Raw genomic sequence first — 116,607 nt, 5'->3', positions numbered from 1 at the left:
CGACTTCAAGAAAAGAGCGTACCAATCTCGGAATGGCAACACACACGCTAACATGTCCATGGGCAGTGGTTATCACCTTATCGATCTAAGAACCTTAAAGATCTAAGCTATCCTATCTCACGCGTTGGACCAGACTGCTCACGGTGTGCTAATTTTATTTAAAATCGGTTAAGTAGTTTAGGAGTCCATCGCAGACACACATCATGACAGGGGATTTATATATATTAAGATAACACGGTTGCAAAGTCAGAAGAACCGTCAAGCCTAGCGTGCGTCAATAAATTGAATGAATTTTAATGACTTAAAAAATACGAAACTGACGTTAAATAAGGCTTTGATATTTTGTTCATATCCACTCCATTAGATACTTTAAGAATATGAAGGTTTATGTGTAAGTAATGTTAGCTAATACGTCTACTCATTACCCAACAGCCTTCCGAGGCATCAACTCTCGCGAGACACAAAGTTGGCAACGCAAGTGTTTTTGCAAATTTAATAGTTTACATTAGCACCTGAACATAATGAATATTAAAATGATTTTTTAATTTATACATTGTCGCCTTATGTAGTTACAGTTAAATTAGTGTTGGCCTAGTGGCTTCAGCGTGCGACTCTCATACCTGGGATTGTACGTTCGATCCCGGCTGTGCACCAATGGAATTTCTTTCTATGTGCGTATTTAACATTTACTCGAACGGTGAAGGAAAACATCGTGAGGAAACCGACATGTCGTAGACCCAAAAAGTCGACGACGTGTGTCAGGCACTGGAGGCTGATCACCTACTTGCCTATTAGATTTAAAAATGATGATAAAAACAGATTCAGAAATCCGAGGCCAAGACCTAAAGAGGTTGTAGCGCCTCTGATTTATTTTATTTTAGTTACAGTTATTGAACAAAAGCTATTGACCAGCTAGCCAACTAAACATTTAACCCTATAAATATTATATATACTGACCACGAAAATATATTTATGTGTTTAAGACAGCGTATCACAACTTTTTTAACCAGCGTATTGCGTTTTGTCTTCTATAGATTTTGCGGCGATTTTCTAAGAGCAATTGTGTTAAAGAACTTACAGTTATCCTGCCTAGATATATCCAAAATGTACTTTAAAAGGATTTTGAACGGTTCCGTGAGAGATTTAACTTGGGACATGTTGAGTAGCAATCTTTAGCTGGCTTTTCTCCAAAGGAGTGCAGTTTTTAGAATATAAGGAAATATTTTACCATATTATTTAATGTGTCAGATATTTCATGTTTAATTGTTATAATGCAACAATTTAAACTTTTTATAACAATACCAATATATACGAATAACAATTAAAGTCTGTATTATTCAATAAATGTATATATTTTTTTATAGAACAGGGGGCAAACGGGCAGGAGGCTCACCTGATGTTAAGTGAAACCGCCGCCCATGGAACTCTCAATGCCAGAGGGCTCGCGAGTGCGTTGCCGGCCTTTTAAGAATTGGTACGCTCTTTTCTTTTTTAATTGCGTGAAACATATTAATTTAATAACGAAAGATGATGTGTATAATACCAATTATATTGACCAATTTATATGAACTAACTTATATTGTAAAATTCCTTTTACGACAAATTTGCACGACATTATAAGTGGCAGAATATCCGGACTTACGATTGTTTATATATCAACACTAGCTGACCCGGCAAACGTTGTTTTGCCACGTATATTATTTGTAAAAACATTTTTTTAGGTCAATAAAAATAATTATCTACTATAAGTGTTCAAAAGAATGATTTATGTAGGGTAATAAATTAATATTTATTAATGTAGAGAATATATTTTAAATTACAATTGCTTGCTAGTTATCTAAATATCAAAAATAAAGAATCAAAGAAATCAAATTAAAATAGGGGGTTGATTGTAAAGGGTTGAAAATTCAGGGTTTATGTATTTACTAATGCTGTATCATAAAAAAATATAAAAAAATATCTAAAATTGAAAAAAATAATTTCGGAGTGGATTACCCTTAACATTTAGGGGAATGAAAAATAGATGTTGTCCGATTTTCAGACCTACCCAATATGCACACAAAATTTCATGAGATTCGGGAAAGCCGTTTCGGAGGAGTTTAACCACAAACACCGCGACACGAGAATTTTATATATAAGATTTATCTCATGAGACCAGTTTTTAGAACCAAACACATAGTGAGCACACAAGCATAAACTTTCAATACTTTCTCTGTCTGACATTTTTATCTACTTCTCAACCGCTTATGAACTGATTTTTTATCATAAAATTTATTAGGTTATATAAAAACAAATGAAATTAATTAAATAAAAAAAAAGAATTGAATATAACCTTTTCTATATAAACAGTAAAAAAATAATCATTTGGAGTCTGTAGAAGTTACAGTTTGCAATCCGCAATCCCTATTGGAAATAGAATTTCGTAAAATCCTATTTGAGATGATTTCTGCATGACAAATAAAAGATTACTACCAAATTTAAAGTCTATAGAGGCTACAGTTTGGAAATAGAAATTTCACATTTTAACACCCACTACCGCAATCTTTTTCGGTGGTGGGTTGTTGTTAAATCCGCTCTTAAATCATTTCTGCATCACATATAGACGACTCTAGTATATAAACATTTTTGTACTATATTCTTGGAGTAAATCATTAATATTATTAGATTCATCTGACAGTTCTGTTGTACCTAGTTTTGACGATTATACGATATATTTGTAATTTGGAAGATTCATAATGGTATCATTTTATGTGGTACTCTGTGTCGTGGGATACAAAACAAAAAAAAATTTAGACACTGTTTATACAATTTGTAGTCCTAATATTGGCACAGTTGCTTTGATCATATAATAAAAAAAAAACATTTGAGAATACCATCTCTAAAGAAGTGATTTATCCATAATTTCAGTGTTAAAAGCACAAAGTTACATGGGCTCGATGCCAGAGTAGTATTGTAGCTTGTAGCAGTTTAGTTGGTTGGTCACATATTAAGTAACTAACCTAATCCTTCCCTAACATTGTTTAAACGTAGTATATATGTATTTTTGCACTTCTTGTCTACCTTATGTAATTTAATCAATGTTTTTTTTCCTTTACTCACAGTGGTCGTCTGGAAGAAATTGCTCGAAAGCGATAAGGCCGCCAGTTGCTTTTCATTAAATTATGTTTTATTTTTTTTTCTTTGATGTAATGCAACGAAGTGTTAATAAATAAATAGATACGTTATATATCGAGAAAGTCTTAGGCATAAGAAAACCTCCAATAAATCAAACAAGAAAACTTTGGAAGAGGAAAATAAAGCTCTCAACGTGGTGTTATATTAGTTTCATACTGTTTTATGACTTTATGTTCTTATGAGATGGCTGCATAATAATTAAGGAGAAAGTTTATTTGTTACAAGAATTCTTGAAGAGAGCGCTTAAGGGTAGTAAGTCTATTTTTTTTTTTAATTAATTCATCTCGCTTGTACAAATACAAATAAATAATTAATATATATAATAATTTAAAAAGTATTTTATTATTATTTAGATTAATTGAAAGTTTTTAGTTTGCGTTTTTCTAGGCAGCTTTTGCCGCGCACCACCACTTTGTGGAACCAGCTGCCGACTGAAGTATTTCCGAACCAATTCGACTTAGGGTCCTTCTAGAAAAGAGCGTACCAATTCTTAAAAGGCTGGTAACGCACTCGCGAGCCCTCTGGTATTGTTGTCCATGGGCAGCGGATTCACTTCAGGTGAGCCTCCTGCCCATTTGCCCCCTGTTCTATTAAAAAAATTATAATCATAATTATATCGAAACTAAAACAGACTTCAAACTATTACAATTCATTTGTCAAGAGACATTTGTCTGTAAACAATAAGATGTCGAAAACAAGAGCTCATTTCTAAACCCTAACGAGGGAAACTGAATTTCAAAGAGATACAAAGGAACATTGTTGAATTTAACGCAGAATTTCTTATTTTGTAACTTGTTTTCTTGACATGTAAATATGGATGTGAAGAGAGATGATCTGTACCATTTAAATGTTTTATCTCCCGATCCTTGAGTGCTTTTGAGACAATTTTCTTGTTTGAACAACCCAATATTACACAATAATATGGAGTTAAATCTTTTGGTAAAGCCTTTATACAATCTTGTTAAGAACTCTAGTCATCGTCAGATGTATAACGGTTTTATGATTGATTTGGATGCAAATGATATTTGAGCACTGTAATACGCGGAAGCTTATTTCGATGCCAGTCAGGACCACTAAACGCTAAAGGCATTAAATTAAGCGACCTTATATCGGTATCAGAGACTTGTATCGCAATTAAAACATTTATATTGTTTTTTTTTTTAAAACGGTTCATCATTCTTAGTAATTATTTAGTTATAATCTTTGAACAAATCAGCTATGGGAAACATTTATAAATTTCTTCTTATTCTTGTCTTATTAAATTATATATAAATTAAGTAGTTACATGTCCAAGGAGACAGAGTAGACACATCAAACATCTATTTCTTAATAAATAAAGTTGAGGTTGAAATATTACTTCGCTGGGAAACTAATTTGGACGGCTGTGCTAAATGTTCTTTATTTGTTTTAATTTAATTTGAGTAATATTAACAGTATACAATCTCTTTAAGAAACTATATACATGGCAATTCTCTTGATCTTGCGATTCAGACAGTACACGACGTATCACACGAAATATTAACGCCGTCTAGGTCATTGAACTCAGGGCAATACTCGCGACTGTCTCATTAGTAAACTGTAGGTACTTCATGGATTTTCTGTTTTTTCACGATAGTTTCCATCTCTTCATTATAATTACATTTGCATCACATTTGTATGTTGATTTGTTAATCAAGTGCGTAGGTGAGTTTGTCGTAAAATCGCTATCATTATTTTATTTCAGGTTTCAGGTACCTTAAAATAAAATAATATCACAAAAAGTCAAGTAACGAATAAGCGCAAAAAGTACGATCAGATTTCATATATTCACCGATAGAACGCGACATTGGTAAGTAACATACGTTATTTTTATTTCAAAAATATTTAAAAGCTAAATCTTCTGAGTGAAGCTGGGCTAGGCCTGTATGTAGGTTTGTCCTTTAAAAGTTATCCCATTAATAAATGCATTAAAAACAATCATTCTGAAAGTCTTTTATTCAGTAAAGGCACAATGACTGGCTTGTTAAAGCGGAGTGCCTCGTCAGACGGTTTATCTCTCAAAAGTAGGTTACAGACCATTTCCTTAAGCACAAAAGTTTCGGAAGAAAATATTATGAAATTAAATACGAGCCATTCTAAAGTTTCCTTTGGCATTGCAGTCTTGGAACTGGAAGCACCTCATTCACAATTGGTAAAAAACCCATTCGAAAAACTATTTCTAAATTTGAATCCCAAAACTTCGTATACAATTGTTATAAAGTGTCTTAAATATGGAGATAATTAAACAATATGTCTTGCAACCATGGACTTTGTGATGTTTATTGCTGTTATACAAATTATTGTAAAAAATAATGTTAATATTAAATTTTGTATACACTCAAAATAATCACCAATATTTTAGCATAGTTGTTTTAATTAAGTATTATTCTTGTCTTTCTAATTCAATTAAGGAATTATAAACTGGTGTCAATAACGATATACAGTCATTCCCATACATACCCGTTATATTTATCAAAATCAAAAATTCCTTATTAAAAAAATTAACGGATTTTGTTTATATAGATATTTGATAATTATATACAGGTAATGTCTATTTTTATATAATTTTCAAGTGAAATAATTGAAATGTAGTTTCATTTTATAAATTTAGTATATTAATCACACATTCAACATATTTATTCAGGTATAAGTACAAATAAAAATAAAAATATCAGATAATCAAAGATTCATTCATTGATTAAATAAAAAGTGACTGAATGTTCTTCAAAACTCAGGTGTTGTGACAAAAATAAAAAAAGCATTTTTATCCCAGAGCCGTCATCTCAAATGCTTTAATAATAGCAGTGATAATTCCGGAAATTGGACTTCATATTATCGAAGTCCATACAAAGTCGCTGAAAAAGCCAGTCCATAGATAAATAGAACGTCGGTAAATCTTTCGTAGCCAGTAATTAATTTATGTTTTTTTCCATTCCGCGTCCGTAGACACGATTACACAGTAAACACTACTCTGTAACGTTTTATTTTTTATTTAACGACACTGGAGTGTCATTACTTAGAATAAAATTGATATTATGAACAGAATATTCTTAGTCCTTGAATAGAAGAATTTAAATTTAGAACAAACCAAGAAATATGTTTGTAATCTATTAAAAAGTTGTTGACGTTCACATCTACTAGGTGGGTGATTTGAACTGGCCAGTTAGAAACTTTGCTAGTGAAAACTTATTTTTATTATAATATAAGAACTCTTTGGTAACCTAATGTAGTATATTGCAATATGAATTGGCCACAAATCTAAAACTCTTGTTACACGTGAAAATGCGAGAAAATTTTTGATCAATGATTAATTATGACTTTCGTTGTGTGTTTACTCAACAACAAAGCTATGATACTAGGCATTTCTAGGCACTATTAGGCACAATTAGAATTTCTTAATGTAGCCCCATCTCGTGCCACTATTTACAATTGGTTGAACGAGTTAAAGACACCTACTGCTTTTCCCAGTGGTTCCATAAAATGCGACGATGTGTAAAGAGGAACAGAGAATACTTCGAAAAATAATGAAAGTATTGACAACTTTCTACATTAAACCGTCTTCATTTTCTAAACATTTTCAGTGGTACCTAGGTATTAAGAATTTTAAACGTAGAATTAAGTAAATAATTTGCCTGTTCGTTGGTCGTACTTGAATTTGTGTATGCGGTGATATTAGTATAATACATATAAATATTCTGTGACTATCCTGTTTTTTTACTATTGCTGTATTATTTATTATATTTTGTTAGTATTGACACAAGCATTTTGACTTTGGATTAACCAATTTGGTTGGCCACCGAAGCTTTCAGAACCCTTCAATAATTCCCGTCGAGCATTAACCAACGGCTTAATATTTAATGAGAGAGCACTTCGCTGCCGTGATTGCTCTTCGCTAAGTCGAAATTAGTCGCCAATAGTCGACCATGGTTTCTCAATAAGCTTTTACCATTATTCCGAATTGTATTGTGGGTAATGGAGAATAGCCTATACCCTACGTACGCTAGACACAGATTGTAACTCGAGTTTTGGTTCTACGTACAATTTATTGTAGCTAGCTATACAGTATTATGATTTCTATAAGTTGTATGCGCTTCTATCGTTGCTATAGTTGAGTTAATACTATGTTAAACTCACAGGTCCGTCAATCAATTTCTGACAAAATATTATATGTTTTGAGAAGGAAGGAATAAATTGCTTTATTGTAATAATTCGTCTAACTTCGAGTTTAATGGTTTTGCTCATAATTGGTACGAAGATTTATAAAGCTTTCTATAGATAAAATTCGACTGGTTATTAATATTTCAAGTAAATTAAAAATAGAATACGGGTACTGCATTTTCCCAACGTTTGGACATGGACAACTGAATACATGGTTATATTTTACTTTATTGATTTTAATCTTAATTAAAAACAATACAAGTAAATTTATTATTTAAATAAGAAAGTTAAAGGGCTAAACCATAAGGGACGTCGAATAATTTCCTAAAAACTTAAAATGGACTTTAGCATTTGCGAAAGTTTATGTTCGAAATTGAGATCATTACAATTCACAAAGTATATTGAGAATTTGAATGTTTGGCATACATTTTTAGTAATGGTTAACATTTTTTATTTATTAATGAATTAAAATTATGAGAATTTAACATAACTTTACTGATAACGCGAATAATCTATATTTTATTCTAGACATGTTTCGTGACTACTAAAGGATGTGTTTTGTCAAAACTTATTTAATCATCTTAGTTTTTAATCATGTAACTAAGCATAGCAAAAAAAATATAATGCTGAGCTCCCAAACAGACTCAAAAGTTGTTGTTAAGTAAGATAAAGGTATTATAAGTGGACTTTCTATATTTAATAGAGGTTTGAAGTTAGTAAAACTTTAGAATCAATAATAATTTAATAAATGAAAAAAAACTTAAACGTGTAGTCTGTTTTCTAATAATTTGACCAATATTATCCTGAAACTATTTAATTAAATATGGATCAGTCAGTACAAGAAAATAGGAAAATAGGTCATTCGATTAAATGAAAAAAAATCAAAGGCAAACGGGCAGGAGGCTCATCTGATAAGTGATACCGCCGCCCATGGACACTCTCAATGCCAGAAGGCTCGCGAGTGCGTTGCCGGCCTTTTAAGAATTGGTACGCTCTTTTCTTGAAGGACCCTAAGAATATAATACCCGATGAAATATAATATATAAATGAATAAATTGAAATAGAATAACATATAAACCGTACACGTGTTGTCCATTATTAATATAAATGTATTGCATGTTATATACGACAAGTTCGTACAGAGAAAGCGAGACAATTTTCCTTATATGAAATCGCTAACTTAGAAGTTGATATTTTAATATAAAACTTCATATCTCTCCGGAAACAACGACGTCGGGCTATGAATATTAAGTATTTTACAAATACCGTTCGTTTACTTAGTTTTCAGTGGAAAAGTTTTTATGGTGTTTGAGTATTTGTGTAACATGCGCGTCATGTTTTCGATGTCATAAAACTACTACGGTTTTTGGTAGTGTAGCTAGGATATAAAAGTTTTTGTTCTACGAGAAATAAAGATTCTAAGTCGATTCTCAATGCTAAGTATGACCTGTATGTCAAAATCGTTTAAAAAAAAAAGACATGGTATTTAACACCTAAATATATTAAATTCTCCTTGTACTGAGTTTATTTTTATATAAATCTAAATCTTTAGATTTCCGAGACTTAGAGGGAAGGAGAGACATATTTAGGAATTTAGTAAATTTAATTGTCATAAAAATGTCGAAAATTAATACAAATTAAAAAAAAAATGGTTTAATTATTTAATATTTACATTAATACACGCGATTTCTACTGGTATTATTATGACAAAAGCAGTTGGATAAGTAAAATATGTCCGTGTTTCAACATTATAAATATCTTGTATATATAGTTCTAGTCTCGCTCCATGGCTATTTGCTTCTTGCTACGTTTGCCCTTTCTAATTCTCTCTCAACCGGTATCTCTCCCTTTTCTTCGACAAAAACGCTGCACATCTTCGTGACGCTCATATTATTATTATTGCGTTTCATCCCTAAAAATTACCCTCATATACCTAAATTAGTTTCCCACAACGATATATTTAATATATGTCTGGTGAAGCTATAAATATATGATGTCAAAATTGAAAAAAAAATAATAAAAGCATATAAAACGTTCATATGAATGCGTGTGACATGTTTTAATTAAAAGGAGGTGACTCCCACTCTTTGTTTAGGCGCTACATTTTACATGAATTCAATTAATGCTGGATTAAGGATCGATGCCGGGCTTTTGTGTGAACTGAAACGTAAATAAATGTTTTCATCCGCGTACAATGATAAATCGACACCTTTTATTAGAAAAAAAATGAATATTTTAGATGAATCTTAGAATGGATAACGGCTTGACGTGGAATACACAAATTGAGCACATCAGATCTAAGCTCTGGTCACATATCGCCCGGGGTATCACACGTCAGATACGTTACACCATTTACAACTCGTTGGTCAAGCCACATTTACTTTAATTGAAGTATGTGGCAGCGCCGCCAAAACGAAATTAACGAACATTCAAGTATTGCAAAATAAAATTCTGTCTCAGTGGTTCTTTCACCAACCATAGATGGGTATCGAGGCACAAACTTAATGAATTTACAACAACTTTATATATACAAAACATGTATTCTTGTCAAAAAAAAAAATTATAAAAGGACAGTCATATTATAGTGATTAAACATTTTTAAGTTTATCTTTTTCAAAGCAAATAATGAATATTGTTAGCTTAGTATGGACGGTTTTTATTTAATAATTTTTTGAAACAACCAATATAAATGTTAAAACATTTTGCATTGATAATGGTTCTAAAAAGTGGATAAATTTGCCCTGGGAATTAAAAGGCTGAGACATCCGTCAAGGTATTGTGCAACATTAAGGATGAATGGGAGCGAATAAAATATAAACCGTGGGCCTCCGAGCAAGATTACAACGAATAAATTATTAGATGTTTTGTCAGATGTATCCGTCTTCTCGTCGATTTAATAGAAAGAGTATTTTTTTGATGAAATACCTCCGCTTTAATGTGATTATGATGGTGATTAGTTATATCAATGTACTACTATTGTAACTGAAAATTATATGTTTTGTTATTATCATAACCCATGATGAGAATTGAGCCTCTAAAACTTTCAATATTTATGTCGCAAAATTGTGATCAAATTAGAAAAACTCATCATTTAAGTTAGGGTCGCAATCGCAATCGGAGTTATCCTCCGATTATAAGTCAAAACTTAAAGGTAAGTCTGACTACCGTACGTCAGAAGAGTATTGGATTTAACATACTGGAGTGGCGTTGTGACGTCAAATAGAGAAGCGCGCAATTTTCGGCCAGGATTATTATGCGTTCGAAGCTTCGCTGTACACAATAGAATTTTCTTTTGATCTGCATTATTAACATTTACATGTAAAGTGCAAGAAAACGTTATGCTAATACCGAAAGCTTACGAAACAGATGAAACGTCACACAGAGCCCATACTCAATTTTTTATACAGGTATTCATAACAACATATATTTATTGTATTTATTTAAATAAATACCTGCTGTTTTTATTAATACAGTAATTTGTATTTCATTTTGGGGTTTAGTTTGCATAAAGGAAGAGAGGACTTGGCTATATGTAGGTGGTTTTAGAAAGTGATGCCGCCTGAAAGTAGTATTATTTTATAATTAAATTGAATTAAAATTTCTGCTGCATCCAAATTATTTATTTGGCGTGACTGGCATTGGATGGCGGCCTAACGAAAAATTATTTCCAAGTCAGCCTCAACCACACCATATACACGTTTTCTCCATATTTCGTTTACTATATTTCAATATAACATATAAATAGGTAAAAAGCAGCCAAGACTAGCTAGTATACGTAATTGTGAAACTAACAAACAATTGAACATCGTGAGGAGAAGAGGCATGCCTTCAGGCACAGGAGGCCGAAGACCTACTTGCCTATTAGATTGACTACGAAACATACAGGTATCTGAGGCTCAGACCTAAAAAAAATTAAGATTAGATAACATTTCTATATATACAGTCATTGGTTAAACGGATCACTTCGAAGGAACCGTACATCTTCTACAGCAAACGTATAAATACACATATTATTTTAATGTATGCCAGAAACATAATTTCACTCATTTTTACTTACTATTTTAATTAATAAAGTAAAACCAATCGAGTTGAATTGAATCCTAGAACTATGTCATGACGAACACACATGCCACGGTTAATAACATTACCTGGAATGTTATATGTGTTAGGAAAAATGTGATCGCTCACGCAAAATGAAATACTATTGGAAAAAAATAAAAGATTAATTGTTTCTCTGTAAATATATTGGTATTTCCAAACATCAATTACGATTTTAGTACACGGTAGGAAGAGATTGTATACGAAATGCCAATAAAATCAAAAGAAGTGTGGATCTACAAGACGTAACACATGGGATTTCGTATATTTCGGAAATTTATGTAAAACATCTGATACATTCTACAAACGGGCGTCCCAAAGGAATTTGTATGTAAACTAAGGTAACATGTGGCCTACATCACGAGGCTTTGTACTGATTTATTGATAGTACATTATTATAAGTAAATTATTTTTCTATTAAATTGATAAATTGTGTGCTACTGAAACAAATATCTAACAGGTATAATATTAAATAATGAATTATGATTGATAAAATAAGTAGAAATATAAATCGAGCGCTTCATATACTGATGTCTGCTAGAAAATTTCGTTTCGTTATTTTCATTATGCCTTCCAAACTTAGTTATTTGATTATTCAATTTCAATTTCAAAGCCTTTATTACAACTAATACAAGAGAAAGTCAAAAATATATATGTATATAAAAAAGTTCTTTAAGGTTTTGTTGCACAGGTATCCTCTTGTGCAGTTTGCCTTTGTGGCACAAAGGCCTCCTCCAGCTATTTCCAGTGCTTCCTATCCCTGGCTAATTCTTTTTTTTAAATAAATATTAAGTACTAATCTTTGATGATGATGAAACTGACTGATTTCTTGTCTGTATAATCAAATAAAAAATAAAAAAATTAATTTAATTTATTTCTTTATACAGACAAGAGATCAGTCAGTATCATTATCATCAAACTGTGATAGATTTCAAGATAAGTAATTAATATTTCTTTAAAAAAATGTAGCGGTTATACAAAATATTTATGGAAATTACGCCGCGACGCTCAATGGCTAACTTGCAACCACGTTATTGCGATATTACGTTGACTGCCTAATGGCCTCAGTAATTGGTGACAAACCGAAACCGATCTACCCAAAAGACAGGCTAAAACCTTTAAATTGTTCTAAATTTTAATTTTAATATATTCTCTTATATATATCTCTATGCTCTATATTATGTTCATTCGATATTATTTTTGTTTTTAATCTACAGTTACTTTTCTGTCATTATGTGCCTTCAGTCCATATACATATATTATGCATGGTGTAAAGATATTGCGGATTGTGTACATTAATTGGACTTTAATTAAATATCTGAATTATTTCCGGACATGTGCACGATATTGTACGATAGTATAAGGCGTACAGATAATATTAGCACTGGGAATTTAATTAAGAGAGGTAATTACGGCGAAAGGAAATTAGCACGTTGAATTCTAATTTCTGAGGGTGACAGCTAAAATTTCTACGGTATTTATTAGCTTATAGTAGTATATATAGTTCGGAATAGTTATCTTCTAAAAATACCTTAAATCAATATTTTTTTAATAAAATAATTTATGTATTTTAATAATAAATAGAGTAATCTGTAAAATTGTCATTTCGGTTTTTTTTGCAAGACTAATCTCTTCTTATCAATTTTATTTTTGAAATATTAATAATTGAAATACTTTAATAAATAATTTTTTAAATATTAATAACTTGAGAGGTGTCAAGGCACACCCGGATGGTACAAAGTTCCTTTCGATTAATTAATATTTTGATTGGTATCCTAACAGTATGATAGATTTTCTCAAACAATATTATTTAATTGTCTATTAAAGTTTTATGAGACCACGAATTTAAAAGAGGAAGAAGGATGATGTCGTTGTGCTACGTAGGGATAACATTGTAAAATAACCTAAATATAAATTAAGTGGCACAATTAATTCAGTCTCATCTGGTTCATCTTCTTGTATAAGCTGTTCTCATTGTGAGATTATAGATATTTTCCTGAAACATACTTTTTTTATTTATTATCCATCACTTAGCTGCTCCTTTGTTATTATGTTATCAATACAAATAGGACAAGCGCAACAGAGATAAAACAATAAACACGTCATCTCTCCTTACTTACTTCGAATCGACTACATTCTGAAATCTGAAATACTCTAATGTTCTCTATTTTCGTAAGGATTCAAGAAAACAATACAAGATGGCGCTTTTCTAACTAAAAGTTTTTGTTAATAATAATTTTTATTTTAAACCGTAAACAAATATAATATAAATTACTTTTATCAGCGGCTGTTTAGCAAAAAGTTTTACATTCTCTTGATATAACAAATTTTATTCCTGACGTTTTGAAGTTTTAATAGGTCGCACACCATTTAGACATACAATTGTTAATCGACCCCGAAGATAGCAACAAAGGCCTAAATCTTTTAAATCGTAATCATTTACATCTACAAATATTCATATGCTTGGTGTAGTTTGGGTTATTGGAACCGACGCCAAACTGCGCTCGCCAGTCACAGATGCGACATTAAATGACTAACTGCACAATACCAAAGATCCAAAAATAATAGTCCTATGCATTTCTCGCTCTTGAATCAATAAAATTAGTTATGCGTTCCCGCGTTACGCAAACGAGTTTGTGATTTTAGAAAGAGTTTTCTTAATGTTTGCTTTTTGGCTGATTGTTATCGTATGTAATGTTGATGCAGATCGATTGTTAGGTATGTATTGTCTTGCTTTAGCCTTGTTTTGCTAGATGTAATTAAAACAGTCGATGTTCGATATTATTTTTAAGCTGGCTATTCCAATTTAATCCACCTGTAACTAAAATTGTAGTTTTTATATTAACTTTTAACAAATTCAGTCAATTACACCTATACAAACAGGAATATAGTATGATAGTGTTTTTAATAAAATGATGACATATTTTTTTTTATTAAAAAAATGTTAATATATATGCATATGTAATAATAAATAAAAGTTTTACTTATTTCCAGGTGCGATCATTGACGATGGCAATTTTATTCTTGAAGCGGCATTCAATTTAGGAGTTTCCGATGCATCTAAGGGTGAAGAAAACCCATTTGTACCAAAGGTTATAAAGACTTCACCAGGTGATCTTCTAGAAGCAGAGGATGCAATATGCACTCTATTAGATGTACGTATTTGTATTATTTTTCTCCAATAAATTCTGCTACCGATATTTTTTGTTTAGTCTCTAAGAGATACAATAGCCTGGTCATATTTTAATTTTGGACGTCAAGGCCTTGGGCCAAATTTGACCCTGTATGTAGTGTAGTGTAGTAAGTTGACAGTAAGTTGACAGTGTAGTAAGTTGACATTTGTATGTAGTGTAGGCTTAGTTTCAGTTCTTAACGCCAATTTTGTTCGTGCGTAAACTCCTGGCTAATTAGGCCAGCTAAGCCTTCCAGAAGCTCAGAAGTTTTCTGGGCACTTTGTTCGTTGGGCAGTCACTCGCATTCCATAACTACACTGGGTTACTGATTCCCATTAGCTAACTTCATAAGTTTTATCAAAAACAAATCATTCTTCCCACTTCCCACGGATTCATTGCAAAGTCTTCGTTAAAATCGTTGATAAAATTATTACAGAACAATGTACTAGGAATATTTGGACCTTCAAGTCAAGCAACGTTGCACCATGTACAGGTCATTGCCGATTACCTCGAAATACCACAGATTATAACTGAACCTGTGACAGCACAAAATCGAAATTGGTCTGCAGTCAACTTATATCCCCATCATATAGCATATTCACAGGTATTTATATCTAAATTTAATCTAAATAAATTAGATAAATCCTTGTTAAGCAAGGATATCGAGATAATGGTGGTGGAGATGAAGTCGGCTCGTAGTTCGAAGCGGCTGTAGCATACTCATATTAGGGTAGGATTTGTAGGATAGCCAGGGAACGATCCAGGTTGCTCCCCAACAAATTCCCTAAATTACCATTGATTTTAGGGCCATGTGAACTCTTCGTCATACTCTTCGAATTTTATACGTTTCAGATTTTTGCAAGCATTATTCAAGTTAAAGATTGGAAAGATTTCACCATTATATACGACGGGGCAGAATTTTTACCCTTTGTTGACAGTATTCTTAATATTGAAGAATTAGATGCGCAAGAGCATATTGTTATAAAGCTTGTACAACTTGCAGCTGGAGATGACTTCCGGTACGTTTTATTTCATACTTGTATTATGTTTAGCTAATTGTTACTTAAATAAATCAATCAATACGATGCGCATTAATTCAGACTTGGTTTCGATATCCAAACTACGTCTCGAATTATCTATGTCTTTTGATAAATCAGATTAACAAACACACTTCATATATAAGCAAAATGCATTACAAGACGATTAGACCTATGTAGTAGTTTTGCAGTAAGTCGAAATTAAACTACGGCGAGTGCGAACGGGATTTTTTTATTGCACTAAACATTCCTTACTGTTCTAATTTTATGAAATAATAACACTATTATATAAATTTGAGTATGTACCGAGGTAAAACTAAAAAGGTTTAGAAAATGAAAAACGGCTTAATGTAGAAAGTTGCCAATACTTTAATCTTTTTCGAAGTAATTTCCGTTCCTCTACTCATCTTCGCACTCGATGGAACCACTGAGGATAGCAATGGGCCCATTCTTCTTGAGTGGTCTCTTCTATGGCATTTTTGTATGCTTTCACCGCATCTTCAGGGCAAGTAAAGAAATAATATAATTACATTTACCTCGAATACCTCGAAATTTTCAGGTATCAATTGAAATCAATAAAGGCATCTGGTTCAATAAATTATGTCGTATTATGCAGTACAGAGAATTTACCATTGTTCTTAGAGCAAGCCCAACAAGTGGGTATAATGTCGGATGAACATAGTTACATCATCATGAATCCAGATTTTCAAACTCTTGACATTGATCCGTATAAGCATGGAGGTTCTAATATAACTGGTAAGAAGTAGGCAAAATCTGTTCAAAGATTTTATAGCCGTTTAATTTATAATCTAGTGACCCACTTTATTACAAAAATATTTTCACAACAGACTAGTATAATAACCCCATATATCTTTCAGCCATTGGCAAATCTCGAAAATAGCATAAATAGAAGTTTACCTAATAATGAAAGCCAAAATATTTGATACATATAATAATTCCACGGATTGCTATATATATTATTTAAAATAACGTGTGTGTACTTATGTACCGTGTTAGAAGTTATACTTTGGCGTAACAAGATCAAAATATTTTCAAAAATTTTATCCTACGTTGGAAGAAAAAAGGAAACTAACAATAGACAAAACTAAAACATTTTCTAACTGCTAACTTCAGGGTGTCGGGTTTTGTGACGGTATGCGCGCGCATTATTTTTCCCTAACGCGCCAAAAGAAGTATAACTTCAAAAATCTGTAATTACATAGACACTTTATTGACCGTGTATCAATCGATTTTAGAATAATTGAACTTAGATTTGAAGCACATCATTAAAATAAAATATGTTTTTACTGAAAGGTATAAGATTCTTCGATCCCGAAATGGAAGACATCAAAAATTTTATAGCTGAATTAAATAATAATGTGAAAGAGTTGACACAGGGAAGTATAGACACTGCAATCAAAGGAAACAGTTTAAATCTCAATTTGGCTTTATTATATGACGCAGTTATGTTATACACGTCTGCTATTAAAGCAATGAGTCTAGAAGAGGGTGGAAACATTACCTGCGATGCCGGTGAAGCCTGGAATTTTGGCTCGAGTATAATAAATTTTATAAGAACTGTAAGTATTTATTTTAGGTTAATGTACCTAATCTTACTTTTATCTACTTTCGTGATTATATTTTGTAATAATAAAATAAAGTCATAAGTCACCTTTGTATACATAGTAAACGAAGTATATTACGTAGTAAGCATAAATTAATTTTGATCACGTAAAATTACAGGTTGAATTAGATGGTTTAAGTGGAGTGATTAAATTTGACGAAGATGGCCTTCGTTCCGACTTTGAAGTAGACATCCTTGAAGTAACGAGCCATGGCTTTGAAAAGGTAATTCTAATACATATTTTAAAAAGCTGTACTATAAATGAACAATACGTAAAATTGTAACTGTAATCGTAGCACCAAGATATATAAAATAATCAATTCTAGATGTAAATTATCGTTTACTATTACTTCATTTAGCTCTCGTAAAGTGTGCTTTCTTACATGTTACATAGTGACTGTAAAATTGTTGATAGCAAATATCGAAGCTTCTTTAAACTATACCGTTATAAATCTTACAATAATTACATAATTTCAAAATGTTACGTTTGGAATCGTTAATGCCTGTTGTTTAGTTGTAGCTATGTTTATTTTTACTAATTATATAATATACTAAACTACAAATAGTACACATACTGTCACATAATTTTGCGGTGAAAATTTATTTAAACTAGAAGAACTTAAAGAAATAGCAAGTTTTGTTTCTTAAATTGAAGAAGTGCCTATTTTAAATATTCCTTTTAATCGATATTTGCAGATAGGAACGTGGTCATTAGAAGATGGATATACTGAAATGAGAAAGTTTATACCAGCTGTTGAGGAAAAGGGAACGGATTCCATGAAAGGAAAGCATTTCCTGGTACTCACTGCCCTGGTTTGTACCGATTATTTACTCAAAGATATATAATAATAGAATCGCGTTTTATTTTTGTATCTAAATTATTAACAATGGGTTAAGAGCGTGCAAAATTTAAGCACACGGTACAAGATATTGCATAATCGTCATTTACGTTATTCAAAAGAAGGTTAACCTCACTATGAGTTTGATGGTCATACACATAATATAACCATAATATAAATAATCCATTTTGCCTTTTAAAGTCAAAGTCAAATCATTTATTCCAATTAGACCACCTTTGAACAGTAAATAAAATATAAAGAAGATTTTAGTTGCCCCTTCCAAAAGGTAGTTTCGTGTAGACAAGAATAGGCCAGAAACTCCACAATAATTACCCTCTTAATAAAGGTTTTAGAATAACTTGTACACATTAGTCAAATAATTATATGTAAGACAATGTGTTCCTAGAATAAAACTGCTATACTGAAATAGGCACAAAGTATTACTTTCAAATTAAACAATTCAGTGGATAGGTCAATCACTGTATTATCAGTATGTACAATATTATACATTAATTTGTAATTATTATTTTAATTTAAATGTTTAAACAAAGTTAACAACTTTTAAGTTTTTTATCAACGTCATACATTTATATACTCCGTACTGTCATATGAGTCCTTATTAACCCTTTGAAATTTGATTGAATTAAACTATACTCGTAGACATTAAATGAAACTTTCAGAGCGCACCATATGGCATGCTTAAGGAATCCTCAGTGAAACTAGAAGGAAATGACCGATATGAGGGCTTTGGCATAGAAATTATTGAAGAGCTAGCTAAAATGAACGAATTTAATTTCACGTTCGAAATACAAGAAGACGGTGTTTATGGTTCGCTGAATAAAAAGACTGGGAAGTGGAGTGGTATGATGGCGAGAATTATTGATGGTGTTAGTATTTGGTTAATAATTCGTATTTCGTATTCTATCAATTCATTATAAAGGTTGATTATCTGCTTGAGATACAGCCGATGAATCGCCCAGGGTTATTACTATATTTAATTAATAATATATTCCCGTACTTACATGAGCAATCTCTGTACCAAAATTTATAAAACTCAGTTTAAATTTTATTAGTACTAGTGGCTAACCACGCCACTCTCAAAATTATTATCGAATTGGATTGATTTTAAGATACTTTTTGCAACACATTATTGCCAACCACTGAGTTATTTCCGAAACAATATATCCTAGGTTCAAGATACGGTGCCAATTTTGTATGTCGTATGACCACGACGGTGACAATACTTAATATCATATGATTTTGCCCGGCTCTTCTATACTAATATTACAAAAGGTAGTATTTGTGTAATAAACTTAAAAACCCTGCCGCCGTTCGCTGCTGCTGCCTGCTGCCGATCATTAATTATTATGCAATTAGAATGGTATATATCTAAATATTAAAAAAAATTGCAATCCAGACGGTGGTATCTATTATGAAAATAATTCTGGCGCGCACACTTGCTTGGAGATTCACCACTTACGCGAGCATTTCGCTGACTTAAAAATGATGCGGTGAAGACTGATTTATTCAGTATAACACTAATTAAATATATAAGAGTGGCATTATTCAATATTTGCCATAAAAGGTTTATGTAGAGTTAAACTATAAAGGTAGAAAATAAATAAATTAAAACTTCCAGACAGCTGATTTCGCAATCACAGATTTGACGATCACATCACAACGTCAGAGGGCTGTTGATTTTACAAGTCCTTTTATGAACTTGGGAATAACTATTTTATATAAAAAACCAACAAAGGAACCGCCCAATCTCTTCTCTTTCATTTCACCATTTTCATACGAGGTAAGATTGCTATCAATTATCTGCTAGTAAATTAAAAAATATGAAAACTGAAATAATTACACAGAGGACTAAGAAATCTTTAATATAGCAAAATACAATATAGTATTGTCTTTTATTAACATAACTTTTACACATTTAAAGAATAACACTTGTCACCGTGACCACGCACGCTGTAAAGCACGCAAAACGTCGGTTAAATTTAAAATTATGTTTAAATAATTATAAGCTTACAATAATACATAATTTCAATCCGTTAAAAAAGTGTTTTTCTTTAAAATACAATATATAATGTTATCGGGTGAAATGGCATACTAATATAGCAATATATATGTTTTTAAGGTGTGGGGTTACTTGGCTGGGGCTTATGTGGGAGTATCGGTACTGCTTTTCATTTTGGGCAGATTCGCACCCGAAGAATGGCAAAATCCTTATCCGTGCATCGCTGAACCTGAAACTTTGGACAATCAGTTCACACTGGCCAATTCCTTCTGGTTTACATTAGGTAGTGTTTTGACACAAGGATCTGAAATAGCTCCAATGTAAGCATTTATCTATGTTTTAGGTATTCATTTATTCATCTCAATTTGAGAAGCATGCCTTTTCTTTGGGACTTATTAAAGTTTCTCCTGTTTCATAACTTACATCTATTGTATTTGCTAAATTAAGATAAATAAACATAAACATAACATCCTGTGAGCCTCCTGCCCGATTGACTACTATTAGATTGGTTTGCTTTAACCAAAAACCCATTTGAGATAGAGCTATCAGTTTCTTATATTTATGGGGTAAATGATTTTTCTTGCAGTGCTGTGTCAACTCGAATGGCCGGCAGTATGTGGTGGTTCTTCACCTTAATTATGGTGTCATCATATACGGCCAATTTGGCTGCCTTTCTCACTGTTGAATCGAAATTTTACGCCATAAAAACTATTCAAGATTTGGCCAGTAATCCATATAATATAAAATATGGTGCGAAAGAAAATGGAGCTACTTTTACTTTCTTCAAGGTATTCAATGATTCATAGAATATGGACCACACAACAAAAATCTAAATTACGTAATATTCACTCGTTTGTATCATATTGTATTTACATTGTGATAAAAAGGGAAAGTACAGTGTTTTAATAGCTCAGTGCGAATATACACATGTCTATATATCAACTAAATCCATTGATTAATCAATTTTTAAAAACTTTGACGATTAAATTTAAAAATCGAACGTGACATGCGATTCTTTTACCATTTATTTTTAGTCTATATTTATTCTTAGTGACAACTTCCAATAGTGTATTTTTTTTAATGTTATCAAATATTATCAAAAATGTTATCAATCATGGTTTGTTTATCTTCTTTTAATTTAGTGACATCTGTGTATCTACTTTAACACTTCGATAACATTTGTAATCCTAAAAGTTCAGGAAACAATTCCTCCGCTTGTGTTGTAGGATTAACGGTTTTAATATTATAAAAATACATATTAAATTTTTTTCAGGAATCTGATAATTTACTGTACCAAAAAATGTATAAATACATGGAAGATCACCCAGAGCTGATGACTCAGACTAATGATATTGGATTGGAATGGTAATAGTATATTGAAACCATGTAATTAAAAAATATGTTGCAAAACTCGAAGACGGCTGGACCGATTTTAATATATTTTTTTAATTATTCGTAAAACTCTGAAGCAGGTTTTTATTAGAGAAAAATTGGAAAAAAGACCAAGTATAAAAATCCTATTTAGGCAAAACGAAATTCAGGGGATAAATAGTATATACATATATAAAAATAAAGTAATTTATATATAACTACTTTACTTTTATTTAAAACATTAACGATTATGTGTTAAACCAACTTCTCAAAAACAGAAAACAGTTTACATTATCATATGTATACACAAACTATATTTACAAAGTTTACAATTATTTTGTATATTCAAATCATAACTGTTTATCATGTTATTATTGCTGTAATCGACGTAGAAATGAGTCTTCTTGTCCGTCCATATAAATATAAACACAATTCTAACTAGTCTTTCATGGCCATATCTTTGATGTTTTGTTACTTGTGACATTTTATTATTTATGGTTTCAGGGTGAAAGATGAGAGTAAAAATTATGCGTTTCTCATGGAATCAACGTCTATTGAGTACATGGTAGAGAGGAACTGTGATGTAGCGCAAGTTGGAGGGTTATTAGACAGCAAGGGATACGGAATTGCAATGAAGAAAAGTATATTTTGACTCTAAAACGTTTCAACTTAATATTTAAAATCTATATAGCGATTGACCTCGGTTCACTTTCTGTATTATTTTTATTTTCTTTAGCATTTTACTTTTCTACTTTGCTATATTTCTTGCTGATGATATACGTCACCGATTTTAACTTAAAAATTTTGAGAATAAACGACAACTATGATTCCCATATTTGACATACGAAAGTCTAAGCGAATCTAATCGTAAGATTTAGGCTAAGTATAACTGAAAAAGTATTGGATTTTATAGCTAGCGTTATGTCTTACACCAAAATCGCAACTTATGTGTCATATGGCCGTTTTTTTTCAATTGGTGTGAGTGAGTCACGGTTATAGGAATGGAATTTTTCTACGGCCCCAAAAATGTTATTGAAATTTTTGAGCATCAAATATTCTATTCATTCATTAATTCAAAACATTTTGTAATAAAGCAAGTTTAATATTCATCGTTTAAGTTTGGTAACAGTAAATACAAATTGTTGGTATAAATAGTTCGACTGCACCGTTTTACCTAATGTACCTACTCGTCCTTCGATAAAAGCGTTAACACAATTTGACAGAAATCGACGAAATGTTTTCATTCAAAGCCTATTAGACTAATTTACATTTTATAAATTATGGGGTTAAAATATACAAGTCATATGTTTTAGATTCACCATATAGACAGCCGATGAGCGAATCAATATTACAAATGCAAGAGCAAGGGACGATTACCAGAATGAAAGACAAGTGGTGGAAGGAAAAGCGTGGTGGTGGTGCTTGTTCAGTAAGTCTCTAACGTATTATACTTATCCATCTATAAATCAGTCTTAATTAATAACATTTGACAGGATGATGATGCAAGTAGTGGTGACGCCCAACCTCTGGTATTGGCGAATGTGGGTGGAGTATTTATCGTATTAGTGGCCGGCTCAGCCCTTGCAGTAGTTTGTGCTTTCTTTGAGATGACGGTGGATGTTTGGATGATATCTCGAAGGGAAAAGGTATGTTTTTTCGCAATATAATATTACAGTGGTACGACATGTGCATGCGAACTACTAAGACAGAAAGTAATGGCTAGCTTAACTAGACAAATTAAAGACATCGTATTCAAAAGCCCCAACCGCCTATGAATATTAGAAATATTATTGGAAAAGTGGCTACGCCAACCCTCCCAATTTTTCTATAACAAGAGATGACTAGACCCAAATCATGTGAATATAGAGACGACACGACACGTCAAGCGTCAAGAAGATAGGAACCTAAAAATAATAAAAGTAGGTCAGCCTCAGATTTTGTTCATAATTTTATCAATAAGCCTTTTGTGATCTATGATCAAGCGATTTTTAGTTTAAACATGCGTGTTTCCTCAGAGTGTTTGCCTTCACTGTAAAAACGAGCCTTAATTGTGCACATATATAGAAGGAAAACGGCTTTTCGTTAAAGGCAAACCAAACATTTATCGTAAAAAAATTAAATTTCAGGTATCCTTCAGAGAAGAATTAATCGCGGAACTGAAATTCATATTTAGCTTCAGTGGCGACGTAAAACCAGTGAGGCACAGGGAATCCACTGGTAGTGGTTCTAAAGGCTCCAAAAAGGACGACGAAGAGGAGTCCCAAAAGAATGACCTTGATCCAGCACCAACTCCTCGATCAGAAAGATCTAGTCATTCCAGACATACATCACATAGTAGACGACAGAGTAACGCTAAGCAATTGGCAGCTATGCGAAAATATAGCAAAGATTAGTCCGAATTATAAAATAGAAATGATGATTTTTATATGCCCTCCTTATTTCTCATTACGAACAATGTGTCCATTAGATTTTAGATATTGTTCCATCGCCTTATAACCCAAAATGAATTAATAAAATATATTCATATATTATTTTTATTAGTCTAAAAATAAACATTGGACTACTTTAGTTTAAACTATCAATAAAGGTATAGTGTTTTTTTCTGTCATTTATTATACTTATTAAAATCGTAAAACTCCAAATCCCTCTTTATTCTAGATCTTGTGGAATTGTTTTAAAGACGCAGCGATAGAACGGTTTGCAAAGTTTTTATTAAAACGACAATTGTATGGTATTGTTGGTTTTGGTTGTAACTACATCTTTTTTTAAAGATATAACGCGAGTTGTGTAATAACATTACAACATGATTTTTGCCATACATATATTTATTAATAAGAAACAAAAATATTATTGTTATGTATATTATTGCAACACATGGATTCCAAGAGATGAAATAACAATCAACAATTTATTACATTATAATACATTTTTTCTTATAACGTCTGATTTGATTTTAGAAATCATAAGAAATTTGGCCCAATTTGGTAAATTTATTCTCTTTCCATTTCTTTCGCAAGAGCGGCGAGTTTTTTCCTGTCAACCTTGGAGGAAGCATTTAGAGGTAACTGTTTAATGAAGATAACGCCTCCCCGAAGTTGCTTTGAGTCCGACAAATTGTCTGAAAGTAAAGTAGGAAGAATTATTTTCTCTGAATACTTTGTGTTGTTTGAACAATGATATATTTAATTACATTGCATTTTATTCAACTACAAAAGAAAAACTTTCAAAAATATCACTTGTATAATTGGAATGCTATTATTAAAAGTTAATTTGATCAAACAAATAAACAAGGAAATTAAAATAAGTAAGAAGTAATAACATACTGTTTCGCCTGAGCGCTTAGAAATCATCACGAAACATTCAGCTCTACCACGCCCACAGTTTTAATATTTTACTTACTTTTAACCAAATCCTTAATCTCTTGAGCAGTCACTTTACTTTCGCCTAATCTTATCACAAAAGCAACAGGCAGATCACCATGTTCTGGATCCGGGACCCCTGTCACGGCTACTTCGTACACGCCTGGATGATTCCTGATTAGACTTTCTATTTCTACTGGAGATATCTGTAAACACAAAATTTATTTTGGTATAAAATTGTAAATACTGTAGCCGCTTATATCCAGAGCCAATTTAACCACAAATTTAGAATATATGTTACAAAAAGTTGACGTGCATTTTATACAAAAATGACGTCGATGATATAGGTGGAAAAGGGAAAATAAGGCTACAAGAGAAACGCAATCTCGTACTCTACAATTATTGAGACTGAATAATATTTTATCATAAAAAATAAAAAAAACAAATGACGGTTAAAATTTTAATAAAGTTTTCTGATTACAAAAACTGAATATCGGAAATTGGAAACAAGTTTTATTTCTTTATTCTGCATTTTAATAACTGGTAGTAAATGTAAATTTACAATTAACATTTACTCGTAGTAAATGTTAATTGTAAATTTACTTACTAGTTAATTGTTAATAAAGATATTTTGAGTTTGAGTTTCAGTTTGAACCAATAACTAAATTGAAAATTAAACAATACATGAACATTGCAGACAGTACAGTCCTAAGTAAAGTTCCTTAGTTCTATTACCGTTAGATATCAGATCAACTTTAGCGAAACGATAGCAATAATAAGAAATTGTTTATCATTAGTTGTAAAAGAAAGAAAGAGAGAAAGAAAACTCTAAGAAAACATTAATTTAAATAAAACTTTTACTGTTAATTTATTACAAAGCGTGACGTTTCGAGTGCCTTCAGCATGTATGGTCAGCAAAAGTTATAATTGTAATAATTATAAAAACAATATGTTTTATTTTATTTAGATTTCAAGGACAGAAAAAATAAACTCACTTGATTATTTCTATACTTTAGTAGTGCTTTGAATCTGTCAACAAAGTAGAAAAGATAATTCTTATCTCGGTACATAATATCTCCAGTGCGAATCCATCCATCCTTTGTCAGGGTTGCCGCTGTAACCTCTTCATTGTTATAATAACCCTGTAAAATAAAAAAAATTTGGCATCTACGGATGCGGACAATATCAAACCTCAGGTTTGAATTACTTAGAAAAATTTGCTTGGTTATGCTTCGTATATATTATTATGTATTAAAACAACTCACACCCACCACCTTCTGATATTTCCCTAAGCTGAAATAACGTAACCTGAAAGTAGCTTTCATTAAAGCCTTCTGCTGTCGCCTCAGAAAGATTTTACGACCGATGAGTATGTACCAATAGAAAAAAAACCGCCTAATGTCCGAGAAGTTACAAATTTAGTGTCCTTACGAACAAAATTTTGTCAGTAGTTAATTTCAATCTTTAAATATCTAAAAATAGGGTATATTATTTTTGCTTTCTTGAAATTTTCGTATATATCATCGAACAGTAACTAGGTTTGATACAAATATTCAATATTAAAACGCTACTTCTATTGGGGAGACATAGTATCGACGACATGTGATGCTTACCTTGAAAACAGCTGGACCTTTAAACCAAACTTCACCATTGACGTTAGGTTCCGTAATTTCTTCCAAAGTCTCTAGATTTACAAGCTAAAAAAGGAATACTCATGTAGATTATATATTATAATAGGTAAAGAAATAAAGTTGTCAAGACTGTTAAACTAATTTAAATCTATAAGTAACTAGCCCCCGCGAACTTCGTTTCTCCTTCGTTTCACAAAATAAATTTTATTTATACTTTAGATTTTTTCGGTTTACTATAGCTTTTGAAGTTAACAGATAATTGTGACTGTTAATTAATTGTACACAAATAATTTGCAATAAAATAAAATCGCGACTATAATTAAAGATCTAAGCTATCCTATCTCTTAAGTTGGACCAGACTGCTCACGGTATGCCAATTTAATTTAAAATCGGTTAAGTACTTTAGGAGTCCATCGCGGAAAAACATCGTGACAGGAGATTTATATAATAAGCTTTTATTTTTACAGAACATCATTTATACCTTTAAGAACAATGAAATGAAGACCGGAGGGGACTGGAAATGAATTCTCCGCCACTGTATAGATCTAGTTAGGTTTATAAAACAAGTCACGCTTAAGCATGCTTATATTATATGAAAACTATGTTTCAATGGTAACAAACCTTATATTTATTGTATGGTACTGGCCGGCCCATTGATTCTGGCTCTGTGGGGTCGTATAGAAAACCCAATCCAGCCAATTCACTCATTCCATATACATTCAATACCAATGTATTTGGAGTTGCTTTCTGTGAATTTAATAAAACCGTTTTAGCAGTATTGGGGGCTTATCATCGCAAGTGAATAAGAATATTAATATTATAGTATTATTGTATGGAAAAAATTACCTGTAACCTTATAGAAACTGTTTCATATTTAAAGGATTTCATTTTTTGAAAATCTAACGCCTAAAAAAGTCAGTGGCATATGTAAAATGTGCAAAATGCAAAAGATTGATCACTTCCCTAATAAATCAATGATCACGTAACATACAGAAATCTCAGGACAGAACAAAGTCTTGACGTGCTATAGATTTTTTCATAATTATCTTAAATATATAATCTTTTGGTTACAGAAGGTTATCATCACATTGATAATATTATGTAAACGTAAATGTACTAACATCAAAGCAATAATATTATGAACATTGGGATTTAAATTATTTATTCGGTTTACGATAGATTATAATCAGCCATGTAAATATTAGCGTATCAATCTCTACTTGCTGCCTATCTCGACATATATTTTTTTGCTTCATACAGTTTCCACTACAATTACGCCCATTCTCTAGAATTATATATTACTTTACCTATCACACACTGTTACACTAAACCGGCATTTATTCAACTTTCATTCTTTCTCTGCCACACCTAGCAATTACGATCATATGATTAGCACTCATTTTTGTACGGCCAGTCGAACTTCGTAAAGGATTACAGTGATACATTAACTCTATACCCACTTGTTCCAATTTTTGTTAATCTATCAGAGTAACATGTACATCTTATTTAACTACCATATATTTTTTATTATATATTCACTTTCATAAACTTAACACCCGTTCAAAGCGTTACTAGCTCCTCCAATTATTTCACTAAAGATAGATAGATAGTTACGGTGCCACATGATCATCTGTTCACTGTTAATTGACCCATTTTTTATCCCCGTTCACACTCTTTGATAACCTTAAAATAATTATACTTAATTGGGAGGTGCATATACTAAAACAACGTATAAGGCCCATTTTTAACCCGATCCAGATGATTCGTCTACAGAAAGGACCTATACCTATACCCTGTCAACTCTGACTGGATCAGCAGTGAGCTTTATGACTAACATGCCTCGTTTGTCTCATTTACCCATATTACGTCAGTATATTTCATCATATCGCACACCATCTATCTCTATTTCCCATCATTCCACCACATTAAATGTACCATTATCTTTGGTAAAAATCAATAATTTTATTTTTTGTTATTACATAATACACACCTCAATCATGTACATACCTTAATCTCATCCCTTAGACCCTGTGGCATTGCACTACCCCCACTAAGAATCAATTGGAACGATGTAAAATCACATTCTTCTCGATCTCCGGGCTTGAACAAGGTCATCCACATATTTGGACTTGACATTGCGAAGGAAGGCTGCAAAATATATTTATTTTTGTAGATAACGTTTTATTATAGCAAAGAAAATATTTGTAAATGAGAATAAGCAAAATTTTAAAGATTAAGGTCAAATCCATCCAATTCTTAAAAGGCCGGCAACATACAAGCTAGCCGTCGGGCATTCAGAGTGTCCATGGACGGCGGTATCACTTAACATTAGGCGAGCCTCCTGAAGTAAAACTAACCAACAACTGGGAATTGCTGTATTTAAATTGTTTAAGCTTTTTCATCCCTACCGTTATCTTAGCATTAAAGATAAATTACACAAAAAACAAATTATCACATTAAATAATACTTTGTATACAACTTACCCTATACTTATTAATAAGGTAATATATATGTTCCTTTGTCATTGGTTTTGATGACTGGAGTCTGGTCTGCCTCATCAAAGGGCAGGAGATATGTAGGAATATTGCCGAGTACCATTGAAGAGGAGACATCACAATACTTAAAGGTACTGGTGAGGGGAACGTGTCAAACTGGGCCCTATAGAAGGAATTTGGGAAGAAATTCTTTAAAATACGTACATATAGCAATTTCAAATATTTTTATTATCATTAACTTCCGCATTAGGTGTAACCTTTTTTTGGGTTGACATCCGCCCGGTCTTTAAGAACAATGTACAAACCAACAAACAATCGCTAGCATAAAACTAAGGGGGGAATCCCTGAAAAAAAAATCCTTTTCAGGGATTCCTCCACTAGCACAAGCTCAGCTCTATGTAGAATTCGGGGATTCCCAAAAGAGCCTGTCGCTGTCATGGGGATTCCCCGTCCCATACTCGCAATCTTTTAATAAATGATCCATGTCCTGTATCATATAAAATTTACTGCTTTTTACTTTCGATGGGGTGATACCACCATCTTCGGTACCGGATGCCACAAAAGGTAGCTACGCCACTGAACTGGAGCCATATGTCCATTGTCCAGTACATTATAGACTTACCACATGAATGGCATTCCAAAGACAAGATTCGTGTGTGTAACTTCAGCAGATTTCGGCAAACCAGTGGTTCCACTGGTCGCTATAAGCATTGATGCCGTCTCTGATGGATCGAAATCTTCAGCCCTGAAATTAGATCATTATTCGTCATGAGGCATCAAGGTTTCGTTTCTAATTATTTTTATATTACTATTTTATTATTAGCACTTTGATACACACATATATATATATATATACATATAAAATATAAGAAATCTTAATAAGAAATTTAGATTGCGTAAAGCTACGTGCGATATTTGGTGCAAACAATTATTCTACTTCAGTGGTCAACAAAGAGGATTTTTAACTTACTCAAATTCATCAACTGAAACCTCTGCTTCTTGCTCCAACAACTCTGAGAAAGTTTTATACTTGGATCCTGCGTTAAATGTAACGATTTCACAAGTGAAGTCTAGACCATGTAAAGATGCCGCAACATCTTGGGCTCTTTCGCTTTGGCAGAATATTATCTTAGGCTTATTAAATTTAAATGTCTCGTGGAGTTCCCCTGAAATACAAGGACTACTAATTACTTAATAAAATCACACAAACGTTAATGCGTATTTCTGTATTCCTTAATTAGCTCCTTCAATAAAAGTAAAGTGAAACATTAAATAAAAAGAAAAGAAGTAGAAAACTTTTTAGGTTACTTTTTCTACTTATGTGCGCGTTACAGTGCGCAATGAGACAGAAACTATATTGGTCTACATTCGGGTTTCTAACCTACGGTCTCAGCGATAATTGCTATACTTGCTAATACTTTAGAAACGACGCGCTAATAATTTTCCTGTCTTAGATGATACTCTTTAAGTTCTTCCCACGAACAAAAATTACGTTGAACTCACTTTCTGCCAACGTAAAATCAACTGCTGCTACTCCGACGCCAAGGTAAAATGCAGCATAAAGTGGTATGCAAAGATGAATATGGTTCGGTGCCATCAGAAGTATTACGTCATCTTTTTTAAGACCTATCTTCCGAAACACGTTAGCGCACTGAACGGATCTCTTCAGGGCTGAACCAAACGTTTCAGATTCCCCAGTTCCCCCGTCGATCTGAGATTCAAACAATTATATATATAACTGCAGCTGAGTTTCATAATCGGACGTCGAGGCAGAATACGAAATTCCACCCGTATCACCTCGACTAGGCAGCTTTTGCCGCGCACCACTACTTTGTGAAACCAGCTGCCCACTGAAGTATTTCCGAACAAATTCGACTTAGAGAAATTCTTAAAAGGCCGGCATCGCACTCGCGAGCCTTCTGGCATTGTCCTTGTGCGGCGGTATCACTTAACATCAGGTGAGCTTCCTGCCCATTTTCCCCCTGTTCTATATAAAAAAATCATATTTAAAATGGTTAAAGACAAAATTAAAAATCAACAGAGCCAGTAACTGGCGTTACGTCAAACGTTTTGTTAGGCCCTCACTAGACGTTTATTAACTATCTATTATTTTATCTAGATTCCACTTAAATATTCAAGGTATCAAAAATGTATGCTTTTCAACATACGAGGAACAGGATCTTTATGTTAGAGGTACCTGAAGAACTTGTTCCGGAACATCTCTAAGGGCATCCAGCACCAGTTTGCCAAGATGGAATCGGTCCCTAGGCTTTCCAGATTTAGCCACAACACGGGCTTGTATTTCGCTCATCCAATTATGGACAGCGAACTGCGGAAATTTCTCAACACCCATAATGTGTATGAAAGTTCTGAAATTAAATATAAGTTTTATTATTCAATTCAATTTAAGAACACGTTGTATTGTAACCCTATTAATTCGAGGTTTTAAGGGTACATAAGTTAATTAGATTTCAACAGAACAAAAAATTATGTGTTTAATGTTTATTATCTTTTGTACTAATATGGTGGTTAGGAGATATTTAAGAATTTATTTTGTTCATTGGCATGTTTCGGGACCGTAGTACAGACGACTCACTTTACTGTATGCAGTATTTACTTCACATAACAATTGTGCTTATCCTCTAATATTTATTAAGATACATTTGTACCCAAGGCATTATCGTTATCAGTACTTTTAAATAAATAATATAATACAGCCTAATTAAGTTTATATTTCCTCATAAAGACATCACATAATAACATGAAACAATATTATTTGTTGTACTACTTAATGTATGTATATATAATATAATCAATGTCGTGTACTCGTAACAGAACTTCTTTATTCAAAATATTTTTTACAGGACTTCCTAATCTGCTAAGCGACATAATATTAAAAAACCTGATCATTATTATTGTACACTACCTGCCCTCGCGAACTTGCCTCGCTCGCTCGCATTTCTCGTTCCGCCTGAATCGTTTTTTTAACATTTACGCAACTTAACATTTAGCTTTGCTACCTCGAGACGGTTCACTTTCCGTTAATAGTAAATAAAAATGTTTTTTTTAGGATCTTCCGTGCAATGAAAAATACATAAAAAGAGAAATACTTACTGATCAATGAATCAATCAAACAAAAATACTTGAATTTGTCCAGCCGACTTTCAGTTTTGCGACAAGCGTTTTTTGCGATTAACTTTTATTTACTTATATAGATGCAAGTAGACAGTAGTTATTTAAAATGTAAATGTTATTGTATGATAACATTGTAATACAGGGCATTCATTCATTACTTATCAATAATTTCAAATTAATTGGTTATAAAAATTCTTTGTTTACTTTACGATTTATTTTACTGGAAAATATTCTCGATTTTTCATCATAAAAAAAAAACAAAAAAACAAGTTGGAACAATCTTATCTAAATTATCTGTATACATTAACTTTACCCGATGTCTTATTCGGAAATAACATGGTTGTTTAAAAACAACTTCACTATCATAATTCACGTGTTTAGTGACGGTGCATGGACGATGACAAAGCCAAAAATTTAATTACATATTAGTATCTATTACAAAATTACGTAGACGTAATCTAAGATACAGATCGTAAAGATTGTAGCGCCATTCGGTTTTTGTTGTCTATAGATGGGATTTAACAAATAACTGTTGATCGTTTTAGTTAGATCGTTAAGTAATATACGATGCACAAATTCTGTAACACACAACCTTGTATAAACATATAGATTGTTTGAAAAAAATCAATTAACAAAAGAAAATTCAGTTTCATAAGTAAAATTTATACGTAAAATTAATAATTATTTATAGTTCTCTTGAAATTAATTAATGTTCTCTTGAAAATAATATGGGCCGGATGGGATGTTGTTGATCCCTTGTAAGACGAGACGGGACATACCTACCACGGATTATTTTTATCAAGTTGTATTATTTATAACACCATTACGAAGAGTCAAGAAGAATCCGAGCAATCAGAGTTATTTTTTATGAATATATAAGTTTATGAATATATATCTGTAATAAAATTATTATTTATTAAAAAATTTAAACATTATTTTTATCAATTAGCATTCCATTATAATAATGGTACTGATACTGTCGACATCGAAAACTTACTAAATGATTAAGGACCTAAAACAATCGTATGAATTTATAATTTTAATCGATGTTATTATTATTATTAGAATACATGCACGGTGCCAAGGTTACACTGAAAATGTTTAGGCTTAATTTAAAATGTTGCCAATACTTTTATTGTTTTTAGAAATAATCTCTGTTCGTCCCTATACATCGTTGCATTCGATGGAACCACTGAGAAAAGCAGTGGGCCCATTCGTACGCTTCCACCCCATCTTCAGGGCTCGTATAGCGAATAACTCGATTTTTATCTTTAGTTCTTGGGAATAAATTAAAGTCTCAGGGCGCTTGGTCAGAAGAACTCGACACCTGCCATAGTCAAATATTCAACAGTCACACTTTTGAATATTTGACTCATTTTCTAAAACATTACATAACAGACAAAGTGTGATTGACATACCAGTCTGCAGTATCATCTGTTTTCTTGACTTCTTCCTTTTTTCACCTTAATTGGCCCATACTCGAAAGGAAACACCCACTGAGCAATTGTCTATTAGTTTCGTGTTCGTAACAATATCCAGCTTTCATCACCTGTGACTATGACAAATACAGCATTTGAGTCACCACCGTTGAACTTATCTAACATTTGGCGACACCAGCCCATGCGAAGGTGTTTCTGGTCGTCAGTTAAAGTATGGGGAATCCATCTGGTACACAGCTTCTGACACCTAAGTGTTTGTGTAAATTTTTTTGAACATGAGTCATACCAATATCTAGGCTTGCCTATATCAGCTGATAGGATCCTCTCTTATCTTCCTCTATCATGCGTCGCACAGAACTGATGTTATCTTCAGTAGTCGCTCTTAAAGGACGTTCCTCACGCGGAACATCATTGAGATTGCTACGTCCACTTAAACTCGTTAAACCAATTGTAAAAAGTGGTATGAGTGGTATGAATGCTGGGGCTTAATTAAAAAATAGTAATCATAGCTTTGTTGTTCAATAAGCCCACAACGAAAGTCATAATAAATCATTGACCGAAAATTTGTCGTATTAGGTTCATTTACACATGTAGCAAGAGTTTTAGATTTGCCGCCAATACACAAATATACAAATGAAAAATGAATGAAAAATACTAAATTTGGTTACCAAAGAGTTCTAAAATTGAAATTCAAACAAATCTTTTCATTAGCAATGTTTCTAACTGGCCAGTTCTAAACATTTTCAGTGTTGCCCATGTATTCGACCGGAAATTTAAAAACTTATATTATAAAAATAGATTTTATATTTTTAAGGTTTTATATTTTTTTAGTTCACTTCGGTAGAACTAAAAAAAATGATTTACGTATTAAATAACAAAAATCTCATTCCCGCAACATTCTTACTCGACTGCAATAATATTTTTGTGACTTATTTTTTGATACTTATACACTTACAATAAACGTGCCTCCGTTAACGTCCTCCAGTACCGAAGCACTCAAGATATTTTTTTCTTTATTGATGTAATAATGTGTAAAGACGCTATAGGTCCTTGACACTCGGATGCCGACACATAACTATGATGAATTAACAGAAACGTTTATTAATATAATTCCAACGTGTGTTATCTTAGAATTTTTGACAATCTTACACTAAGCAATAACTCAAATTATCAGGTACTGTCGTACAGACTTTATTACTTTATCATAGCCAAAAATATTGTTTAGGTAGCTTCTCGATGACAAAGAAAGGAAAGTTAATTCGGAAATTCCAGGGGAAAACTTATATTTCCCTGTATTTTTATAGTATTGGGCGAAATATAACAAGTTGTAGTACAATTCAATAAATAAATCACATTGTATCCTCTATACAGGTGTGCTTCAATATTTATGACTTTCGTCAATTTTGTCGTCAAAATTATTATTATTATTAAAAAAAAACAAAAAAAAATCGGTCTCTAGTTGGGTTTGAACCTGCGTCCTAGGCTAGGCACGGTACAACAAAAGTATTTTTTTATTTTATTATTTTTATTTAAATTTTATTATTCAACGTCTGGTTAGACTGTAATCCCGTCAAAATGGGACAAAACTCTACTGTTTACTGTCAAGGTGACGCCTTATATAGTATTTAACTGAGCAGTCTTTCCTGACCACTCAATTTTCTAAGAATTGTTGGAAAAAGTACACCTTAAACGGGTCTGAATTTTCGACTCGGGTCTAAGTACAGTTCGTGGAGTACCAGTTCCGTCAAGTCAAAACCAGATGCAATAGAAACCGAATCTACTCAAGAGTGGTTGAACCAATAAATCGGATTGATGAAAATAGACGGCTAATTTATTTTCTAGTGCTTAAAGGTAACCGCTTTTATGTATGTAAATTGAAGTACGTTTCAATTTCTGTTAGGAGATCCGCATCAGGTTACAATCTATTAAATCCGTCGATACCAAAAGGTCAAATTGATTTATGAAATGATTGTACCATACATCGATACTCTGAATGTAAATTGTAATCAATTGGTGTCAATCAAACAGTAACTAAATTTGTTTTGGACGTGAAGTCATGTGTGTTTGAACGTTTTTTAACCCGTCAGCACTCATGTTAACTTTTCGGTAATCTTTACTCTCGTGATGAGAGTTTTGCTCACGTTTAATCTGCATGCGGCCAGCTATACAGTTACGAAGCTACACAAACTAGCCTGAACCTTACCGAAAGTAATTTTTTTTTACACCTACAATTTCGTGATGAGAAGAGTGCTCACAATTTTCGACGGGCATGAGAAAAATATTTTTCTATTAAATATATATAATATCAAATGTTCATTATTTGAAAATAGGTATTTATTAAAAAAATTCCAAAAAAATTCCAATTTTCCCATTTAAAAAAAAAGTTTTCAGTGTTTTAAATTGAGCATGAGCAAAATGCTCATAACGTGAGTGCTGACGGGTTAAAGTCACTGATTGTAACCCAACGCTATAAGTCACACTCATCTCCAATTTATTTTTCAAATATGGCAAAAGTAAACAAGAATAATTTTTCAATATAATTTATTACCTAAGTGCTATTTACAAAATATGTTCCAATTAAAGTGTGATATATCTACTTTTGCTGCGAACCGTATTTTTTAACGTGAGTAAGGACGTATTCTCCCGGGTGGGGTCTGCTTCTGTGGTCGCCGTAACGTTTCATCCATATGCGATTGTCATGATACTCCAGCTTGGCAGCTACATCGCCAATTTGAACGACAGCACCTTCTATTTTCTTGTAGTCGCTCCAATGACTGGTGAGTTTGCTCTGCAGCACAGTGTCCATATTTTTCTTGGAATATTCTTTCCACTCTTTGGGTACGATACAAATCGACTTGTTGGTGCACTGGTTATATGGCGAAAACGCCGAATTTTTCGATGGTGCAAACGGTGATGAGGATGATGAAGAAGACATTTTGTTTTGTCGCGGCTTCTACTATGTCCTCGATTGCTCTGCACGTAACGTAGCTTTTATACTTTGTCTTTAATGACATGCTATTTTTAACATCACGGCGCATCCGTAACGTCAGACATCAGGTTGACTTTTAGCTGTCAAAGTCAGCCTAGCGAAGCGTCATTGTCGATGCTTATGAGAGCGGCCATCTTGACACACGGTTGTTCGAGACGGTGCCCAAACAACACGCTTGGGACGAATCGCTTTGCATCCGAGTGATAGTTTAATCTAGTGTTACAATTAAGTTGATAACGTGTTGCTTAGACTTTCCATTGCTCACTTGAATGTGTATTTCGATTATTGAGCCCCGTGCTGATTATACAACTGTGATTGTAACAAGGACTTGTGATATTTCTGCTCCCGCCCACCTACCCACATACATCACACAAGATGAGTTTTGATGAAGGCCATCCTGCCCCTTCGAACAGTTATTTAATGAAAATACATACATACACTGTAAAAAATTTGCGGAGTGAATGAAGAGTGAATGATTTTTAATTGATTCACTCCCAGCAGGAGTGATATTTACTTCAAGAAGGAGTTAATTTTTATTAATAATAAAATTCACTCCGCATTTACTTCCAAAATAACAGAATTTAAAAATGAATGAATTTTTGTAAAGAAAAAAATTTTATTAACCCCTTTTTATATCAAATTATAAAAAATTTAATTCATTATGTCTAATAATATTTCATTTTAATCATTATTATAATGTTTTTTAAATAAATTAATTATAATTAAAAATTTACAAAAAAATTTAGATATATATATATTAGAAGACCCGACAGACGTCATGTACACACGTTTTAGATTAGATTTAGAAATTTTAGGAATGAGCTTGTATAGTTATATATATATTAAAAACATCATTAGTTAACAAATTATTTGTTTACTAATACTTTGTTTGTACTAATTTGTTTTTATTGCAATGGGCATTCTTGAATATTTAACATTTTTGTAAATATAAGCCCGTTCTGATATTGTACTCATCAAGAGCTTTCTTTTGAGAACCCACGTGCATTTTTTATATATTTATATATTTCACAAATACCTAATAATATTTAAAAAAAAATGTTATGTGGGTACTCAAATTAAAGAACTCGATGAGTGTAACATCATCGTGGTGGAAAATTGATTGAATTGTTCTAATTAGTCCTCTAGAATGTTAATAGAGCTTTGGCCTACTTTCTGTACAAAAATAACCAATACTTCAATACAATACCCAGGAAAACACAAAATATTAATTAGGGGATTTATAATTTATTAATGTATAACCGGTCATTATTGGTAACGATTTATGAATCAAAATTGTAGTAATTTAATGAAGAATAACTTTTACATACGACGTAGATAAATCATAAGTTACTTTCTTAGTCTTAGGGCCTGTTTGACAATGTATGGATAAAGTGCCAAATAGCTATGCAACACATAAATTATTCGAAAGATAAAAGTTCCAAATAAGATACTTCGAATTTCATGACGTATGGCGCTATTTGACAGTCGTGAAACGCAAAAATACTATTTATCATACCAATAAGTAACAAATAGCTTATTTGGAACTTATCCGGACATTGTGAAACAGGCCCTTAAGCTTTTTGAATAGTGAATAAAAATGATGAACAACTCTTTGATCCTCATCACTATGATGTAATCTGGTACATATTACTCAAAAACGACCAAGTCCGTTAACTTTCAAGTTTGAGAACCTTCCTGGTTACATGCATAACCATTACACTAGTGCTTTAGCTCCATCGAGTGAATTGGTAATTGGAGCTGGGGAATGTGTATTTTTCAGCGTAAATCAATGTATAATACATGACATTGTATACGTGCGACACTGGTTAAAAAAAAATGTATGCACTTTGATTTGATCTAGAACAATTAAGACTATGATATCTTTTTATAGCCATGAACGAACACCGAAGGTCAGTTTATCTTTCAAAAAATTCGTGCAAATTAAGACGTTACTAGGGAAAGATAATAAATTTAATTAAATTATACACTTCACAATTTTAGTTGCAATACTACTTCTAAATAAACAGCTAATTCTAAAGGCACAAAGCAGATATTTCATTCATCAAGGAAAACGAACGATAATTCTTTTATCAGCAAATATATCATAATAATACAATATTGATACCATCTAAGATACGTAGCCGGTTTATATAATTCAGTTCATATAAAACGTGATATGTAATCTTATTAAAAACAAAGAATTGATGTAATTAATGTCAAGATAGCGATAAAAATACATAGAAAAAGACAGTGTTGTATAAATCATCTCATAATAACAAAAGATTTAATAATCTATTCAGCATTACTCATTAATAGATATTGATGAAATATTTATAAATCAATCATTTTATATTAAATATTTTCTCAGTAAGAATGATTCTATTTTCTCAAGATCAGTGTATTTGTGTACATTAAAGGTGAACTTTTATTTGAATTGACAATTAAAGTAAATAGACAAATTGCAATGGAAAAGATGAAATTAGTCATGGATACGGTAATCGTAATATAAAATGTTAAGAAAATTTATCATCTTCAATTATCATCTTTGTCACTAGTACATTTTATTTCAAAAGCATCGCAACAGCCTTATCGGCGTTATTTTGAAATTGCATTTAAATAAGATTTATTATAACATCTAAAGAGAGCTGAATAATGAAGCATAATTTTGTATTTAAGGGCCTAAAAAATGCCATTCACCTTGAGCGTATAAATTGATATCGATAGATATCGCTTAATATCCAAGGTGATATTAAAAAAAAACTATCAAGACCACACATTGAGTCTCACTTTGTCTAAAATGGTCACTGCCGTTGAACTTATCTAACATTTGGCGGCAATAGTCCATACGAATGTGTTTCATGTCGTCGGTTAAAGTATGGGAATTCCATTTGGTACAAAGTTTCTTGACGCCTAAATGTTCGTGTTTCGAATTTTTTGAACTTGACTTATACCAATGCCTAGACGTGCCCGTATCTGCTGATAGGTCACTCTCTTATCCTCCTCTATCGTCGCACATCACTGATGTTATCTACGGTAGTCGCTGTTGGAAGGACGTCACGCAGGTCATCATTGAGATTGCTGCCTCCCCGCTTTAACTCGTTATACGATTTGTAAACATTGACATGAGATGGGGCTTCATCAAGAACAGCTAAGCGCAGCCTATCATAGCTGTTGTTGAGTAAGCCCACAACGAAAGTAATACTAAATCATTGGCGAAAATTTTCTCGCGTTAGGTTCATTTTAACGAGTAACAAGAGAAGTAGATTTGCCGCCAATTAACAAAGAAAAAGTGACGAATGAATGCAATACTATTAGGTTACTAAAGAGTTCTAAAATTGAAATTCAAAAAGAAATTTCATTCGCAATGTTTCTAACTGGCCAGTCCTAAACATTTTCAGTGTTACCCACGTATATATTTTATTGTCAATCGGAATCGTAGATATCATATTAATATAAAGATAAAAATCTAATTCTTACTATAAAAGCTGTGTTTAACTTAAAATGTTTAATTGAAATTGAAAGAAAAACAAATGTTATTTGAGGAACTTTAAAAGAAAATGTGTCATTTACGTATTCAGTTTACTGTCTGACTCAAATCATATAATATACATTCGGTGCTTTTCAAAATACATTTTACAACTGCTTAGAAATCATCTGATACATTTACTTACTGTAGGATCAAAAGGTGTCATATAAAAAATGCTTGATTAAATATTGGCTTTATTTAAACGTCAACATAAATACTTTTATATACTTTAAAATCTAGCTATCAGCCGACACATATATATATGGTTAGCAAAAATACAAAATAATCAGTTTGTATTTTTGCATAGATGAATCTTTATTTTCTTAAGCTATTAAGAAAAATAAAAGTCCTTTTGTTCTTATTCTCATTTTCCTCCGGGGATCAATATCAGCCGTTAACATATTATTTCAAATACTTTTTTTACTTTTGATTTATTTAATGACATAAGTAGACTTTAACTAATGTTAACGAATTACTTCGCACTTATTAATCGGTTTTTGCACCTTTAGTATGCATATTATAACTAACATTTTTTTATAATAATTAAATTTATCATATAATTCCCCATAGTATGAAATAAACACAGAAAAAATAATTCAAATAAGGTTATTTATTATTATATAAATTTATACAGATTTAATCATACAGTTAATTCATAATATCTCGTTAGATTCTGCTACTATTTGTTTCAATACACCCCGATTTATTTTGCCTGAGGGTGTAATCGGAAAATCTTGAAGGAATAGCACTCCACCTCGTAACTGTTTTGTGTCAGTGAGATTGGCTGAAATAAAAAAATAATATTTAAATAAAACTGTAATATATAAGGTTTTGTAATTGACATGAGTAACCTCACTACATATTTTTTGATTTAAATGTCTATCGGATTCACACATGCTAAATTCAAAATGTCAAACCAATAAAACAAATTAATTATAAATAATCTAAACTATTCTCGAATCGACTTAAAGTATCATCAAAATCGGTGCACCGATTTATTGCTTCGAAAGATTCTATCGTCTCGGTCGTGGCAAAGTCAATGATAATATCGGCACGACAAACTAGTGAAACTATACTAATACTAAACTAAACTAATAAACATGAACCGATCAACTACAAAACTTCTAATTGTTAAATTTTCAATCATACTTAACTATAGATAACATTACGATTTGCTGTAAGTTGAGTTTTGTTTACCATTTTTAACAAATGGACGGCTGGACTAATGTTTCGACTGATTTTTTTTCGTCTTTCTGTTTGTTGCCCTTTATTATACTGCGTTTTACTTTTAAGTCACGCCCCCTCCCGTCTCCTGCTAAATCGGTTTAGCCGTTCTTGAGTTATAAATATCTTTATAGGTAAATTCTATAAGATTTTAATCTTTTAAAGTTGTGTAAATTTTGTGGTATTTATTTCATAATTGTTTGTTTAATGTTTTAGAGCTAAATTATATAAATTTTAAACTATTCATAGATGTGACTTACCCTTAACTAGATCTTTAATCTCCTGTGCGAAGATCTGAGTACCCTTTAAGGTTTTCACACAAGCCACGGGCAAGTCCCCACACTCCAGATCAGGAATACTGGTCACAGCAACATCTAAGACGCCTGGGTAGCCACAGATTACATTTTCTATTTCAGTTGGTGATATCTATGGAAACACCGTTCAGATTTCGTAAGACAGAATATGTTAAGATTAAAATATCTTGTTCCCAATATTTAATTGTAATTAGGAAACTATAGCGGATGCCACTAAACTAAGAAAATGTATTATTGAATAAAAAAAATCACAATTATTAAATCTGCGATTTTTCTAAAACTTATTTAAAAACTTTAAAACAAAAAAAACATTAACAAATTAATTTTATTTTCCGGATCCAACTTACGAAATCTTTGATACCGATATAGATTGTATAATCAAAATCGCTAGTAGATAGTGCAATAGTAGATAGTGTGATAGACACAATTCCTGAAAAAATGTCTTTGATGATATATATATATAAATATTTATACCTGATGATTCCTGTACTTAAGTAATAACTTAAAGCGATCTACAAAGTAAAAGTTATAATTTTCATCTCTGTAAAATAAGTCTCCGGTTCTAAGCCAGCCATCACTTGTTAGGGCTTCTTTTGTTTCTTTTGGTTTGTTCCAATAACCCTGAAAATAGAATATAAAGTATAATACAGAGTTATGTACCTCACAATATAGCATAAGAGAGATACTTTTCCTTAGGGCAATTAATATTTTTTTCATTATTAAAATAAATTAATATGAAACGAGCTAATACACGTTTAGGCTCACTATACGCAAAATTAAATTATATCATTACGTTGTTCTTTCGAGTGCAAAGTCATGCCGACTAAAACACGAAATATTTTCACAGAAATTTGTGTTTTTATTCGTTAAAGAAGCAAATAGCTTTCTTATACATAAATATTGTTTCCCTTTGGTGTAAATACAAGATAAAATAGGACAGACAAGCAGTTTGAATTCAAGGTAAAGGCGAAATTTTATTTTATTTATTTATTTATTAACACTTCGTTACATTACAATATAAAAATTGAACATCGTAAAATGAAAAGGAGAGCAATTGGCGGCCTTATCGCTTTCGAGCGATCTCTTCCAGGCAACCACTGTGAGTGAGGAAAATGTATTAAATTACAGAAAGTAGGCAAGAAGAGCAAAAATACATATTACATATATGTATGTATTTTTGCACTTCTTTATATATAACGAAGTGCAATAATACTTAAATTACAATTAAATTAAATAAATCGCTAGTATATCGCTTGTCTAAGTTATCAGATCGGTAGCTCAAATAAAACCGAACTAACGTTCTTGCCATCCAGCCTCTTATATCGGCAAAATGAAGGAATAATCTCAAATCAGTCGTCTAAATACATACCTTAAATATAGTTGGCCCCTTTACCCAGAGTTCTCCAGAAACATTGCATTCGTTTATATCTTTTTGAGTATTCACGTCTATAATCTGAAATCGAAGGAAAAATAATTAGATTGTTTTGATTACTCCTGGGTATAAATGACCGGTTCATAAACTTTTTTATATACGAATGTTTTATGCTATTTACGTAGCTAGATATTCAAAGAACTTCTACTTAGTCGAGGTTAGCGAGAGATGTCACTCAGGTACTTATGCGTTTTGCCGGTGGGTTATCCTATTTTACAAAATTACGATAGAGTAATTTGAGTTTTCGGATTTCGTTTTAATTAATAAGGGGATATATCGGATTAGCATATAAAGTATATATATATATATATATATATATCGTATTGTAAATTTTAATTTTTACTGCTTTAGATAAAGGTTTAAAGTTGTATTTTAAGTGTACATACTACCATAGTTACTTTTCTTTCTATATGGAAATGACATACACTTTCTTACCTTACCTTACATAATACCTTACATAATAAACAATTCCCTTTATAATAATTATTTTGTATTAAATTTACGGAGAAATAAGTTATGATTGTGCAAGGTCAGTGTCTATGTTCTGAAAATTTTAATGTTTATTTGAAAAATAATTCAGTAAAACTTACTCGATACTGTAGGTGACCAAAAGGCTTTCCACATGAATTTCCGAAAACTCCATTCAAGTCAAAACATAAACCAGTCGATTCACTTAAGCCGTATCCTTTGTATATTTTTGCGGTATTGTTTACAGTCTGTAATTAGGTATGATTAATTAATTTTTGTTATAATTTCATACTAAACAAGGATTAAATATTTTTACGGATTTTGACTTGTAGCTATACAACTTTTGGATTGGCTAAACAAGCGTGAATGCTTATCAGGGTGGAAGTCAAAATATATGTATTCCTAAGGTACTTTGTCAACGATAAGCAAAAAATTATACTAACCGCCAATGCTCAATGTAATAGACAGAAAAATCTCTTAGCAACTCTAATCGCCATTATGTAAGATTATTAAAAAAACCTCGCCTCTGTCACTGCTTATCATTTAAACATAATTACCTACGATACAGTAACTGCACATTACGGTGAAAAATTTTGACGAATGTCTATCATTAATAATTTATTTACAATTCTTTACTCTATTTTTAACTGTCGCATTAATTTTTATAATTATTAGGTAGAATTACAATCAAAACAAAGCTATCTTTATGTTTGTTGCGATCTATTACTGACATTGTGCAAAAAATAAAATCAACGAAAACGGCCTATCATATTAATAAGTTCCATTGTTACTAACTTTGATCAAATCAATAACTTCCTGGAACACAGCACTTCCTCCAAGAAAAATCCATTTAAATGAACTGAAGTCACACTTATCTCGTTCCCCAGGCGTTAGTAGCTTTACCATAAATGTAGGACTGGATAATATGTACGTAGGCTGAAAAAGATATTGAAAATGTACTTAAAGCAATACGGAATAACAAGGAATTTCAGATATGTACTCATATCTGAAATTCCTTGTTACTAACACGGCATTGACATATCACGGCAAATTACCACGTCCAGTTTTAAGACCAAATGTGGAAAATATGATAGTCAATAAAAAAGTATAAGATTAAAGTTAAAAACAAAGTCAAAGTCAAAATTCATTTATTAATATAGGTAACATAATGTACACTTATGAACGTCAAAAAAAAAGAAATATTAAATGAATGTTATTTAACATTTACTGCCAGTTCTCAAATCAAGGGCGTAGAACGGAAGAGAAGAACTGGCAATAAACTCTCCGCCACTGTTTTTAATCGCCAAGTTTTTTTTACACAATGTTTGTAAGGAGCTGCAACCACTACACCATGTTCCATATGGCATATTGAGTAATAAAGAATAATAAAATAAAATAAATGATAATAATAAATTAAAAAGGTTGTATAATTTGAAAATCTAATTTTTTGATGAACAACAAATAACTAAACTCACAACATTTTTGAATTTCGAAAACTCTACTACTTGTTTAATTAGCCAGTACTTTATAGCTATACCAAACACAACTGATTATCCTGCACAAACAATGAAATTTTGTATCCTACTAATCCAAAAATATAATAGTTTTATTTAGATACAACTATCATCAACAATAAACAGAACATAATGCATTCGTTGTTAGGGAACATACCTTAGTAGGTATTATCTGTTGCTAAAATTATTTACTATCACACAGAACATCATATTTTACATAACGAATCAATTCTCGAAAAATATGAGCAAAATTTTCAGTTAGTTCTGTATTAAGTTAGATATCTTTAGTTCAGAGATAAACAAAATAACAGTGTGACTGCAGTCGAAATGTCGAACGTAATTCTAATAAATTCAAGTTCATTATAAAATGTACATTTCATCCCAACTTACTCGGTACTTGTTGATAAGGTCGTATACATGATCTGGAGTAATTGGCATAGAAGTCTGCAGTCTGGTGTATTTTAATATAGGCGAGTATATGAAGTGTATATGCGCCGATAGCCATTGCACTGGAGATATGATTATTGTAAATAGGTCGGTAACAGGAAACTCTTTTATCATGGACCTGAAACATAAATAATTTGTCGATCAGGTCTAGTTTGGGTTCTATTTGCACACAATATGACAATTAGGAATAGATCTTGAGTTAAACATATAAGGTACGTTAACCCATCAATATTACGAGCACGTGGCTATAGTAATAATGAAGTATATTTATTATTTTCTACATACAAAAATATTAGTAACAAATTTAAATATTTAATGAATTTCTAAGTATGTTTTTTATTTAATTAGTAAGAGAAAACATTTGATTTTTTTTGTTTATATTTAATAGGCTCCTAAACTATTGGACCGATTTGATTTACCATAAAACCTCTCCATTATACTTGATGAAGGAGGCTATAGAATATTAAGAAAAAATTGAATTCCATATTTAAACGTAATGTTACTGCAGAGTCCGGATAGTAGGTAATAACTTGATTTGAACTATAACTTGGTTTTACAATCTATTCCTTATGATATTCCCAATAACATAATAATTGTGTTACCATATATAAAGAAATCCGATTGTACAGTTCTTATGCGTCAATGTTGCCACTTTTGGCAGACCAGTTGTACCGCTGGTGGATATTAGTATGGCTTCAGTTTCTGCAGGATCGAATTCTTCAACTCTGAAGTGGAAAAAAGGACAACTTAAATATATCTATACTATTTTATATTAATTATAAGCTGAAGAGTTGCTTCCTGTGGTTGAACTTCCAAATAGTATCTTGGTTGGAACTGAACAACTGTGTTGCGTAATCAGCATCAATATCATATACTACAAAATTACCACGTGTTCGACCACAAAGTGGGGCTATTAAAAAGTGCCTAATTTATAATGCCCAATCACTAGAGGGAGTGAGGCCTAGAGATGTTATTAATTGTCTATATGCGTAATAATAAATTGCTCCAGCGGTGAAGAAGAAACGCTAAAAACCGTTCCCCGTTTCAGCGATTCTGTAAATTTTAACGAACTAACCTCTAACAACTCAGCGAACTGTCGAAGCGTAAAAGACAGGGAACCACTGAGATGTTTAAAGTTATGAAGTCATTGAATGACAGAATACGGCAGGGATAATGTGATCCTGGCCTTCACATGCCTGTCATATGTAGATAATAATTAAAACATGCTGGTTCGTTAAAATTGCCTTCACCGTTGGTGCACAGCCATGATTGCATGTTGTTCCCATGAGAATGTAAGAGTGTGCTCTTATATCACCATGCCTACTGCTGATAGAGGGCAAATCTTTGTTTTCATTTTTTTATTATTTTTTACTTAAACTGGCATGTAGAACATGTTGTAATGGTTGCAGCTCCTTAAAACATTGTGTAAAACAAAAACTTGGCGATTAAAAAGAGTGGGGGAAAGTTTATTGCCAGTTCTTCTCTTCCATTCTACGCCCTTGAGAGCTGGCAGTAAATGTAAAATTATAAGCATTTAGAATTTTGTATGTATTTCTATACTTATATGTATTTTCATTTTATTGTTTAAATGATTTGATTTGATTCAAACACTGCCAACCCTGAGAGCAAACTTGCACGCTTAAACCACTAATAAGCACACATTATGTTTTAACATGAGTTACAATACGGAAATAATATGAATCTAGTGCGGAAAAAGTTAAGAAAAACTCACTGGAACTCGTTAGTATTGGCTTCAACGCAGTATGTATCCAAAAACTCTGAGAATGTATTGAAATTTTTGTCTTTTCCAAATGTTGCTATATGTCCATCGACATTGAGTGAAGTCATTACGTCTTGCACATCAGGAGCTTTTGAAGCGAGGCAGAACACGAACTTTGGTTTAGTGTCATTGAATATTTGCGTAATTTCCGCTAAAATAAAAAATAATCAAATTTATATTTATTACACAACTAATTCACATGATGCATCTCTCATAACAAAGGTAGATGGATGACCTATTTCAAACTTAATTTTAATTAATTCTAGATTATATTAGAAACTGATTTCGAATGGAGAGATTAGTTTGAGTTGTTTGATATATTGGATTTGGATAATTTAGAATGATTATCTATTTAGTTTACAAAATAGCCCAAGTCCGATCAAAATCAGTTCGTATTAAGTTAAACATTTGAAAGTCACTATTATTAAAATAGATACACAAATTTACGGCCAATACGCGCGTAAAACATTGGCTGAATTGTAAAAAGTTATTTGGCGACTTCGACATTTTTTACCTTAACATTTAATATATATATTACTATACACACTCTGACTACGAAAAATATGCAATAGGCTTTTGATATGCAGAGGCGTATTTAGTGCTAAGTCTGGATCTTAATCTTAGACCACACTCATAAAATTTCCATTGCCATAAATCGTTCGATTTTGTTCATCCACTTATTTTATCGAAAACTACTTAATATTCAAATAAGTATTTTCTTTCCTATAACCATCTTGGACGTCTAGGTATATATATTATTTTCCTCATCACTATAACTAAAATCACTATCATCTATTAATTTTTGTGCCTTTAATAATTGTTTAAACGTTGCATTATACAATTCCAGACTTAATGGACATAAATGGAGTATACCTACTACTATCATAACAAGCAATTACCAATGCAATAGTTATTATACTTATTGAGAGACCATTATCTAAAAAAATAACTTGCTAAATATTTACTACTTAATAATACACATTTTATATGTATATATTATATCGTAACATAGAATTTGCTAATTCGCTCTGTGAACATTAAATAACACGCGCAATATTTTTGTTAAATTACCTTCGTTTCCGCCGTCTCAAGTATGATAATAAAAACATAGCGTATTTACCTTTGAGTAAATTCATATCTATGCAAGCCACCGCGATTCCAAGGTAAAATGCTGCGTATAGGGGTGCTGTCAAGTCTAAACAGTTTGGTGCCATGAGAACGATGACATCACCTCGCTTAATGCCTAATCGCCGGAAAGATTCAGCACATCGTATAGACTTGACCATCATGGAACCAAATGTGTCCCTCTCATCATTGGCTCCATCGATCTGTAAATAATTATATTGCACCTATCCTAATTTCTATTATTCGCGGGAAATTGTAGTGTTATATTATTGAATATAGTGTAAAACCAAACTATAATTTCAGTGCTGCCAACTTGAGGGTTTCCCCTAAATTTAGGAGACATCAGGTTGTCCATGGGGATTTTTTGGGGGTAAATTATTTTTGGGTTCTGTACCCAACATTTTTTTAAATACACGATTCTTTAAAATTTAAACTAGGATTTTAACCCAACCAACCAAATAATTATAAACTAAACCAAATAATAATAAACATGTGAATGTTTGCCTGGAAGAGATCGCTTGCGTATAGCGAAAGCGATAAGGCCGCCAGTTGCCCTCCTTTTTATTTAGTTATGTCAATTGCATATTTATGTACATGAAATGAAGTGTTAATAAATAAATTAACTCCACACGTGGCTTTAAATTACTTATCCGGATCGAAATAACATGAAAGTATCTTAGTATATTTAATGCATATTTGAAATTTAAACTTTCAAACCGAGTGTGCAACTAAAGTTTTGGATTTTTCAATCAATATTTAGAGGTATTTGAAATTGGTTCTAGAGGTAAAAGTCTATAGGAGTTGGCATCTCTTGGTGATTGGTCAATAGCGTTTCTTGTCCATAGACATGAGACACCTATCTATGTTGATGATGTTTTATCACAACTTTCGAAATATATGTTTCACCCAGGTGCCTTTATGTCGAAACATGAAGGCATCGGTCAGCGACAGCGGTCAGGAGCCGGTTGGCTGCTATTCTGTTTAAACCTAACATGACATACTTGTAATATAAAATTTGGGTCCTCCTTAAATCGTCGCAATATCATCTTCCCAAGATGATATCTGTCACTTGGATTCCCCGATTCAGCCACCATTTGATACCATAAGTCTTGAGTATACCATAGCACGGCATCGCTTCGAATATCCATTGTAATCTGATAAAAAAGTTAAATTTATATCAATATGTAGTTAGCATTGAAAATATTTAGAACTGGTCAGTTAGAAACATTGTTAATGAAAACAAAAAATGAATTGGCGGCAAATCTAAAACTCTTGACATACGTGTAAATGAAGCTAACGCGAGAAAATTTTCGGTCAATGATTTATTATGACTTATGTCATATGTGGTTTTACTCAACAACAAAGACATCATTGACATGGTATGACAGCCGTGTAAAATTTAACGAGTTTAAGGGTGGACGTTGCAATCTTAATGATGATCCGCGAGAGGGACGTCCTTTAACAGCGACTACTGAAGATATCATAAGTCCTGTGCGATGCATGATAGAGAGTGACCGTTGGATTTTTGAATAAAAATTTTATGCTGAAAAAGGTTTATGCTGTCGTCACTTGAACAATAAACTACTAGTCCGAATTCTCCTTTTGCATATCACACATCTATCTTATTATATATATATAATGAAAATGGTCTTCGTTTGAGGCTCAATCACGCCTAAACCACTGATCGTATCGACATGAAACTACTACCATTCGATGCGAAATTTTTCCTAGATGGTTTATGGCGTTTATTTTTCTATGAATTTTTCAAATAATTTAGAAATTTCTAGAATTCTAACGTTCCTTCATTTCCTTTCAACCCTTTACAATCAACCCACTATTTTAATTTGATTTCTTTGATTCTTTATTTTTGATATTTAGATAACTAGCAAGAATTGTAATTTAAAATATATCCTCTACATTAATAAATATTAATTTATTACCCTACATAAATCATTCTTTTGAACACTTATAGTAGATAATTATTTTTATTGACCTAAAAAAAAGTTTCTTACAAATAATATACATGGCAAAGCAACGTTTGCCGGGTCAGCTAGTTATTATATGTATATGGCTGTGAATCTTGGACAATTGAAGAAACCCGCTGGCGCTTAGAAGCATTTTAGATTTAGATAGTATTATTCTTGCATGCTGTGTATAAGATGGATTCGGATCTATAACGAGAAATTGTTTATTTGAATTGAACAAAAGACCGCGCGACCGCAAAAATGACTAGATCGAAAGACAACGAATCAACAAGGAGGTGAGCTCCTACTAGCTGCAGCGAGGCCAGTGCAGGCCGTATTGGAGGAAAATGAAAGAGGCCTACGTCCAAAAAAAGATCAAGTAAACAAGGTGATGATGTGATAATTTAGTTATTGTAAATGTTAAGTCGCAATAAAGCTTGTTTTTATTAAATTAGCAATATACAGATAATGTGAGGTAGTGACGGAAATTCTTGCATCTTGTATTTAATTAATGTAAATTAAAATATGTCCATCTTAAACGAATCTTCGGATATCTCACATCGAAAAATGTTGGACTAGTTATGCAACTTCATTTTAATTGTTACTTAATTACACGTTAAATACGGTAAAGTAATTTTAAAAATTTCGATATTTACAAGGCATTTCATTCCCTTATAAACAAAATCCTTATGAAATACAATTAGTATTCAAGAACCGTTACTCTATATTTTTATAATTATTCTTTTAAATTTAAATAGTATATAAAACGATGCGAGACATTTGTATCGCATATTTACAAGAAGATAAATGCCCATACATTTAGACTTATAAAAGTTCAATCAATGCTTAAAAATTACACTTACAAAGCCAGAGCGCACAAGACACGTTCACTATCTAATTGCCCAGCCACCCAACTAAACAAAATAATTAGTTAATCTTACTTGTTCTACATTATCATTGAAAGACATGTTATAAAGATATCATCTTTTTATCATTCGTAGCTTTAAATATCCAGTTGTTGATTTGTTTGTTACGCGAGAATGAGTTAGCCGATTTCAACATAGCAACTGCTTTAAAAAAATTGATCATACATATGATAGCAGTTATGTAGTTGTATTTTCAGTTTTAATGTATTATTATTTATGTAATTATTAATGACGCTGTTAAGAATGAGAAACCTTTAAACAAGTAATTAAATAACTTGCATAATTAATGTTTCTAATAAAAAATTAACATATTACAATGCAATTGAGGATGATCAAACGAGCTACTATAATATTGTATTAAAATTTTTGTATTATATTGAAATTAAATAAAAGTACAAACTGTTTGTCTATCATATTGCTTATTATATATTATATTATATTTCTATTCTACATGCAAGCAACATATTTATAATAGAGGTTATTTCCAGTTCTTCTCTTCCGTCCTTGATTTGAGAAGTGGCTGTAAATGTAAAATTAGAAGCATTTTATGTATATTTCTTTTTTTTGACGTTCATAAGTGTACATTACCTATATGCATAATTGATTTTTAACTTTTCACTTTGACTTATTTTTTTTTATTCATTTTTTTATTGATTAAAAAGCTTGCCAACACTTGGCACACTGTTACATCACTAAAAATAGAAAATCACGAAATAGAATTTTAAATGTGACTTAGACTTATAGGCAAACGTCATGTTTACCTATAAGTGTAAGTATATATATAAATATTTGACAAAACAAAATAAACAACCTGATTATTAAGTATCTTGAATGCAAACGATATATCTATTAGTTTTCTGCGGCTCTCCAATGAAAGCATCTTTAAGTGCGCTAGCCTGTTTGTGTATAATATATGTGTGTATATAGTAACCATGTGTCTTGTATACTTTCAAGTGTGGAAATACTTTTTGCATTAAGGGAACCTTATACCAAAGTATGTGTTAAATGTCCTTGTTGCAAATTAATATGTATTCCTCGTTTGTAAGCTAGATTTTATTATATTGTACAGGGATATAAAAACTCGATTAAAAAATTACAATGCAAATGGAATTCCGGGAATTTCTAAAGATTGTAAATGTCAATTTTTTTATGGTTTGGTCGTTTACTTACCATAACGTACATACACTCTATATTGTTTTGTATTATTTATGCGTTTCTATAAAACAAACTCGACTAGTACGATAACAGCTGATATTTGCGATCTATAGTCTTTTGTTTTCGCAAATATTTTGTTTAAATGTATTTACTTGAAACAAACTCTTATATATATATGTGTCGACTTTCGTATCACTTCTCTATCAGCGACCAGATTGGTCAGATACAAGAAAAAATCGATGCAAACAATTTAATGTTTTTCTTTATTAACAACAAATTAGTAACGGGAGGCAAACGAGCAGGAAGATAACTTAATGAATGATACTGCAGGCAGCTGATCCACATAGTAGCGGTACGCGACAAAACCTGCCTTAGAAAACGCTCTGTTGTGGAACGACGCATCGTGGGAATACGGATAAAATGTTTAGTGAAACTTTTGAATCTAGGTAATATTATTGATGTTTTATAATATTCATATATTGATTGTATTAAATAATCGCAACAGATAAGGAATAAATAATACTAATGTTACCGAAAAAGTTAAATTTTGCTTTTTTTAATTCAAAGGCGCTATATGTATTATTTATGGTCCCGTGAAAGCCTTATTAAATTACACCGATTTAAATATACAACTTTGTAAAATATTTTGACATCAATAAACGAACGATTGGGAGTTAAAAATATATTAATTTAAGTGTATAGTGTCTGTTGTATGACAGAATAAGATTTTATGAAAAATTACGTTTTGCCGTAATTTGGGTATAAAGAGGGTATTTATACTTGAGAATAATATGTTATATTTACATTTGACAGCAAAAATCACATCACGGGAAGCATGAAATAGTTTATTTATAAAGTGACAATTTTTGCTGGAATCTAGAGGGCCGCGATCGGCCTGCTTTGCGAGTATAACTAATAACTATGTTTTTTCTCATGATCTTTCGCTACCGACCTCTACTAATGATTAGCAAAAGTAATAGACAAATATTTTCGCGAAACTGGAAACATTGTTGTAAAGGCAATTGTTTTATTTGTATCAATTTCGTAAAGGAAATCTTTTTATCATTAGTGAAACGCCTTGATAAATAAAGAAAATTCATCTATCGTTTGCTTGTACGTCTTTCTCTTAAAATGGGCATGTGTGGCATAGCAGCATCTGACCCAAATCTCACTAAGCAACAGGAATATACCCAACATGTCCATTCTCACTTAGTGAGAAATAGAGAGAATCTTAAAAATCTTAAAAATCTGTCTAGTTGTTACTGTGATTTAAAACCATTGTTATATATCAGATAAAACCTTCTTTACACTTGAAAGATGATAGATAAATAAAAAGATAGTTAAGTACAATGTTCAAGGTACTCATTGTGTTCATTGCGCAATAATATGACATCTATACATATGAAATTGACGTTTTGTCGTACTGGCCACTTTGACTTCAAATATCTCCTATTTGGTTTTTCTTCTTCTTCTTATTCGGTACGCTCTTGACAGAGTGGTCGTGATCGCTATGTGGTAGAAGGCGCAGATGTAATGCGCTTCACGAAGTTCCGCCACCGCTGCCTATTGGAGGTCATCCTGCTGCACTGATTCAGGATTCTCCCTATTTGGTTAGGAGTTTGAAATAAATTATTACAGTTATATATGAGTGTTTTATGTATTAACCCGTTTGATTTTTTTATTGCGTCACTCTTTAAAAAATTAAAATCATGTATTTACGAGCAAGAGTTCCACCGCAGCACTCATACTCAAAAACATCTTTATTCATATAGGTTTAATAAGTACACTTATGAACGTCAAAAGAGGTTAATTATTTTAAATTTACATTTACTACTAGTTCGCAAGATAAGGGCGTAGAGCGGAAAAGAAGAACTGGCAAGAAACTTTCCGCCACTCTTTTTACACCCTAAGGATTTGGATCATTTAAGTATTCGTCACATTTATATTAAGCTTTATTAATTTAATTTTAACGAGGGCTTTGAATTTATTTAGTGATAAGTCTCTCATTTCGCTTGGGAGTTGGTTGTAAAAACGAATACAATTTCCATATAAGGAGTGGTTTCTCTTCTGGAGCCTAGTCGGTCGTACACTCAAATTAGTTCTATTTACTAGTGCTGCAGAAACGGGTCGAAGTATTAATGATGAGTTAGGCGGCGGTGTCGAAAAAAAGAAAACGTGAGATAGAATTTTTGGTTCCAACGTTTTCGTTCCAGAAATTTCGCAAATCTAACCTCGCGGACGGCCAAAGACCAAACTTGATAACGAAGAATTGAAGGCTATTGTGGAAGCGGGTATATCGCAAACTACATCTGTGTTTCCTGCAGGCTTACACTATATTTTATACCTAACAACAGAAAATCCTCTTGAAGCAAATTGGTAAAGTAAAAAAGCAAAAGCCCCTCAAGAATTGAGTGAAGCAAATCGACAAACGTGCGTAGACTGCATCATTACATTACTTAATCAGCACAATATTGAAGGGATTTTAAATTTGAAAATTTACCTGTGGTAAAAAGTGGAACCTGTACGGTAATCGGAAGCACTCATCGCAACGGCTGAACCCAGCCGAACCAGTCAAATCGTCCCTCAACTCCGAAAAAATTACTTGCTAGCGTTTGGACTAGTGACGGGGTCGTATACTATAATTTTCTTATATCTGGGTAGATGATTAGGGCAGATGTCTATTGTCAGCATCTGCAAACCATGATGGAAAAGCTAGCTGTTAAACAATCAAGGCTGCTCTCTAATTTAACGCCTGATAAAATGAAATAGCATTTTTACTAACATTTAAACATAAGTCCTTATTTAAGATAAAATAATGTGTAAATAGGGTAAAAGACAGAGTAGAGAACCCAACTCCATAATTATGGTATTTATTCGTGAATGAATAACACTGAAAAACATAAATCTATAATAAAGAACATCTTTATGATTAGAGCAGCGGATGACATTTACACTTTGACTGTTTGTATTGTCATGGTCGCCACAAGTGGTGTGGGAAATGAGAGTTCTGTCATCTAAATTTTTCAGGGGTAATATCGTGTAGTGTTATTTGTACCAACTAGCCTGCATTACAATATTATTATTTGTGTCAACGCACCGAATTATATTAGCGTACTAGGTACTAAGTCATTTATATTTAGTACCTAATTTTTAGTTATAAGCTTACTAAATAAATAATAACGATACGATATTTTTTTTTAAATATAATCCATATCTCAAGTCAAGTTAAATTACAATAGGTAAATTATTGACATTGACACGGGCGTACATACTTATACCACTGAGAAAAGCAGTGGGCCCATTCTTCCTTAGGAGTCTCTTCTATGGCATTTTCGTGAGCTTTCACCGCATCTTCATCTTTATTTCATCATCATTGAGATTGCTACGTCCACGCTTAAAGTCTTTAAACCAATAATAAATAGTGGCACGAGATGAAGCTTCATTAAGATATTTTCATTTGCATAACTGGCCAGTTCTAAACATTTCCAGTGTTACCCACTTAGCACACGGGATATATTATAGGCGTGTACATATTTCTGCTGGTACTACACCAATGCATGTCCATTCACAACTACGGTCAACTATTTTTAGAAGGAACCCTTAGCTTAATTTTTTCACCAGCGAGTTCTAATTACAAAACACAATGCATTGTTGGACGTCCGAAGTCCGACTTCAATACAGAACATAGCAACGTCAGTCGCAAAGCATAAAAATAATATTTTTAGAGTCATTAAATGCTCGCTGTTTCAATCTCATTATCTAGCTAAAATCTTAGACTAAAGCCATGTTGTCTAGTTCTGTATAAGGCTTGAATTAAATGTATTTATTTCTCAACTAGGAAAAATAAGTTTTGTAAAACAGCGGGGGAATGCTGCCAGCGATAAAAGTACACCGCCAAACTTTCCTACTTTAACAAGTTTTTTCGACAAAATTGCATTGGCAGTGTCACTTAAAAGTAAAATATTGCAAGTCTGTTATTCGTATAAGTAAAATATTCAATAAATGTTTTTAATATAGATGTGTTAATTTCGATGTTAAAAAACAATTCTAAAATAGTTTAACTGTGAATGCGTTAATACCTACTAATAAATGTATAATAAAATTGGTTGCGTTCAGTCACGGACGTGTATACTTGAAGAAATGGAACCGTTCATAGGCAAAAGATATAAATTAAAATCATCAGATAACTTCGAGGACTATTTGAAGTTTATTGGTAAGTGTTATTTATTAAAACCTCATCAGTAACGGTGTGGAATCGTTAGATGCTTGTCATTTACTAAATGCTTAGCAGCATTCTAAGATTATTATCATGTTTGTATAACATTTCAATTATATAATGTTATGATGAATTGTATATGATATACATAAAGAATACTCGCTCGTACTTCGTGGATTTTAACACAACTAGGCTAATAGTTCTATTTTACATTATTCAAGGTAAAACGGACTAATCATATATATAGATATGGCTGTTACGTTGATAAGTATATAACATTGATCTATCTAGTTTTATTACTTCGAGAAAATTTTGTAATTATTAATATGTCTCTGTGGTTGGTGTAATAGTAAAATGATCCGGAAGCGTTGATATCAAAATTGATTATATATTATTCATTAAAGTTTATATTTATTTTGATGTTAAAATATACGCCTATCGTAGTAGCGATTTCTAGAAGTCAGGTTTGTATGATCTTTAGGTACCTTGTATACAACCTCAATATAATACACGCATTTCAATGACCTTATTTTATACTTTAAGTTCCTTTTGGTTGTATTTTTAAAGGAATTTCATTAGCATATATAAGATCTATCGCCGTATAGAGAGTGTGCAAACAGAACCGATTCAGGAGGCCTAAATTAATTTAATTAACACTAAAATCATATAAACCTTATACAATGTTCGTAAGTACACATCATAAGTACAGAGAAGTAAGTAAAATGTATTGATATGAAATTCTTTTGAGCAGTGTTGGCCTAGTGGCTTCAGCGTGCGACTTTCATACCTGAGGTCGTAGGTTCGATCTCGGGCTGTGCACCTATGGACTTGCTTTCTATGTGCGCATTTTACTTTTGCTTGAACGGTGAAGGAAAACATCGTGAGGAAACCGACATGTCTTAGACCCAAAAATTCGACGAAGTGTGTCAGGCACTGGAGGCTGATCACCTACATGCCTATTAGAAATCTGAGATTTTTTTATTAATTTTTTTTATTAACACTAGTTCGAGTTATTAGAAAACCCTATTGTTGTTTAACAATTAGTGTCCATTAATTATTTTTCTAGCAAACAAAGTACATTCATTATTAATAGATACTTATACAATTTGATTGAGTGAAAGCGTGAAATTAGCTAAGTGGTAATTTACAGTATCCTAGCACGAGTTGAAATTATATTCATATTTAAAATGTCATTTTTTAAAGTCGAATTACAAAGATATTTTGAAATGTCTACTCAAAATGTAAGCTATATTCTTATAGGAACAAAAATGCTATACGTAATTGACTTGTAAAATCATCGAAATGCCGAACCGATATAGCCGAAGAAACTGAAAATGGCTACTGTTTCATTCTTAATTTACATTTTATAAGACAAATAAATCATATATTTAATGTGCTGTCGTCGTGTATAATTGATACGCAATTACGTAAAACAATGAACCGGTTGCTATAGAGGTCATACATAATGGACAATTATACCTATCGAGTAAGTTGACTTTAATAAAATGGAAAATATTCACATTTTTTTACAACAAGGCCGACAACATGCTATTAAGTACTATGCTCTAATGGTTACAGCACATATTGATGCAGATTCCACTACGTTTAAGTAAAAATACCGTCCTTATGCCGCATTAACATTCAGCCGTAGTGAGCAGGGAAGTGGGCAGGACGAGTGTGTAAACGCGATACTTCGTCATAATTACATTACAGTCGGCTGAATGTAAATGCGGCATAAAAAACGTATTTTTACTTAAACATAGTGGAATCTGCTTCAATATGTGCTGTAACTTCGTCGTATCGCGTTTACACACTCGTCCTGCCCACTTCCCTGCCCACTACGGCTGAATGTAAATGCGGCATTACAGAAGTTACACGAGACTAGAAAAATCGCAAGCGATCTTTTATGCATAAAGTACTACATACTTTGACAGTATAAAGTACCACATACTTTTACAGTATAAAGTACTACATACTTTTACAGTATAAAGTACTACATATTTTCACTTGATATAAAATCGTATAAGCGTAGTTTATAAAAACATCGATCGAAACAGGAGTTAGATGTAACCGTTTAAACCAGGAAATAGCGTATGTATTAAAAATAAAATGTCGAAAATTAGTCGAACTCGTGATACCTTGTCAATCAATGTTTTAATAAAATGATTCAGCAATTTTTAACATGATAGATTAAATCTTTCAGGAAAACAACCTTGCTTTTGATAATTATTACTTATCAGTGTGTCTATTACATTTTAAGCGACTTGTCTGTCATGTTTAAATGAATAGTTTCGATGCAAATCAAAAAATAAAAACACGACTTGTGGTTTAGTAAACTGAAGTGGCATATTAGCAGAGTCTGATATTACAAGCGTATGATAATGGTGTCACAATGTCACCGTAGACGTTTTCAATACACATCATCATACTGTTGGTGGTGTATATATTGTGTTGTGTTCGTGCTTTGAAATTTCCTAGAAAAAAAATTACATATATGTATATAGATGCTGGCTCCAAAGTAATTACTACACAACTCCTGGATGGACTCCTGGACAGGATGCATCTTGAATGAAAACTTGAAACCCCGATTTCTCATTTAAAATATATCTACTTACCTCTAAAATGGCTGGAACACAGAAAACAGCTTGTGAAGAAATACTTTCGTACATGCCCGCTTGAGTGAACCATTAATTACAATGTTGTTTCTACTTATTTTTATTTGAATTAGACACAAAAATATTTTGTCTCGTTATTTTGTAGATAGATCTAGTGTGTATTATGGTTAATCTCAGGTATAACTTAATTAAAGTCAACAAGTCAAAACCTTTATTTGATCGATTGTTAATTGATTTGTTTATAAGATTAATTCTAGCATTGTTTCAATGAATTTTAATGAGCTGGTCGCGCTTAGAATCATACAAACATATAACTTATAAAAACAAAATTATATGTAAGCGGTTAAAGTAATAAACAGGTAATCTATAACTTATATTAGTAAGGTAATACAAATTATTATTTGTTTATAGCATAATAATATGATAAGCATATTTTTAAGGTGTCCACCAAGACGTGGCGTTAATCGACCAAAACACGGCAGAGAACCAATAGGTTTTATATACTATCTGCGTTGTTATCTCTGGTATAGGAAAGCAACCAGGCGTTATACACTGTTATACATTTCTAAATTCGAATTTTTGCCGAACATTTATATCATATCATATCAACGGCGGTATCACTTAACATCAGGTGAGCCTCCTGCCCGTTTGCCCCCTGTTCTATAAAAAAAACATACACGGCTTATAGAGATTATTATCAATAATTTATATTTAACGATTATTATTATCAATTTTTAAGTGTATCTCTAGGGTCGGTATCTCCATCGTCGTCAACCGAAGTCTTGATTAGATTCGAAAGTTGTTATACTTTTTTTTAGCAGTGAATTTATATTTTCAGGTTATTTTGGAATTTTTTAATTTTGTGATATTAACGGAATGTAAACATCTTAAACAAAAACTATTTGAGTCTTATGCGTTACCTATATTTAATTTAATAAAACTTTGAAAACTTGAGTATTCACTGTTTAACATCACTATTTAAACTTACATACATTAGTGAAAAATGACGTAGGAACTGTATTTACATATTAAAATTACACGAATTTATATAAAAGTCTGTCAATAAGTCAAATATGTTTTGTTTAATTACATTTATCTACCATCTACCAAGTACGACTTTTTGATATAATATAGGCATATTACTGAGAATTATTAAAATATTCTTTGTTTTAAAATATAACCAGTGGTAAATTTTATGGTCACTTTAATATTCCTTTATTTATACCAACATATTAATATAATATTGCCGTCTAATTAGTCAGTAATCGAAATTCTGGTTTAATTAATATAAATTCAAGTATTTTAATTATATTCGCGCTTCCATAAAAATAAATAGCGCCATTCTTCGTTGGACGGACTTTATCTATAGAGAAATCTCTTAAAGTATTATGACGTAACCGCCAGTGAGTATCTCCACTCATGTCTAAGACAATTGATATAAAGTGATATTTAATAACTATCACGATTATCTTCAGAAACGATAAGTTTACATAACACCGGGGTTATAATGACGGAGAAAAATCGTCAATCCATCGATATGGACATTATCATTAACGGGTTTAGTAAGTGGGAGCACAAAATACACGAATAATAATATTGATAACGAGCAACGGGTCCAAGGCACCGATCGCGCTTTTAATCTCGATCATCAAATCCACCACAAGTAAAATAAACCCAACTCGGCCCAACGACTTACTGAATACTCAAAACTGTCCAAAGTCAAGTTGGCGCCTCGACCCGTCTCTAGGCATTTTATTTGTTATGTAATTATTCTAAACTATAAACAATTAAATAATATCAAAACAAAACAAATCATAATAAAATATGATTCTTAAAAGTAATAGAAGAATTCTCAATTATTAACTAAAGCTACTAAGATACCTGTCCCAGATGGTCAAAAATGAATTGAGATAGGTTATTGGGATTGGGTGATAGTGGCCTAGTGAGGACTCTGCTGCTGTCGGCTAATCGGCTTAGACTTTAGATTTAAGATAAGAAAAATCCATATGGGTTAAATCAGGATTGCATGAGGCCAATTATTGCCACCTCTTCTGGAGATCAAACTGCCTGAGAAAATTATACGAACTCATGGCAGAGACATATTGGATGTGTGTGATGTTGCTTCGTCCTGCTGGAACCATGTTCTTTGGTCGTAGCGAGGAAAGTTTTGAAGTTCAGGCACCAAGAAGTCGTCTAAATCGCTCTGAAACTAAATGTAAACTTTCTTAACAGATTATGAAATTCAGTGGCTAATTCAGTAGGAGGCTAGTATGGCCGCGGGCTGTAAATTTTAGTAGGCGTTTAATTTGACTTTGACAGCATAAGGCTCTAAAAACCTACGTTTTCTATATAGTAATGGTAAACGTTCTTTTCCAGGCGTCGGCCTTTTATCCAGGAAGCTGGTGATGTCTGTATCACCAGTTACTGAACTAACGAAGAATGAAGATGGATCCTACACTCTGACACACACAACTTCGATAAGAAAAGTCACGACTACCTTCAGATTAAACGAAGAGTATGAAGAAGACAGACCTGATGGTGTTAAGGTAACTGAATAGGCAAATCCAGTGGTCGTTACGTCAGTTCTTAAGAATTTGATACGCAACATTGAAAAGTATAAGAGGGACTCTCTTAAACGTGACCTATAGAAATGTTGTTTAGGAGAGTCCCTTGAAGGTACCTTACTATTCCGTACATCTGCATACCCTGGGTCCTCGGTTCCGGGAGGTGAAAAGACTCATTCAATAATTAAATCATATTGTACTCAGCTTAGAATCCTAACAATAAAACAAATCTATTCATGATTCTAAGAATGTATTGTATAAATTGCTTTTACAATTGAAATAAATAAGGTGAGATATATATTATAATTATTTATTATTATTATTTGTATTATGTGTGAACTTTAAATTTTTGTTGTAGGCGTCACATTTTAGTAAACTTATGCAAAATTAAATTAACAATCAGGTACTAACACTGGAAGTCTATATTGTATTCCCATATCGATAGTAAAGCTATTATTAGATTATAAATACAATTCTGTTTAAAGTTTGGTTGTAGAATAGAGGGAAAATCGATGTTCAAATGCTCGCGAGTGCATTGCCGGCCTTTTAAAGTAAATCTCTTGAAGTTAATCTGTGGACATGCCAATAAACATAACCGTGATAAAAGATTACAGTGATTCTTGATCGATTAAATCATAGGAGTAACAGCAAAAACGTCACATTTCAGGTCAAATCAGAAATGACAATAGAAGGGAACAAATTAATACAAATCCAAAGCGATCCAAGTGGAAAGAAATCGAAACATATAAGAGAATTCACTGACAGTACCTTAACTGTGGTAAGTTGGATTAAATTGATTCACTTAATCTTATAAGTAATAAAAGAAATACATGGATAACATTGCGAGAGTTTATTTATTCACCGGTAACAAGGTATGTACTAATAAAACTTGGAGGCGAGAGTGTAAAACGAAGAATTGCACTGTATGTTTGATTGTGATTGGACATTTGGAGGTACGAGGTTTCATGTCGCATTTCCACGCGACATGAAATGCTTCTACCAATCACAATTTAACGAAACGTGCTATCGTTATCTACTTCAGTTTTTCTTCCAGGTGTCTTAAACATCTGCCTTATAAATAACTAATATTAAAAAGAGTATTTGTATGTAAGTATGTTTGTAACGTAATGGCTCAAAAAGTCCTGGACTGATAAAAATTCATTTACCATTTGAATGCTACAGTATCACTGATCAATATAGGCTATTTTAATTGCAAGATAAAATAGGGATCCCTACTAAAATTTAAAAAAATACTAAATTATCTTTCATCGCATGCGAAAACGATTGATGTCGTTTCTAACAAACTTTTGTCGATTTCTATTGTTAAAATAATGTATTTTACATTTCAGATTACGACCGCCGACGGATGGGACGGAACTTGTATAAGAGTTTATGAAGCAGTAAACTAATAATGATGTATTAAGTATAAATATTTATAGACCAAAAGTCGTCTCTCTCAAGAATACGTTCAAAAATTTAGAAAATTTTCTATACAAAACTTATATAAGGTCCCTTTATCTATGTATTAAATTTTACCTTTCTGAAAACGAGTTCCATGCTAATGAAGTTAACAAAATTAAGAATAACAAAGGCGAAACCAGAAATCTTCGTGTTATTGGCCAGAATAACTTAACCGAATATAACAAAACAGTATAAGAAATGAGAATGTGTGCAATATTTTTTTAATGTGTAAAAAAGGGGACAATAGTTAATCTTAATATTTTACACTTAGATAATTACATACTATAAAGCTGAAGAGTGTTTTTTCGTAACTGGTCGAGAATCCTCCAATCAATATCCCTATACCAACCGCAATGTAAAGAATATGTCGTGGTTGGATCTTAAAAATCTATGTTGGTCGATAGAAGGACATTTATCAATGAAACAAACACAAAAATTCAAGCAAAAATGGTTATAAGGATTTTTACATTGTGTCTATTCTTTTCAATCTCGTGAACCCAAACCTCAAACCTTGGCATACGGTAGCTAAATAATTTAAAAAAGCTTAGGAACGTCGAATTAATTCACATTTATTTAGTAGCAAAATCAACAGAACAATAATTAGGTCAAATGATAACTTATTACAAGATTGGAATTTGGCACGCCACTCCTTTTTATTATCAATTTATGTGTTTGCTAAAGCCCAAGAGGAATTGTCTCTAACATATACAAGTAGATAAGCAATTTTGTGGTTTTGTATACCTACGTCTAAGGTCTATTTAGTCAAAAATACTTCCCGAAAGTAATAATTTCTGATATAAAGTTAGTCTAGAATGTATCCATATACATTCATACCTCCCATGAGGTATGAATTCACCAGTGTGCTGAACTGTGCGGCAGTGTTATTCAGTTCATACCGAAGGGAAAAGAAGAAAATTTCGGATTCAAAATCTTCAACTTCTCGGATTTCAGATATATTATATAAGTCAAAATGGTTTGGTTATGCATATCTGAATTTCTTTCATGGTAGCGATGAACCGAATGTCAGAGGTTTTTTTTTTATATAGAACAGGGGTCAACAAAATGAACAAGTTTCTTGCCATGGCCACCATTCCTATGTCAGTTTGGAAATAATGTATGAACTCTTCTTTTATGACTTTCGCATCGCCAGATGATCTTCTTTCGACATGTCTTAAAGGTGTTCGCCATGGTTTTATTGTTACTGAATGACATCCTCTGAAATATAATTAATTGCAGCCCACTTTCAGAAAAATCGCCCTTCCATATCTCTGCCTACAAGAATCGTAATCGTGATTTGTTTCACGCTCCACACATTAAAACCAACTGCAAAAAACTCAATTTTCTATCGCCCTTTGGCTTGTTGAAACTATCGCTAAAAAGAGTAGATATTAAGAATATCCATAGCGCAAAATCACCTGACTGCCTATTCAAAACTCTTTCTTACAAGAGACAGCCTAATCTTTCATTCTTTTGTATTTTATTTATACCCTTTATAATATAACAATTGTAGATCATCATACAATACTTACAATTAAAAGTTTTATAACCATTGTGCGCACTAAGACTGACGTAGACACATCATTATTGATAATATTATTCATTGTATTGAGTCCAAAGTAGACAAATATATAAATTTAATAAAACAATACACTATTATGTTACACACAAAATGGAAAAAAAAAATAAAAAATTAGACCCTTTAAAAATCTCTAACTTTAAACTAAAACAAACCCATCCCTTAAATTAAAAAAAGATAGCAATAGCGACCCTTAATGTTTTCTTTGACAACTACCAGAGGGAGATTAAGGAGTTTAAAGTGGGGTGGAGATTGATGAAGAAATTATCCCAGGGCAAATGTAGGTTATATTTAAATAGCCAATGACTATCTGTGTATATTAGACGCGCTAGTCTATAAATTGGGTGCTAATCAAGCGGCCGGCCAGTATGTTCGCAAGTGTCGAAGTAAGTAGCTTACCATTCCACATCAAAATCGGTCCACGGTCGGACTATACACAAAAAATATTCCGTTGAATTGTAAACATTTTCTTTAGAGTTATGAAATTGGTTAATTATTCACAAAATAATCTTACGTCAGCATAATTATTAAGTAATTAAACATAATTGCCGCTCACCGACTTGTGAGAGAAGGTTAAACTTTTTCTAATATTATGTCGGCTGTGGTAGGAAATTATATTATGCGTTCGAGCAAATTCTTATATGCATTAAAATCCCTTTTGCTAGAGATTCATGTAAAAGAAACACACTTACGGACACCGTAAGATATTGTAACATGGTATGATTACGATGGAGCTATATAACTAATTTTTTAGCCAATTTATACTTGTTTTACATTATTTTATCAAATATTTTATAATGTAAAATTAGTTTAATCAAGCCTTGATAATATTAACTTTGGTATTTTAGGATAAGTCTACACTTACAGTGGACGGAGTCAAGTTAACGCACTTTCAAAAAACATCTGACGGTATTGGTACGCGAGGGAGTTTCCAGACAAACAACATGTTTAAGAAAATAAGTGAAATATCTCTAACCGGCACCTAGTTTATAATACTCTGTTTTAAAACCTAAAAGTTGTAGCGCCACAGATTTGTGTATCTGTTGCGTGATTAATTGGTGTTTTTGAATAAGACTGTTAAATGCGCACGTACAGTTCATTGCTGGGGTTCGAACTGGCTGGGGTTCGAACCTACGAACTCAGGGATGAGAGTCACCAGAGAGAACTAGTGGCTTTAGTGACACTGCTCAATTATGCATATGCACGTCTAGGCTTTTGACCAGCAGATTTAATAAAGAGAGTCATAATAAAAATACATAAAAAAAAAACATTTTGTAAAAACACTTTCCGATAGATCCTTCTTATTTTTTTAACACTTACTAATACCAAATGGTATGGTGTAGCTCATACCACGTGCTGACAAAGAAAATATATCAGCTTTTTTTAAATTTAATTTGTTATCAGCATTTTGTGAATTCGTTTTAATTTGTCTAAATCAATATTTCGTAGATAAACACTTTTATGTCATCCGCATATTGATATATTAAGTGTAACCAACACCTGCATATACTGAGGCCGTGTTCACTTTATTTTATTTTTTGCAAAAAAAAAACAAACTTATGATAACTTATACCCGTTACCTTATACATAATTTAAGGAGCTAACAAGAAAATATCGAAACCAACCCTGTATATACTGAGGCCGTGATTTTATATTTTGCAAAAAAAAAAACAAACTTCCTTTAATAAACGATAACTTGTACCCGTTACCTTATACATAATTTAAGGAGCTAACAAGAAAATATCGAAATATAGAAATATACTTTAAGCCTAGTTCATGCCACAAATGGGGTTTTACATATATTACTGTTTCATTTAAAAAATTGCCGCTTTTTAAACGTTTGGTTCTCGCAACTTCTTGTCATACGCCACACTGAATACTAACGTAAACCACTGAAACAGACCTGATGCTCTTTCACAATTAAACTTGCAAAATTTTGAAAAACAATTTATTAAAAACCTAGTAATTTGATAATTGCATGTTTATCAAGTTGTTTTAGGGTAAAGATTCAGAACTATTAACCGATAAAGATAACGTATGAGCAAACATTTTTATCAGTTAATTGCCAATAATTACAAATAAAAGACTGTGACTTATCAGTTTTTTTGTAATTTAGTCTAGAACCTCGTTAAAAACATAAGCATGGCATACTTTGGAAAGGTTTTCACCTTGGAAAAAAATGAAAATTTTGACGGATTTATTAACAGCTTAGGTAAGTTTTTTACACTTAACTTTTTCTTACTTTATATTTCTCTGTCCTCTGTGATAAATTTTCATACATTCAAAAACGTATGTGAATGCCAAAAAGTAATGGATAAAGCTACAAGTGCATAATAAAGTAGGTTAAATGATCGAGTATTTGAATCCCAACAATTCACCTTTGTTTTTGGTGAGCGGTACCACCCGAACATTGAAAGAAAATATCGAAAAAAAAAATCAGCATGTCTAACATTTTAAATACGAAACAAATCCAAAATTTGCTTCAATTTTTAGATCTCACACTTGCTTATAAGTTGCTTATCAGTATATCATTTAATATAAAAGTTATTTTTAGTTTTTTTTTCCACTACTTTATTCTACCTCAACATTTACTACTAATTCGATAGAAACAAAGATATGAAAAGATAATGATAAATTTTGCAGCTGAGAAAGTAATCATTTTTATTAGCCATTAGTAACTGGTGAATCATCTGCGCTTGGACTTTGTTTGAGGGCGAATATATCATACAGTTCAACATTTTATCTAATTATTGTAGATAAGCACTTTAAAATGAATTATTATCACTTAAAAACAAAAAGGTAGCTTTTACAGTTTATTACTTTAACTAGTGTGCCCTAGTCTATTATGTTTATACAGCCTTTTTTTGATATCCAAGGTTGAAATGCATTTGCGCATCCCCTAAAAAGTTGCAGGGATACGTGAAACTCGCCCCTCACAAAAATCTGTGCTATTCAGAGACCAAAAAACCACCTCGAGAAGTTCTTACAAAGGCTCTCGGGTCACTATCGCATTCTACGGGGACACTATAGACGGTAGGAGATGGGCATATCTTCTCCTATTTACTCCTCTTCTTCTACCCCTACACAGAAGGATACCACTGCACACCATGCCTCGTCACTGTCGACCATTTTTCGTACAACAAAAGGCAAAGCAAGGTTACCCACCACAGAACAAAGATTATGACGTAACTGAGACAACTGGATGTTGGCTATAGCCTACAATCTTAACATAATGGTACAAAAATATTTTTTCAATCCGAACCTCTTCAGCTGTTAGTAATGTAATTAACCTACGAAATTTTCTACGATCCATGCGCCATATAAAAATATTATAAAGAAACTATTTTTGCAGGTTTGCCGAAAGAAAAAGCAGAAAGCTACGTGAAGTCCAAGTCTTCCCAAAAGATAGAGAAGGATGGGGACGGTTACATTATAACTACTACCACTAGCCAGGGGGTTACAGAAATGAAATTTAAGCCGGGAGTAGAATTTGACCAACAAATAACTCCTGAAATAGTAGTAAGGGCATTAAGACTACCTTAACTTGGTACAAGTTGGCTGGATTTGTTTGAAATAAAGTTCGTACTATAAAACAAAATCTGCCCAACTTATGTGCCGATACGAATAAGATTTATAATTTAATGTTTCTTACATAAATTATATTTTAAAACATTACTTATTTTGAGCGTTTTTTTTATAAAGTATGCGTATATTTTTTTTATTTTTCATTAGCTATAGGATTTTTTAATAAAAAAAAACAAATATAAAGATACCCTAGTTGCAACATTAAGAATATATGTATTCAAAACACCATTGACTATTTTCAGACAAAGAATGTAATGACTGTGGAAGGTGATAAGTTTACCCAAGTGCAGAAGGCTGATGGCAAAACAATCACATTTATTAGAGAGTTCTCTGCAGATAAATTGGTCGTGGTAGGTTGAACAAAAGAAATTATAATTGCTTATGAGTACTGAGACATATTTACTACGGTATCTATAAATGCTTTAATTTCAATTTTCAGACAATTACTTCTAACTTTTGGGACGGTGTAGCCAAGAGAATCTACGTATGAGTGACTAATATTTACCAAAGGAATACTACTAATATTTGTTGTTACTTATAATGTACCTATATTGTTATACTGAGTATATTAGGAATACAATTGTAAATTATAGATACTCGTTGACAAATTCAACTTGCAAAAAAAACACATTTAAAAATTACGGTTAAATCATTTTTTTCCCAAATATTTTTTTCATGCGATTCCTATGTTCAGGTAATCTTAGCTTTACTTGTTAATAATTTATTTTTTAATTGTTTATGTATGTCATTAAAATGCATTAAAGTTTGAAGCCCTATTTAATTTTTATTTCAGTACCCAATATTTTATAAAACTGAACCTATGCGTTTTTTAATATTGAGTATTTTTTTAAGAAAGTTAAAAAAAAATTAATTACGCTTTAACACTTACCTAAATTCTTTATCGGTCTTAAAAATATTATGATATAAAATGCAAACTTTCGGTTCGATTTAACAAAAAAGAAGCCTGCAAGTTATAATCTTAATATTCTGGTTGCTGTTCGTTGTTTGTTGTAGTTAATAAAACTATTTAGTAGATACATAAGAAAATGCAACACACATATTAAGTTGAGGTGAGCTATGAATACAATTATTACTTACGCATATATTACCTATATTCGGTGGAAGTAATATATTAAATAACAATAATCTTAAGTAGTTTAATTTATAATTCTTATAAGTCAAGTATAAGTAAATTCTTTCGACCAAACTCCAAGATTATTTTTTGGTTTATGATAAGAAACGATTAAGGAACACACCTAGCGATAGCAATGAAACGATAGGGATGTCGGATATGATGTAAACATTTTATTATGTAGATCTATAAACATTTTATGTTTATATCGTACTCTTATGGGGTATTCTACTGTTTTATGATATTTCTAAGAATTAAAATTGTTTTTCACAAATACCTATAATAACTTGTTGCCGAAAACAGATCAGAGTTAAAAATATGAGTAACATTGATGCGACGAGAAACACATTATTGACAATGATTATATCTTATAGTAAATGTAATTTTTTATAATGTGGAAAATACCATAAGTCAGTAATAATAATAAATTGTTTTTTAAGCATTTGAAGCAATTCATTGCAGGATTAAATTCAGACCATCAGACAAAACACGTTAGTTGTTGTTTTTTAAATCAATTAAGACAATTCTCAATCTAAACCAGTGTATAGAAAGTTAAAACTATCTATCTATCTATCTATGGACATTCTTAACGCTTCTTAGTATCTTATATATTAAGACTGATTTAATTCTTATAATATGATTAGAAATTAAAGGTACGAAGCACAACCCTAACTGTTTGGTAATTTATATATAAGCCACTGAATTAATAAAGTATTCATAGTAGTGATCCATAATCAAAACTAAACGAATCCGAAATGGCTTTCTTTGGCAAATTATACACACACGAGAGCAACGAGAACTTCGACGATTTCGTTAATAGTTTGAGTGAGTGTTTTCATTAATTTATTTTTCTTGCCATTTATTTTCATTGGGTAAAATCCTACACTCAGAAATTATTTACAATATAAAATGTTATTATACGTCGATATTTTCAAAGTTGTGTTAATGTAAAAGTTTTTAATTTATTTGCCGGGGATCATAGGATCGTAGCTAAAATTGTGATTCAGTTCACATACTACATACATATTCACAATAATAATTTAGAATAACCACACGGTTGCAACATTTGTTTATAACCTTCTGATACCAGATTTTAAATCTTATCTTTATAATTAGGGTTTTGAGGGAAACATAAAAGATAATTTAAAATTATTATCATTTAACTGCAATCTACTAAGTATATGGTGGTAGGTAATAACACTGTCAACTTAGAAGGTGCATTTGATTTTGGCTCATATGAATTTAAATGGCCCCTGCACACTTACACTACAAGTTGCCGGACTATAAGTGTCAACTTAGACTTAAGCTTCGTTAAATATTTTAGATACTTAACAATTGTGTTGTGGTATTTAAGAAATGTGCGTAAAATAGTGTTTTTACTGCCACAAAATATAATTAGGTATTTTTTTATGAATCGACGCAATTAATCGCAATATATAAATCTAAAATATGGCCGAGACCATATGGTAATACCTAGGTATACTTTATAATAATATGTACAATATTATTATTTAAACCTATTACAGATCTACCACAAGAACATGCTACTGCTTACCTCAATTCCAAGATTTCTCAAAAAATCGAGAAAGACGGAGACGAATACGTTCTTACCACCAATAAACCATCGGGACCAAGTGTAATGAGATTTAAAAGCGGCGTTGAGTTTGAGGAGAAAATCACAGCAGATGTTATTGTAAGCGGCTTACTTAATTGAATTTTGATTATGATTTGTCTTACTCAACTTCTAATACATTATTCCTAAGTTAATACACGTTATAAAAAATACCAGCTTGGGTAACTCAGTCGGTTTAGGATTTAATGGTTCAAAATTGAATTCAACTAAATCTTGAATTCAATTACATGGATGCTGTAAAAGTAACTAAAGTTACAAGTCAGTGTTTTAAAATAAGAACACGTAATTAAAAATATTTATGTGTGTGACATTTTATTATATAACTATTTACAATATGATTTCTTCTTAAAGGGCAAGAACACAATAACTGTAGATGGTAACAAAGTGACTCAAGTTCAAAAGTTACCGGATGGCAAAACCATCACCTTCGCCAGGGAGTACTCAGCAGACAAACTCGTTGTGGTAAGTCAAACCCGGCCACCGGCTTCTGGCGGTGAAAAATATTTGTTTTTTAGCTGCTTATCTTAAATGATATAGTGAAATAGATGCATTGGACGTATGCATTTGGTCAATAATTCAATTAAGATCAATATTATAAACAATGTATGCTAGTTAATTAAAATATTATCATTTACCAATCGAGCGTAATTGATAATATTTAAAAATATATGTGACCTATAAATAAACGTAATGTTATATACTTACCATGTTTAGTATCTGGATTTAAATTTTATTTCCTATTACTTTTACTAGTAACTCATGGTAACTTGAAAGTATTTCTTTCCACCACTACTCGATATTGGCTAAACGTAGAATTACGCTACACCATATAGGTATATATTATATGTGTGTGAATTTTATAAATACATATTTTTTGATAAAAAAATATTTTCAGACTATCACAGCGAGCTTCTGGAACGGCACCGCGAAGAGGATTTACGTTGCGTAAATTATGTATCATAAAAATTATTTGTAAGCATTTATTAAAATAAAAGAAATACCTTGATGTTTTTTTTTTATTTACCAAAGGTCAATTGCGGTAAAAAAATGCATGTACGTTACATTCATTTACCCATTTCGCTTTAAAGTTTGTTCTAGGAATGTTGATTTAATATTATATTAAAAGACAGTAAGTAAACCTAACTTAGTAAAAACATTTATTATAGCAAAATTCTTTGTACAGTAACAACTTTGTAAGATATACTTAAACAATAAGTAATACAATAACTATTATAATGATACATTATAACAGTCTAAATGACCATCACAGAGCACACATAGGGGTTTATATTTATATAGTTCCATTCTTGCAGTCACCTCACAGCAATTACATACAAGGTATTCTTCGCTGTCAATTGGGGTAAAAGTCACAGAACAGAACATACTTGTATGCCCGTTCGTACAGGAAAACTCTTCAATCAAATCATCACAAAAGAGACAATTATATTTTGGTAACTCAGTTTTTGTAATCAAATCAGTAAGACTTTCCCAAACATTATTTGAAAGTATGTTTTTCTTTGGAATTTCATATTTCTTACTATAATATTCAAGATATTTGCAACATCCTGATAACCATTCCTTCTCAAAATCATTCAATGTAGGATTTTTTTTCTGCTCATATTTATTTATGATAGTTTCCTTTGCGTGAGCAGCTAGTAGTTTATCTTGAACAACTTCTATTGATGTCTCAGGCAATAATCCTTTGGATTGATTCTTCAATATTTCTTCTAAATTATTGTAAAACTTTACTAAGATCAAATATACTTTTAATTTATATATATCTGTGGTAGTCTCATTATAGAGGTTTTTATAATCAAGTGAAGGTAATTTCTTGCTTTTCATAGCCTTATACCTTAATAACTCAATGCAGTCCCACATATGTGTTAACTTATTTGAAGGATTATTAAGCAATACATTTACAATTTGATTTTCAGTACTAAGAGATACAACTAACAAATGCAACGGTTCTTTTCTGACATTAACCCTCCTATTAGCAAGTACAAGATGACAAATTATTTCATTAGATGAAAATGCGAGTCCATATAGATCATGATTTACATAGGAGTCTTTTATAATTATACTTTCAAACTCAATAGTGAGGGCAGTTTTCTTTATTGTGTATATTAATTTATATATTTTAGTATTTATTGTTCCTATATATAGACCTGCTGATGTTTTAGTCAATACTGAAATTTTCTCATCATTGACAACATTAATAACTTCGGTGAGTAATTTAAAATCTGAATCAAACATCTGCACCACCAAGTGCCTATGTTTAGGATAGATAATAAGTAAGCAATTGCCGTCAATAATGTACTGTATGTTTTTGGGTACCATTCTATCTTTACATTTCCATAAAAAAATTGTTGCTTGTTCAAATATCTTTTTCTCTTCTATTTTACAAACCTTTCCAACAACCTCTCCCAGTACATTGGCATAAATAAAAAAAAACAAGTTATCTGAGTAAGGTACCCATGCTAAGGTTTTAATTTCTTCAACATCAGCATAAATTTTTCCCAAGACATCAACACTCAAGTCAGTATTTTTAAATTTTATTGACCAAAATATAATAGTACTATTTCTCTGTGCTGTGACAAAAATACTTGATTTGTCTTCATTAATATTGGGTCCCCAACATATTGCACTAGTGGCAATTCCATATACAATTTCCTTTAATTTCTCTATTGTCTTATATTTTTCACCCACATCTATCTGTAAATCAGACACTAAGTAGTGTTTCATAATATCTGAAAATTCCACAATACTACACCAAACTTTTTGTTGTGGACCAAAAAATTCCACATTACCAACAGAATTTAAAATGGCAAGTACACTTTGATTATTAAAAATAAGGTCTGATGGCGACCACTCAAATGCAATAATATTAGTCATTTCTTGTTTCAAATCATTGCTATATGGCCAGAAATAAGGGTTTGTTACAAATTCAACAAGTTCTATATTACTTATTCCTTTACTTGCATACTCTTTAGAAAACTCAGATGTAGAACTACTTCTTGGACAAACAATTGATGATTCCACAAAATCCAACTTCTTATCTAAACATAACACATTGTAAGAATACTCTAGTATATGCAATTGTTTATCTCCACGCAATGCAAGTAAAGAATTGTGTTGGTTAAAGATGGTTTCATCATGTTTGCTGACATTAATGCATCTTCGGGCTATTTCGTGCAACATTTTGAGATACACGCACTTTCTTCTAGATTTAATTCTGATGCGTTTTAGTATATTTCATTTTAGCGCTACAAAAAAATAAACAGCTATGTGTTTTTGTTAATAATAATTCAGTACTTTCTGCTTCTTTGTACCGGATAAACTGTATTCACTTGATACAAATATTTAGAATTAGTTTGTTGTTTAATTTTACTTTAAATGCTTACACATATCCAATTTTAAAGGTATAAATAATTGAAAATTGAGATTTAACATTTTAAATGTGAAATTGTGAATGCAGAATAATGATTAACTGATTAAGATTCTGTAAGTTAAATTAATTCAGTGAACGATGTACTGCCAAATGCCAATTCATAAATTCATAGAACATCAGAAATACTAGTTGACACTTACATAATGACATCTAAATAATGTTTTTCGTATTTATCAAAATATAGCGATATATTTTTTCATCATGTAAAAAGGTATTTTGTTTAAAAATGAAGAGTTACTACTACTTAAAAGTAAATACCATAAGATCTTGAACAGAACAATTTTTTTAACTTGTAAAATTCGGGCCCAAGTAGAGCATAGGTTTCTTACTTATTATTATAAAAGTAGTAATATATTTTATGATATTGCCAAAAATACATATATTACAAATTAAATATTATATATTTAAGAAATTTTCAGTTAATTTAAGTTTACGTTCAGTCCATTCTTTTAAGATTGGTTATGAGTTTCATATGAAATTAGACTTGGACTCTTATTAGACTTCACTGAGTTTAAAATTGTTATATTTGGGTGAGTGTAGATAGTAAGAGAGGCTAGGAAGTAGATATTCAGTGCATTTAACTTGAAATAACAATTAAAGTAAATGTCATACTATTTTATAACTAATGATCACTAGACATATACATGTTTTTGTAGGTGTTAACTCAATTAAATAAATACATTTTATGAATATTATTAGTTGTTTTAGAAGGTGAGTGTTTAATACAATAACTTGACTGGATAATATACAGATACAATAACTTTTTTTTAACAAAAGGTTGAATTTGGTTACTTTTCATAAAGTTAGCTTACAACATTAGTATTGACAGTAAAGTGCACAACCAAAGTTAAATAAAACTGTAGTCTGTATTGAAATATCACTCAATTTGTCAGTTTGCTTATTTTGTAATTTGTGACAAATGACAGTCACTGAGGGTAAGGAATGTCATAACAAAGGCACATGTTTTTAAAATATAATTAAAGTTCATTTCGCTAAATACATAAATGAAAGCACTGTATTTAAATTATTTTTAAACTTTTATAATGGGTAAAAAAAGATATAATGCTAAAGCGCGCCAAGTTGTAAAAACGAATGTTGATAACTCTAAAACTAATGAGGTGAGTATTTTACGTGCCTTTTACTTTAGTTATTCTTATTTATATAAATAAAACAAATACATTGTTGTTTTAAAAATGTGAACTTTCAGTTTTTTTTTAGTTTTTAGTTGGTATTTTAAGTTTCTTTTAAAAAAAATATTTATATTCAATAGATAAATAATATTGTTTCTAATGTTTCTAATACAATTCTACTATATTCTTCAACTTTATTATAAGTGAATTGCTTTTCACATAGATATTGGATTAATCTGGTCAATATTTTTAATTAAAGAAAGTAAATAAAAGTTAAAAAATTATATCTGACTGTTGTTTTTAAGTTTGTTTCATTAAATATTTCTAGATAAAATTGGAATTTGCTAATGATGACTATGGATCTACAGACTCTAGCAATCTCTTGGCTTTGCCATCTAAAAAACGACAAACTAAGATCATAGCAGAAAAACAAGAAAAAACTAGGTTTCTGTCTAAGGCTCAGAGGAAGAGATTAGAAAAAGTCCTTGACAAAAAGAAGAAAAAAGAGAATGTAAGTTTTTTGATATATTTAAGTTAAAATTATATTGTTTTTATCTATAAATACCATTAAACTTAGTTAGATTTTTCTTTTAAGAATCTTATGGCTTTGGTTAACACAACTACTTCACATTAACACATAACTTTGTCAACAGATACAAACTCATAGTCATAATATCTTTATTCATTTAGGTAAACATGTTCACTTATGAACGTGAAGAAAAATAAATTAAATTAATCGTAAATTTACATTTACCACCATTTACCAAGTCGAGGGTGTAGAGCGTGTAATAAGAACTGGCAAGAAACTTTCCGCCACTCTTTTCAATCGCCAAGTTTTTAATACAAATTGTTTGAACTCAACTTCTTAGTTGAGTTTTCTTAGTTTAAATATTGAAATAAATTTGCGTTTATAACAATAAAGTACATATATCAACAAAATATGTTCTTATGATAATATTTGTTTAAAATAATTTGATTTCAAAAATTTTGCACTTTTACGGTAGTCGTACAATACCTAAATTTTTAATATTTTTTTTTACATTTCAGAGGGCAAATTTATTAGAGTCCTTATCTCAAGTACAAGCAAGTCAAGATGAAGTAAGTCAATTCACTACTATTTCAGCTATTCAAACACTTGGGCTAAGAAAATTAAGTGATCTTAACTTTGAAACAGCTGAAATTAAGCAACAAGGAAATTCTGAAATAAATGAAACTAAAAAGATAAGCAGTATTGCAGGTATGTTTCGACTTTTTAACTAGAATGTAGAATAAGTAATGAAAGGGTTCCCTACATGTTGCATAAAAGTATTATTGGCAAATTTTTATCTATCTTTTTTATTATTTTGTAGGTGCAAAAAAACGACTACGTCTTTTAAGATTAGAGAATTCAGATAACATAAAAAAAAAGAAATATGACCCTAATACTGTTAATTTAGAAGAATCATCAGACGAGAGCTCTGATGAAGAAACAGATGAACAATTTCATTTAGCTCCTTCAGAATGTCAAGATATAGAGCCAGAAACGAATAATAAAGACACAGTCCAAAACTCTATAGATTGTAATACAAATATTGGTGAAGAAGTAACTAAGGAGCCTGAGAATCCTAATGAATCCAGCAAGATAGATTTAACGCAGGATGTTAAAGTTAAAACTCTTATTAAAAATACAAAAGAAGAAAAAGTAAAAAATACATTAACACATGAAACAATACACATAGAAGTGAAAAGGGATCCTAAAATTCAAGTAGCAAGATTGAAATTGCCCATTTTGGGCGAAGAACAAAGAATAATGGAACTGATAAATGAAAATGAATTTCTTATTGTAGCAGGAGAAACTGGTATGTTGATACGTTATTTCATTATTTAACATATTTTATCAGTATCAAAGTAACAACAGGATTGTTGCAGTATTAGTTTAACTGATGACTGATGTTAGGAAATGATGATAATAATGTCTCCATTTTTTAGATATTTATTTATTTTTTTTATTTTATATTATATTGTTTTTTTTAAAATTAAGAGCAATAATACTGTATAAGAATAACATACAAACACTTGAATAGTATTATTTCATAGATATTTACAAGGGTTATTAATTCTTTATAAAATTATTAATTGTGTTGCTTCAATGTTTGGTTCTGTTGACTGATCAAATGCAAGCAACCATGTTCATTTCATCGAATGATAGATTAAGCTTTGTAGTATTTTCTTTTAGAAATAATTAATAGTAATTTCTAAATAGGTAGCGGTAAAACAACTCAGATACCCCAGTTCCTCTATGAGGCGGGATATGCGGAAAAGCAAATGATCGCAGTGACTGAGCCACGGCGAGTAGCTACTGTTGCTATGTCGGCGAGAGTCGGTCATGAATTGGCACTTACAAGTAAAGAGGTCTCATATCTCATGCGATTTGAGGGTAATGTTACTAAGGATACGAAGATAAAGTTTATGACTGATGGTAAGTGTGTTTATTAAATAATAAGTTACAGAGAAAGTTATTTATATAATTATTAGGGAAAAAGATAAGAAATTCTGTCACGCCCAAGTGGAATATATATATATATCATAAATTAAACATATGTCGATTGTTGCACCAATTGTCCATTCTTGTTTAACTGGGAAACAAACTCAGGACTTATTTTAAGCCACATGTAAGATCAAGTCACAATCACGTCTTGATACGCTCGACATAGTACAGAAAACATAGTTTAGTAGTTAGTAAATTATAGATACAATACTAGATTATAGGTCTGTCTAGATTTAAGTTTGATGTTCTACAATTCAGGCCTTAGATTATGTTCCAAGATTTCATTCCAATTACTCATTTTGTAATAAAATTTTTAAAAAAAAAATATCAAAGCATAAATAGTATTTTATTTAAAACATGTACATATTCATACGACATTTTCCTTGTTATGCAATTTCACCTAAAATTATTGATTACAAGAAGTTGATTGGATGTAAGGTTTTTTTTTAATTTTCATTATAGGTGTTCTCCTTAAAGAAATTCAGTCGGATTTTCTTCTTAGCAAATATTCAGTGGTTATAATTGATGAAGCGCACGAAAGGAGTGTGTATACGGACATATTATTGGGGTTGTTGTCAAGAATTGTGCCTTTACGGAGGAAGCGAGGAAGCCCGCTTAGACTTATTATTATGTCTGCCACGCTTAGAGTTGAAGATTTTACGGAAAACACTAGATTGTTTAAGGAACCACCACCGATGATTAAAGTATGTATAATGTTTAAAGAACTTTATTTCTTTTTACAAAAAAAAATATCTATGTTAAAGATCAAATAGCACATATTTGACAGCTCTTGAAACCTGATTAAAATATGGGTTACGTGTTGGAGTACCTATACTTGCGCCATGCCTTGTATGTCTCCATTATATTACTAAATATACATTATATACTAACTTTTAAATGGACTAAAATTATTCCAGATTGACTCAAGGCAGTTTCCAGTAACAATACATTTTAATAAGAATACATATGACAATTATCTCAAAGAATCGTATAAGAAGGCTGTGAAAATACATACACGGCTGCCAGAAGGTGGGATACTTATATTCGTCACTGGACAACAAGAGGTATTATCAAATAAACAAATACGCATTGATAAACTGTATCGAAAATTGTCAATCACTTGTGTTTTTAAAAGTCCTTTATGATAAAAAAAATCCAAAATATTGTTTAAAAATTCGACATTTCCTATTTGTTTTTATATATGCTTGCAACTTAATGAGCGATTTAGTGGGCAACTTCATTCTGTAATCACGGTGCGCGCGCATCGTAAAATGTCACTGTCATCAATTTTTCAGAACGCGCCTAAGGAAGTATAACTTCAAAAATTAATTGTAGCGGATAAGCGAGCTGTAGTCTATGGTAGTCAAACATGCGATTTTTAATTAGGGAGCAATGCTTGTTTTCTAATCAAGATATTTTTGTCGTTTCTCCTTCAGGTCAACTATTTAGTGCGTAAGTTAAAAGCGTCGTTTCCGTACAAAAAAGATGTCGATTACTCCAAATTAATAACAAAGAAACCGGTCGCTGAAATAGATACGGCCCTGGAATCTGAACCAGATGATATAGAGTCTGATGATGATGAGGTAACTGCTTGCTTTACAATTCGCCATATATATTTCGACGGAAAGCTGTAAGCATTCGAAATTTATAAGCACTCCAATGTTCCTTATGTATTAGGTAGAAAAAGAAATGAAGCGAGCAAGAAAATCCAGAAGGAAGGCAAAAAAGAAAGCAAAAGAGTTACCAAAAATAAATTTGGACGATTATGATATACCAGAAGATGATGGCCAGGCAGATTTGGTGGGTCATGATGACGACAGTGAGGGTCACTTGAGTGATTCAGGTAAGGAGAAATCTACCTATTCAACCAGCTGCCCACTGAAGTATTTTTGAACCAATTTTATAAACTGCGAAATTTTTCTTTTCAGACATCGAAGACGACATCCTAGCACCTGAAATCAAATCGTGTAGACAACCTCTTTGGGTGTTGCCTCTATTTTCCATGTTAAGTTCGTCGAAACAAGCTCGCGTGTTTGAACAGCCGCCAATAGGTGCGCGTCTTTGCGTCGTGAGCACTGACGTGGCAGAAACATCTCTTACCATACCGGCTATTAAGTATGTGGTTGACTCAGGAAAGAAGAAAATGAAGTAAGTATTCCTATTCTTTAAATAGTAAAAAAATGTTTGAACCAATTAATTGTTTCTAGTAATTACTGGATCGAAGGACCATTTAGTTTACGCAGACACTTGATATGATTTTTATATATATTATGCCACAGACAATATTAAAATCTATTATTTCGTACAAGAACGTAACGTATCGTAACGAGGATATGCAAACGACAAGGATTTTCTAGAAGGTTCTTAGTTAATTGGGTAACTTATACATTACTAAGCTGAATATAAATATAAATTTATGATTTTCTGAGTACTATATAACTTTCTTATAGACTTATTAAAACATTGATGTACACTGTTCGAGGCGTTACTATAAACCGGTAATAAGTCTAGGAAATAAATAAAGTAGTATATTAAAAAAAATGTCCGTAATTTTTTCTTTATAAAGTTTAACATATTTGAGAACAATGAGAATGTGAGATATATATTAAAATGTGGAACATAATGTGCACGTTTCATTATTGTATGCAAAATGTATACTAAACGAACACACGTACTTTAGAGTATACGACCATTCAACGGGTGCGAGCGCCTGGCGTGTAGTATGGACGTCGCAAGCGAGCGCGGAACAACGCGCCGGACGAGCGGGACGTACGGCCCCGGGACACGCCTACCGGTTATACAGTACTGCTGTGTTTCAACACGATTGTCCGTCTCATCATCCTCCAGATCTTTGCAGGCGACCCGTAGATGACCTGCTGCTTCAGATGAAGTGTATGGGCATTGATAAGGTATAGTTTTTCTGGTATAAACAAATATTATTAAAGTGAAACTTTTATTACGTCGTCTCAAACTTTTTGGTCTGTGTGGCGCATGTCGCGTGACGGTCGACCGCGGAGTAGGGATAAAGTGAAAGGCTTTCGTCATAGCAGCCAAGGCCAATATGGCGGCGCACATAGTTCGCAGCAGCTGACCGTGTAGTGTATAGACTATTATTCATTTGTTCCAGTGCTCCACGCTATTTTAATATGTGTATATAATCTAAATAATTGTTAAGTATTATGTATGTCGTACTCTCTAAGACACAGGATTCAATAAAAATATTTGGTGGAGACTTAGTCTACTTTTATTAGTCCCATTATCATTTCAATTTTCCAAGTATAAAATTAAGATTGATAAAGCGATTTTATACCCTTAATCGAATATTATTCCAAAAATTTTTTGTTATAATGTGAGTTTCACTTTTATCTTGGTTTCATAAAACCACACAACATTTTTTTCTTTGTATCTCTTATACAAATTACTTATCATTATAAAAAAAATCCGGCACAGTCCAATACGAAAGGGCTTGACAATATCTTTTCAGCTTATTTGTTGTTCATACATTTAGGAAGTCGATTGTTCTCAAGTTGGTAGGCACTGTGGTGGTTGCGTAGTGATAATTAGATCTTCAATATGTTTTAAAAGCTAAGTTAAGCTTTTAAAACACTTAAGTCGGTGTGACAGAAAAACTACAAAATAGATATGAATCTGAAGAATGTCAAATGTTGTAGCACTTCTGGTTTTTTTTAACATTCCTATAAACAAACTCAAACTGAAAAATATCTTTATACATATAGGTTAACATGTACACTTATGAACGTCAAAAAAAAACAAATTAAATTATTTGTAAAAAATTAAAAGCAATGGACTTAATGTTTATAATATTTATATTGAAATTGATTTCAGGTCGTGAACTTTCCGTTCCCAACAGCACCAGATAGACTGCAACTACGGCTGGCTGAGAAACGCCTAGAAATTTTGGGTATTTTAGAGAAGCATGTGACGAAGAACAGGAATGATGACGAGGTATTCTAACTTTTGGAATAAAGTGCTATTAATAATGTATTCTGTATTGGGATAATAGAGTAATTCGTTTTCAGTTATAACTCGTTGAAATATTGCCCCTTTACTTTGTATATCTACTAATGTCTAATATCTTACTTAAAATTGTGTTACACCTTTTTATAAGCACACTACGTCACTAGAACTAAACTAATTAAATCTGGTTTCAATAGCTGTTCACTTTTTTTTAAATTACATACTTCACATTACTCAAGTGAAAATACCTGTTGGAATAACTAGCGATCGCTATATAATCCAATTCAATGACGTCATTAGAGCACCAGTTCCAAAGAAAAATATAATTAAATTGTATGCCTCTATACAGGTGTTAAAAGTGACTTCGTTAGGTAAAGCGGTGTCAGCTTTCCCCCTTTTGCCCCGCTATGGAAAGATGTTAGCACTCAGTCATCAACAAAACTTACTACCCTATACTATTGCGCTGGTGGCTGCACTCACTGTACCAGAGGTAAGAATTTCCTTATATTTTTCAGCCATCTCCGTAATTATGATAAACAAAAAAACATCCTTATTCTTGTTGCTTTCTTCAATTATTTGGAAATATCTTTGTTGGGTTATTTTTGATATGTAAAATAAGTAAACATTATTGAATCTAAGATCTCCGATACTTATTTAGCTATACTATAAACGTTTTTTACGGAGCAGTGTTGGCCTAGTGGCATTAGCGTGCGACTCTCATAACTGAGGTGGTAGGTTCGATCCCCGGCTGTGCACCAATGGACTTTTTTTCTATGTGTGCATTTCACATTTGCTCTAACGGTGAAGGAAAACATCGTGAGGAAACCGACATGTCTTAGACCTTAAAAGTCGTCAACGTGTGTCAGGCACTGGAGGCTCATCACCTACTTGCCTTTAAAAATGATGATTTGTTTAACAGGTCATGAGTGGTAAGACCGACAGTTGGCCTGCTACTGGGAATACTTTGCTACTGGGAGATCCTGGAATTTTACTACGAGCTGTGGGTGCGGCCGAATTTGCCCATGTTAAAGGGGAAGAAGAATTGTTCTGTGCCAAATATGGGCTCAGAGAAAAGGTTTGTAGTTGAAAAATATAAGACAAGATATTTATGTTAACAATGGTTTAGCAGTAGTGGATAATATTTTAAGTACGCTCATACGCGCGCGTTCGTAAGTTTTCAGTGGGGTATTCGTGCGTTTTTGTAAATAATATAATACATTTTGTATTGAATTGAGTTGAATTGTATTGCGTTTTCGTTATGAATCTAGTAATTTTTCATTCGACTAACAGACAACATAATAAGATTAATAACAATTCATTATAATTTATATATACACAATGAAAATTGTATACAAAATTCTTTTGTATAATTTTTTTAGGCCTAGGCTTAGATAGACCTTCTCCAACTGGCGCTACTATCCCCACCAAAGAAAAAATTGTAGAAATAACAATCATAACATAGTATAATGAAATTATCATCCTGATAATATTTATGACTTAGGGTCTATTTCACAATGTCCGATAAGTTCCAAATAAGCTATTTGTTACTTATTGGTAGGATAAATAGTATTTTTGCGTTTCACGACTGTCAGATAGCGATATTCGTCATGAAATGCGAAGTATCTTATTAGGAACTTTTATCTTTCGAATAATTTATGTGTTGCATAGCTATTTTTTATATTCATATTGTGAAACAGGCCCTAAACCTAACATGCAGGCTTAACCACGACAGAACAGCTAAAAGTCTGCATTGTCTACAACAGATACAAATAATTATTATAGAACATAACTATCATTATTAGATACAACATAACTTTATTTTTGTAATGTCACAAAGAAATATAAGAATTACAACATAAAATTATGTAAAAAAATATATTTCACTAATGTCGTATCTATTATAATAACATTTAAAACTTTAAAAAGTTTATAAATTTTTAGGCCGTGAAAGAAATCCGCAAAATCAGGAAACAGTTGACAAATGAGATAAATCTAAGTGTGTCTGGCGTGAACGTGTCTGTTGATCCAGAAATGAAACCGCCAGAAGATAGCCAGGCCAGGTTATTACGACAACTGCTATTGAGTGGTCTGGGGGACCAAGTGGGAAGAAAGATTGGCTTACATGAAGTTAAAGAAGGTAAAGTAATTAGTATGTTTTAAAATGTAGTACCTGGATGGCCGAGCTTTGCTCGGTATTTTAATTTTTTTATAAATTGTGTTTTTGGATATTATATATAAGTACGAATTACATACTAATAAAATGATGAAATATGAACAATATAGATTATATATGCTGGAATAGCTTTAGCGTTGTTGTGTCGTTAAAGCAATTTAAACAAAAAATAGTATTATTATTCGCCGATATATGTCAGGAAGATTCATTTTTCAGTTTAAATTGGGACTACTCAAACACCACCTTTTTGTTATTTTCTATCATTTATTCCTAAGCTAAATCGATTTATCACCCCCGAAACCCCCCGTATACTAAATTTCATGAAAATCGTTGGAGCCGATCCCGAGATTCCAATTATATATATATACAAGAATTGCTCGTTTAAAGATATAAGATATACCAGGCAGGTTTCGAGTTCATTAATTCTCTTTTGATCAATTCTGATAAAGATTTTTATTCTTCATTTTTGTTTAGTGCTTGAACGCACTAATCACTGTGGTTTTTATTATAACTCGAGTAAATTTGAATATTCGATACTTATATTATAAAGAAGAAAAGATTTGTATGTAACTATGTTTGTAACGAACTGGCTCAAAAATTTCTAGACCGATTTTAAAAATTCTTTCATCATTTGAATGTTAAATAACATAATATAGATTATAATATATAAGAAGATATCAATAATTTTTTAAAGAATAAATGTTCAAACTTGCCAACCCGAGACGGGCCGCTAATATATCACATATAATGAAAGTGTAGCAAGCATAGAATAATACATATAATTCTCTGTTTGCTATATATCTTTGTATGATGTATTATGTAACACTCCATGGGGGCGTCATTATTGGGCGTTTCTTATTTGATCTGGCAATAATCCATTTTAAAATATAGATGAATATCAAATTAAATATCACAACAAATTTACTCACACCTAAATATTTAGGTGAAGATAAAAGAAAATACAAATACGCATACCATTGTGGTGACCTTGAGGAACCAGTGCATCTACATTCCGAGTCCATATTACGAAAGGCCATACCCGAGTGGGTGGTGTACCAGGAGCTGTACGAGACTGGAGGAGAAGAAAAGAGAAAGATGGTGATGAGGAATGTGGCAGCGATTGAACCGGAGTGGCTTCCTATATATGTACCGCATTTGTGTAATTTGGGTGAGTAATAAAAAAACAAAAAAATAAAATACGTTTATTTTGGAACATAAGATCTTCTAGGTATCACTTATTCCACGTCAATCAATTCGAACTTGTAGGCATCCCTACTCATCGGCAAAGACAGAGGGTGTAGGCCGAGAGAAAAAGCCGGCGTAAAAAACTCTCGGTACTCTTTTAAAAAAGCAAATCATCAAACAATATTTAAAACAAATATATCAAATTAATTAGAGGCAGCCTGCCCAGCACTAGTCCCAGGCCCTTTTATCAACTAGATAATCAATAACTTTATAGTAAGCCTTTTTACACAGCTTTTCTTTAATACATTTCTTAAATTTATTAAAAGGCAGAGATAAAAGAGCCTCTGGGATTTTATTAAAGAAGAGTATCCCTTTCCCCAAAAAAGAATTACTAACTTTACATAGTCTAGTACGGGGAAATTGCAGCCTGCGTTTGTTCCGAGTATTGACATTGTGCGTATGTTCTAATCTAGTATATTTATCACTATTTTTGTATACAAACATAATATTTTCATAAATATATTGCGAGGGAAAGGTAAGTATATTAATTTCCTTGAATTTATCTCTGAGAGATTCCCTACATTTTAAATTATAGATTGCACGAATAGCCCTCTTCTGCAGAATGAAAACAGATTCGACATCAGCAGCGTGACCCCATAACAATAAGCCATAAGTCATTAAGCTATGAAAGTAACTAAAATAAACAAGTTTAGCTGTATCGACATCAGTCAGTGAGCGAATTTTTTTAACCGCGTAAGCTGCAGAACTAAGTCTCTTCGCCAATCCGTTGATATGAGGGGACCACTGAAGTTTTGAATCCAAGGTGATCCCAAGAAATACAGTTGTATCATCCAGATTCAATTCCTCATTATTTATAATTGGTCTAGTACCCATAACCCTCGCATTTCTTGCACAAAATTTAATGCATTTCGTTTTTTTAGCATTAAGCAGAAGGTTATTCATACTAAACCAATGGACAATCGAAGAGAGAGCGTTGTTCACATCGTCAAAATTGGTTATTTGTCTTTTGATTTTAAAAATCAAGGACGTATCATCTGCAAACAAAACTATCTGATGTTTTTTCTCTACCATGAAAGGTAGATCATTTATATAAACAAGAAAGAGGAAAGGGCCAAGAATTGAGCCCTGTGGTACCCCCATATCAACTGCCGACCCAGAGGACCTCTTACCATTCACTTCGACCTTCTGAGTTCTACCATGTAAGTACGAAGTCAGAAGATTCAGTGCGGTATTCTTGATGCCATAGTGGCGGAGTTTCCCGATTAAGGTCTCGTGTTGGACACAATCAAATGCTTTGGATAAGTCGCAGAAAACACCCAAGGCGTCATGCGACTCCTCCCAAGCCTTAACTATATATCTATATAACTCAACGCCGGCATCGGCTGTCGAGCGACCCTTGGTAAAACCGAACTGATTATTGTGTAATAATTTGTTTGCGTTAAAATGACTTACAAGTTGATTTAATATAGTTTTTTCAAAGATTTTACTACAGGTAGGTAGTACGGAAATAGGTCTAAAGTTACTGGGGTCGGACATATTACCTGCTTTAAATAAAGGAATTACTTTACTATGTTTCATAAGATCGGGAAACTCCCCACTTTCGATACAATTTTTGAAAATTATAGCTAGATGGGGGGCAATTATATCAATTATGCTACTAATTATTTTTACAGAAATACCCCAAAGATCGGTAGTGTTCTTAATATCAATAGTTCTAAATATTCTAACTATATCGTCGGCACCAATGGGTCGGAATGTAAAACTGACCTTGCACTCGTTTACATTATCTTTGAGCAGCGATTCAGCGAGAGCGGGAGACGATTTGAGAGACTTGGTAGTCGAAATTGGAATGTCAGAAAAGTACTTATCAAAAACAGTCGCTATCTCTTCTTTAGATTTGATTATAGTGTTACCGACACATAGTTCGATGTCACGATTGCGATCTTTGACTCTTCCAGTTTCACTATCAATTATCTTCCAAGTCATTTTAGTTTTATTTGTACTATTTTCAATCTTGTTTTTTATATATAAGGACTTGGCCGCGTAACAAACTTTTTTAAATAATTTAGAATAATTTCTAACATAGAGAGTAAATTCTTCATTATGATTGTATGACTTTTCAGCGTAAAGGTCAAACAACCGTTGTCTACTTTTATAAATTCCCGCTGTCGCCCAATCACTGAACGATTTACACTGCGAATCAGAGACTTTCTTTGGGGTAAAGATGGTTTTGAACTCCTTATTTATACAATCACTTAGATTGTTGTATTGTGTATCAACGGTAGTACCTACCGGTAATAGAGGTAGGTGTTTACCTATATTATGTCTAAATCTCACCATTCGCTTTTTATTTACTGGAACAAACACACTGCTCTTTTTACTTGTTTCACCACTTTACATTTTAGCGCCACTAACTGTCCACAGTGATCTGAGCTAAGATTTGTTGTAATTGAGGTTTGCATTGCCTCTGCATCTGTAAATACATTATCTATACATGTAGCAGTGGAACTTGTAATTCTAGTGGGCTCGAGAAACAAGTTTACAAGATTGTAAGATTTTAATAAAATATTGAATTTTTTACTAATGGAGGTATTTTCTAATAAATTTATATTGAAGTCACCACATACAATAATATACTTATTGTTCTTAAAACTAACTTTACACAATATTTCCTCCAACTTTTCTTCAAAAAAATCGTAGGATGCACTTGGTGGTCTGTAAACACTTAAAATAATGCAATTCTCAAGTTCTACACAGGCTACCTCCAAAGAGTGTTCAACAGATAGACGCACGATGTCATTACGCTCTTTATACTTCAAATTTTTATTAACAATAATCAAAGAGCCCCCATGAATCGCCGACAATCTGCAAAACGAACTTGCAACTTGGTGCTGATCAAAGTTAAAGATGATTTGGCATTTTTTAAGCCAATGTTCGGTAATGCATAGGACATCAATTTTACCTGATTTTAAAAATAACTCTAATTCTAACTCTTTGCCCAACATACCTTGCATGTTTTGATGCATCAAGTTTAAACAATTGTTGTTAGTAGTATTACATGTTTGTGTTGAGCCGAGTTGTAAAAAATTATTGCTAGAGGTCGCCTCTATTGTCACACTATCTAATTTAAATTATTATTAATACATGAAGTGTTACTACAAGTATCACTACATCCTTTTAAGAAACTAAACTGCTCAATAGAAGCAGTTGTCTGAAAAGCTAAATGTTTAGCTTTAGTTGTAAATAAAAAGTAAGATAGCATATTAGCTATCTGTTGTAAATAATAATTAGGTAGGTGGAACCTATCCTTTGTCAATAAATAGTTATATTTAAATATACAATTTAAGTCAATTAAATTAGGTAGTGTACCTAAGTCACAATTTAATTGTATATTATTAGTTGTTAAACTATTGTGCAATAGCATGTTCAACTTATGTCTAATTTTATTTTCCCTAGGTGCATCTTTGATGTAAGGAAATGTAAACAAGATAATATTCTTTACATTAAGTGATTTTAATTTATCAATATATGACAATATTTTATATAGCACTTTATTCAAAAGATTTGGTGTTTTTTTGAACTAACGAAATAGGTTTCAGATAAAAAAAACATAGATATGTCAGGGTAAAGTGAAATAAATAGGATGTCGAGTTTCCTTTGATACGATTAATCAAAGAGAACGAAAGATCATGCCGCGTTTTGAAGTATGTATGCATTTCACAATATTTTCCCTCATAGTAGTTAATTACTTTGGCAAAAACCCTGTTGTTGAAGATTTTGATATCATCTAGAATTGCCGTGAGTTGTTGAGTGTGTCTTAAATTAATTAAAAAATATATCGATTAACTATTACGATCGACTATTGTACATGCAATTGACAATATTTGACATGACATAATTAATAGCTCGCGCTTTCATAGTTCCAAATCTAAAATACAATACAGAAGACATCTATGTACTTGCAAAAGACCTTGACCCAAAATTGACCTTTGTCTGGTAAACACTGGACTGTAAACAAAAATTATTAAGGCCACAAAATACGGTGATCAGAATTTTATAAAAAAAACTTTTCGGATAATCAGGCATGTGCAACTGAAGTATACATTATTGAAAAAAATTTAATTTTTAGAGCCCTTGTCGGATCCGGAGCCTAGGTTTGATCAGAAGAGTGGTCGTGTGAAGGGTCATTATAAAGGAACCTTTGGGAAAGCCTGTTGGGAGTTGCCATCCTGTGAAATTGATTTTCCCGATAAAATCGACCGGTATAGGTAAGTTGTAACTAATCTGTCTCTCTGATATGTGTTTTAACACCTGAACTTTATTCAATTACTGGTCCTATTAAATCGCGTAATGTGGGGTCAGAAAGTTATAAACTCCATGTAGGTTACATCTCTCGATATAACGACGAAATTACTAATGATTCGAAATCAATTGACTGGTTGGTTTGGCTTGTCTTCCTGTCTTGACACACTCTACGTAGCATTACAGTGACTCTTAATAATGACAACAATTGAGTAATAAAGTACTATTTAAGTTGCTAAAACTGCGCAGCTTTTTACGTTATTTTGTCGCTTTATTATCACAGCCCACATTAAACTCCATTGTTGGCATACGAATAACGTTCACGTTATATAGAGTGTATACTGTATTTATAACAAAATGTTACTCTTTACTTAGAAAAATTTACTCTTAAAGTATGAAATAACACATCTTTAATCAGTGTTAACATCTTCAGGGTGATTTGTGCTACGGCGAAGGCCAAGGTTATTTGCGATACCAAGGGCCTGAACCAGTCTGTAGCTCAGATATCCGTTATCATAGACATTGCGCCTACTGAATGCTGTCTCCATCACTATCGGAATATTTTTTTGTGCGCAGAGTAGCGATATCGTGAATATTATGTGTGTATTTTATTTTTATAAAGAAATAGGAGCACGCACTTACATACTAGTAAGTGCGTGCTCCTATTTCACCATGCCTCCTGCTGATAGAGGCAAATCTTTGTTTAAATTTATTTTTATTATTCTTGATTACGCAAGATGTCATATGGAACATGGTGTAATGGTTGCAGTTCCTTACAAACGTTGTGTAAAAAAACTTGGCGATTAAAAAGAGTGGCGAAGAATTATTGCCAGTTCTTCTCTTCCGTTCTACGCCCTTGATTTGGCAGTAAATGTAAAATTAGAAGCATTTACATTGCATTTAAATACATTAAATTTCTTTTTTTGACGTTCATAAGTGTACATTATGTTACCAACATGAATAAATGATTTTTGATTGATTTAATTGATTGATTATACTGTATTATGTTTTATTTAACTTTTTCTCGACTTTATCGTATTAGCATAGTTTATAAAGATAATGTATGTATTTCTGTAATAAGAAAACAAAATAATAGTTCTTGCCATAATGTCAGTGCCAGGTGACAGCTTCAGCTTCATTTTTCAGATGGTTCGCCAAATTCCTATTAGAAGGCTCCATATTTCCTAAGCTAAAGAAGTATGCACCGTCCCTGCTATCTCCACCCTCTACCATGATCAAAAGTTGGTCGAAGTTGCAGCCACGGACCGAGATACTGCTTAAAGCCCTCGCAGCGAGGCATTGTGGTACGAGGGATGAGGCCAAAATAATGTGGCAGGAACAATCCAAATGTAAGTGAATATACGTCATACAATAATTCAGACAAATTTGGAACAGACGTAAAACGTTTTCGTTTAATACGTCAAACGTATCTGAAGGTGGCCTATATTGTTCCAAGTTAACTGTTAACTTACGAACCTTTTTTATGTTAACTTTTTTTTTCAGATCTTCTTGATGAATATTTAAAATGGCTGCCAGAGTCTGCGCATAATGAAGTCAGCTTATTTTGGCCTCCACTATGAAATTGAATTTTGTACATATTGTTTAAAGTATAACTTTGTAAAATATTGTTCTTTTTATGACTTACAAAAGGTGTATTGCAAAATCTTCGTATTAAAATTATTAAGTTTTATCATTGTTTTAATTGCGGTGGGATGTTCTGCATTGAAATCTATACTTTCAAATAATATCATATAGTTCATTAAATTAATTCTATTTCCAAATAAATCTTCATCGGGGTGCCCTTTCAAATTTACCTTACTGAATAAGCATAGAACAATATATAATATGATGACAGTCATACATGCGCAGATCCTTTTTTAAGACGCTCGCTTTAACTGTGTAAGCTTAAATACACGCCGAGTTTTCTTTTTCCATAAAAACAACAGAGTCAGGTCTAGTCTAAATATGCGATATATGATCTATTTCGTAACCCAATCAAAATCCACGGAATTGTATTCGTAGATTATATGTTAAATGTCAGAAGTCATTAGTCAAGACTGAATGCCAATGTCATATGAAACTTAGTGTCCAGCGAATTGTCGAATGGGACGGGACGGCGTTTTTGCAGTGTAAAATGTTCGCGCTAAAATGTTATATGATTTTTATATGGGTTAGTTATTGTTATGGTTTCGCGCTACCATTCGAAGGACTGTATGAGTTGCAAATAATTCATTACAACGATTTCCATGCGAGGTATGTTTTGATTTTTATGACATTTGAAATCACACTAATATTTATATTTTTAATAATGATTTGTAGTTGTTGGAGATAGTAAATAATACAACATTTGACATTGTTATTTTTTTTTCAATGTCATTTAATATCTTTAATATAAATTCACATATTCGTAAACACATGTTGCATTGTTTTACACAAGCGATACATCAGATGGTTAATTAATATGCTTTAAACTATAAATAAATATTATGTTACTGAAATCACAAGGACTTTAATAACTCTTTCTATTTATTATCTTACTATATTATGATTCGTTTCAAAAACCTTTGCGTTTACGTTTTAATAATCATAAGAATGGGTAACTGCACCTAGTCTATTATATTTCAGTGTGATGTCAACACTCTAGATCTTACGTTTCGCTCCATTTCTTTTGTAAAATTTCAATCACTGTTTATAAATCATAATTCTCATTGATGAAATTATTATTAATATATTATTTATTTATTGTATTAAAGTTTTCCTACAGCTACTCATTGAACAATATTCAAATAATTATTTTATACACAAAAGTCAAAACGGAATACACATTCAAATAAAAACATAACAAACATATTTTTTCTATTTCTTATACACACAATTTATATTATATATTTAAATGTAAATAGATAAGTCGCGTATTTTTTGAAGGCACTTTTATGGTATAATTCGGTTTTGCAAAATTAACAGCAAAATAATAACCTAAACAAATTATAATTAAAAAATCTAGTATAATTTTGCATTATAACCTATGTATAGATTTGAAGAAACCGCAGTAGAAACGCCGACATGCCGGTTCAACAATGCCTCATGCCTGGGCGGTTTTCCAAGGCTCTTCAAGCAAATTATGACTCTGAAAAAAGAAAAACCAGATTCCATTCTATTGAATGCAGGTGACAGCTACCAAGGGACGTATTGGTACACGCTCCTCAAGTGGAAAGTGATCTTGGAATTCATGAATTTACTTCCAAATGATGCTCATGTAAGGTTAAGTGTATATACGTATATATACTTTAAATAATTAGTTTTATCATGATTAGTATGACGCATCACTTCGGCTGTTTTCTATTTATAAATAGCAATTGCTATTCTTCGATCTGTCTTCGTAACCTATGACCACACAATATTATGTCGCCTCATTTATCCAATGCCGTTACGATGTCATACATTTATCTAAACTAATATGATTCAGATAAGATTGTATTTTTCTTAATAGTGAATAAACTCACTGATATTTATTCCCTCTACATGATTCTACCTACCTACCCATTATTGGATAAGATATAACAATTCGAAGAGTAATTTTGCTTTCTAGGTTTCGTATTTTAAATTGTAATTCAAGTTTGAGTATTCTCTTGAAACTCGATTTAAGTTAAATTATAAAATGTACTTGTATGACGTCCTTGCATAAAAGACGACAACTTTTACCAATTACTCAACTTATATCGAGCCTGGGCATAATGTACACAGTCCGATAGACGACTACAGATACTCAGAGGGTTTTATAACTAAAGTGATTTCAGGCTATAGGTAATCATGAATTTGATGATGGTCCCGCAGGCTTAGCGCCATATCTATCGGGTTTGAAAGCTCCGGTAGTGGCAGCAAATATGGATACAAGCAAAGAACCGATTCTACAAGGACTGTATAAACCTTATGTAATTGTGGAGAGAAAAGGACGGAAGATTGGGATCATAGGGCTGATTACTACTGATACGAAGGTATGAATTCTTCAACTATGCCTTGGTGTAAATCAAGAGTTTCATTGATGTTTTTTCATAATGTTCTCTTTCATCAAACATCTTGTTGATAAGAAAGAAATATTACTGCAGAGTCTTGCAACACACGACCTCAGAATTGAAAATAATCAGATAGTCTAAAACTGTGCTCATTAACTAAAATATTTGTATTGTTAAATGGTGTTTACTCTTTATTTAATTACCACCTAATTTGCATAGACATCTGTAGAAATAGCGATAATTGTACTGTTATGTAAGCAGAGGATTTGTTAATATTTTTTCGATGCAAGAAGCTTATTTCAAAAAAAATCGATAAACGATTTGAGTACGGAGATCGCAGTAAAGACGGCAAACAAAACAAACGCTCTGTAAAAGAATAAACTTGGCGATTAAAAAGTGTGATGCAGAGTTTATTGCCAGTTCTTCTCTTCCGTTCTACGCCCTTGATTTGCGAACTGGCAGTAAATGTAAGAAGCAGTCATTTTTTACGTTCAAAGTGTACATTATGTTACCTACATGAATAAATTATTTTTGAATTAAAACGAACTTCGGTAATAGTTAAAAATATATTAGTTATAAAAAAATATCTACACTATAAGTCGTTACACATATAATTTCTAATGCTCATACATATATTATGTTCCTATACATTTTATTTTTGGACATGCTAAACAAAATATTAACTAAAAATAATTAAAAAATATATAAACCGTACCTATCAGTACCGTATGTTTTTTACGATATAAAAAATGTACGGTCACTAATCTGACCGATTGCCCTGACAGACTTATCAAATTTGTATTTACATATTATCTACCGTCTAGAATTATTTATAAATATTTTATTTCAAGGAGGTGCTTTCTTGACTAAATCGATATAATTGTTTTGCTTCTACTCAATAATATCTCAGACAACATGAGCAAAATAAATTGAAGTTATTTCCAAGTCTTTATTACGTTGCCATCTTGCTGATTATAAATGTAAAAAGTATATACGGGCATCAAACAGATAATCGCTAATAATAAATATTTGAACTACGTTATAGATTAATTCAATTAAATTATTTATTCAAAAGGATGTTAAAAGAAAGAACTGTTTTTTATCGGATTGAAGCTATGTATTATAAACTTATAATTATTTAACATAATTTTACAATTTTCGACGTTTCGCGTGCTTTACACTGTGACTGAAGACAAAAGGTGTTGAATGTCAAAAAGTATCACAGCTGTAGAATAAGCTATACTATCTGTATTTATTTCCCCGGAGTTCAAAAGTATGTTTTTCATTAAAGTTTATTTCTGCTAAAGGTCTACATCTGTATCACTCAACTTGCTCTATCGAATCTAAAACAAGCATTTTTTCATAATCTGTAAAACTACCTTCGTCTTACATATTATTTATTCGTACTTTGGATTTGGTTTCTCCGATGTTTTGTGTTCCAAATGCTATTAACGTAGACATTGCCATTGAACTATGTTGATAAGAAAGTTGAACTGTAGTATAACGCCTCTAAATGATGAAGGTTTTATTATTATTATTACTGTTTATGTGTAACCTTAGAATTTAATTTTGTCGTTTATTTTATTTGAACTAAAATTATTTTCAAACCGTCTTAGTATATCTCTTACCTGCGTGACCTAGCACTTTTAGTAGAGTATGTGTGCATGAATGTGTTTGTGCGCACCCACACTCGCGTGAATGTGTAATGTTATATACCATAAAGAGATATTTTACTCTAATCACTAGATAGAGATATCTTACTACTCTTAATCAGGACTTTGTTTAAATTGTAGGTTTTATCTGCGAGTTCTTGTCTCATATGAGCTGATGATGACTACAACTATAATTATTAAAGCGAGTGTAATTCCACCCAGGTTTATTTGGCACTTGTACTTGACCAGTCTCTTGTGAAGTTCTTTTTAATCATATATAATCATTAAAAGAAAAAAAATCGTGTTAATGAATAAGGAATTAATGAGAAAATTTGATACAGATTAATAGAATGCGGAGCGAACGCAGTCGCATCACCATATTTATTAGCAAAACATAATAATAATATCATCGTGAATATAATGTTTAAAAAAAAGCTTCCCGATTTTATTAAAACATTTATATATTTTACACGAACCAAGCCTTGCCTTGCCAAGCTTTGCGTGGCGACCGGCTAGACGGCTAGCGACTAAGATCGACCGTAAAGAACCATTAATTATTAATTTCTTCTGCTATTAACTATGTAAATAGACTAGGGATGCGGTGTTATGAGGCGATTGTAGCGTTTCAATCTAACCGAAGGATTTCTTAGTTTCATAAGTTAGACTCGAAATCATTGGAGTCACTCACGTGACATTTGTCGCCTCTCCTTGCATTTAAAATCATCGTCGAAAATGAATTGACTAACAATCATATTGATTGCCCCAACCTTTTAACAAAATTTGGCTAAATCTCACCGATATTGAAATTGAGCATTCGTTCGATAAACGAGCTAGGTCGGGATATAAATAGCTAGTTCACACAATAAAATCGGATTTTGTTTAATTTTTAAAATTTAATTGTTTTATTATGTTATGTTTGCCTATAAGTCCTCGTCTCATAAAAATTGCATTTTATTCTCCATGTTCTAATGTATCATTAAGCTGAGCGTTAGCATGTTTTAAATAAAATATATTTTTTTTTAAAGTAAACTTTGAATTAATTGAAACTAATAGAAGTCTTTTTTAGATTCTATCGTCGGCTGGTGAAGTGGAGTTCACAGATCCACGGGAAGTGACGTCACGATTAGCTCGAGAGCTGAGTGAACGTGGTGTAGATATTATCATACTACTGTCACACTGTGGCCTTGATGTTGATAAGTAAGATATATTTATTTCTTTAATAATACATAATAATGAGACCGCTTTCGAAAACGAAAACTATTTCCGTATAAGGGGTTTCCGTTAAATAATTATTTTTATCATCTAAATACAGTGGAAACTGTTTATAACGTATTTGTATTCGTTATAATAAAACATTCATTATAAATATATTAAGTCACTCTTTATAACGCACAGTTATAGTTTATTACGAAGAAATATTTTATTTTTTAACAGCTTAAGTGTACTTGTTTTTATAATCAGCTTACAAAACTAAAAACTGCCGTGATTTCTAAGAAAGGCACCTGAGATCATTAACAGTGAACGTTTCAAATAATTAACCTATTGATAGTTACTTGATGGGAAATTAGTCTAATTAGTTAAATTTGGTTTTGTTTTTCTCTTCCATTCGTTTAGCTAAACCTCTCTATAAGAAAAAAGAATGTGTAGTTATGTACACGCGTGAGAAGTTATACTTATTTGGCGTATGGAAAAAAAAAACTAAAATGCAGTAGTGATTAACGATACGTATATTAAAATTAATCAAAAAGATTTTATTTAAATAAATAAAATATTAGTAAATACTATCACCGTCAAACACCAAACTCCACACTGTTAAATTGTACTGTTACGGAACACGTGTTCCAAATATAAAAATACTAGAATATACAACTTGAACATAGCTATCGATTTCCATACCACCTAGACCTGACTTTACGATGTCGAATTTAGGTGTTAGTGTGCGCGCATCGTAAAAATTCACTCTCATCATTTTTCTCCATCGCGCCAAAGTAAGTAAAAGTATAACTTCAAAAAGGCATTTCGTTATAAAGAGTTTTCTGAATGAAATCTTATAACAGCTTTCGTTTTCGGAATATTCGCACCCAATACATAGTCCTGAGTTGCCAATAATTTTGAATTTGATTGAATGGGTAGTGTATACATTACGTAATTTTAAATGAAATTCATTTGTATAGGTTTAGTTATATCCATTTGGTTAAAATAATTCTAGTACATTTTAGTTCCTTGGCCTTGAATTATCCTATAATGGACTAAGTATTATTTAAATTAATACCGGATGTAGCAGATCTTACAATTACTTAATGGGGCAATTATGGTCGTCCTATAAAACCGTTTTTAGCGCTATTGTGAACTAAATTGGCTTCGAAGTGCGATATTACATGCAGATAAACATACATCGTTTGTAATGGGAATTCGAAGGTTAAGGAATTAGAGAATCTAATATAACAAAAAATCATTATATTCTATTATAAAATACGGGATTACTATTTTTCTATTCTTTCTTTTTCTTATTACAAACGAATAAGCTTCAATATATGGTAATGACAAACAAATCAACGGATTGTTTTTATCTTACATTAATAATAATAAATAATTTATTTGCAAAAAGTTTTACATTTATCAATTATAAAAATCCACATAATCTAATGCAAATGAAACATTACTTTTCATCAAGTCATATAATAAGAACAAGATAAAGATTTTGCATTAGTATGATACTTAAATAACATATTTAAATCGGTAACGAAAACAATGTAAATTCAATTATAATATAATATTATTATATATTTTTCCAAAATACAAGAATATTCAAAGAAAATCGCAATTTTTCAGGGAAATTGCCCGCAACTACGGACAACACATAGATATAATTGTGGGTGGACACACCCATTCACTGCTTTGGAACGGGCCATCACCGAGCGGCGAAGTTGTTGCCGGCCCATACCCCGTATTCATTGAATCTGCTGATCCAAAACATAAGGTGCGTAGCATTATCTAGCATTGTTTTTCATAAAATTACTCATTTTTAATATGAAGCACTCATGAAACCTACATAACTGCATACAATCAAAAGTAAAAAAAAATTTGCAGAAAATTAGCTTGTCATAGATGCGTAAATATGTATAATATATGTTTATGGCACGTAAGCTTTAATTCCAATAGTACTATATCTTTGATTTTTTTTTACCTTAACATACCTCTTAAACACAACGTATTGCCTAAACGACATTGCTTATTGCAACAACAGCATTTTTGTACGTGGTATTTTTTTAAAGAATATATTTTATACGTTTCAGGTGCTAATAGTTCAAGCATCAGCATTTACAAAGTACATGGGAAGTCTATCTGTGTTTTTCGATTACCGCGGTGAATACGTCAAATGGGAGGGCGGGCCTATATTCCTGAATAGATCGATGCCCGAAGGTATATCACTACATAGTATAAAACAAAGTCGCTTTTTCTGTCCCTATGTCCCTTTGTATGCTTTGTAAAGATTAAAACTTTTTTGTAATAGATAGAGTGATTCAAGAGGAAGGTTTATATGTATAATAACATCCATTAAATAGTGGAGAAGTACTGTTATTTTTGAGGTTTCTAATGTGATGTCGTAAATAATTACATTTCTTCCGCTTACATTGCAAACGCAGGCTGAACCCTACGAGTTTTGTCAAAATAATGTACTAAGTATTGTACACATTGAAAAGGTCTACAGAAAAGTCCGTGATGGTATATGTCTATCTCTTATGGATAACCCACATTTTTATATACAACGTTCACAGATTTTCTGTAGTGTATTTAGTATCAGCATTGCACCGCTAGTAACAAAATAATTTTAATTAGCCTAAACCGAAGTCAGCGTTGTGAGATGCGACAAATTACGAAATTTAAATTGGACCCTTTTCAATTTTATAGCTAAAAAGATTTTGTATATCTGAAGTAAGTGTTACTAGCGCCACCTGTTTATGAAAGTTGTAATTATTATCGCTATTTGGTTGATTATGCCATGGGTTATGGAAAAATCTTGTTCTTGTTTATAATTTAAAAAAAAAATGCATGGTATAATCATTCTTTAGGTGTTTTGAACCAAATAACGTATTGTGAATTGAAAACGTATTTAAATCTTAATCTATCATTACTTTGTAGCGACATCTATATTTTACGGTTATAATCACTGCGATGAATTCCCTGAAATAAGTTAACAAAGTCATCCCGGTCTATATACAGCTTCTTGACCATTCTCGACCCCACAGGGGCCGGCAAGACTTTATACTGTTGGAGGTCCCTTTGGGTTGGACACACAACATCCTTCACACCAATGATTATTTTTCAATATCTGTCTAATATCTACGACCATTATTTTATGTATGATATAGTGGTAGTTATAAAAAAGCATATTTATTGGGAGACCGTAAAGATAAACACTAACTTTTTTATATGTACTTTAAAATATCAATGTAAATATTACAGATGAGGATATGAAGACCAGACTAAAGCCATACGCCGAAATGGTCCACAGAGCAGAGCAAGAGGTGATCGGCGAAACTGTGACCACTCTGCATTTCGATGACTGTGTCTATGGAGAATGTGCGCTTGGAGACTTACTTGTCGACGCTATGAATGATTATGTAAGAATATTAAGGCATATTTGTAACATTTAAAAAAACTGCGTACGTACAAACTACACATGTCAGAAGTAAAACTTCTTTGTTAATTAATTATTACTAAGGTAAAAGAACCAATAGGGGGCGTCCATAAATTACGTGAGGTGTTTTTTTTAATTTTCTAATCCTCCCTCCCCCCCTGGTGAGATGTCGTGAGATTTTATTCAACCCCCTCCCTCATCACCCAATCTCACGTGAGATTTTTCAAAATGTGAGTTTCTTACGTAAACGCGTTGGATTAGTATTGTAAAAAGAAAAAAACAAAATTTGCTTCGTGCTTTTATTTACGACTAGTGATCTTAATCGTATTACGATTACGCTTAAGATTAAATCTTAAGCATGTACAATCTGGATTAAATGGACCAAAATAGTATATTTTCTTTTGTTTCAATCAGAAAAAAAATTGCGTGATATTTGCCGAGACCCCCCCTCTCTCCAACGTAAGATTAGATGAGATTTGACTCGACCCCTTCCCCCCCTTAAACACCTCACGTAATTTATGGACGCCCCCATAGATGATCATGTACCAATATATGATCACTCCATTTTTATTTCTAAATTGTTTACACACTGTATACGTGCGTGCGTGACTTTTTGGGTCAAGACATGTCGGTTTCCTCACGATGTTTTCTTTCACCGTTCACAAAAAAATTAAAAAATCATCATGAAACAGATTCAGAAATCTGAGGCCTAAACCTCTTTAGGTTGTAGCGCCATCGTTTTATTGATTTTTTTATACATAGTTTTACAATAAATAATGGTTCTTAAGAGTACATACCCCCCCATACTCCAATATATCTTTGGTGGCACCTAGCATGGTTTATTTAGATTTTTCTTTCAAAGAATGACTTCATTGTAATTTTAAGTATACATTTTAAACTGTGCAACTGCGTACAATGTTAGCACATCATAAAATTCTTTGTCATTGACATTATTTTTTTATTTTTTATATAAAATGTTTTGCAACTTTTAAAAAGCACTATTTCATAGTGACATTAGGATCCGATGATTTATCTCGTTGTTTCATAAATATTTCTAAAATAATAATTTATATTACAGGCAAAAGTGAATCATAAATCTTCAAACAGTTACATAGCATTCATTCAACGGGGGAACATTAAATCGACTATACCAAGTGGCCGTTAGTATTTTATTCTATTGGTTTCCTGTACGTTATAACAAAGAACCCATACTAATTGTAATCTTAAAAATTCTTAAACGGCCGGCAACGCACTCGTGAGCACTCTGGCATTGAGTGTCCATGGGCGGCGGTATCACTAAACATCAGGTGAGCCTCATGCCCGTTAGCCCCCTGTTCTATAAAAAAAAAACAAATATTGTCTTGCATAAAGTAGTTTTGTGAAAAAAAAAATTAAAAATCAAAAAGCTCTGGTAGGTTTAACCCTTTACCTGTTTTCATGCCATAAATTATTCAGCGTAGATCTTGGCTCCAATCTGCTTAAATATTTAAGTTAATAGTTGCCAACTGATAATAAAAAATGCAGAGAAAAGTATAAGAAGCTCAATTGCAGTGCACACAGTATTATATAAAGGCCGGCAACGCACCCACTATGCATACCATATACACTGTATTTGTACCTATAACATAGCAGTTTACCCTTTATTTACTAAAACATGGATGAAGAAACGTTATTTCCACGAAACATGGTGGTTACCATGACAACACCGTGGTTACCATGACAACACAGTACTTACTCTAACCTACTTACCGTCTTTATAATATTTTGTCAGAAATTACAAAAGGTGAGCTCTTCGAGCTTCTTCCCTTCAATGACCGTATCCAGACCTTCGAGCTGCAAGGAAAATACGTCGCAAAAGCCCTTGAGAGAAGTGTCATAGATGGGTGGAGCATGGATCCTTTTAAGGGGCCCTATATGTTACAAGTAGCAGGTAAAACTTCTGAATAGCATTTGATACTTAATTGAATTCATTATGTGCTGATGACGTCAAAGTATCGTGTTTAATACGTAGTTTATTTGACCTAAAAAAACAAAAACTAAGGAACAAAATACTAAAGACAGATTTTTAATGTTGACCACATACATTTAGTTTCTTAATCGCCATGGTCGTTATCGAAAAATCACAAACTCAACGAAAACACGTGTTATATATATGTTTGAATAGTTAGAATAAAATGGATATACAATAATAATCATATCTTCCGTCTCACATCTACTTGCGGGGTTAGAAGAAGAAAGAAGAAACGATTATACGCTCCGTTCGATTGTGATTGGTCAATGTGCGTTGACACGCGACGTATAATGTCCTATTACATCCATTTGACCAATCACAATAGAACGCAACGTTTCGTCTTGCGTCTTACATTCTCAGCCAGTTTTACACGCAAGTATTAAATAAAAAAAATAAAATACGTTTATTTTGGAACATAAGATCATCAAGGTATCACTTATTCCACGTCATTAAATTTGAACCTGTAGGCATCCCTACTCATGGACAAAGAAGACTGAGGATGTAGGCCGAGAGAAAAAGCCGGCATAAAATCTCTCGGTACTCTTTTAAAAAAGCAAATCATCAAACAATACTTATTTTAAAACAAATATAGCAAATTAATCAGAAGAAGCCTGCCCAGCACTAGTCCCAGGCCCTTTTATCAACTAGACAATCGGTAACTTTATAGTAAGCCTTTTTAAACAGCTTTTCTTTAATACATTTATTAAATTTATCAATAGGCAGAGACAAAAGAGCCTCTGGGATTTTATTAAAGTAAAAATTAATTATTAAAATACTAATATATAGTATATTAAAAAAATACTTATGTAATCGAAATCTAGTGTATGTCAGGTATTTGAAATAAGTAAAGTTACCGATAGTCCTAAAATGGATGAGAAAGATTTTGAGATTCTGTTTTATTAAAGCTTTGATAAGTCATTCACAGCATTTACATTATATATCTAATTATCTTAATATGTATACACATACACACGCACACTAGAAATCTAGTGTGCGTGTGTATGTGACTGAACTCCTTCTAAATGACTGGACCGATTTAGACGAAATTTTTTGTGTGTGTTCAAGGGGATCTGGGAATGGTTTAGATTCACAATTTTGTCCGCTGGACAATGTTTTTTTAATTAATTTTCAATTTATTAGTTGTTGTTGATTTTGGAATGTTTTACATTGGATCCGACAGACGGCGCTACCATCGCAGTGTCAAATTTTAAATAATATTCGAATTTTAATTTTAGTCTGTCCCGAAATTTAAAAAAAGTTTTGTTATCATTGTGTTATATCGTGTGTGACCATGTGCTGGATCGTTAGATATTGTCATAACATTTGAATAATAATTTTCATCAAAATGGCTTATTAAAAATTGAAATTTTGAAATTAAAGACGTGTAGACAGGACGTCTGTCGGATCCGCTAGTATATATTTATATTCTTAAACATATATTTTATATACCAATCGTGCCAGTGACTTGTGTGGCGTTCAATCTAAAAATCCCATACATGTGCGTTTTGTTATTCATACGTATATAAGTATTGATTCATATCTAGGTCTGAAAGTGACATACGATATGAAGCAACCTGAAGGTAGACGGGTGACGTCAGTACTAGTTGGAGACGCGAATAAACCTTTGGATCCTGAACAAGTCTATCAAGTCACTGCTCCAGCGTATTTAGCTGATGGAGGAGATGGATTTAAGGTAAAGCTCTTTATATTATTGGTTTTGAAAGAAGTCGATTACTTTGGAACTCTATTTGTTTGTTCATTTTCTAATATTAATTTTTATATCAACGAGTATATGGTAGAGTATAAGGAATAAACGATGCGGCCCGCTCGAGGGAAAGTCAAAGATGTATCTGGAGTGTCTATGTATCTCACACCTTGTATATACAAAAATGCGCAAGATACTCCTGAGGCCGCGTACGTCACGATCGTCAATTATTTGTTTACTTAAATACGATATTTGACTTTGACAGTTTGAACGTACAACAATATAATTGTATAGAACGAACTCTATTCTAACGATGCTAGTTCGTCTTTCGGTTTACTTCTAAAGATTTCCATACCATTTTCTATTACTATAACCAACGACGTTTCGTATTGTTCGTACGATGGATTGAGTAGCACCACGATCGTACCTGCAAAATTAAACTCGCAGCGGAGTTATAGGCGTACCGTACCATCGAACATTAGTTGTAGAGCAAAAGTGAGGCGAATCAAGTAAAAAATCTGACAATTCTTTCGTAGGTTGGAAGGAGTTTGGAAAAATAAAAATAATAAACTACGAAACGTTCGTTAATTTCAGATGTTCTCAGAAGGAAGAAAGAACGTGCAAGTGATAGGGCGTGACGAGAAAGTTTTAGAGGCATTTATAAGAACACATTCGCCCTTAAATGTGACTACAGACGGACGGATAGTCATTAATCAGTTCAGTTTAAGATAGTTATTGTTATTAAATGATTTTATTACTGTTTTAGTCTTTCATTGTACATATAATCATGGCATGTTATTATATATGAGGCATAGAAAAACTATATATGCACAGATAAAGATAACATCTTTAATAATAGATTGCCAATTTTACATTCCAGTTAATTAAAATGTTTAAAATAAAATAATCTTGTTAATAAATAAGTTCGCCCTTCGAATTCAAACCGAACCGTTGATAATCCTTATGAGATAGTCATAAATTAAAAAGGTATGCAAAAATTTCAGAAATTGATGAACATTAACATTTAGTATGCTATTGATTTCTCGAATCATATTTACTACTAAGTACTTATAATAATATTTTATTACTCCCTCGTGGACACGATTGATAAAGAATTTATTAGGAATTGTAACAGTTTTCAATTGTACAATGTTTTATTCATGTTAATCTTGGGTTTGATTTTAATAATAATTATCCATAGCCCATGCCATATTTGATATTGCCCAAGATGGTGTTTCTATCTTGTATGAAACAAGAGTATTCAAACAAATACATTTTTGTAAAGAGCGCCATTTTAGTTTGCCAGTCATTGATGGAAAATGAAATTCATTAATTATCAAAATAGATCATAAATCGTCAATTTACTAATATAGTTTTAATTAGTGTGGTTTTTATTATCTGGTTTGCCTGTTATCTCTTATGAATAAAATAGCCAATGCGCTTTTCATTAAGTCATTTCTTTACACAATTCTTAATAATTTTTTACGCAAAGCTTTTGTAGCTAAACTTGGGTTTATGGTGCTGGTATCTGCACCAGTTAAATTTAAATTGCGTAATGTACCTAACATTTTAGTTCTTGAAATAAAGTTTCTTTATAAGGGCTTAAATAATCGACAGATAATATGCGACAATGTGTAAAATTATTACATATTCATTAGGCCTCTTATCCAAAATTCTTTTCAAACGAGTAATTAATTACAGTAAAGTAACGGTTACGTAACAAATGACTATAGGTGGCGAAAAAATTACCTTTTCATTTCTTAATGTTGCTATTACGCGTGTCATCGTGTTTTAATGATGAGAAAAATAATTATTTTTCTATGTTTGATGTGGTTTGACTGTGGTAGTAATTATAAGTTAAATTGTGAAGTGTACCCCCTACATTTGGTTCACTACAATGATTTTCATGCAAGGTATGTAAATAATACTTATTTGTTATTTTCACTATTTTCACTTGCTACTCATAGATAAGTTTGAATTTTGATACTGAACCGTTTTGATAAATAGTATAACGTATTTTTTTTTAAATCACCATTCCCCAAAATGAGTATATATGTGTTGGTTACTGAAAATTTGTTTGAAAAGCTTAACCCGCGCTTTTTAGGTTTGAAGAAACGTCCGATGACACGTTGCTCTGTGACCATAATAAAGAAAAGTGCTATGGTGGTCTACCTCGCCTTCTCTATGAGATAGAGGCGATACGACGACAGCACCCCGATTCTGTTCTCCTGGATGCAGGAGACAGCTTCCAGGGCACTTATTGGTACACACTGCTTAAATGGAATGCCACACAGTATTTTCTGAATTTGTTGAATAATGACGCGCATGTGAGTATAATATTAAAATATAACTTTATTCTGACAATTTATGACGTATATACTACAGATACCTAGTAGTAGGTATTGTCCATACTTTTTGTTACAACAATAAACAAGAGAATAATTAAATAAGCTTAGTTTGTAAAATTCGTTACATTCTTGATTTTGTGTGCTGTGATTATTTATGGTAATTTATTTATCGTATACATATATTTCGTGATTGGTAATGTGATATTTGCTTCTATTTCTTAAGAACGCATAGTGGTAGATAGATAATAATTCTTACTAATAGGTAATTCATATAATATTTCGTTTCGAGAGAGCAGTTCAGCAGAAAACATAAATCTTTTCCCTGTACTAACTAATAGTGTAGCGTGACTGTTTAAACATTTTTCTATTTATTTAAATAAATCAAGTAGCACTACAACTTTTTAAGCCAGGGCTGTATCTGTTTCCTGTTCATTCACGTTCTTAATATGCAATAAATGATCTTATGGGCATAGTCTTCTATGCCCAATACACATCGCCGATGATCTGTCTGAGGCATTCTGGTTTCCTCTATTGCTGTTCTTCTGCTCCTTCACCGTATGAGTATGAGTATTAAATGCACTTATAAAGACAAATTGGTGCTCAGCTGTTATCACTACGGGATTACAATGTTTATACATATTTAAATCGAGGTCAATGTATATCTTCCAAACCTCTATAAAGTCTTAAACTCTTTCGCAACAGTTTGATAATTTAACCCCATGAATTAAATGCCTCCAATTTATCCATACATTTGGGTTCCTTATAGGCAATCGGAAACCACGAATTCGACGATGACATTGATGGTGTAGCGCCATATTTAGCTAACTTAAAAGCTCCGGCGTTAGCTGCTAACCTCGACGCTTCAGAAGAACCCAGACTCAAAGGATTGTTCAAGTCATACACAATTATAGAAAGAAAAGGAAAGATGATTGGAATCGTTGGAGTGACTACAACGATTACTAAGGTATATTCTAAACTAAAGGTATATTTAAATGTATAAAAAAGAAGTTTTTATTTATTTGTCATAAAATTTATATCTATCTTTATTCTTGGAACGAACTCCATAACGGTTAGTTGCTGAATATTTTTTATCGTGCCAACCGTTAATATCGTAATAACTTCTTAATTTTATACTTTATTATTTATTTATTATCTGTGGAAAACCGGAATCCATTACGATATAAAGTTTTAAGCGAATGTGTAGATAGGTACATTGTAATACATTTCTTTTATCAATTTGTATAAACTATAAACTATTGAATTGTTAAAGTCGAAAGTATAACACTTTCGTATAGAAAAGAGCCACCTTTTACTTTTACCTACAATTTTTAACGAATTTAACAAGTTATAAATATCATATATTTTCCATACATATATTTTTCTCAATCTACTATAACCAATTCTTGCCAAAAAATAATGTTTTTTAGCAACAATTGTTTGTTTGTTACGATTACGTTTAAATAAGATTTATTATTTCGTGATATAGGATATTTTGCGTATTTTCTATTCGACAGGATCTAGCACCAACCGGCAATGTAAAGTTCACTGACCCCCGTAAGGCAGCGCTCCGAGAATCGAAGAACCTTCGTGACATGGGAGTGGATATAATCATACTCCTATCACACTGTGGGTACACACTCGATGTGTAAGTCCTTTTTCAGTTTATAACGCTCCACAGCACATAATATCGTAATGACATTAAGCCAATATAGTTAGTATAATTAAATAAGTAAAGTAATAAATAAATATATGAACATTTTCAAAACTCCTTCTACAAACCAACATAGGAGTTTAGGCACCTCTCATTCGACTTCTTCGCGATTTTAACGGATTAAACGGTAGTTATCCGGAGTTGGATATATTCAGGTAGTGGGCTGATCGGTTTTAAAGAAAGCATTGTTAAGTGCCTATGTCGAAACTAATACGCTGTTTCGCTGGTATGTTTTTACAAACATTTCCAGTATTTTTATTCTTACTTATGTATATATTTTGTTATGTTTACCTAACTGGTCGTATATTTCAGATAAAAGACTTTGTAACATATACCGTAGATTTAGTACTATATGTATATATATGTGATGTGATTAATAAATAAATATCCTAATATGTGTTACCCAATATATAATTATATCCATCTCTTTACAGTTTGGAGGAATTATATATAATGTATCATACAATGTTTTAAGATTTTTAATTCTTTCTTTAACAGGGAAATAGCACAAGATTATGGCCAGTATATTGACTTGGTTGTGGGTGGTCACTCACATAGAGACAAGACGTTGATGTTTCCTTATCTCACTGTTGTAAAAAGCAAAAGTGATCATAATCATCAGGTATTGCTCATAAATATGTTCCTATAATAATTGTCTTATGTGTACTTGAAAATATAATATTATCATTAAAGCCTTAATGAATCCATACGACGATTGGTTAGTTTACATTTCTTAATATGAGTATAATTTGTACTGGTTCTAAAAAAAAGTTAGATTTTTTTCCTTTGTAGTTTTTATATTTTTTTTTAATTTAGGGTAAAAGCCTCCTCCATATTTTTTCGCTTCTATATGTCTTGAGCAACATTCATCCAGTTTTTCCCTGCTTGATCTATAACGTCACCTCCATATTTTCTTTTGTCCTCCTATACGAAAACTAAATATAATTGTGACTAAAAATAAACTTGTGAATTACATAAATTAAATATTCTCATTGAATATATTAAACACATATTAAATTTTCTTATACTAATTAGGTCTGTCTTTCATCAATACATGTTTGAAATTATTTAATTTGGAAAGTTATTTTTATGAATAATACGTAAATGTAAATTTTATGTGAAGAACTCGCTTATTCAAATATACACCAGTATTAATTAATTTGTAATAAAAATTATGTTAAAATTTACTTCTCTACAATTTTCTTAAATCAAACAAAATCTTTGGTAACTATTTTTTTTTCTAATGCTACGTTTTATTTATTTAATTATAAGTAATCTAACAGCTTATACTTATACATATTATAATACAAAATACTAAGACAATACAGAAAGCCAAAATAGATTACATATATAAACAATTTATGTATAAAAAACAGAAAACAAGCAAGCGCATTAAGAGACAAAGAAACATAAAAAAACTAAAGAATAAAATTAAAAAACTGAAATTTGACATTTAAAAGCAACAAATAATACTAAGAGCCTGTTTCACAATGTATGGATAAAGTGCCAAATAGCTATGCAACACATAGTTGCATAGCTATTTGGCAGTAGCATAATTATTCGAAAGATAAAAGTTCCAAATAAGATAGTTCGCATATCATGATGTATATCGCTATCTGACAGTCGTGAAACGCAAAAATACAATTTATCCTACCAATAAGTAATAAATAGCTTATATGGAACTTATCCGGACATTGTTAAACAGGCCCTAAGAATTAAAAACTACTACTTAAAATAATCAGAGTCTTCCCGCTTTTCCAAGTACTTCTTGACATCTCTCTTTTTGAGGTGGAAAGGATAATACGTTATTTGTAATAAAAGCAATGTTTTATATCACTATAGTTTTTATTAGGTGTTGGTTCTCCAGACGGATGCATTCACTAAATTCCTTGGAAACATAACAATTCATTTTAATTGTGTCGGCGATATTCTAAATTGGTATGGAGAGCCCATTGCTTTGGACAACTCGATCCCTGAAGGTAATAAGTTTATTCGCCGAATTCTTTAATAATATAAATTTCTGATTCTTGAGAATATATAATATTTCTACCCACTTGTGTTATGAATTATAGTTAATTTTTAAGTCAGTTTTTACAGTAAAAGTTAAAATATACATTTATTTTATGTTATTTAATTGGTATACTGACACCTAGATTAGAATAAGCATTTTAAAACAATTATTTAACATCAAAAATAATAAAGTATTCCTGACAAAATTTCAGTTAACAGAAATACTGATTATACATACAAAGCAGTGTTGGCCTAGTGGCTTCAGCGTGCGACTCTCGTCGTAGGTTCGTAGGGTCGTAGGTTCGATCCCCGGCTGTGCACCAAGTTTTCTTTAAGAGTTTCTTTCTATGTGCGCATTTTACATTTGCTCGAACGGTGAAGGAAAACATCGTGAGGAAACCGACATGTCTTAACGACTTAACGTCCAAAAAGTCGACGACGTGTGTCAGGCACTGGAGGCTGATCACCTACTTGCCTATTAGATTTAAAAAATGATCATGAAACAGATTCAGAAATCTGAGGCTAAGAGGCCTAAAGAGGTTGTAGCGCCACTGATTTTTTAAATATATTGTTTAAGACGAAAACATTAAGAAAAAACTTGCTCCATATGCCGAAAAAGTACATACAGCCGCAGCCAAGGTTATTGGACACATAGAGAAAACCATGGATCACAGAGATTGCGTTCACGGTGAATGCTTGATGGGAAACTTTTTGGCTGATGTGATGAGATATACAGTAAGTTTATTATAATGGAATATTTTTTTTAAATGTATATATAGCATTATGATTTGGCTCATTTTTAAGCAAATACTGTATTACTGTTCCGAACTCATATCATAGATTTTTGCGTCTAAAACAATGTTTCTTAATCCTAATAGCCAGTGTTAATTAAATAAATTATATACTAAGCAAAGTGTAATAAATTTCGCTAAAGAAGATAATGTAAACCAAAACAGAATATATAAGTACACAAACGATATATATTTTTATCTGAAATCCTGTTTGGACAAATTGTTGAACTATAATGTCTTAAATATATAATATTGAATGTTATTTACAGGCACAATTAAAAATAAAGACTAGCTATCCTATCATTGCACTAATACAAAGAAGCAATATGAGAGCTATAATACGTAAAGGTGGTGAGTAGATTTATCACAATATAAGACCTAACAAACATAATAACAGATAGCCTAACACTAACCAACATAAATTCTAAATTAAAAAACTACTTTTACATGCATTTGTCGCGCTCCTAAAGAAGACTGCTATGGTTACATTAATAAAAACCACAGCGGTGTTCTAATGTAACATTGTAATATACTATATTATTTTGTAAAATCCATATCGATCGTTTTAAACGAATTCGTACAAAATACGAAAACGAGAACGAATGTGACAGGCGTGCTATTGGGTACAATTATTTTTCTTTCAGACGATAGAGCAGGGCACTTCAAGGTCATCGCAGATAATTGATTGAAATATTTTAGCGTTTAAGATATATTATAGATAGATGCCCAAGGCATCGTATTTATCCCTTCTCTTAAAAGAACCTTTTGTTTTGGCCAAAACTTTTCTGATGAAGCAAGGATATCCATATTTTCTCACACTTTTTCATACTAAATTATAATGAAACCACATGTTTTCATTCCAATACTCATAATTAAATAGATTATACATATAATAATATTTTGTTAAAATATTATAGAGAAAATGAAAAACACAACTAAATAACTATTCATAAAATTAACACAAATTAATGACGCATATTTATGACTTCGCAAACACAGATAAGTTAATTAAAATAATATTATGTTTCAGAATTAACAGAAGGCTCCATAGTGGAATTATTTCCATATTTGGATTGGCTGACTAGCTTCGAATTACAAGGAAAGTACCTTTACGAAGCCTTAGAGCGGTCAGCAAGTGATTTGATAAAAGGCGAACGATTTATGGGACCCTGGATTTTACAGGTTTCAGGTAATTAATTCGTGTTATGGAAAAAAAATATATTCTGGTTTGTTCTGGAATATAAAAAATAAAGAATCATTTATTCATATAGGTAACATAATGTACACTTATGAACGTCAAAAAAAAGAGAAATTTACATTAAATGAATCTAGTTTTACATTTACTGCCAGTTCTCAAATCAAGGGCGTAGAACGGAAGAGAAGAACTGGCAATCAACTCTCCGCCACTCTTTTTAATCGCCAAGTTTTTTTACACAAACAATACGTATTTTAAAACAAATAACGTAAATTAATTAGAAGCCTGTGTAGCACTAGTCCCAGGCCCCTTTATTAACTAGATAATCGTTAAATTTATAGTAAGCCTTACACAGCTTTTCTTTCATACATTTCTTAAATTTATTAAAAGGCAGAGATAAAAGAGCCTCTGGGATTTTATTAAAGAAGAGTTTGCCTTCTCCCAAAAAATTATTACTAACTTACTAAGTCTAGCCCACGTTTGTTCCGAGTATTAACATTGTGCGTATGCTCCATTCTAGTATAGTTAATCAGTACTTTTATATACATACATAATATTTTCATAAATATATTGCGAGGGAAAGGTAAGTATATTAATTTCCTCGAATTTATCTCTCAGAGATTTCCAACATTTTAAATTATAGATTGCACGAATAGCTCAGCGCTTAATTGTATTATTATAGCCCCCACTAAATACTTTACTAATAAGAGAATTAATTATAATATTTAATTATTTTTAAGAAAGAGTTGAGTTTTAGTTTGATATCGGTAGTCTGAAGCCAATATATTGGTTTTCTTTTTGAGAGTTTTGTACAGTTTATTCAACTGAATTAACTTAAGTCAAGGTTCTTATGTAGCCAAGTTCCCATTTCAAGGATGGTCATGCTCGCTTAAATGTCATTGCTTGTGGTGGCGTCCATGCGTCGGGTTGTCTCTCTCCTAAAATATGGCGAGGGGGCCGATGGTTGGCCATGCGTCATACTCATGAACGGGTGCTACTTGTACATCGTACAAAAACGGCTTCTTGTCGCCAATTCATATTGTGTAAATATTTATATATAACAATGAAATAATATATTTTTATTTTTTTATATTTATAGGACTTCAAGTAACATACAACATATCGCGGCCAGTGGGTCATAGGGTGGTTTCGGCGTATGTTAAGAAAAAGTTCTCAACGGTACCTCTGGACAAGGATAAATTATACCAAATTGTAGCGCCCATATATTTAACTAATGGAGGAGATGGATATACGGTAAATAATGTATTAAGAAATATAAATTAAATATAGTATATATTTAAATATATAGTGACTGCACCAATGCATGCTTTGTTTTACGTGTGCAATTAAACGTTATTTTTTAAGGCAAAACCAACGTCCACACTGTCCAACAATAAACATATTATCATAAATTAAATTTAAATTAAATTAAGTTTGACGTTCTTTAATAAATTTTAATTGTATTCATAAAAAAACATGGTATTCTAATTTCAAATGTATATGTGTTCTAATTCTATTTGATGCATTTCCATCATATATCTAAAGATATACTACTAAATTCTTTGTTTCTTAATTTAACGATCTATTTGCAGATGATCTCGGATAACTTCAAAAATATACAAAATCTCGGCTACGATCAACATCGCCTGAGGGAATATATCAAAGCATACAAGTCTATAAATGTGAAAATAGATGGAAGAATTTTGATTAGCTAGTTATTTTAATTATATTAGAAAAATTAACACTAAGCAGTACCCCCGCAGCCTTTTCAGAGTATATTCAAAGATTTCATGTATTGAAATATTAAGAATGCCCGAATTTCCAACATAATTAAACGTATTATAAAGTAATAAATAGATGTTACGCGGCTGAACCGATTTTGATGAATTTGGTTTAGTTTTGTAACGCAGCTATTTTAATTAAAAAAACAATAAGATCGTCTTCTTCGAACTTCTTTTTTGAATTTATAGGTTTATGAGGTAAATCATAAACTAAACCAATAAATATTCCTTTAATTTATTCATTCATTGTATTACTTAAGTAGCAGAAAGTTGGTAAATAAATATTGTAAATTATGTAAATAATAAATGAATGAAATTATACACTTTGTTTTATTCTCTTGACGAAAGTCTCGTCTCCTAAGGGTGCACGGAGCAGAAAATTTGGCATTTCATATTACGAAGAATATATTCAACACTCATCGTTACTTTTTAAATGGCCAAGCTTTTGAAATAATTTGAAATGAAATGAAAAGCATTTGTAACCATTACATCACGCTCCTCACCTCATCTTCATTATCGCAATTAAATTAAATATAATAGTTAAAAAAATAAGATAACCAAACGCTTTACATTTTTGTAAAGACTTGGCGAAAAATTGGCCCATTTGGGTACTTGATTCTTGTATCTTCCCAAACCAGTGCCAGGGAACTTCTGTAAGCAAAAAGAAGATAGATATTTTAGGCTGTCTGTTTGCGTCAAAACAATATTGGATATTTCGCGGTCATTTGGAAGGAAAGAGTTAGTTAGCCTCTAAAGAGCTTGGTTTGCTGAGCAAGATGAGATCATCGAACGTCAAGGAGTACAAAATACGATCCGTATCACCTCGACGTCCGCCGTTCCAAAACTGAGCGTTCCTTAGGGCATTTTTTACCAATCAACCACTCCAGTCCACGGTATTTCCGAACCAATTCGCATTAGGATTCTTCAAGGAAAGAATTCATAAAAATCAAATCCAATTCTTAAAAGGCCGGCAATGCATATACGAGCCTTCTGTCAATATGAGCCTCCTGCCCGTTTGCTTTCAGTTACATAAAAAAAAACAAAATAGTATAAAAAAAATGTGCGATAGAAAAAGTCCTTGGACACGATGGCAGGGGAGTAGAGTAAATAATAATAATAAAAAATATCATAGTATATACATCCAAGTACGAACATTCGGATGGCCGGCAAACGACTTCTCCATATTGCACGGAGAGAGACAAGCTGACCTCAAGCCGACACTGTGACGAGATAAATAAACAATAATTTATACCACATAGATCACGGTTTCCACCTTTATTACCTACCTAGTTTTGGTTTTTCATATAATTTTGATTGAAATATTTTTTTGTTAGAACATTTGAATTTCAATGGAATTAAGTAGATTGTTTTCAAGTAAAATAACAAACTCTTAATGTTTGTATAAATATTTTAGCAAGACATTGGAGTTTCATTCATTAAATAACTTGTGTGTTATAGATGTGATTTAAGTTACCAATATCATATTGTTTATTTCTAGGTAGATCATAGGTTCAATTTGATATTTTTTTGCTTTTGAACACGTCCAAGCACGTTTGCTTAGCGCCAATGAAATATAAATGGCGTTCATATTTCATACCTTTCTCTAATAGGTATCTGTATGTTATATCTATTATAGTAAAGTAAGAATTAATGTTCTGATTGCTGCTTATCATAGCTAATGTTACGGTGAAAATGGTAAATTTTTACATCATCACAACGTACGAAATATAATGATTGTTGCAGTGGAACCAGTAAATTCATTATTTTTAGTAAACTTAAGAAAACCCGAAACAATATTGTTATAAACTGGCTAAGTATCACCATAAGGGTTGAATCTGTATTGATCTTGTGTTTATATTGACTCTTATGATTCTGAAAATGTAGCTTACATTGTTGTAAAACAATTAAATTCAGAAAAGTACTGTTATAAAAATTAAGTTAACAGCCGATGTTTCCTTTTTGTAGTCCCCGAATAAAAATATGTAGTCGCATTGAAATGTGTGAAAGCTTCGTTGAAAATAAAGAGTGAGAAGTAAATGGAACGGGCAAATGAAACGAAGCATAATGAGAGTGACTGCAAATCTCAGGGAGGATTGTGTTGCGTTTCGTGTTTGGCACTAAAACATTACGAAAATTCTTTGTTTTGTTAACCTAAAAATAATAAGCTAGGTTTGTGTGTGATATTTAAAAAAAATCCACATAACATTTTTGTTAATATATATTATCTAGAGCAGTGTCGGCCTAGTGGCTCCAGCTTGCGACTCTCATACCTGAGGTCGTAGGTTCGATCCCCGGCTGTGCACCAATGGACTTTATTTCTATGTGCGCATTTAACATTTGCTCGAACGGTGAAGGAAAATATCGTGAGGAAACCGACATGTCTTAACGACTTAAAGTCCAAAAAGTCGACGACGTGTGTCAGGCACTGGAGGCTGATCACCTACTTGCCTATTAGATTTAAAAATTGATCATGAAACAGATTCAGAAATCTGAGGCCAAGACCTAAAGAGGTTGTTTTTTGTCACTCATTTTTTTTACTTTCTTTATATTATTTTATCTTCAAAAATTCATTTAATAGTTCTATGACGCATTATATTCAAAATTCTATCAAGATCGATCTACTCTGACGTCAATAAAAATTTAACAAAACCCTTTTAAATTCTTTGCCATATTTGTTTTTACAGCATTTGTATTAATTTGTATATTATATACTTCATTATTTTAGACTTGTAATTACTGTTTCAATAATTTTATAAGACATAACTCT

The 116,607-nt window shown here is 31.8% G+C and overlaps 9 protein-coding genes across 9 annotated transcripts; 6 read left to right on the top strand and 3 right to left on the bottom strand.

The window, feature by feature from the left end:
- Positions 1-13,981: 13,981 nt before the first annotated feature.
- Positions 13,982-24,120, top strand: LOC110993306 (glutamate receptor ionotropic, kainate 2). The gene is made up of 17 exons (XM_022259515.2): positions 13,982-14,166; positions 14,443-14,603; positions 15,058-15,225; positions 15,474-15,640; positions 16,218-16,414; positions 16,973-17,238; positions 17,402-17,506; positions 17,979-18,095; positions 18,802-19,008; positions 19,761-19,922; positions 20,262-20,461; positions 20,728-20,929; positions 21,415-21,506; positions 22,017-22,153; positions 22,826-22,941; positions 23,006-23,158; positions 23,639-24,120. The coding sequence occupies exons 1-17, from the start codon at positions 14,109-14,111 to the stop codon at positions 23,903-23,905; spliced, it is 2,775 nt and encodes a 924-aa protein (XP_022115207.2). The 5' UTR covers positions 13,982-14,108; the 3' UTR covers positions 23,906-24,120.
- A 237-nt stretch (positions 24,121-24,357) lies between these two features.
- On the bottom strand, positions 24,358-34,661 carry LOC110993309 (luciferin 4-monooxygenase). Its single transcript, XM_022259518.2, has 12 exons — positions 34,527-34,661; positions 31,195-31,366; positions 30,501-30,708; positions 29,968-30,163; positions 29,620-29,742; positions 28,986-29,160; positions 28,510-28,650; positions 27,124-27,249; positions 26,485-26,568; positions 25,867-26,013; positions 24,912-25,077; positions 24,358-24,630 (listed from the first exon to the last, which is right to left on the bottom strand). Exons 2-12 carry the CDS (start codon positions 31,348-31,350, stop codon positions 24,503-24,505), a joined length of 1,650 nt encoding a protein of 549 aa, XP_022115210.2. The 5' UTR covers positions 31,351-31,366; positions 34,527-34,661; the 3' UTR covers positions 24,358-24,502.
- Positions 34,662-40,263: 5,602 nt separating this feature from the next.
- LOC110993214 (luciferin 4-monooxygenase) lies at positions 40,264-51,327 on the bottom strand. Its single transcript, XM_022259371.2, has 12 exons — positions 51,218-51,327; positions 49,392-49,544; positions 48,386-48,593; positions 47,218-47,416; positions 46,088-46,210; positions 45,429-45,603; positions 44,320-44,460; positions 43,647-43,772; positions 42,994-43,077; positions 42,099-42,245; positions 41,571-41,736; positions 40,264-40,870 (listed from the first exon to the last, which is right to left on the bottom strand). Exons 2-12 carry the CDS (start codon positions 49,536-49,538, stop codon positions 40,740-40,742), a joined length of 1,647 nt encoding a protein of 548 aa, XP_022115063.2. The 5' UTR covers positions 49,539-49,544; positions 51,218-51,327; the 3' UTR covers positions 40,264-40,739.
- A 5,185-nt stretch (positions 51,328-56,512) lies between these two features.
- On the top strand, positions 56,513-63,586 carry LOC110993249 (fatty acid-binding protein, muscle). The gene is made up of 4 exons (XM_022259428.2): positions 56,513-56,648; positions 61,643-61,812; positions 62,498-62,608; positions 63,180-63,586. The coding sequence occupies exons 1-4, from the start codon at positions 56,525-56,527 to the stop codon at positions 63,237-63,239; spliced, it is 465 nt and encodes a 154-aa protein (XP_022115120.2). The 5' UTR covers positions 56,513-56,524; the 3' UTR covers positions 63,240-63,586.
- A 3,341-nt stretch (positions 63,587-66,927) lies between these two features.
- LOC110993196 lies at positions 66,928-72,223 on the top strand. The gene is made up of 8 exons (XM_045634546.1): positions 66,928-67,079; positions 68,220-68,386; positions 68,695-68,802; positions 68,892-68,936; positions 70,319-70,409; positions 71,111-71,277; positions 71,569-71,679; positions 72,113-72,223. The coding sequence occupies exons 1-8, from the start codon at positions 67,010-67,012 to the stop codon at positions 72,164-72,166; spliced, it is 813 nt and encodes a 270-aa protein (XP_045490502.1). The 5' UTR covers positions 66,928-67,009; the 3' UTR covers positions 72,167-72,223.
- Positions 72,224-72,351: 128 nt separating this feature from the next.
- LOC110993296 lies at positions 72,352-74,743 on the bottom strand. Its single transcript, XM_022259498.2, has one exon. The coding sequence runs from the start codon at positions 74,413-74,415 to the stop codon at positions 72,448-72,450; it is 1,968 nt and encodes a 655-aa protein (XP_022115190.2). The 5' UTR covers positions 74,416-74,743; the 3' UTR covers positions 72,352-72,447.
- Positions 74,744-75,593: 850 nt separating this feature from the next.
- LOC110993248 (probable ATP-dependent RNA helicase kurz) lies at positions 75,594-91,671 on the top strand. The gene is made up of 19 exons (XM_022259427.2): positions 75,594-75,783; positions 76,124-76,306; positions 76,843-77,032; positions 77,145-77,633; positions 78,038-78,253; positions 78,785-79,026; positions 79,240-79,386; positions 79,759-79,905; positions 80,000-80,165; positions 80,251-80,470; positions 81,003-81,231; positions 82,169-82,288; positions 82,650-82,790; positions 83,220-83,375; positions 84,242-84,437; positions 85,417-85,641; positions 89,809-89,947; positions 91,128-91,330; positions 91,485-91,671. Exons 1-19 carry the CDS (start codon positions 75,709-75,711, stop codon positions 91,559-91,561), a joined length of 3,561 nt encoding a protein of 1,186 aa, XP_022115119.2. The 5' UTR covers positions 75,594-75,708; the 3' UTR covers positions 91,562-91,671.
- A 404-nt stretch (positions 91,672-92,075) lies between these two features.
- Positions 92,076-104,764, top strand: LOC110993260 (apyrase). The gene is made up of 11 exons (XM_022259449.2): positions 92,076-92,234; positions 93,015-93,237; positions 93,779-93,976; positions 96,713-96,843; positions 98,479-98,626; positions 98,943-99,069; positions 100,114-100,271; positions 101,367-101,448; positions 102,060-102,218; positions 103,844-103,992; positions 104,599-104,764. Exons 1-11 carry the CDS (start codon positions 92,116-92,118, stop codon positions 104,734-104,736), a joined length of 1,632 nt encoding a protein of 543 aa, XP_022115141.2. The 5' UTR covers positions 92,076-92,115; the 3' UTR covers positions 104,737-104,764.
- Positions 104,765-105,537: 773 nt separating this feature from the next.
- LOC110993266 (apyrase) lies at positions 105,538-114,155 on the top strand. The gene is made up of 11 exons (XM_022259457.2): positions 105,538-105,917; positions 106,109-106,331; positions 107,119-107,316; positions 107,867-107,997; positions 108,562-108,685; positions 109,916-110,042; positions 110,651-110,808; positions 111,134-111,215; positions 111,895-112,053; positions 113,159-113,313; positions 113,652-114,155. Exons 1-11 carry the CDS (start codon positions 105,799-105,801, stop codon positions 113,772-113,774), a joined length of 1,599 nt encoding a protein of 532 aa, XP_022115149.2. The 5' UTR covers positions 105,538-105,798; the 3' UTR covers positions 113,775-114,155.
- Positions 114,156-116,607: the final 2,452 nt, after the last annotated feature.

The sequence above is a fragment of the Pieris rapae genome, chromosome 3 (assembly GCF_905147795.1).
Source record: "Pieris rapae chromosome 3, ilPieRapa1.1, whole genome shotgun sequence".
Taxonomy (NCBI): Eukaryota; Metazoa; Arthropoda; class Insecta; order Lepidoptera; family Pieridae; genus Pieris; species Pieris rapae.
The sequence above is the reverse complement of the archived record's forward strand: the minus strand, read 5'-3'. Positions and strand labels throughout refer to the sequence as shown.

What these genes read in the sequence shown, in the direction of transcription:
- LOC110993306 (XM_022259515.2), top strand. Translation starts at nt 14,109, where the DNA reads ATGTTTGCTTTTTGGCTGATTGTTATCGTATGTAATGTTGATGCAGAT. An exon ending in CGAGCCATGGCTTTGAAAAG is followed by an intron (nt 17,507 to 17,978) that starts GTAATTCTAATA and finishes CGATATTTGCAG; the next exon opens with ATAGGAACGTGGTCATTAGA. An exon ending in CGGAATTGCAATGAAGAAAA is followed by an intron (nt 22,154 to 22,825) that starts GTATATTTTGAC and finishes CATATGTTTTAG; the next exon opens with ATTCACCATATAGACAGCCG.
- LOC110993309 (XM_022259518.2), bottom strand. Translation starts at nt 31,350, where the DNA reads ATGGGTGTTGAGAAATTTCCGCAGTTCGCTGTCCATAATTGGATGAGC. An exon ending in GTTTCAGTTGATGAATTTGA is followed by an intron (nt 29,743 to 29,967) that starts GTAAGTTAAAAA and finishes ATCTAATTTCAG; the next exon opens with GGCTGAAGATTTCGATCCAT. An exon ending in ACCTTATTAATAAGTATAGG is followed by an intron (nt 28,651 to 28,985) that starts GTAAGTTGTATA and finishes TATATTTTGCAG; the next exon opens with CCTTCCTTCGCAATGTCAAG.
- LOC110993214 (XM_022259371.2), bottom strand. Translation starts at nt 49,538, where the DNA reads ATGGATATTCGAAGCGATGCCGTGCTATGGTATACTCAAGACTTATGG. An exon ending in ACCCAAATTTTATATTACAA is followed by an intron (nt 48,594 to 49,391) that starts GTATGTCATGTT and finishes AATTATTTACAG; the next exon opens with ATCGATGGAGCCAATGATGA. An exon ending in GATTAAAGATCTAGTTAAGG is followed by an intron (nt 40,871 to 41,570) that starts GTAAGTCACATC and finishes TTTTTATTTCAG; the next exon opens with CCAATCTCACTGACACAAAA.
- LOC110993249 (XM_022259428.2), top strand. Translation starts at nt 56,525, where the DNA reads ATGTATAATAAAATTGGTTGCGTTCAGTCACGGACGTGTATACTTGAA. An exon ending in ACAGACCTGATGGTGTTAAG is followed by an intron (nt 61,813 to 62,497) that starts GTAACTGAATAG and finishes GTCACATTTCAG; the next exon opens with GTCAAATCAGAAATGACAAT. An exon ending in CTGACAGTACCTTAACTGTG is followed by an intron (nt 62,609 to 63,179) that starts GTAAGTTGGATT and finishes TTTACATTTCAG; the next exon opens with ATTACGACCGCCGACGGATG.
- LOC110993196 (XM_045634546.1), top strand. Translation starts at nt 67,010, where the DNA reads ATGGCATACTTTGGAAAGGTTTTCACCTTGGAAAAAAATGAAAATTTT. An exon ending in CTGCAGATAAATTGGTCGTG is followed by an intron (nt 68,803 to 68,891) that starts GTAGGTTGAACA and finishes TTCAATTTTCAG; the next exon opens with ACAATTACTTCTAACTTTTG. An exon ending in CGATTTCGTTAATAGTTTGA is followed by an intron (nt 70,410 to 71,110) that starts GTGAGTGTTTTC and finishes AACCTATTACAG; the next exon opens with ATCTACCACAAGAACATGCT.
- LOC110993296 (XM_022259498.2), bottom strand. Translation starts at nt 74,415, where the DNA reads ATGTTGCACGAAATAGCCCGAAGATGCATTAATGTCAGCAAACATGAT.
- LOC110993248 (XM_022259427.2), top strand. Translation starts at nt 75,709, where the DNA reads ATGGGTAAAAAAAGATATAATGCTAAAGCGCGCCAAGTTGTAAAAACG. An exon ending in TATTGTAGCAGGAGAAACTG is followed by an intron (nt 77,634 to 78,037) that starts GTATGTTGATAC and finishes ATTTCTAAATAG; the next exon opens with GTAGCGGTAAAACAACTCAG. An exon ending in AGTGTATGGGCATTGATAAG is followed by an intron (nt 81,232 to 82,168) that starts GTATAGTTTTTC and finishes AATTGATTTCAG; the next exon opens with GTCGTGAACTTTCCGTTCCC.
- LOC110993260 (XM_022259449.2), top strand. Translation starts at nt 92,116, where the DNA reads ATGTTCGCGCTAAAATGTTATATGATTTTTATATGGGTTAGTTATTGT. An exon ending in TACAACGATTTCCATGCGAG is followed by an intron (nt 92,235 to 93,014) that starts GTATGTTTTGAT and finishes ACCTATGTATAG; the next exon opens with ATTTGAAGAAACCGCAGTAG. An exon ending in TGATTACTACTGATACGAAG is followed by an intron (nt 93,977 to 96,712) that starts GTATGAATTCTT and finishes AGTCTTTTTTAG; the next exon opens with ATTCTATCGTCGGCTGGTGA.
- LOC110993266 (XM_022259457.2), top strand. Translation starts at nt 105,799, where the DNA reads ATGATGAGAAAAATAATTATTTTTCTATGTTTGATGTGGTTTGACTGT. An exon ending in TACAATGATTTTCATGCAAG is followed by an intron (nt 105,918 to 106,108) that starts GTATGTAAATAA and finishes CGCGCTTTTTAG; the next exon opens with GTTTGAAGAAACGTCCGATG. An exon ending in AAAGTGATCATAATCATCAG is followed by an intron (nt 108,686 to 109,915) that starts GTATTGCTCATA and finishes AGTTTTTATTAG; the next exon opens with GTGTTGGTTCTCCAGACGGA.